At 49.8% G+C, this 144,179-nt stretch overlaps 1 protein-coding gene across 1 annotated transcript; it reads left to right on the top strand.

The window, feature by feature from the left end:
* The first annotated feature begins 132,212 nt into the window (after positions 1–132,212).
* Positions 132,213–133,979, top strand: LOC542371 (extensin). Its single transcript, NM_001111947.2, has 2 exons — positions 132,213–133,449; positions 133,617–133,979. The coding sequence occupies exon 1, from the start codon at positions 132,282–132,284 to the stop codon at positions 133,398–133,400; it is 1,119 nt and encodes a 372-aa protein (NP_001105417.2). The 5' UTR covers positions 132,213–132,281; the 3' UTR covers positions 133,401–133,449; positions 133,617–133,979.
* The last annotated feature ends 10,200 nt before the right edge of the window (positions 133,980–144,179 follow it).

The raw sequence follows: 144,179 nt of genomic DNA, 5'->3' as shown, positions 1-144,179 counted from the left end.
TGGGTAAAGATGCGCCACCTCTGCAGAGTGTAAAACTGGTATACTAGCCGTGCTCACGGTCATGAGCAGCTCGGACCCTCACATGATTAATTTATGGAACTAAATTCAATTTGTCATATGCATTGCATCGCAGGTGATGTGGTTACTCTTGTTCTACTACTTAATTAGGTTGGTATTTACTTATACTTAGTAATTGCTAATAAAATTTTGACCAACTTTAAAAGCAATGCTCAGCTCTAACCATCCTGTTTGGTAAGCCTTACACTTCACGTGAGCTCCCACCTTTGGCGAGTTCATGCACATTATTCCCCACAACTTGTTGAGCGATGAACGTATGTGAGCTCACTCTTGCTGTCTCACACCCCCCCACAGGTCAAGAACAGGTACCGCAGGATGAGGCGCATGGAGGATGCTGTGATGAGTTCGTGAGTGGTCTAGGTCGTCGTCTCCCAGTCAACTTTGGGTTGCTGGACCGTTGTCTCCTTATAATGTAATTATTTATTTATTTTGTATAGAACTCCTGTTATGTAGTAAAGACGTGACATTCGATCCTGTGCCATGATACATCATATGTGTGAGACTTGGTCCCAGCATATCTGGTGTTTATGTTCGCGCCCGGGTCTTGGTGCCCCGAAATCCGGGTGTGACATTCAGTCGGGCCATCCGACGGGCGCCGTTCCCGGCCCGGTTCCGACCCCCGACTACTATCACAAAGTACTCGGGGGAAACGAGACCGGAACTGTGGCTCGCAGACTACCGCCTGGCCTGCCAACTGGGTGGAACGGACGATGACAACCTCATCATCCGCAACCTCCCCCTGTTCCTCTCCGACACTGCTCGCGCCTGGTTGGAGCACCTGCCTCCGGGGCAGATCTCCAACTGGGATGATTTGGTCCAAGCCTTCGCCGGCAATTTCCAAGGCACGCACGTGCGCCCCGGGAATTCCTGGGACCTCCGAAGCTGCCGGCAACAGCCGGGAGAGTCTCTTCGGGACTACATCCGGCGATTCTCGAAGCAGCGCACCGAGCTGCCCAACATGACCGACTCAGATGTCATCGACGCGTTCCTTGCCGGCACCACCGCCGCGACCTGGTGAGCAAGTTGGGTCGCAAGACCCCCACCAGGGCGAGCGAGCTGATGGACATCGCCACCAAGTTCGCCTCTGGCCAGGAGGCGGTCGAGGCCATCTTCCGAAAGGACAAGCGGCCCCAGGGCCGCCCGTCGGAAGAGGCCCCCGAGGCGTCTACTCCGCGCGGCGCCAAGAAGAAAGGCAAGAAGAAGTCGCAAGCGAAACGCGACGCCGCGGAAGCGGACCTTGTCGCCGCCGCCGAGTACAAGAACCCTCGGAAGCCCCCCGGAGGTGCTAACCTCTTCGACAAGATGCTCAAGGAGCCGTGCCCCTACCATCAGGGGCCCGTCAAGCACACCCTCGAGGAGTGCGTCATGCTTCGGCGCCACTTCCACAAGGCCGGGCCACCCGCAGAGGGTGGCACGGCCCGCGACGACGACAAAAAGGAAGATCTCCAAGCAGGAGAGTTCCCCGAGGTCCGCGACTGCTTCATGATCTACGGAGGGCATGCGGCGAATGCCTCGGCTCGGCATCGCAAGCAAGAGCGCCGGGAGGTCTGCTCGGTGAAGGTGGCGGCGCCAGTCTACCTAGACTGGTCTGACAAGCCCATCACCTTCGACCAAGCTGACCACCCCGACCACGTGCCGAGCCCGGGGAAATACCCGCTCGTCGTCGACCCCATCGTCGGCAACGTCAGGCTCACCAAGGTCCTGATGGATGGGGGCAGCTGCCTCAACATCATCTACGCCGAGACCCTCAGGCTCCTGCGCGTCGATCTGTCCTCCGTCCGAGCAGGCGCTGCGCCCTTCCACGGGATCATTCCTGGGAAGCGCGTCCAGCCCCTCGGACGGCTCGACCTTCCCGTCTGCTTCGGAACGCCCTCCAACTTCCGAAGGGAGATTTTGACGTTCGAGGTGGTCGGGTTCCGGGGAACCTACCACGCGGTGCTGGGGAGGCCATGCTACGTGAAGTTCATGGTCGTCCCCAACTACACCTACCTGAAGCTCAAGATGCCGGGCCCCAACGGGGTCATCACCGTCGGCCCCACGTACAAACACGCGTTAGAATGCGACGTGGAGTGCGTGGAGTACGCCGAGGCCCTCGCCGAGTCCGAGGCCCTCATCGCCGACCTGGAGAACCTCTCCAAAGAGGTGCCAGACGTGAAGCGACATGCCGACAACTTCAAGCCAGCGGAGACGGTTAAGGCCGTCCCACTCGACCCCAGTGGCGACACCTCCAAGCAGATCCGGATCGGTTCCGGGATCGACCCCAAATAGGAAGCAGTGCTCGTCGACTTTCTCCGCGCAAACGCCGACGTCTTTGCGTGGAGTCCCTCGGACATGCCCGGCATACCGAGGGATGTCGCCGAGCACTCGCTGGATATTCGGGCCGGAGCCCGACCCGTCAGGCAGCCTCTGCGCCGATTCGACGAGGAGAAGCGCAGAGTGATAGGCAAGGAGGTCCACAAGCTAATGGCAGCAGGGTTCATCAAAGAGGTATTCCACCCCGAATGGCTTGCCAACCCTGTGCTTGTGAGAAAGAAAGGGGGGAAATGGCGGATGTGTGTAGACTACACTGGTCTCAACAAAGCATGTCCGAAGGTTCCCTACCCTCTACCTCGCATCGATCAAATCGTGGATTCCACTGCTGGGTGCGAAACCCTGTCCTTCCTCGATGCCTACTCAGGGTATCACCAAATCCGGATGAAAGAGTCCCACCAGCTCGCGACTTCTTTCATCACGCCCTTCGGCATGTACTGCTATGTCACCATGCCATTCGGTTTGAGGAATGCGGGCGCGACGTACCAGCGGTGCATGAACCATGTGTTCGGCGAACACATCGGTCGCACAGTCGAGGCCTACGTCGATGACATCGTAGTCAAGACAAGGAAGGTTTCCAACCTCCTCTCCGACCTTGAAGTGACATTCCGATGTCTCAAAGCGAAAGGCGTCAAGCTCAATCTCGAGAAGTGTGTCTTCGGGGTGCCCCGGGGCATGCTCTTGGGGTTCATCGTCTCCGAGCGAGGCATCGAAGCCAACCCGAAGAAGATCGCAGCTATCACTAGCATGGGGCCCATCAAGGACTTAAAAGGCGTACAGAGGGTCATGGGATGTCTCGTGGCCCTGAGCCGCTTCATCTCACGCCTCGGCGAAAGAGGCCTGCCTCTGTACCGCCTGTTAAGGAAGGCCGAGTGTTTCGCTTGGACCCCTGAGGCCAAGGAAGCTCTCAGGAACCTGAAGGCGCTTCTTACAAAGGCGCCTATCTTGGTACCCCCAGCTGATGGAGAAGCCCTCTTGGTCTACGTCGCCGCGACCACTCAGGTGGTTAGCGCCGCGATTGTGGTCGAGAGGCAAGAAGAGGGGCATGCATTGCCCATTCAGAGGCCAGTTTACTTCGTCAGCGAGGTACTGTCCGAAACCAAGATCCGCTACCCACAAGTTCAGAAGCTACTGTATGCAGTGATCCTGACAAGGCGAAAGTTGCGACATTACTTCAAGTCTCATCCGGTAACTGTGGTGTCATCCTTCCCCCTGGGGGAGATCATCCAGTGTCGGGAGGCTTCGGGCAGGATCGCAAAGTGGGCGGTGGAAATCATGGGCGAGACAATCTCGTTCGCCCCTCGGAAGGCCATCAAGTCCCAGGTATTGGCGAACTTCGTAGCCGAATGGGTCGACACCCAGCTGCCGACGGCTCCGATCCAACCGAAGCTCTGGACCATGTTTTTCGACGGGTCGCTGATGAAGACGGGAGCCGGCGTGGGCCTACTCTTCGTCTCACCCCTCAGAAAACACCTACGCTACGTGCTACGCCTCCATTTCTCGGCGTCCAACAATGTGGCTGAGTATGAAGCTTTGATCAATGGATTGCGAATCACCATCGAGCTAGGGGTCCGACGCCTCGACGCTCGCGGCGACTCGCAGCTCGTCATCGACCAAGTCATGAAGAACTCCCACTGCCGCGACCCGAAGATGGAGGCCTACTGCGATGAGGTTCAGCGCCTGGAAGACAAGTTCTACGGGCTCGAGCTTAACAACGAGACTGCGGACGAGCTGGCAAAAATAGCCTCGGGGCGAACGACGGTTCCCCCGGACGTCTTCTCCCAGGATCTGCACCAACCCTCCGTCAAGATCAACGACATGCCCGAGCCCGAGGCACCCTCGGTCGAGCCCGAGGCACCCTCGGTCCAGCCCGAGGTACCCTCGGTCCAGCTCGAGGCGTCCTCGGTTCAGCCCGAGGTACCCTCGGCCCCCGAGGGCGAGGCGCTGCGCATCGAGGAGGAGCGGAGCGGGGCCACGCCTGATCGAGATTGGCAGACCCCGTACCTGCAATATCTCCGCCAAGGAGAGCTACCCCTCGACCAAGCCGAGGCTCGGCGGGTAGCGCGACGCGCCAAGTCGTTCGTCTTGCTGGGCGATGAGAAGGAGCTCTACCACCGCAACCCCTCGGGCATCCTCCAGCGATGCATCTCCATCGCCGAAGGTCAGGAACTCCTGCAAGAAATACACTCGGGGGCTTGCGGCCATCATGCAGCGCCTCGAGCCCTCGTCGGGAATGCTTTCCGGCAAGGCTTCTACTGGCCGACGGCGGTGGCTGACGCCACTAGAATTGTCCGCACCTGCGAAGGATGTCAATTCTATGTGAAGCAGACCCACCTGCCCGCTCAGGCTCTACAGACGATACCCATCACCTGGCCCTTCGCTGTGTGGGGTCTGGACCTTGTCGGTCCCTTGCAGAAGGCACTCGGGGGCTACACACACCTGCTGGTCGCCATCGACAAATTCTCCAAGTGGATCGAGGTCCGACCCCTGAACAGCATCAGGTCCGAGCAGGCGGTGGCGTTCTTCACCAACATCATCCATCGCTTCGGGGTCCCAAACTCCATCATCACCGACAACGACACCCAGTTCACCGGCAGAAAATTCTTGGATTTTTGCGAGGATCACCACATCCGGGTGGACTGGGCCGCCGTGGCTCATCCCATGTCGAATGGGCAAGTAGAGCGTGCCAACGACATGATTCTACAAGGGCTCAAGCCTCGGATTTACAACGACCTCAACAAGTTCGGCAAGCGATGGATGAAGGAACTCCCCTCGGTGGTCTGGAGCCTGAGGACAACGCCGAGCCAAGCCACGGGTTTCACGCCGTTCTTCCTGGTCTACGGGGCCGAGGCCGTCTTGCCCACTGACCTGGAATATGGCTCCCCGAGGACGAGGGCCTACGACGATCAAAGCAACCAAGCTAGCCGAGAAGACTTGCTGGACCAGCTGGAAGAGGCTCGGGACAAGGCCTTACTACACTCGGCGCGGTATCAGCAGTCCCTGCGGCGCTACCACGCCCGAGGGGTCCGACCCCGAGACCTCCAGGTGGGCGACCTGGTGCTTCGGCTGCGGCAAGACGCCCGAGGGAGGCACAAGCTCACGCCCCCCTGGGAGGGGCCATTCGTCATCGCCAAAGTTCTGAAGCCCGGAACGTACAAGCTGGCCAACAGTCAAGGCGAGGTCTACGACAACGCTTGGAACATCCAACAGCTATGTCGCTTCTACCCTTAAGATGTTTCCAAGTTGTTCATATACCTCGCACCCATGCAAAGTTTAGTCAACAAGGAAGGGTCGGCCTCGCCTCGGCAAAGCCCGACCCTCCCTCGGGGGCTAAAAGGGGGGAAACCCCCTCTGCGTCAAAATTTTCCTCGAAAAAAGATCTCTTTTACCAGAATATCTTTCGTGCTTTTTGACTACTTCGACAAGTGGGTCCTGGAAACGACGGAGTACACGTAAGCAGCCAAGGTTGACCGAGCCGAGGGACTCCTACGCCTCCGGGATACGGATACCTCACTCATAACCTTCTGCGATAAGTAACTCGCGTTCGGATAAAGTGGCTCCGTGGATCGAACAAGTCTTTACGTTCGGAAGCCCTTCTGCCGAAGCGATCCTTCGAGCCTTCTCGACCGAGTCGGTGACAGGGCCTCATGGACGGGTGAAAGTACGCGTAAGCGGCAATGCCGACCGAGCCGAGGGACTCCCACGCCTCCGGGATACGGATACCTCACTCATCACCTTCCGCGAGAAGCAACTCTCGCTCGCACAAACATCCCTGTTACCGACAAAAAGTCCAGATACTCAAAACAAGAGGAAAAGAGACGCAGCTTTACAACGCAGCGAGGGTGTGTGTTCTGGCCTCGGCGGCCACACAAGGCACACGCTACAAGACAATCTGATCCTGCAGGCTCGGGTCTTGACGCTGGAAGGGGGCAGCAACACCCTCGGCATCGACGACACCTTCGGCGAGGCCCGACCTAGCCTCGGACGGTGACGCGGTCCGAGGTTCTCCGCTCCGAACGACGACGTCATCACCACGCCCGGGCAACCGCTCCCAGGGACTTCCCCGGGAATCCGGCCCGAGCAGGCGGCTCGGCTGGTTACCCCAGGGGCCTCGGCCAACCATCTTCCAAGGGCGCCAGCCCGACCTGAGGCCTCGGCTGATCAACTCCGATGTCGGTCCCGCCAACGGTCAACCCGGCTAGGCTCCGGCCAACCAGGTTTCATTCTCGAGCCGACTCCGCCTTTGTTCATACTGATATCGCTACCCCTGGCCTCGGCTCGTCGAAGAGCGGCCGAGGGGTCTCTTTAACTAAGCTAGAGGAGCCTCGGACAGCAAGGCCGACCGAGCCGAGGGACTCCTACGCCTCCGGGATACGGATACCTCACTCGTCACCTTGACACGGGGCGACTCATGCTTGGTGAAGCGGTTCAGATAACCAACAGACGAGTCTTAGCGCTCAAAAAATGAGGAAAAAACACGGCTCCGTGCCGAAGATAGATACATGTTCAGGCCCCGAAAGCCGAAATGAACAAAAAACCCTGGCATTCGAAGTGCCATTACAAACGGAACTCCGGTTCCCCCTCCGCAGGTACGAACAACCCCACTCGATAGGGGCGGGCCTGCGGGGCTACAGAAGACTGACGAGCGGCTCGCCGCCGCCCGCTCTGACTACGACGACAACGGCCCCCACACCGGATGGCCGAACTGCAGCAGCGCAGGCCTCAGGGTAGGCACTGCTGCAGTCTTGCCCTCGCCCACGCCGACGCTCGAGGGGCGAGGACAAGTACAAAGAGCCGGAGGCCCGAAGCGCGGATGGTGGCGGTGATCCCATCGGCGACGGGGACTTCTCGAGCCGCTTCCGCCTCGGCACCGACGGCAGGAGCCATCAGCCCTCCGGCAGATCCCCACTCAAATCCTCCCGGACGAGTGGGGCACCGGCCTCCGCGTGAAGGCGTCGTCCCGGTGCAAAGGCAGGACCACCCCAGAACACGAACGCCGCCCTAGCAGCGCGCGGCATCTAGGGTGGTCCTCCCGTGTACACGGCGCGACAGCCGCCCTCCTGTAGAAGGGGCCGCCGGGAGCCAAGCCGACGAACCCGACACGCTGGAGGTGACGACGCCTGCCGTCGACCAGCCCCGCTTTGTCGAAGTCCGGGCCGTCCGCAGGGCCACTGAGCGCCCTCTCCCTCGAATGCCGCGGGAGAGGATGACCCACGAACCCGCGCGGGAGGTAGAGCGCCGGCTCAGCCCGGCACCCACCCCAGCGAGGATGATGAGCATCCTTGAAGCTGAGGGTGGGACCAAGATCGCAGCCCGGCTTGCTCCTCCCCACCCAGGAACTGGTGGTCACCATCTTGGGTGACCACCGGTGGGGGGGGGGGGTGCAGCCGGGCTGGCTGATGAAAATCCTTGAAGCCGAACGATGGCTGAAAGGTACCAACTCCCACGGAGTTGCGTTCCTCCAACGATGAGGCGAAAAGACGGCGGTTTCCCCCCATCCGGGGGCTTGGAAGGTGGAAAGGCGCGGCGCATAAGGGAGCAAGAAGACATGGTCGCCTTTCGAAAGGGGTCACCCTCCTTTTAAAGGCAACTCTCCCTGCTTGCGCCCCCAACCGTCACGGGCTAGGTCTTCTCCAACACACTCCAAAGCCCTCCCTTGCGGCGCGGGGGCTGGGTCCCGCATGTCATGCAGACCGGCTCCGAGCAGAAGAAGCCAAACCGCCACGCATGGTGCACGCAACTGCCCAGCGGTTACAAGTGACCCTCCACTTTTGCCCGGACCAACGTGCGAAAGAGGCGGGCAGCCATGCAGGCGGCATGCAACCGCACCAAGTGGACGCGCTTCTCCGACTCCCGACACGTCAGCATGGAGGCCCAGGCCCACGCGTCGCGCAACCGACGTGCCGGATGCTGCATGCAAGCAACTGTACCGCCTGTGCCACCACCGCGCCTCCTCGATTGCGGAACCAATACCGTGACTCGAGGCGACCCAGCACGCGACCCAGCAGCGCCAGCCTGACGCGGCGGCCAACGCGGCCAAAAGTGGGCCGGCAGTAATGACGGTGGCAGGCGCGCGGGAGCAGCGGTCACGTCGTCAGCCAAGCTCACGTCCCATCCGGGGGCAGCAAGAGAACCCCCTCTCACGGCGTGAAGACAACGCGCCCGTGATCCGTTCCTCGAACGGCTCGCGCACGCGCAACGGCCGCCCTGCCAACTACTCGCCCCGTCGCATTAACTCCGCGGCTGGACAGGCGGCGCTTCTGGCAGGAGCAGCGGGCGACGCTTCGCCTTCGCCGAAATAACCGCGCCAAAAAAAAGGTACGCCGCGTCGTTCGGTTTCGTATCCTTTTTCCTTTTTTCCTCTTTCTCTATCTCTTGCGACAGGGACCAGGAAAGGGGGATACCCCGAAAGGGATCCTTCCCCGTGAAGGAACCAGGCTCCGAGCCTCCTTACTGATCAGGGGTTCGAAGGCTGGCCCCCCGAAGGGTTCAACAGCCGCCTCAGATGGCGTGGGCCCTACACCCACTACTGGTCAGAGGTTCGAAGGTCGGCCCCCCGAAGGGTTCCACGGCCGCCTCAGGCTACTCGGGCTCCGCGCCCATTACTGATCAGGGGTTCGAAGGCTGGCCCCCGAAGGGTTCACAGCCGCCTCAGACGCCGAGCGAGGGATGACCAGGGGTACGTTCGATACATAACCAAGGCTCGGGCTGCGCTCCCGAGGTACCCTAGGACATTTCCGAGACCAGCGGGAGCGATCTTGTAACGGAATCCCATCGGAGGGAGGCATCGAGCCCTCGGACCCTGTCGCCAGGGGCCGGGTCCGGCAGATCACCCGCAGGTACTTTTGGGCGTGCCTCTAGGCCCCTAGCTGACCCCCAACGAACGGGGCACGGACGTCCACTCGGATTACCCGCTTGCAGCTCACCGGAGACACCATGTTCGGTGCCCATCGAGGGTAACATGGCGCTCTCCCCCCCTCCTCCTTGCGGAAAGGCGACGTAGGGGCGTATGTAAAAAAGCCGAGTCTGTCCCTGATCGCCCTCTCGCCCTGTGCGGAGGCTCGGGGGCTGCTCTCGCAAACCCGACTCCGGCCGAACCGTTGACAGCGTCAACATACCAGCCCGAGAACTTGGGCCCCGACCGTGCACCCGGGCTACGGCCTGCTCGCATGAGGGAACAACCAGACCAACCGAAGCATTGCGCGAGGCATTAAGACCTCGAAGGAGTGAAACCACTCCTCCGAGGCCTCGGGGGCTACACCCGGCGGGTGCGCTCGCGCGCACCCACTAGAACAAAATGCAACCGAGAAAGGCTGGTCCCCTTGCAAAAAGTGCGACGAAAGCCTCCAAGCGAGTGCTAACACTCCCTTCGAGGCTCGGGGGCTACTGTCGGGGACCATAATTTAGGGGTACCCTCAAGACGCCTAATTCTCAGCTGGTAACCCCCATCAGCATAAATCTGCAGAGGCCTGATGGGTGCGATTAAGTCAGGGATCAGTCCATACGAGCGACTCGATCACGCCTCGCCCGAGCCTAGCCTCGGGCAAGGGCAGTCGACCCCGAGGGATTTCTGTCTCGCCCGAGGCCCCCCTTTTAACGGCGGACACATCTCCGGCTCGCCCGAGGCCTTGCCTTCGCTAAGAAGCAACCCTGACTAAATCGCCGCGCCGACCGACCAAGTCGCAGGAGCATTTAACGCAAAGGTAGCCTGACACCTTTATCCTGACGCGCGCCCCCCGGCAGAGCCGAAGTGACCGCCGTCACTTCGCCGCTCCACTGACCGGTCTGACAGAAGGACAGCGCCGCCTGCGCCACTCCGACTGCAGTGCCACTTGACAGAGTGAGACTGACAGGCAGTCAGGCCTTGCCAACAGGGCCATAGGAAACTCCGCTCCGCCCGACCCAGGGCTCGGACTCGGGCTAGGCCCCGGAAGACGGCGAACTCCGCTCCGCCCGACCCAGGGCTCGGACTCGGGCTAAGCCCCGGAAGACGGCGAACTCCACTCCGCCCGACCCAGGGCTCGGACTCAGGCTAAGGCCCCGGAAGACGGCGAACTCCGCTCCGCCCGACCCAGGGCTCGAACTCGGGCTAAGGCCCCGGAAGACGGCGAACTCCGCTCTGCCCGACCCAGGGCTCGGACTCGGGCTCAGCCCCAGAAGACGACGAACTCCACTTCGCCCGACCCCAGGGCTCGGACTCCGCCCTGGCCTCTGCCGAACGACCTCCGCCTCGCCCGACCCAGGAGCTCGGGCTCGGCCTCGGCCATGGAAGACAGACTCGACCCCGGCTTCGGAGGAGCCTCCACGTCGCCCGACCTAGGGCACAGGCCCGCCACGTCAACAGGAAGCGCCATCATCACCCTACCCCAAGCCGACTCGGGCCGCAGAGAACAAGACCGGTGTCCCATCTGGCTAGCTCCGCCAGATAGGCAATGATGGCGCCCCGCTAGCCCTGTGACGACGGCGGCTCTCAGCTCCCTTACGGAAGCAGGGGGACGTCAGCAAGGACCCAACCGCTCCGACAGCTGTCCCTCCGCCAGGCTCCGTTGCTCCTCCGACAGCCACGACATCACACCAGCAGGGTGCCAAGATCTCTCCGGCTGCCACATTGGCATGTACTTAGGGCGCTAGCTCTCCCCCGCTAGACACGTAGCACTCTGCTACACCCCCATTGTACACCTGGATCCTCTCCTTACGCCTATAAAAGGAAGGACCAGGGCCTTCTTAGAGAAGGTTGGCCGCGCGGGGACGAGGACAGGACAGGCGCTCTCTTGGGGCCGCTCGCTTCCCTCACCCGCGTGGACGCTTGTAACCCCCTACTGCAAGCGCACCCGACCTGGGCGCGGGACGAACACGAAGGCCGCGGGATTTCCACCTCTCTCACGCCCGTCTCCGGCCACCTCGCTTCCCCCCTTCGCGCTCGCCCACGCGCTCGACCCATCTGGGCTGGGGCACGCGGCACACTCACTCGTCGGCTTAGGGACCCCCGGTCTCGAGACGCCGACAAAGATAACAGAAGGTAGATGGTATTACTTTATAAATTAGAGCTTGCCGCAATGTGTTTGGTAAATGCTCTTCAGCTCTGTGACAAAATAGAGTAAATATGTAACTCCATTGATGTCACTATGCTGGACGTTCAAAAGGAAGGCTGAAACAGAGTTTTACCTGATAACATGAGATATTTGCATGGTAGCGTCATCAACTGTCACACAGAAGTTATACACAGGCTGTCCATTGCTTCTCATAATCACGAAATCACCAAGAGTGTCTAAGTTCCAACTGACCTTTATGAAACTATCCGCTGATCAGTTCATGTAATCACTTTTGACGATGTGCAAATCAACATACATAAGCTAGTACTAAAAGCAAGGTATGCTGAAGCTTATGCTCTAGGTTTTGACATATCACCTCACCACGAATTAAGTCATTAACTTTCAATGACCCTTCCTTTGGCACGTGGAAGCGGTAAGTGTACGGCGTACCTTTCTCTAACTCCTGATGTACCTCTGCATCAGAAGCACTTGCCCACTTCCCCATATACACAGGAGGAAGTTGTCTCTGCTTTGCTACTTCATTTGCTCAAATTCCTGAAGAAATGGAAACAATTATTAAACTAAACTACTGGACAACTTATTATGAGTATATGACCAATAGAAAATACTGTGGATCCTGTCAAATGACTTCAAATTTAGTTATTCCTTAGGATTGTAGAATTGATTGCTATGAATTTTCTCTCGAACATAAGGATCAGAAATTTTACTAAAATGGTAAAAAGTTTCTAGAAGTCTGCTTCTTATATTCATAAGGAGACTAAATAGCACATTCACATGTTAAGCTGAGACTGTGGAAACCAACTACACTTGATAAAACACAGTATCATGCAAATTATGCAAGGGGAGAACAATACCTCATTGGAGCAAAAGTAGCGGTAAACCGCACCAGAGTCCAAAAGCTTCTCGGCATACTTCTTGAAGTGAATTCCGTTCTGACTGGCGATAAGGCCCAAACTCCCCACCGACATCGGGACCTACCCAAATATGGACAACGAACAGTTATTTCTGTTATAGTGGTATAGATAGCACTTACTACAATGTTCTGATGAAACTGAATACCCATCACAATGTTTGCATATAGATTAGCCCTTCACAAGTGCAAGGGGACACAACAATCAAGAGGAAGTTAGCAGGCAATGTTTTTGAAACCTGCAACCAATTTACATGAAACTGCATATGCAGATGACACCATAATTCTTGTTTCACCATAATTCTTGTTGACAATATCTCCTCTAGAAGGCGAGGCAGTACACCTTTTCTTATCTACAGAATACCATTGACATTGTTCTGAAAAGGTCAGTACTTACTAAGGGAACATAATGTGCAGCAATATAGTGCATGTGCCAGGAATCACTAAACATGTAATAGTACATTTTCTCATTTAACACTTATACTCGACAAGATATCTCATGCACATTCAAATTCTCTCCTCTCAGTTGATTCCAGCCTTGCGCTTGACCTGCCCTTTTAGTCCTAAATTCTCCATATGCAGATGACACCAGGGAGCACTGTTATTTGCTCAAGAGAGAAGGAACATGTAAGAATTAAACAGATCATTTTTTTATAAATGAAGAAACAAAACTTTAAATGGCACTAACAATATCTAAGCAAAATTTTCAGGCATGCATACTTAATCAAGCTTGAGATTAAGAGTTGCGGTTTATACAGCTTGTTTAGAAGATCCACCGTGCAGGGTAGAAACAGATTAGAAGATCTATACCTCGAAGAAAAGGCAGCTGGATCAGCTCGTTCAGCGCGTTCCCCTTGTTCTGCTTTGGCTCGACCTTGATGTCCTTCTCCGCGTGCGGGAGCAGAGACAACATGTACTGCATTAGATAGGGGACACTCACATGTACGTGATGCGGCGGGAGCAGGTAATGAGTACCTTTTCCCTGTTCCAGAACGGCGCCACCGCGACCTCGACGCCTGTGGAGGCGGGCTCGGCGTCAGGGACCGGATCCTTGAAGCCGAAGAGCGTACGCTCCAGACACGCCGATGCGAAGTGGTCAGGCTTCCCTGCATCGGTCGCCTCTACGGGGGCATCGACGTGCTTCTCCTTCTTCGCGTTGGTTGTGAGGCAAGGTGGTTACACGCGCAGGAAGTCCCTCTGTGCGTGGAGCCGCGCCAGCGGCCACGACCGCCCCATGGTCCCCTCCTCCGTGTCGTCCCCTCCATCGAGGAACGCCGCGTCACAGGACTTGGAGAGGAACGACCGGAACCAAGACCTTTACAACTTGTCCTAAGGTCCTCCATCGCTCTGACTGCTCCTGTTCTACCGGCCGAGACATCATCGCATTTGCTTTGCTTCTGCGACTGCGGTTCAGGCGATGGACAGGAGGATATCGATCCCGACTGTCTCGCAGCTGTGCGCGCTGGCGACAGCCTACCGGCCACCACGATACGATCGCGTCGCCGATCTGTCAGGCTCGATGGCGGCGTCCCAAACGAAAAGGGGAAGGACCGAAGGAATCAGGCGGCATCGCCAAGGTAGATACATAGATAGATAAGAGAAAGGCGACGATTACCGCAGATCTTGACTGGGGCGTGGATTCGGAGGAGATTGGGCTGGGAGAGGAGCACCCGCTTGCCCTCTACGCAGAGCTGCCAGATCTCCGCCTCGGACAGCTGCACCTGGCGCCCGCCTCGCGCCGCCACCGGTAGCCGCTGAATCCTCGGTGGTGGAGTTGTTGAAGGACAAGGGCATGGCCTCCCTCGATTCGACCACCACCCGGTGCCTGCGTGCTTGGTCGCAGTTGCCGCCGTTGAAGCCGTGCTCGGAGGAATACCAAGTCCCTGTCGCAAAGAACGTGGAAGGAAGAGGTAGGGGAGAGATAGGTACAGGGAATCAGCAACCACGGGAGGGCGGTCATCCTGCTCACCAGAGTTGGGGAAGGGGCTCGGGCGGGGGCATGGCCGCGCCCTTGTTGCCCTTCTTCTTGAGGGACTCGAGCGCCGCGAACAACTTGTGGCAGCGGTTACGCATTAGCCTCCGCGCCACCGACTTACGCATTAGCCTCCGCCTCTGCTTCCGCCCCAGGAAAAGCCGGAGCTGTGTCCTCCTCGTCCTCTTCCTCTAGCCCAGCGCGATGGGTGAGATGGGAAGGGGGGAAATGTGAGGAGGCGGCCCATGGTGGAGCGAGGTAGTGGAAGGGGGCGAGTGCGACGAGCACGGAGAGGAAAAGTCGAAGGATGCACGAACAAACTCGTCGGCGCAGATTCCTATGATGGACTGCCACCAGCAAAAGAAGTCGCCTTCGCATGGCGTCGTGGAGCCACAGAAATAGGAGGAGGCGAGGAGCACGAGCCTTCTTATCGCAGTGCGTGCGACGTGTGAGGCAATGGGCGGGCGGGCGGCGGAGAAGACGGAGCGCGGGAGCTGTTTGGGGCAGCGGTTGAGGAGCGGATGGCGTGCGGCGTGTCCTGAGCGCTTGGGTGCGTGCGGTGGAGAAAGCAGAGCGCGGAACTATTTGGGGGCGGCGGGGCATCGCGAGGAAGGAGGGCGTGCGCGGTGGCGGGCATCACGGCGCTGGGGGAGAGGGAGGCGGGGCGGCGGCGGATCGATCTCGACCCGGGCGACCTCATATAGTTTCGCCGCCGGTTACCGTGACTGGAGGGGGGAGGCGGGGCGGCGGAGACTCACGCGGGGTGGGGGAGGGGGGACGAACGTGGGCGTGGGTAGGCGGACGGTGTAGATTTACGGAAGCGAGCGGACGGTGCATATTGGCTGAAGGCAGAACCAGGGGAGGCAGCCTACCCCTTAGAGCCTTAATAGGTAGTATAGATTACAAGTATATCACGTTTTTAAGTTCTAATCCACCACATTTAAAGAGGTTAAAAAAGATAAAATCTTATTGAATTTTAATCTTTTATATTGAATAGAATTTTTATTATCTCTTAATATAAAATGAATTGAAACCTTAAATTTGATACATCGGTAGAGTAGACGGTACAGTATATCTTTTTTTGAGTTTTTTTTTCATGTATTTTGATAATTTGATGCATGAAGATTGTACGAGAAACTTGATTGTACAATAGTTTTTTTTGTCTATGCTAGATCCACATACCAATCCTAGAACCTTGGATGATGTTCCGGAACCATACCGAGACACATTTAAAGTGATGGAAATTATTGACAATTGATTTGCCAGGATCGACATAGGTTACAGATTAAATACCTACAACTCTTGGTCAGAGGCGAAGGGACAATAAGAATCAATTATTGGGGTCTTTAATTGTAACACCCTAAATTTTGAGTATATATTTTTTTTGCTATATACTCAAAATTCAGGTGTCACTCACTTCTTTCTTTGCTATTCTTTTCCTTTTTCTAGAATAATGCAAAGTTATTTTGTTATATAGTGAAGTGAGCCCTAGTGGTGCTTTCGTTTTGCATTCATGTGGTTTCATAGTGTTTCTAAGTGAAAGAAGTGTTCGAAACATGTTAGCATATCTTATAGAAGTTTATAGAAGTTTTTGGTAAATTTTCATATATTCTGAATAATTTTCTATTTTTCTAGAACGAAAATATATTTATTTGATGTACTTAAAACAACTTCAAAAGTTTTAAATATGTTTTTTGAGTTCATTGAGTGTCAAATCATGCCTATGAATTTTCCTAGAATTTTTGGGACCTTCGAGATATTTTTCAGACATTAAAAACAATTTTAGCCTTTTTCTGGAATTATTTTAATTTTAAAAATGAGTTTTGTCGGAGAGGAAATTCTCCGGCCGGGTGGCGGAACGCACCCGCCCTAGATCCTAAGATGAGGAGGGGGCCTAAGCATTTTGCCTGTCTGCTAGGCAGATTCAGGATGAACACAAGAACACACAAGAGTTTAGAGTGGTTCAGGCCGCCGGAGCGTAACACCCTACTCCACTGTGTATTGTATTGAGACTGTGAGCTTGAGAGCTTGTATGAACTTGTGAGTCTGAGAGTCCGTGTGGATCTGAGTGAGTCTGAGAGTCTAAGTGAATCTGCCTTGTAACGTCGTGTGCCCTCCCTTTTATAGCTCAAGGGGGGAACGTACAAGGATGCTGGGCCCCGACATGTGGGCCCAGGAGCAAAACAGAGGGAATACATTATAGAAGTATCTAACACGAGTACGCCTGAGCAATCTCCTGGTGCCATGATATCCGTAGTCCACGCAGTATTGATATGCGGCGGCTGCTTCCTCGGTAACGCGCGAGTGATGATGAGCATAGTGCACGCAGCAGTATGGGCGTACTGCCTGCCAGTGGAATGGACAAGCATGCCGCCTGTGGAATGGACTAGTCGTTGCCTGCTCGCGGAATGGACATGTCTCATTAAATGCAGAGGCGGTACATCGCCTGCCAGCGGAATGGACAGTGCTCAATTAATGCCGAGGCGGCACATCGTCTGCCAGTGGACTGGACAGGCAACGCGCCTTATCCGCAATAAATACAAAGGCCGCGTAGCCCAGAGGCATTACGTCAGGCCCCGCCCGTTGACTTACGTCACATGCACCATGGCACGTGGCAGCATTGAGGCTCCACCTGAGCGGGGAGCAGAAGCGTATACGGTAAGGTCCGGACACGTGTCGGCTTCGGACCCCCGCCTGGTCTTGATTAAGGCCTGGATATTCTCTGTCCCAGAATCCCAGGACCCTGCTGTGAGTGGCCCAGACCCCACACAGAGGGGTCCGGAACCCATCCTAGGGGCCCAGTTTGCGCCCGTGGAGGTCCTGGACTTTACCCGGAGGCCCGGTCTGTATATATAGGGGTCCGGCACTTTTGAAAGTCGCCTAGAGGGGGGTGGATAGGCGAAACCTGAAAAATTAAAACTTTACACCCCAACTAGATCCCTTGATTAGTGGTTAGAACAAGCTTCACTATTATCGGAGTATAAAAACTAAGTCCTTCGCTTGTAAGGAGTATTGCTTTCAAATAATGCGGAATTGATAAATCAATACTACTAATAAGTCTATGAGAATAAATCAAGAAGGCTTAGATAAGAAGAGCAATAACACAAGTTCTTTCTTGCAATGTGTTGCTTCACTAAATGAGAGTTTAACTTAAAGCAACACCAAATAGTATTAGCAAAGAATAGTGCAAGAAAAACTTAGAAAGAACAAACAAATCACAAGCAATAAGCACACGAGACACGGGTGATTTGTTTTACCGAGGTTCAGCCCTCAAAGGCCTAGTCCCCGTTGAGGAGTCCACTAAGGACGGGTCTCTTTCAACCCTTTCCCTCTCTCAACCGATCCCCAAGATCGGCGAGCTCTTCTTCTTCTCAAGGATCACTTAAGACCCCGCAAGGATCACCACACACTTAGGTGTCTCTTGCTAGCTTTACAAACCTCCAAAACTTTGGAGGAAGTTCAATGGGAGTCAAAATTCCACGCACAAATGAACGCAAGATGTAGCACACACTTTCTCTCAATGAATCTCACAAGGCACTAGAGCTAAACTCACACGAGAGGCTTTCTTTTGCTTGCTCTCTTTTTGTGGCACTTGTGTTGGTTGTAGTGGCCTAAATCTTGCGCATAGGATGGATCAATGAATATATGTGGTTGGGAGGGCTTGAGTATGTCAACTAGATGACTTGGAATGTTGCTTGGGCTCCCTCACTTGAAGTGGCCGGTTGTGGTGGTATTTTATAGCCACCAACCAAATGTAGCCGTTGGTGAAGTCTACTGGCGATGGGCGCCACCGTACATTGTCTGGTGCGCCGCCACGTCATCTTGTCGTTAGGCCTTGGAGCTGGTCGACCGTTGGAGGCTTTGTCCTCATGTGGCACTGGACAGTCTGGTGTCACACCGGACAGTCCGGTGCCCCTCTGACCTTCTGCTCTGACATCTGAATTGCACTATTCACTTTGCAGAGTCAACCGTTGCGCGCAGATAGCCGTTGCTCCGCTGGTGCACCGCACAGTCCGGTGGCACACCGGACAGTCCGGTGAATTATAGCGGAGCGGCGCGTGGGAAACCCGAAGCTGAGGAGTTTGAGCTGTTCCACCCTGGTGCACCGGACACTGTCCGGTGGTGCACCAGACAGTCCGGTGCGCCAGACCAGGGCACACTTCGGTTTCCTTTTTGCTCATTTCTTTTGAAGCCTAACTTGTTCTTTTGATTGGTTTGTGTTGAACCTTTGGCACCTGTAGAATTTATATTCTAGAGCAAACTAGTTAGTCCAATTATTTGTGTTGGGAAATTCAACCACCAAAATCAATTAGGAAAAGGTGTAAGCCTATTTCCCTTTCAATCTCCCCCTTTTTGGTGATTGATGCCAACACAAACCAAAGAAAATATATAAGTACATAATTGAACTAGTTTGCATAAGGTAAGTGCAAAGATTACCTGGAATTAAACCAATATACATTTCATAAGATATGCATGGATGGCTTGCTTCTAATTTTAACATTTTGGACCACGCTTGCACCACTTGTTTTGTTTTTGCAAACTTTTTGGAAATTCTTTTCAAAAGTCTTTTGCAAAATAGGTAAAGGTATATGAATAAGTTTTTGAGAAGCATTTTCAAGATTTGAAATTTTCTCCCCCTGTTTCAAATGCTTTTCCTTTGACTAAACAAAACTCCCCCTCAATAAAAACCTCCTCTTAGTGTTCAAGAGGGTTTTAGATATTAATTTTGAAAGGGGTTATACCAATTTGAAAATTCTATCAAAATAAGATACAAATTTGAAAAACACTTCTTTAAATATAAGTTGAACAACTAAATTTTTAAAAATTGGTGGTGGTGCGGTCCTTTTGCTTTGGGCTAATACTTTCTCCCCCTTTGGCATGAATCGCCAAAAACGGATACTTGTGAGTGAAATATAAGCCCTAGGTAACTACTTTATCCCCCTTTTGTAAATAATATACGAGTGAAGATTATACCAAATTAGAGGGCTGGCAGAATATCGGCAAGGAAGGATAATACCGAAGATGTAGAGTGGAAGCGATGTCTTTGCCGAATACTCCATTTCCCTTTCAATATAAGACTTAATACATGAGATGCTCATGGAAACATATTAGTCTTAGCCTTGGCACAATAGAGATAGGAAATATGCAAATGTACCAAAGGAAAGAGACATGATTAAAAGGATATGTCAATTAAGCTTAAACAATTCTATATAATATAGATTGCTCCCCCTAAATATGTGCTTTGAGAGGAATACAAATTTTTGGTCTTGAATGCCAAGTGCACATAATTAGATTAATTAGATCAAGTCTATATTATAGAGAATGTGAAGTGCATTGTGTCATAGTATAAGTGTGATGCTCATGACAGTTTATGCACTTATGAAAGCATGTTATAAACATCTCAAGCATTTACCTTTAAGGATTTCAAAGAGGCTTAAGGACCATCCACCTTTGGAACAAAGGCAGCTTATGCTCGTTACAAGGTTAAGCTTTAAGCTCTTTGACAATAAAACTACTTCACCGAGTTTTAACAAAGATGCAAGAATGAATGTTTGAGAAGTTAAACTAGGTATGAAGCAGGGCTAATGCATGAACATGCTTTCTCTTCCTTTTATACAAGATATGCAAAGAAAGTATGAAAAAGGAAGATTTAGGTACAAGTTAAAATGAAAGGAAGTTGTTTTACCCTTTTGTACCTTCACATAGAGACGCTCTCTTCATTGTGCTTTGTCCTTAGTCTTAGTCGCTTAAGACCTATACTCAAGACAATATATGGAAATATTTTGCACAAGAGAGAGTTCTACAACTAGTGATCCTTTTCTATGTCATTGTCAGCATATATCAAATGGATCACAAATTGCAGAGATGTAACATGAATTCTCCTTTTAACTTAGTGCACATCAAGAGAGATATCAATTTATTGTATATGCGACACTAAGAATTATAAGGTTAATTGAAGTTATTCAATGATCAAACAAATAACAGATGTGATCAAAAGAACAACATATACATTAGAATAGGAGAATTCAGTAAATATGCTACTTTAGCAATGAAAGTAACAATCCTTGATAAGAGCGACATTATTTTAACAAGTTGGATTGATATGTAGTAGCATACTTCATGAGAAACTTTACTCTCAAACTTGAGACTATATGAGATTTCTAAGATAAAGTGTTTAGTCTTAATGTAATCAAGATGTAGAAATATGCTCCCCCTAAAGACATGCATCAAGTTTTGAAAGAATTGGACTTACTTTTGAAGAAAAATAGGGAGAATCATTATTCATCTTGATCAAGGCATATAAGGTTTGCAATAAATAACTTATGCCTAGTTATTCTCACAATGAAAAGGATTTAGAATGCTTACAACCACACCACGATTGTTTTGAAGATCTCATTATCCAATTTGGTGTTGTTGCTCTTGATGTCTTCCTCTTTCATGTGAGTGTCCTCCCTGAAAGGGAAATAGGGTCAAACCTTTTCCTAATTAATTTTGGTGGTTGAGTTGCCCAACACAAATTATTGGACTAACTAGTTTGTTCTAGATCATACATTCTACAGGTGCTAAAGGTTCAACACAAACCAATCAAAAGAACAAGTTAGGCTTCAAAAGAAAGAAAAAAGGAAACCGAAGGCTGCCCTGGTCTGGCACACCGGACAGTCCGGTGCATCACCGGACAGTGTCTGGTGCACCAGGGTATTTCAGCTCGAACCCTTCACCTTCGGGTTTCCCAGGCGCAGCTCCGCTATAATTCACCGGACTGTCCGGTGTAGCACCGGACAGTGTCCAGTGGCGCACCGGACTGTCCGGTGTGCCAGCGGAGTAACGACTATCTGCGCGCAACGGTCGACTCTGCAAAGTGAACAGTGAAATTCAGATGTCAGAGCAGCGAGTCAGAGGGGCACCGGACTGTCCGGTGTGACACCGGACTGTCCGGTGCCACATGAGGACAAAGCCTCCAACGGTCGACCAGCTTCAGGGCCTAACGACAAGATGACGTGGCGGCGCACCGGACACTGTCCGGTGCGCCCTTCGCCAGCAGACTTCACCAACGGCTAGATTTTGGTTGATGGCTATAAATACCACCTCAACTGGCCACTTCAAGGTGTGGGAGCCCAAGCAACATTCCAAGTCATCTAGTTGACATATTCAAGCCCTCCCAACCACCTCTATTCATTGATCCATCCTATACACAAGATTTAGACCACTACAACCAACACAAGTGCCACAAAAGAGAGCAAGCAAGAGAGAGCTACTCATTTGAGTTTAGAACAAGTGCCTTGTGAGATTCATTGAGTGATAGTGTGTGCTTCATCTTTGTGTTCATTTGTGCGTGGAGTTTTGACTCCCATTGAACTTCCTCCAAAGTTTTGGAGGCTTGTAAAGCTAGCAAGAGACACCAAAGAGTGTGGTGGTCCTTGCGGGGTCTTAAGTGATCCTTGAGAAGAAGAAGAGCTCGCCAGTCTTGTGTGATCGGTGGAGACAGGGAAAGGGTTGAAAGAGACCCGTCCTTAGTGGACTCCTCAACGGGGACTAGGCCTTCGAGGGCCGAACCTCGGTAAAACAAATCATCTGTGTCTCGTGTGCTTATTGCTTGTGATTTGTTTGTTCTTTCCCTTTCCAAGTTTTTCTTGCACCATTCTTTGCTCATACTATTTGGTGTTGCTTTAAGTTAAATTCTCATTTAGTAAAGCAACACTTTGCAAGAAAGAATTTGTGTTATTGCTCTTCTTATCTAAGCCCTCGTGAATTATTATCATAGACTTATTAGTAGTATTGATTTATCAATTCCGCATTATTTGAAAGAAATACTCTTTACAAGCAAGGACTTAGTTTTTATACTCCGATAATTGTATATCTTGTTCTCACTACAGGAAACACATAAATTTTCGTGGGCCTGGCTATTTTCGTCGGTCGGCCCACGAAAATACATAGTTATTTTCGTCGGCCCTCGGGACCGACGAAAATTTGGCCTATTTTCGTGGGCCAGTACGTATTTTCGTCGGCCTGCCCACGAAAATAGGAACAATATTTTCGTCGGCCCCGAGGCCGACGAAAATAAGCTGTATTTTCGTCGGTCATAGCCCAGCCGACGAACATAAGTCATTTATTTTCGTCGGCCTTCTCCCGGCCGATGAAAATAAGGCATTAACTGACCACTATTTTCGTCCGCCTCGGCCTCAGCGCACCTTCTCTCTCGCTCGTCACTCTCTCGCTCGACCTTGCGCCGCCGCCCGCTCGCCCTCCATCGCCGCGCCGCCGTCGGCGCCCGCCCGCCCGCCCTCCCTCGCCGCAACGCCGCCCGCTCTCCACGCGCCGCGCCGCCTCACGCGCCCGCCCGCACGCCCGCCCTCCCGCCCGCACGCCCGCCCTCCCGCCCGCCCACCATCGCCGCGCCGCCGTCCACCATTGCCGCGCCGCCGTCCACCATCGCCGCGCCGCCGTCCACGCCCGCCCGCCCGCCCGCCCTCCCTCACCGCACCGCCACCCGCGCCCGCCCGCTCTCCACGCGCCGCCCCGGGGCACACGCCCGACCGCACGCGCCGCGCCGCCGCACGTGGCCCGCGCGCGCGCCCTCGCCGCTCCGCGCCGCCGCGCGCGGCTCGCCTGCGCCCCGCCCGCCCACGGAGAAGAGAGCCCGCCGTCCACGAAGGGAGCTTGTGGCCGCCGTCACGAAGAAGAGAGCCCGCCGTCCGTCCACGCCGCGGCCGCCGTTCGTCCACGCCGTGCCCGCCGTCCGTCCACGTCGTCGTCGTTCCCCGCGGTGAGCCTCCCCGTCTCCCTTCTTTCCCGACATATTTGATGCTCATAGCGGCCGTGGCGTGCCGTGCGCGCGGCCGTGCGCGTGCGGCGTGCCGTGCGCGTGCCGTTAATGTGAATGTTATTTGTCTTTTGTTTAAGTTATTTATTATGGACGATGATCGTTAACCGTAGCGAACCGTATGCGTCACCCGTTCGGGAACGGCGAACGTCACATTGACTTGTGAGGTTCGCCGTTCCGGAATTGTCCACGTATTTTGGACAGCCTGAGAGTGTAAGCCGATGCTTGTGATTTGTGACATGTGCCTTACGATTGACGCGGAATTTCGGTTGTGTAACCCAGTTGTTCTCCAACACACCATGTTCAGGTGTGAGCTTGGAGAGCAGCGGGGTTATGCTGCCGAAATTTTGTGGCAATTGTAGGGTACACATCACAAATCACAAGCATCGACCTACACTCTTAGGTGGGTTTAGGGCCTTTACCTAATAGGGAGTTCACCTAAGCCACGAACGATCGTTGATGTTCTTTGTCTTTTGTTTAGCCTTTGAAATGGACGGTGATCGGAGGGTGATGTATGACGGGTGGAGAAAGGATGGGGCACATTCGAATGAATGGATGGGTGTAACAAAGGCTTTTCTTGAGCACGCTTTCAAAGATAGAACAATTCGTCTAGTGAAGTGTCCTTGCAATCGCTGCGAGAACAAGTGGCCTCAGAAGATAGAAGAAATGGAGAAACACCTTTGCAAAAGTGGGTTTATGCCGAACTACCTTGTATGGTACCGGCATGGAGAGTCTATTAGACAAGTTGACGCGGAGGTGGAACTTGATGATGATCATGATAGGATGGACGACATGTTGCATGATCTTGGTAGGGATGTTGAAATGAACGCTGAGGAGCCGGGGCAGCTTCCACGCGATGCTCAGGAATTCTTCCGGCTACTCGCCGCGGGAGAAGAGAGACTGCACGAGCACACTCAGATGTCAGTTCTTGGGACTCTCACAAGACTAATGGCAATAAAGTCAAAGCACAACATTTCAAACAGTGCTTACAACGACATCGTCCAACTGATGGGCGAGGTTCTCCCGGAGAATCATAAGTTGCTAAAGAATATGTACTTCGCAAAGAAGATGCTGGCTGGTCTTGGGATGACATATGAGAAGATCGACATGTGTCCCAACAGTTGCATGCTATTCTTTGAGGAGGATGACAAGCTGGACCGTTGTAAGCATTGCGCAGCTTCTAGATATGTCGAGGTGACTGATAAAATGAAAGATAATATGAAGGCAAGAAAAGACATGGCTGAAATTTGTAAGAGGCCGATGCTTGAGTTGAAAGTAAGCGATAAAGGGCATGAGAGTAGGTCGCGAGCTGATTACTGCCTCAAGCCGGATGAAAGGAAAGAAATATTTAAGTGGTTGAAGAATCTGAAATTTCCAGATCGATATGCGGCAAATCTGAAATGGGCAGTCAATCTGAAGACCGGTAAATTGATTGGTTTGAAAAGCCATGACTACCATATTATTATGGAGAGGCTGATGCCCGTGATGTTTCGAGGCTATTTTAAGGATGAGCTTTGGAGCATATTTGCAGAGCTGAGTTACTTCTATAGGGAAGTATGCGCAAAGACGGTATCGAAGAGGTTGATGCAGAAATTTGAGAAAGAAATTCCAATTCTTATTTGTAAATTTGAAAAGGTTTTCCCGCCAGGATTCTTCAATGTGATGCAACATCTAATTGTGCATTTGCCTTGGGAAGCTTTGGTAGGCGGACCAGTGCAATTCAGGTGGATGTATCCTATAGAAAGGGCGTTGAAAAAGCTCAGGGTGTCTGTTCGCAACAGGCTAGAGTCGAAGGGTGTATTGCGGAGGCTTTTGCCCTTAAAGAGATATCTCAATTCTCAACTAGGTATTTCGCTCGAGCCAACAATGTGTTTGCGCCTTTAGTGCGACTTCATGTCGAAAATGAATCACCCCAAAGCACCCTTCAAATTTTTGCGAATCCGGGTAAAGCAGTTGGAAAAGGGAGTGTACGTCACATTGAAGGATCAGATTTGAACACGCTAATGCTATATATGTATAGCAATATTGATAGCACACAAGAGGCGTTCGAGTAAGTTTTCCTCATATTTACATCCATTTTCTCATCTCATAATTTCTATAGTGTGTAATCTCCATGTTTCTAATATGTCCAGCATGTTTGATGAAGAATGTTGGAAATCTACTAGTAAACCTACGGCCATCCAATTAGAAAATCTTCGACGTGATGGGTTGAAAGGTGGACCAAACTTCGTGCAGTGGTTTCGTAATTATGTTAGTAATTGTCGTTCTCTCATTGTCCATACTTAATCTTTGAATTTTGGACTTGGAAGATATAATGCATATACTAATTCCTTGTATAGGTTTCCAAAAACTCTGTGCACCCAGACTTGCAGCAAATGGCACATACCTCTGTGTCCGTCCGGAACTATACTCGCTATGATGTAAATGGATATCGCTTCCGTACCGCGAAATTAGAGAAGAGTCGACCATTGGCAGCCACCACCAATAGTGGTGTGTTGGCAAGTTCATATGTTGACGATGACAAAGTAGTGGACTATTACGGTGTTCTTCAAAACATTGTACAGTTGATTTTCGATGGCCCCAAGGAACTTAAAGTCGTGTTTTTCGAGTGCGACTGGTTTGATGCTCATAGTGGGACTCGTGTCGACAAGTATGGTAATGTCGAGGTGAAGCATAGCTCTAGGATTCCAAGCAGTATGTGTGATGTTGTCCTTGCAAATCAGGCAAAACAGGTGTACTACCTGCCATATCCTCACCCAAGCCTTAGGGCTTGGTGGGTTGCAATCAAAGTCAACCCACAAGTCATCGCTCCAGAGAGTGCTGACTACGTGAGTACGAGCAGGGATAACGATGATGCTGTTTTTCAACCAGAAGCGGCGTCGAATCAAGACATAGCTCACTGATTCCATGTGACCAATGGAGAAGGCCTAGAAAATCTCTATTGCGATTGAAGCGACTTAATTGAAGAACCTAGGTCAAAGCGCAAACGACCTGTCGTCATTAGAAGATCAGTAAGGATCCAACGAAATCAAGAGCGTATGAATAAACAACGAGCCGAAGAAGCATCATCGGATGCGGATGACTTTTGATTAGTATGTTTCTTTTAGTTAATCAATTAAGCTATGTATTCCAATTTTCACATTATTAATTTTCATATTATTTGTTTCATATATTGTGGTTTGACATTAATTTATCTACAGTTGAACATGTTCAAGCATAGGAGATCGAGGAGGAGTGGGGGCAGCGCGGCCAGCGAGGACAGCTCGGGCAGTGGGCTTTTTCAGGGCACCTCACAGAGCCGACAGAGGCAGCAGCAACTTCTCGACTGTCTAGACGAAGTGCATGGTGAGGAGGGTGAGCAGGAGGCTCCTCAGCAGGATGCTCATGTGCAGGGTGAGGAGGGTGAGCAAGATGAGGAGGGTGAGCAGGATGAGGAGGTTGACCCTATGGGGGCAGGCAGCGCGGGCGACGCGTCAGATGGTTCTACATCCTTCAGGTATTATTATGCATATTAGTTTAATTGATATTAGTTTTAAATCATTTCATCATATTTAATTTACTTGTATACTTAGGTATAAGAAGAGCAATGCGCTTGGTCCGAGACCTGCTGAGAGGAGGCTCATCCGGCCACATGGAGAATGGTGGGGCTTATTTCTGTTGTGTTAATTTTTTAATATGAACGTGATTGCACTGGTTTACTTGTTTTATTAATGTTTGTAGGTCATGGGAAGACTTGACTTGGGACGGTACAGGCAGACTTCCCAAGGTGAACGCGGTGTTGGGTAGCCTCTGTCGCTTCTACTACCCTGGCATGGTGGAGCTCAATGGCGAGGGGTTCGCGGCTATGCAGTGGGCCGACTGGGGTCTGAAGGACTATGTCCAGCCAGGGGAGCCAGGGGAAAGCAGTAGCGGAGGGGGAAGTTCGGAACAAAAACGAAGGACTTGTCAGGTGGCTGTGTGGGACGAGTTCTGGGTGAGTTTACTTTCGTATATAAGCAATTCACTGCATTATTGCTTCTCCTAATCTTACTTTAACTTAACTTCTCCATTGATATGTAGGGGAGGTTCCAATTGCCGGATGACATCGAGGCGGATCAGGCTCAGTGGGCACGTGTGAAGAGACACTTTCGGAAGTGCGTTGATAAGGTCATCAAGGATGCCATGTACAATGCTCGCATCGCGGCCGTCAACTACTACTACAAGAAGATAAAGGGGCAGAAAATGAGCAAAGTATTAGGGGCCAATGAGATCTACCTCACAGAGGAGCAGTACTTGGAGAGCGTTGTGGATTGGCTGGCGAAGGACATGGAAGCCTGGAGGTGGTTGGCTAAGAGATGGGCGTCGCCTGAGTGGATTGCAGAGTCCAACAAGCACCGTGCCAACCGTGGCACTGAAGGACCGGGGCACAGGTACGGCACCGATGGACACCTTGGTACCGCACGCCGCATGGTAAGTATATAAATCAAACTTGTATGTTACATCTATTACAATTCTATGATTTAACTCTTCTTTTTCATGCAGGAAGCTGAAAGTGGAGTTGCTCCAAATTTTATGGAGGTTTACGTCCGTGGTCACCGTGGCCCTAATCCGGCGAACCCTGATGAGCTATGCAGCGAGGCGGCAAGGGAGAAAATAGCAAACAAGTTTGTATTTACGAATTAAATTGCATGTTTTGTGTCTAACTCCAACTCTAACTTTCTTTGTAGAATGCATATGAAGAGGAAATGACTCAACACCATGGGCCTGATTTCGACTGGATGCATTCAGACTTAGATGCCTCGGCGTTGTACCACAGTGGTGGGGGTAGAAAGCATGGCAGGTAAGGTGGTTGTCTTTGATTCGGCAATTTCATTAACAAGAATGTGTCCACTTAATGGCTCAACTATGTGTATCATGCAGGTTTGCCTTTGGCACCGGCGTTGTGTAGTACAACAGGACCATAGGTCAAGGGAAGGCATCGTCTTCGGCAGGGAGTTCTCGCTCCTCCAAGTCTGCTCAAGAGGCTCAGCTCGAGGAGGAGACTCGGGCAGCACAGGAGCAGGCTCGAGCAGCACAGGAGCAGGCTCGAGCAGCGCAGGAGCAGGTCGGACAGCTGACACAGTATATGACTTCTTATTTTCAGGTAATTCGTCTATCTCATCATGTGTCATTGAATTCAAAGTATAATGTTGTGATTCTAACGTTTCATCCATTTGCAGGAAATGACTACTCGACTCGGCCCTGATATGAACTTGCCCGCTTTTCGCCCTCCCCAGGTAACACTATCTGAACACTTCAATTCCATAGCAACTCTTTTTTTATTATAAAAAATGGCTCGCAGGCACAAGGATGGGGACAGTGGCCAGGACAAGCTCCAGCGTCGCAGCCACAGTGGACCGGTGTTGGGTGGACGCAGGCACCTCCAGGCACTTGGACGCCTCCACCACCCCAAGGATCGCAGCCATTTCAAGTGTGGATGGCACCGCCACCGACGGGGTGGGTGCCACCACCTCAGGGGTGGCCAGCACAACAGTACACGTGGATGCATGCACAACCTCCTTATCACCATGGATCACAGGTGATGTTCCATGTTTAGTTTTATGCAAATAGTGACTAAACATAGCTAGTATAGGTATAGGGATATCAAAACACAGCCTTATTTGAATGATTGATGAATTGCAGGGTTCAGCGTCACATGCTCAGGAGGGTGCTGTCAACGTCCACGACTTCCTCGTCCATGGTTCTGGAGGGAGTGGCCACCTTCCTGGTGGTGGAGGAGGGAGTGGCCAAAACTCCCATAGCCCGCAGGAGTGATTAGTGAGTAGTGAGTTTGTTTGAAACTATGGACTTATGGTATTGAAACTATGTATGGACTATGGACTTATGAACTATGGACTATTTATGTATATGTGAATGTGTTTTGTGATATGTATATGTGAATGTGTTTTGTGATATGTATATGTGAATGTGTTTTGTGAATTGTGTATTTTGCTTGTGAATCTGTATATGTGGTATTGTGAATTGTGTATTTTGCTGTCAATTAAAAGGTGCAGAAAAATCTGTTTTGTGGGGGGTATCATAAATTTTCGTCGGCCTCCAATCAGGCCGACGAAAACACTGCCCAACTATTTTCGTCGGCCACCCCCAAGGCCGACAAAAATACTGCCCAGCTATTTTCGTCGGCCACCGAGGCCGACGTAAATAGTCAGTCGACCAACTATTTTCGTCGGCTTTGGGAAAGCCGACGAAAATAGGTCATTTTCGTCGGTACCGACGGAAACAGTTGATTATTTTCGTCGAACTTATTTTCGGCGGCTATTTTCGTCGGTTTAAGCTTATTTTCGTGGGCTTTTGGCCCACAAAAATTTAGGTGTTTCCTGTAGTGTCTAACCACTAATCAAGGGATCTAGTTGGGGGATAAAGTTTTAATTTTTAGGTTTCGCCTATCCACCCCCTCTAGGCGACTTTCAATTGGTATCGGAGCTAGGCACTTCAGATTGAGTCTAACAACTCGAAGTGATGGCTCGAAGAAGATCCCAAAAGAACAAGAAGACCAAGGAGAACAAGGAGGTAACTCTTGAGATATTACTTCCCGATTGTTCTAATTATAATTCATGGTCTACTATGGTGATAAATGCTTTTAGGACCGTAGATCCTCAACTAGAACAAATTTTAGACAAGATTATCATTCCCTCTAACTATGCTAGGGAAAATGCCTCCAAAAAAGATTTAAGATGTATACGCTTAAACTATCTAGCTTATGACATCTTAAGTAAATCCCTTAGCAAATAAGATTATCATGCCTTCATATAAAAATACGATAAACCTATTTGTGATGTGCATGATATTTGGACTAGAATTAAAAGCAAATTTGATGAGTCCAAACATGATAGTTCATTTTGTGCTTCGACTTCCTTTGGTCTTTGTGATACTAATCCTTGCAAGGAAGAAGAAGAAAATGACCGATGGAGACCAAACGATGAATCCACCTCTCCAAGAGGTTTGTCTTCCCATTTCAATTCCCACATATGTTGTGTGGCTAATGAAAATTATAGCGGAAGCACAAACGAGGATGAGGAGGAAGAAAGAAGCTTCATGCAACTCTACGCTCGCCTAAGCCAATAAGATAAGGCGGTCATACTCAAACTTCTAGAAAGAGCGAGAGAGCAAAGCGAAGCTCGTCAAAGGCTAGAAAATATTCTCTCCTTGAAAATGCTATACTTTGACGAGTTGACTAAAGAACATGAGGAGCTAAAGTGCTCTCATGTTGATTTGGTCCAAAGGTATGAAACTATTTCAATTGAGCAAGATAACGCTTTACATTGTATCGCTTAATTAGTAAATAGGAATGCCTTGCTTAAGGACCAAGTAGAAAAGCTAAAAGATGAAAATCTAGCTTTTCGAGAAAAATATGATATGCTTCTATGTTCTCATAAAAATCTTATGGATGATAATATCATATTAAATATTGCTCATGAGGTTGTGATAGAAAACTTAAAATCCCAACAACCTCACTCATGCACATGTATACAAATTGAAACTACATTACCATGTGCTAATGCTTGTTGTCCGTCGACAAGCAAATCTTCCTTTGAGCTAGAATTTGCAGGAACAAACGATGATACATACCAAAAGCTCAAAGAATAAAATGAGAGGCTAAAAATGAGCTTGACACAACTAAAAGGGAAGTGCATTGCTCAACCTTCTCAAGATAACCGTGATCACATGGTGAAGAAGCTTGAGACGGGAACAACCGTGGCATGCACTAAATCCCTTGAAGAAAATGTCAAGGACTTGAGGATTGCCAAGAGAAGGGAGCAAAGGAAGAAAATCAATACCTCTTCCAAAAGCCTCAACCATGCCTCCATAAAAGGTAACATCCAAGGTAATAATCAAGTCACACTTCATACAAAGAGAAATAAGAAGTGTAGTGAATGCTTTGAAAAGGGACACTTGATTAGATCATGTCCCTATATTAAAAATGGCTTGATTATTAACAAGGATGATAAACTTTGTTTTAAATGTTCAAAAAAGGGACACTTTATTAAATCTTGTCCCCATTTGAAACAAAAAGGCATAGTGTTAGAAAAGAAAATATTCACTAACCATGTAGCAAGAAAGAAGAAATCTTCAAGACTTGAGGATCGCCTATGCTACATATGCCGAAAGAAGGGACATCAATACAAGGATTGTCCCATTGGTAACTATCCCACTCCTAGCTTGTCAATTAATTCTCATGTAACTAGGCAACCCAAAATTACAACTTGTGCTAGAAAGGTAATGAGTTTACCTAGTGCTAGCACAAAGGACGTTTGGGTTCCTAGACCTTTGTTGTATGCTTGACAAGCTTTGCAGGAGAAAGAGATGATATGAAGCCTTGGGGTGCTTGAGAGAGTCAAGGCAATTCTTGTTAACTCAATCTATAAATCTTCAAAGATCGATATCCATGATTGACCCAAGGTTATTTTTCAAATTACTATATCTTAAACTCATATTATCTCGAGGGAAAGTGTTAATGTTGTAGGAAATAAAGAATTATCCTGTGCCAAAAAGTCAAGACCTACAACATGGAGGAAAGCCAAAGGATGGTAACATTTATGCTTTTAAGTATCTTAGAATATCATTTCTCATGTGTCTTGTGTAGTCACATAGAAAGCACTTCAAATGTTTTTAAATTATGTCACCATTCTTTGAAGAAATTTCTCACTTATGGTAGATTGTACACCATAGCAATCTACATGCTTTAAATTGTTGAAAGTATCCCATGGCATGTTTTACACTAATTATCTTATTATTGCCATGATTCTAGATATAGATAGATATTCCAAGTTCCTAAAAGAATAAGGTGTCATGTAAAGAATTCAAATCCTTATGACACTTTTAAAAGGGAAATTCTCTCTATGACTAGAATAATGAGACTAATGCTCTTATCTAAGTACCCATGTAGTCTCACTAGTAGAGAATATGTTTCTCTTTGGAGATACGTAATCTAACATGAAGAGAAAAGTCAATCCAATGATTTATGTTGTTTTGCTTCTTGCTTGTATTGGATATGACTCTTCTACATTTATCGCTCTCCATGTTATGAATTAGATTTATTCCCATAATCCTAAAGAACTAACTATGCTTGTTTTATAAGTTAAAACTGAGCATACTTCAAGGAATAATCTAGTTCATACTATAAAGGTTCCATGCTTTAGTAATCCACTTTTCATTCCTTATCAAAATGATTACAAAAGGGAAACTAGTGCTTGTGTTGCTATTAACATTTCTCTTGAGCTTACTTATGAAAATCTACAAGAGAGTAAGTGCAAGTTTAAAGCCACAAGCCTCAAAGGGTTGCTCTTCACCCAAAGGAAGAAAGGTAAAAGCAAAGGTATGGGAACTCATCTTATTAATCAAATATAGTTCCCATCAATGGTCATTTACTCTAAATTATCATATTCTACCTATGTGAAGAATAGACTCTTAATTGGACCAAAGTCGGCTAGATGTGCGTTCAATATCATTCTCATAAAATGTCACACCCGGGTTTTAGGAGTCCAAAGCCCGGGCGTAAACATAATCACCAGGTGTGCTGGGACCAAGTCTCACACATATGATGAATCATGGCACAGGATCGAATGTCACATCTTTACTACATAACAGGAGTTCTATACAAAATAAGTAAATAATTACATTACAAGGAGACAACGGTCCAGCAACCCAAAGTTGACTGGGAGACGACGGCCTAGACCTCTCACGAACTCATCACAACATCCTCCAAGCGCCTCATCCTGCGGTACCTGTTCTTGACCTGTGGGGGGGGTGTGAGACAGCAAGAGTGAGCTCACATACGTTCATCGCTCAACAAGTTGTGGGGAATAATGTGAATGAACTCGCCAAAGGTGGGAGTTCATGTGAAGTGTAAGGCTTACCAAAAGAGGATGGTTAGAGCTGAGCATTGCTTTTAAAGTTGGTCAAAATTTTATTAGCAATTACTAAGTATAAGTAAATACCAACCCAATTAAGTAGTAGAACAAAAGTAACAACCTCACCTGCGATGCAATGCATATGACAAATTGAGTTTAAGTTCCATAAATTAATCATGTGAGTGTCTGAGCTGCTCATGACCGTGAGCACGGCTAGTATACCAGTTTTACACTCTGCAGAGGTGGCGCATCTTTACCCACAAGTCATGTTACCCATCTGCCAAGGGATCGCGACTTCCCATACACCTCTACCGAGGAGGCGAGGCAGGGTAACACTACGAGGCCTTTACAAAGTTCCACTAGCTTCAGAAAACCCGCTACAGTTTATAGGAAGCTCCAATGCAGGAATCCCTTGCAGGACCGCCATCGCAGCAAAATCCTCCCGAGGGCCTCCCTACACTGACCACTCCCCTACTGCCCTTGCCCCTTTCGGGTAAGGTAGTCCTCCACTAGCTTTCCTAATTAATCAGCCAAGGGCGTCCCATTAAACCCTTGTGGTAGCACTGTTTTCCCGGGTGGTCGCTCCATGTTCCAATTAACATAATGATCTTAACATGAACAATAAATAACAACTGATAACAAAAGTATAATCATGAATAGTGTAATCTTCATACCCAAAACCACATAAAGCACTAGCAAGTACTACCCAAAAAGTTCAGTGGTAAACAAGGTATAAAGATAGTCAAAGCTAGGGTAACCTATTAGGTCCCATCAAAATTAACCTATGCAGATCATTATAATTAATTAGAACATGAGTGGGTAAAAAGAAGTGATCAAGGGCACAACTTGCCTGAGACTTGAGATTCCAGGTACCAGGATGATCTTCAGATTCTCGTGACCTCACTGCTAGTCGTAGTAATACAAACATACATGGTATAGGCAAAATTAACATCACACCAAACATAAGAACAACTGAATAATCATAATCTAAGCGTTGCTACGAGACTAACGGAACTTGAACGGATCAAATCGGAGTTAAAACGGAGGAGATACGAATTTCCTAAGGTTTTTTGTATTTGATACGAGGTTACTTAAGAAATAAATTTTAATACCATTTTCATGTTAAAACAGAGATACAGGGTGATAAACAACATTATTACGAAATTATAGAAACTGAAATGGATTAATTTGGACTTAGTATGCATTTTCTATGAATTAAACAAATTCTAGCATTTATTTTTGCATAAAAATCATTTTCTAAAACCTTTTATCTGATTTCTTAACTTTCTGGACTGGGCGCATGAATAAACAAAAGTCCAGGGGCTAACTGGAAAGATTCTCCAGACCCAGACCTACCCACGGTGGACGGCGGGTTTATTATAACAAAACCGAGGGGCTCTTTAGAAAGAAAGCCAGGGCGAAGAGGTATCGGGCTATTTGGGCCGTTGGATTAAAAGGGTACGGTCCAGATTATATGTTTTATAAATCTAACCGGTACGCGCCACCCAACGTCGGATCAAGATCCAACGGTGCCTACTTTAAACACTAGGGATCCGATCGTGGCCGTCCGCCCACGATCCAGCAATCCACGCTCGCCATACCCGAACCGTTATCGCAGATCTAATCTCCACCCTCCATCTCGGATCCGATGGCTCCCTAGCTTCTTCTACCCTGCAATCCTCCAGAGCTACGGCGCAGCCGACATCCGCCCGGTGGACCATCGCCGGCGCAGGCCCTCCCGACGAGCTAGAACTCCAAGCTCACAACTAATCGGTCCCACGCGAACTAGATACGATAGCGGACCAATCGGGTAGCTTCTTACCTGTAGTTATGACACAGACCATCACGACTACGCACCACGGCGGAATTTGTCCCTCGGCGAGCAATCGGTCGATCCAGCCATGTCGCCCGGCACTGGTTAGTTCATGAGTGCCCTCCCTGGATCTCAGCGAACCCCAACGAGTGATCATCAAGGGCTTGACGACGGTATCTGCTAAAGACGCAGACAGCGGCTTTCACAGCAATACTCGACGGTGGCGCTCTCTATTTCTCTGTTCACGACAACGATGTGGCTCTCGGCGTGATGATCCGAGAGGATGAAGAGGGGGGGCTCGGTCGGCTTTTAATAGGGCAGAGGAGCGCCCAGGTTGTTGCGTGGTGCGCGCAACCCGCGGAATCCGCAAAATCCGCGCGGGCGTTTCGGGGTTGGGAGGTTGAAGAAGCCCTGACGCCAGGGACCCACACGCCATTGTCTTAGGTGCTTTAGAAAGCAGCTGCCGCGCGCACGGTTTCTGGATTGAGGGGCCGACATGCGGGCCCAGGCGTCGATCAATGCGTGGAGCTGAGCAGTGGGTAGTTGGGTCGCAGTGGAGGAATCGGCCCAGCAGTCGTTTTCCCATTTTTCCTTCCTTTTTCTTTTGCTTTCCCTATTCTTTTCTCTTTAAATTTCAAATTTAAATCCCAATTTGAATTTATATGTGTGACTTTCATACCTAGATCAACTGTACAATACCTATATGAACCTCATTGAATTAATTATTATATTTATTTTATATGTACGGTATCTTTCTTATTTTTTCTCTATTTTCTAGAATTTCTTTTAGATGTTAAATTCCACTTTGGACTTTTATATATTTCTTTTCACATGATTTTTTTTATGTTATGTCACAAAAATGCACACAAAATAAAATCCAGCATGATGCATAAATTAATGGTATATATTCTTTTATTAATTATTTGTTTTTAAAGACGGTGTTCACATGCGATGATGAACATTGATAACACATATAAAGTACTATAATTTCTCTTTTTATACATTTCTCACAAAGTGGGTATTACAAATCCTACCCCCCTTAAAAATAATCTCGTCCTCGAGATTTGTAGAAAAGGGATGTAAAAAGGTTTATTTAAAGTTTACCCTTTAACTTCTAATTAGTTTATGAATAAGAAGTTTCATGTTATTTAGAAAGTGGTTATGAAAGCATGGGTATATATATATATGTATAGTCATCTTATTATGTAGAATACAAGATAGGTTAGGGCAAGAATAGCCTAGGGTAAGCAAGTTTATGATGGGAAAGAATTCCGTGTGAGTGGTAATGCATCTGAGGATTGAGTTTGACTTCTCTCCTTCTTTGACGAGGTTGATCTTTTCTTCTCCAGTCCTGGTCTCATTGATTCGTGGTTAGTGTATATCATCGGTTAGGGAATATGGTTAAGATAGATATGAATGAGATAGACTACATGATGTAGGTCAAAAGTTTGTTTGATGTTAGGTGGGGATAGGCAGATTATGCAATCCATCATGACTCTATTGGTTGGGTTAGCTTATGGTTGAGTTGATCCAATGTGCTAAGTTAATACATGGCTAGTAGGGTCTAATCTCTTTTACTAGTGTCATTAATCTGTTTAAGTGGACCACATTAGGTTAGATTACGTTAGACCACACTAGATCAGATCACATTAGGTAATATAAGATCTAGATCAGATTGGATATGACTAGATTAGACTGATTTAGGTTAGATAGGTCTAACAGGGTAGGATGTTTATTATTAAGATATGTTAGAATCTTTTGAGATGAGGTGGATCTAGTAAGATAAGAGAGAATCTTATAAGATACGACGAATCTATTAAGATATGGGAGAGTCTTTTATGATTAGAGGGATCTCTATGAGATAGATACATTTTAATGGAGGATAATCTAAGTGGCTTAGTTTTCTTATGAATTCTATTTATGCCTATACGTATATGCAGATGTAATTGTAGACATTACTCCACAAACCATCACACTCAATCAAAGATCCAAATCAGACAAGTATCATAAGAACAAACACTCAAGCGTATAGATACCTATAAAAATAGTTTTTTTTCCTAAGAGTAGGTCTTCTATTCCTAAAAGTCACTTTAGGTACAGGACTTCAAAGTGTGAAATCCACATTTGTCTTTAGAAAGAAAAGATAAGAATAATCAGAGTAGAGCGGAAATAGACGAGAAAAGATTAAGATAAGTTTAGAAAAGAATCAGAGTAGCAAAGGTAAGTAAGTATTGGTTGTCCAGTTCTATCTAGGTTTCGTCCTACAGTCAACATTCCTCTGATACCACTTCTGTCACACCCGGGTTTTAGGAGTCCAAAGCCCGGGCGTAAACATAATCACCAGGTGTGCTGGGACCAAGTCTCACACATATGATGAATCATGGCACAGGATCGAATGTCACATCTTTACTACATAACAGGAGTTCTATACAAAATAAGTAAATAATTACATTATAAGGAGACAACGGTCCAGCAACCCAAAGTTGACTGGGAGACGACGGCCTAGACCTCTCACGAACTCATCACAGCATCCTCCAAGCGCCTCATCCTGCGGTACCTGTTCTTGACCTGTGGGGGGGGTGTGAGACAGCAAGAGTGAGCTCACATACGTTCATCGCTCAACAAGTTGTGGGGAATAATGTGAATGAACTCGCCAAAGGTGGGAGTTCATATGAAGTGTAAGGCTTACCAAAAGAGGATGGTTAGAGCTGAGCATTGCTTTTAAAGTTGGTCAAAATTTTATTAGCAATTACTAAGTATAAGTAAATACCAACCCAATTAAGTAGTAGAACAAAAGTAACAACCTCACCTGCGATGCAATGCATATGACAAATTGAGTTTAAGTTCCATAAATTAATCATGTGAGTGTCCGAGCTGCTCATGACCGTGAGCACGGCTAGTATACCAGTTTTACACTCTGCAGAGGTGGCGCATCTTTACCCACAAGTCATGTTACCCATCTGCCAAGGGATCGCGACTTCCCATACACCTCTACCGAGGAGGCGAGGCAGGGTAACACTACGAGGCCTTTACAAAGTTCCACTAGCTTCAGAAAACCCGCTACAGTTTATAGGAAGCTCCAATGCAGGAATCCCTTGCAGGACCGCCATCGCAGCAAAATCCTCCCGAGGGCCTCCCTACACTGACCACTCCCCTACTGCCCTTGCCCCTTTCGGGTAAGGTAGTCCTCCACTAGCTTTCCTAATTAATCAGCCAAGGGCGTCCCATTAAACCCTTGTGGTAGCACTGTTTTCTCGGGTGGTCGCTCCATGTTCCAATTAACATAATGATCTTAACATGAACAATAAATAACAACTGATAACAAAAGTATAATCATGAATAGTGTAATCTTCATACCCAAAACCACATAAAGCACTAGCAAGTACTACCCAAAAAGTTCAGTGGTAAACAAGGTATAAAGATAGTCAAAGCTAGGGTAACCTATTAGGTCCCATCAAAATTAACCTATGCAGATCATTATAATTAATTAGAACATGAGTGGGTAAAAAGAAGTGATCAAGGGCACAACTTGCCTGAGACTTGAGATTCCAGGTACCAGGATGATCTTCAGATTCTCGTGACCTCACTGCTAGTCGTAGTAATACAAACATACATGGTATAGGCAAAATTAACATCACACCAAACATAAGAACAACTGAATAATCATAATCTAAGCGTTGCTACGAGACTAACGGAACTTGAACGGATCAAATCGGAGTTAAAACGGAGGAGATACGAATTTCCTAAGGTTTTTTGTATTTGATACGAGGTTAATTAAGAAATAAATTTTAATACCATTTTCATGTTAAAACAGAGATACAGGGTGATAAACAACATTATTACGAAATTATAGAAACTGAAATGGATTAATTTGGACTTAGTATGCATTTTCTATGAATTAAACAAATTCTAGCATTTATTTTTGCATAAAAATCATTTTCTAAAACCTTTTATCTGATTTCTTAACTTTCTGGACTGGGCGCATGAATAAACAAAAGTCCAGGGGCTAACTGGAAAGATTCTCCAGACCCAGACCTACCCACGGTGGACGACGGGTTTATTATAACAAAACCGAGGGGCTCTTTAGAAAGAAAGCCAGGGCGAAGAGGTATCGGGCTATTTGGGCCGTTGGATTAAAAGGGTACGGTCCAGATTAGATGTTTTATAAATCTAACCGGTACGCGCCACCCAACGTCGGATCAAGATCCAACGGTGCCTACTTTAAACACTAGGGATCCGATCATGGCCGTCCGCCCACGATCCAGCAATCCACGCTCGCCATACCCGAACCGTTATCGCAGATCTAATCTCCACCCTCCATCTCGGATCCGATGGCTCCCTAGCTTCTTCTACCCTGCAATCCTCCAGAGCTACGGCGCAGCCGACATCCGCCCGGTGGACCATCGCCGGCGCAGGCCCTCCCGACGAGCTAGAACTCCAAGCTCACAACTAATCGGTCCCACGCGAACTAGATACGATAGCGGACCAATCGGGTAGCTTCTTACCTGTAGTTATGACACAGACCATCGCGACTACGCACCACGGCGGAATTTGTCCCTCGGCGAGCAATCGGTCGATCCAGCCATGTCGCCCGGCACTGGTTAGTTCATGAGTGCCCTCCCTGGATCTCAGCGAACCCCAACGAGTGATCATCAAGGGCTTGACGACGGTATCTGCGAAAGACGCAGACAGCGGCTTTCACAGCAATACTCGACGGTGGCGCTCTCTATTTCTCTGTTCACGACAACGATGTGGCTCTCGGCGTGATGATCCGAGAGGATGAAGAGGGGGGGCTCGGTCGGCTTTTAATAGGGCAGAGGAGCGCCCAGGTTGTTGCGTGGTGCGCGCAACCCGCGGAATCCGCAAAATCCGCGCGGGCGTTTCGGGGTTGGGAGGTTGAAGAAGCCCTGACGCCAGGGACCCACACACCATTGTCTTAGGTGCTTTAGAAAGCAGCTGCCGCGCGCACGGTTTCTGGATTGAGGGGCCGACATGCGGGCCCAGGCGTCGATCAATGCGTGGAGCTGAGCAGTGGGTAGTTGGGCCGCAGTGGAGGAATCAGCCCAGCAGTCGTTTTCCCATTTTTCCTTCCTTTTTCTTTTACTTTCCCTATTCTTTTCTCTTTAAATTTCAAATTTAAATCCCAATTTGAATTTATATGTGTGACTTTCATACCTAGATCAACTGTACAATACCTATATGAACCTCATTGAATTAATTATTATATTTATTTTATATGTACGGTATCTTTCTTATTTTTTCTCTATTTTCTAGAATTTCTTTTAGATGTTAAATTCCACTTTGGACTTTTATATATTTCTTTTCACATGATTTTTTTTATGTTATGTCACAAAAATGCACACAAAATAAAATCCAGCATGATGCATAAATTAATGGTATATATTCTTTTATTAATTATTTGTTTTTAAAGACGGTGTTCACATGCGATGATGAACATTGATAACACATATAAAGTACTATAATTTCTCTTTTTATACATTTCTCACAAAGTGGGTATTACATAAAATGTACTTGTCCATTAAAATCTATTTCATGCCTTTGCTATATATGTTCTCATATTGACTTGCCTCTAAGTAATGATGAGTAAAATCAATATGAAGAAGTAAAATTCCTATAATTGATCAAATGTTTAAATAGTGCATACTCCTTCTTAAAGATGTGCACTAATGTTAAGAAGTTTACTTCATGTCTAGGTGACTTATGGATGATGAATTGTTTTTATTTTCTATTTTAAGAAATCATCGTTCATCAAATACTCCCTTGTGCTATTAACATCTCTCTTGAGTATTTTCAATAAGTTTGGAAGGAAACAGAGTCAACTATAAAGGGAGGACACTCAAATGAAAAAAGAAAACATCAAGAACAACAACACCTACTTGGATAATGAGATCTTCAAAACATTCAATGGTGTGATTGTCTTAAGCGACTAAGACTAAGGAAAAACACAATAAAGAGAGCATCTCTAAGTGAAGGTACAAAAGGGTAAAACAACTTCCTTTCATTTTTACTTGTACCTAAATCTTCCTTTTTTCATACTTTCTTTGCATATCTTGTATAAAAGGAAGAGAAAGCATGTTCATGCATTAACCCTGCTTAATACCTAGTTTAACTTCTCAAACATTCATTCTTGCATATTGCTTGTGATTTGTTTGTTCTTTCCCTTTCCAAGTTTTTCTTGCACCATTCTTTGCTCATACTATTTGGTGTTGCTTTAAGTTAAATTCTCATTTAGTGAAGCAACACTTTGCAAGAAAGAATTTGTGTTATTGCTCTTCTTATCGAAGCCCTCGTGAATTATTCTCATAGACTTATTAGTAGTATTGATTTATCAATTCCGCATTATTTGAAAACAATACTCTTTACAAGCAAGGACTTAGTTTTTATACTCCGATAATTGTATATCTTGTTCTAACCACTAATCAAGGGATCTAGTTGGGGGATAAAGTTTTAATTTTCAGGTTTCGCCTATCCACCCCCCTCTAGGCGACTTTCACTCCCTTTGTAGTTGTTTCTTTTTCTTTCCAAACTTAATGAAAATACTTAAGAAAGATGTTAATAGCACAAGGGAGTATATGATGAACGATGATTTCTTTGGATAGAAAATAAAGATAGTTCATCATCCATAAGTCACATAGACATGAAGTAAACTTTTTAACATTAGTGCACATCATTAAAAAAGGAATATGCACTTTTTAAACATTTTGATCAATCATAGGAATTTTACTTCTTCATATTGATTTCATTAATCATTACTTAGAAGCAGATCAATATGAGAACATGTATAGCAAAGGCATGAAATAGATTCTAATGGACAAGTGCATTTATGAGAATGAGATTGAATGCACATCTAGCCGACTTTGGTCCAATAAAGAATCTATTCTTCACATAGGTAGAATATGATAAATTAGAGTAAACAACCATTGATGGGAACTATATTTGATTAAGAAGATGAGTTCCCATACCTTTGCTTTTACCTTTCTTCCTTTGGGTGAAGAGTAACCTTTGAGGCTTGTGGCTTTAAACTTGCACCTACTCTCTTGTAGATTTTCATAAGTAAGCTCAAGAGATATGTCATTAGTAACACAAGCACTAGTTTCCCTTTTGTAATCATTTTTGACAAGGAATGAAAAGTGGATTACTAAAGCATGGAAACTTTATAATATGAACTAGATTATTCCTTGAAGTATGCTCAGTTTTAACTTATAAAACAAGCATAGTTAGTTATTTAAGATTATGGGAATAAATCTAATTCATAACATGGAGAGCGATAAATGTAGAAGAATCATATCCAATATAAGCAAGAAGCAAAACAACATAAATCATTGGATAGACTTTTCTTTTCATGTTAGATTGCACATCTCCAAAGAGAAACTTATTCTCTACTAGTGAGACTACTTGGGTTGCTTAGATAAAAGCATTAGTCTGACTATTCTAGTTATAGAGAGAATTTTCCTTTTATAAGTGTCCTAAGGATTTGAATTCCTTACATGACACCTTATTCCTTTAAGAACTTGGAGTATCTCTCTATATCTAGAACATGGCAATAATAGGATAATTAGTGTAAAACGTGCCATGGGTACTTACAACAATTTAAAGCATGTAGATTGCTATGGTATAGAAATGATGAATGTACAATCTACCATATGAGAGGAATTTCTTCAAAGAATGGTGACATAGTATAGAAATGATGAATGTACAATCTACCATATGAGAGGAATTTCTTCAAAGAATGGTGACATAATTTAAAAACATTTGAAGTGATTTCTTTTTCTATGTGACTACACAAGACACATAAGAAATGATATTTTAAGATACTTGCACTTAAAAGCATAAATGTTACCATCCTTTGGCTTTCCTCCATGTTGTAGGTCTTGATTTTTTTGGCACAGGATAATTCTTTATTTCCTACAACATCAATATCTTCCCTCGAGATGATATGAGTTCAAGGTATAGTAATTTGAAAAATAACCTTGGGTCAATCATGGATATAGATCATTAAAGATTGATAGCTTGAGTTAACAAGAATTGACTTGACTCTCTCAAGCACCCCAAAGCTTCATATCATCCCTTTCTCTTGCAAAGGTTATCAAGCATATTTTGGTACCCATCGCTTAATGGGTCCATCATGGTTAGTCAACAAAGATCTAGGAACCCATGAGTCCTTTGTGTTAGCACTTGATAAACTCATTACCTTTCTAACACAAGTTGCAATTTTGGGTTGCCTAGTTACATGAGAAATAATTGACAAGCTAGAGGTGGGATTGTTACCAATGGGACACTCCTTGCATTGATGTCCCTTCTTTTAGCATATGTAGCAAAGGCGATCCTCAAATCTCGAAGATTTCTTCTTTCCTTGTTTCTTGCTTTTCTTTTCTAACCCTATGCCTTTTTGTTTCAAATAGGGACAAGACTTAATTAAGTGTCCCTTCTTTGAGCATTTAAAACAAAGTTTATCATCCTTATTACTAATCAAGTCATTTTTAATATAGGGGCATGACCTAATCGAGTGTCCCTTTTCAAAGCATTCACTACACTTCTTACTTCTCTTAGTATGAAGTGTGACTTGATTGTTACCTTGGATGTTACCTTGTATGGAGGCATGGTTGAGGCTTTTGGAAGAGGTATTGATTTTCTTCTTTTGTTCCCTCCTCTTGGCAATCCTCAAGTCCTTGACATTTTCTTTAGGGGTTTTAGTGCATGCCACAGTTGTTCCCGTTTCAAGCTTCTTCACCATGTGATCACGGTTATCTTGAGAAGGTTGAGCAATGCACTTCCCTTTTAGTTGTGTCAAGCTCATCTTTAGCCTCTTATTTTCTTCTTTGAGCTTTTGATGTGTGTCATCTTTTGTTCCTGCAATTGTTAGCTCAAAGGAAGATTTGTTTGTCGACGGACAACAAGCATTAGCACATGATGATATAGTTTCAATTTGAATACATGTGCATGAGTGAGGTTGTTGGGATTTTAAGTTTTCTATCACAACCTCATGAGCAATATTTAATATGATATTATCATCCATAAGATTTTTATGAGAACATAGAAGCATATCATATTTTTCTCGAAAAGCTAGATTTTCATCTTTTAGCTTTTCTACTTGGTCCTTAAGCAAGGCATTCCTATTTACTAATTAAGCGATACAATGTAAAACGTTATCTTGCTCAATTGAAATAGTTTCATACCTTTGGACCAAATCAACATGAGAGCACTTTAGCTCCTCATGTTCTTTAGTCAACTCGTCAAAGTATTGCATTTTCATTGAGAGAACATTTTCTAGCATTTGACGAGCTTCGCTTTGCTCTCTCGCTCTTTCTAGAAGTTTAAGCATGACTGCCTTATCTTCTTGGCTTAGGCGAGCGTAGAGTTGCAAAAAGCTTCTTTCTTCCTCCTCATCCTCGTTTGTGCTTCCGCTATCATTTTCATTAGCCACACAACATATGTGGGAATCGAAATGGGAAGACAAACCTTTTGGAGAGGTGGATTCATCATTTGGTCTCCATTGTTCATTTTCTTCTTCCTTGCAAGGGTTAGTATCACAAACACCAAAGGAAGTCGAAGCACAAAATGAACTATCATGTTTGGACTCATCAAATTTAGTTTTAATTCTAGTCCAAATATCATGCGCATCACGAATAGATTCATTATGAAGGCATGATAATCTTCTTTGCTAAGAGAATTACTTAAGATGTCATAAGCTAGATAGTTTAAGCGTATACATCTTTGATCTTCCTCGGAAGCATTTTTCCTATCATAACTAGGAGGAATAATACTCTTGTCTAAGATTTGTTCTAATTGTGGATCTATGGTTCTAAAAGCATTTATCACTTTAGTAGAGCATGAATCATAATTAGAACAATCGGAAAGTAATATCTCAAGAGTTACCTCCTTGTTCTCCTTTGGAGTTGTCTTCTTGTTCTTTTGGGATCTTCCTCGAGCCATCACTTCGAGTTGTTAGACTCAATATGAAGTGCCTAGCTTTGATACCAATTGAAAGTCGCCTAGAAGGGGGGTGGATAGGCGAAACCTGAAAATTAAAACTTTACACCCCAACTAGATCCCTTGATTAGTGGTTAGAACAAGCTTCACTATTATCGGAGTATAAAAACTAAGTCCTTCGCTTGTAAGGAGTATTGCTTTCAAATAATGCGGAATTGATAAATCAATACTACTAATAAGTCTATGAGAATAAATCAAGAAGGCTTAGATAAGAAGAGCAATAACACAAGTTCTTTCTTGCAATGTGTTGCTTCACTAAATGAGAGTTTAACTTAAAGCAACACCAAATAGTATTAGCAAAGTATAGTGCAAGAAAAACTTAGAAAGAACAAACAAATCACAAGCAATAAGCACACGAGACACGGGTGATTTGTTTTACCGAGGTTCGGCCCTCGAAGGCCTAGTCCCCGTTGAGGAGTCCACTAAGGACGGGTCTCTTTCAACCCTTTCCCTCTCTCAACCGATCCCCAAGATCGGCGAGCTCTTCTTCTTCTCAAGGATCACTTAAGACCCCGCAAGGATCACCACACACTTAGGTGTCTCTTGCTAGCTTTACAAGCCTCCAAAACTTTGGAGGAAGTTCAATGGGAGTCAAAACTCCACGCACAAATGAACGCATGATGTAGCACACACTTTCTCTCACTGAATCTCACAAGGCACTAGAGCTAAACTCACACGAGAGGCTTTCTTTTGCTTGCTCTCTTTTTTGTGGCACTTGTGTTGGTTGTAGTGGCCTAAATCTTGCACATATGATGGATCAATGAATATATGTGGTTGGGAGGGCTTGAGTATGTCAACTAGATGACTTGCAATGTTGCTTGGGCTCCCTCACTTGAAGTGGCCGGTTGGGGTGGTATTTTATGGCCACCAACCAAATGTAGCCGTTGGTGAAGTCTGCTGGCGATGGGCGCACCGGACAGTCCGGTGCGCCACCGTACAGTGTCCGGTGCGCCACCGGACAGTGTCTGGTGCGCCGCCATGTCATCTTGTCGTTAGGCCTTGGAGCTGGTCGACCGTTGGACGCTTTGTCCTCATGTGGCACCGGACAGTCCGGTGTCACACCAGACAGTCTGGTGCCCCTCTGACCTTCTACTCTGACATCTGAATTGCACTATTCACTTTGCAGAGTCGACCGTTGCGCGCAGATAGCCGTTGCTCTGCTAGTGCACCGGACAGTCCGGTGGCACACCGGACAGTCCGGTGAATTATAGCGGAGCGGCGCCTAGGAAACCCGAAGCTGAGGAGTTTGAGCTGTTCCACCCTGGTGCACCGGATACTGTCCGGTGGTGCATCGGACAGTCCGGTGCGCCAGACCAGGGCACACTTCGGTTTCCTTTTTGCTCCTTTCTTTTGAAGCCTAACTTGTTCTTTTGATTGGTTTGTGTTGAACCTTTGGCACCTGTAGAATTTATATTCTAGAGCAAACTAGTTAGTCCAATTATTTGTGTTGGGCAATTCAACCACCAAAATCAATTAGGAAAAGGTGTAAGCCTATTTCCCTTTCAACTTTCCCATGGGGTCCGGACCCACTGTTGATACCTTGGAGTATATCATCTTCTCTGGCCATGGGGCGCCCCCGGAGCCGTCCACGTGGTGGGGTCGGGTGCTGTTTACCACGCGACTAGAGATAGCCGCGTGGGTACCGCGTCTTCATACTGTAGCAAGGGGTACCCTAGTTTCAGGGTACCGACAGTGGCCCCCGGGCCCACCTCAGGGGAGGATACAAGCCTGCAGGTGGGGCCAAAGCTTGATTGGCGATTGGCGCGCCGCTTCCGTGCGTTTGTTGACGTAATCACCGCCAATCCGCCTTCGGTCACGCCAACTACCATGTCTGTCCCCACGACTGACTGACCCGCGGCCCCCACGCCTGATGGTTTCACCGGGCCACGCGCGAGGCGCCTCGATACCGCTGCATTGGTTTAAAAATCACCTTCTCTGTCTTCTGCCTCGGCCCCGAGGAAGCGCACTACCGGCGCGTGCGGCGGTTCGCCTTCTCTGCACCCAGGAACCGACACTCGAGGAGTATGACTTGTGGGCCTGAGCCCCCGCGGAGATGAAGAGGTGCGCTACAGCGGGTGGCGGTTCACTTTTCGGGCGCGCGCGACAGTTTGCTTTTCCCGCACCAGGAGTTCAGTGCACAATCCGTATGACTTGTGGACCCAGGCCCCCGTGTCATAGACTGGGTCGCCTAGGCGTCAGGTGTGCGCCGGCCGGGATTTCCTGTAGCGTCTCGGGGTGCGAGCGGGATTTCCTGTTGATGATGAGTAGCTAGATCTGCAGAGAGAAGGCAAGGGTCCCGCTGGATTCGGCTTTGTAATATTTTTTGGTTCTGTAAGATACTTTTGAGTACTATTTATCAAGCAGTATTAGCACTTATCTGTATGCTATTTGTCCTTGTTGTGTGTTGCGTTACCAACTCCTCCCTCCAGTGCAGTAAAGGTAGTCGTTTAGGACATAATTGTGCATACCAAGGAGTGATTAATTATCATAGGGTTTTCCCTGTTTGCCCCTATTAAATAGGGATATGGGTGCATTAACATCACTAAAACAATTAGGCTTGATTGTTTGTTGCAGCAGCTCCAAGGCATTCTAGACTGGAGGTCTCAAGTTCGATTCCTCTTAAATGCATCTTTTTTTGTGCAATTACTAGGGGCAACAACGTCCAAATCCCAGACCCATACGCGCTATGACTTCTTTTTGTGCACGCTCGGTCACGCGCAGGATGACTTCTTTTACTGCACCGGAGGGAGTACCTAAGAAAGAATTGGCAACAACCCCTAGGAGGTAGCCTCGACTGGGACCTGGACCTGTACACAGCTTCGGCTAGGAAGTGTTAGTAGCACACTCATAGGACCCATCGTCTGGTATCAACCATCCTTTGATTCATGCAACAGGACCTACAGGATTGAGTCTGGGAAACCAAGCCTCATGTCCAGACCTACAAGATCACAGCTCCAAATACTAGGGCACCCATTGCAGAGTGGTGGAGGTGCAGGCTTAGGGTACAGGACCAGGCTAAACGGCTACATAGCTCCGGACCACCCTAGGAAACAAGTGCCCATTCTCTAGAACCGGACCCGCAGGTTGCCGGACCCCCTGCATCAGGATAGGGGTCCCGAACTGCAAGCCTGGCTTACTCAATTCGGATGTCATCATACCAGCAAGGGTGGGAACTGTATGGGTGGGTTAGATAAAAAATAATATCTGGAAACTGCAGCAGAATAAAACCATCACAGAAGCACATCTGGGGGGTAAATCCTTTCTTTATAACTTGATATACATAGGTGTAGATCAACAGGTCGGGCTTATGAGGGCGGACCTCACCGGGCTGACGTACACATATGCACAACCCAGTTACAAAAAGAAGAAACCTCAACCCCTCAGACTTGCTCCTATGGATAGAACTTACGGAGATGCTCAATGTTCTAGGGATTGGGAAGAGGCACTCCTTCAGTTTGGCAAGGCGGACACACCCGGGTCAACATACTTCCGTCACCTTGAAGGGTTCTTCCCAACTGGGGGAGAGTTTATGGAACCCTTCTCGGTTTAGTACTCGCCTTAGGACTAGGTCCCCGACCCTGAGCTCCCTACTATGCACGAACCGTTGATGGTAGCGCCTGAGCACTTGGTTGTACCGTGCATTTCGGATTGTCGCTTGCCATCTGCGCTCGTCGATGAAGTCCATGTCCTCATGCCGTAGCTGTTTCTGCATAGACTCATCAAACGACTGGACCCGTGGGGAGCCCAAAAGGATTTTCGGGGGGAAGGCAGGCTTCGGCCCCGTAGACCAGGAAGAACGGGGTCTCCCAGTAGCTCGGCTGTGTGTGGTCCGGTTCCCCCACAGTACCGACGGAAGTTCGTTGACCCAATTTGCACCATGCTTTTTCAAGCAGTCATAGGTGTGTGTCTTGAGTCCCCTGAGGATCTCTGCATTTGCCCCCTCAACTTGGTCGTTGCTCCTGGGATGAGCCACAGACGCAAAGCAGAGTTGGGTGCCGATGCCCTCGCAATACTCCTGGAAGAGCCGACTTGTAAACTAGGTCCCGTTGTTCGTAATGATACGACTTGGAACCCTGAATCTGCAGACGATCGACTTGAGGAAGGCAACAACATCACCCTGGGTGATGCTAACCACAGGGGTGGCCTCAGGCCACTTCGTGAACTTGTCGATGGCGACGAAGAGGAATCGGTACCCGCCGACGGCCCTTGGGAATGGTCCCAGGATATCCACCCCCCATACGGCGAATGGCCAACAGGGTGGAATCATCTGCAGAGCCTGAGCTAGTTTGTGTATCTGCTTTGCATGGAATTGACATGCCTTGCAGGACTTTACCATCTCAGTTGCATCCTGGAGAGCTATTGGCCAGTAAAAACCATGCCAGAAGGCCTTACCAAGCAGTGTGCGGGATGCTGAATGACTTCCGCACTCTCCTCCATGGATCTCCGCGAGTAACTCACGGCCCTCCTCCTGGGTGATGCATCGCATGAGAATGTAGTTGGCGCCACGACGGTAGAGATCCCCCTCTACGACCGTGTAGCGTTTAGCCAACCACACTATGCGCTCTGCAGACACATGATCTTCAGGAAGTATTTTTTTCCTTCAGGTAGTCCCGGATCTTGGAGATCCATGCATCGGGACCACTCTAAGATACTGGTTGTGGCGCTAAGGGGCTGGCAGGACCCCCTGTAGCACACACAGTCTTCGGTGGGTTCTGTAGATGGTACGCCACCGGGACTGCTAGCTTCGAGGTGCTAGTCTCACCCCCTTCGTCCAGTTCGGCAGGCTGGGCGGTGGGTCTCAGCAGCCATCTTTCGAAGATGCCCCCAGGCACGGGTGCCCAAATTGATGCCCTCACGGAGAGTTCATCTGCCGCCGAGTTGTCAGCCCGAGGAACATGTTGCAGTTCTAGGGCCGTGAAGTCTTTTTCCAGCTTCCTTACGTGGAGGAGGTAAGCTACGAGCCTGGACTCGTTGCAGCTACACTCCCCGCGGACTTGCTTGATGATCAGCTGGGAGTCCCCCTTCACAAGGAGCTGGCGGATCCCCAAGGATAGGGCGGCCGACAAGCCGAAGATCAATGCTTCGTACTCTACCATATTGTTGGTGGCCTTGAACTCAAGGTGCACCATGTACTTCACTTGATCTCTGTTGGGGTCGATGAGGACCACCCTAGCTCCGCCAACTTGTTGACAGGCGGATCTATCGAAGAAGAGCGTCTAGTGGGGCTCGGTGAAGACCGGGCCCCTGGGCTCCGCTGGTGTGGCGTCCGAATCAGGATCCGAACCCCCAGGAGTGCTCGGGGGAGGTGTCCACTCCACGATGAAGTCAGCCAGGACATGGCTCTTGATGACGTGGCGAGGCTGGAAGTCCAGCTGGAACTCAGTGTGCTCCGCGGCCCACTTGGCGATGTTGCCTGTGGCGTTAGAGTTGTGGAGGATGGCCCTTAACGGAAAGGAGGTCGCCACCAAGACCCTGTGTGCCTGGAAATAGTGGCGCAGCTTCCTGGACGCAACAAGCACAGCATAGAGAAGTTTGTGCGTTTCAAGATACCTGGCCTTTGCCTCATGGAGGACCTCACTGACGTAGTAGACCGGCTTCTGGATGGTTCGGACCTCTGTAGTCGGTCCCGAGCCCTCAGGTTCCTGGCCTTCTTGCGTTGTCCTTTCGACGACCAGCACCATGCTCACTGCTTCTGTAGCCGCCGCGATGTATAAGTACAACGGCTCTCCAGGTTCTGGAGCTACCAGTATTGGTAGGGACACCAGGTGCTGCTTCAACTCTTGAAAGGCTTGTTCCACCTCTTCGGTCCAAGAGAATGGGCCGAACTTCCGCAACAGCTTGAAGAAAGGCAGCTGAAAGTCGCCTAGAGGGGGGTGGATAGGCAAAACCTAAAAATTATAACTTTGCACCCCAACTAGATCCCTTGATTAGTGGTTAGAACAAGATTCACAATTATCGGAGTATAAAACTAAGACCTTTGCTTGCAATGAATATTGTTTTCAAAGAGTGCGGAATTTAATCAATAACAATACTATTAGAAATGTTAGTGGAGAATAATGCAAGAGGGCTTAGTTAAGAAGAAGATAAACCCAAGTTCTTTCTTGTAAGGAGTTGCTTCTCTAAATGAGAATTTAACTTGAAGCAACACAAAATAATGTTAGCAAAGAGTATCGCAAGAGAACTTAGAAAAGGAGAGAACAAATAAATCACAAGCAATAAACACACGAGACACGTGTGATTTGTTTTACCGAGGTTCGGCCCTCGAAGGCCTAGTCCCTGTTGAGGAGTCCACTAAGGACGGGTCTCTTTCAACCCTTTCCCTCTCTCAACCGATCCACAAGATCGGCAAGCTCTTCTTCTTCTCAAGGATCACTTAAGACCCCGCAAGGATCACCACACACTTAGGTGTCTCTTGCTAGCTTTACAAGCCTCCAAAACTTTGGAGGAAGTTGAATGGGAGTCAAAACTCCACGCACAAGTGAACACAAGATGTAGCACACACTTTCTCTCAATGAATCTCACAAGGCACTAGAGCTAAACTCTCACAAGAGGCTTTCTTTTGCTTGCTCTCTCTTTTGTGGCACTTGTGTGGTTTGTAGTGGTCTAAATCTTGTGTATAGGATGGATAAATGAATAGAGGTGGTTGGGAGGGCTTGAATATGTTAACTATATGACTTGGAATGTTGCTTGGGCTCCCACACCTTGAAGTGGCCGGTTGGGGTGGTATTTATAGCCACCAACCAAATTGTAGCCGTTGGAGAAGGCTGCTGGCGATGGGCGCACCGGACAGTGTCCGGTGCGCTGCCATGTCACCCTGTCGTTAGGGCTTGGAGCTGGTCGACCGTTGGAGGCTTTGTCCTCATGTGGCACTGGACAGTCCGATGACACACCGGACAGTCCAGTGCCCCTCTGACCTGCTGTTCTGACTTCTGTCGTGACACTATGCTGCACTGTTCATCGGTCAGAGTCGACCGTTGGCGCAGATAGCCGTTGCTCCACTGGCGCACCGGACAGTCCGGTGGCACACCAGACAGTCCAGTGAATTATAGCGGAGCTGCGCCTGGGAAACCCAAAGCTGTGGAGTTTGAGTTGATTCACCCTGGTGCACCGGACACTGTCCGGTGGTGCACCGGACAGTCCGGTGCGCCAGACCAGGGCACACTCCGGTTTCCTTTTTGCTCCTTTATTTTGAAGCCTAACTTGGACATTTTATTGGTTTGTGTTGAACCTTTGGCACCTGTAGAACTTATAATCTAGAGCAAACTAGTTAGTCTAATTATCTGTGTTGGGCAATTCAACCACCAAAATCATTTAGGAAAAAGTGTGAGCCTATTTCCCTTTCAATCTCCCCCTTTTTGGTGATTGATGCCAACACAAACCAAAGCAAATATATAAGTGCAGAATTGAACTAGTTTGCATAAGGTAAGTGCAAAGGTTACTTGGAATTAAACCAATTTATACATTCATAGGATATGCATGGATTGCTTTATTTATCTTAACATTTTGGACCACGCTTGCACCACTTGTTTTGTTTTTGCAAATGTTTTGGAAATTCTTTTTCAAATTCTTTTGCAAATAGTCAAAGGTATATGAATAAGATTTTGAGAAGCATTTTCAAGATTTGAAATTTTCTCCCCCTGTTTCAAATGCTTTTCCTTTGACTAAACAAAACTCTCCCTCAATGAAATTCTCCTCTTAGTGTTCAAGAGGCTTTTAGATATTAATTTTGAAAGGGGTTATACCAATTTGAAATTATAATAATATATCAATTGAAAATCTTCTTTAATACAAATTGAAAAGACTACATTTTTGAAATTGGTGGTGGTGCGGTCCTTTTGATTTGGGCTAATACTTTCTCCCCCTTTGGCATGAATCACCAAAAACAGATACTTTGTGAGTGAAATATAAGCCCTTTTTACTTTCTCTCCCCCTTTGGCAAACAATATATGAGTGAAGATTATACCAAATTGGAGAGCTGGCGGAATACTGGCAAGGAAGGATAATACCGAAGATGTAGAGTGGAAGCGATGTCTTTGCTGAATACTCCATTTCCCTTTCAATCTAAGACTTAATACACGTGATGCTCATGGAAACATATTAGTCTTAGCCTTGGCACAATAGAGATAGGAAATATGCAAATGTACCAGGGGAAAGAGACATGATTAAAAGGATATGTCAATTAAGCTTAAACAGTTCTATATAATATAGATTGCTCCCCCTAAATATGTGCCTTGACAGGAATATAGATTTTGGCCTTAAATGCCAAGTGCACATAATTTAGGTTAATGAGAACATATCTTTATCATAGAAACTGTGAAGTGCAATGTGTCATAATAAAAGTGTGATGCTCATGACAGACTATGCACTTATGAAAGCTTGTTGGAATCATTTTAAGCATTTACCCTTAAGGATTTCAAAGAGACTTAAGGACCCTCCACCTTTGAAACAAAGGTAGCTTATCCTCGTTACAAGGTTAAGCTTTAAGCTCTTTGACAATAAAATCACTTCACCTAGTTGCAACAAAAGTGCATTAAGAATGAAAATTTTTGAGAGATTAAACTAGGTATGAAGCAGGGATATGCATAGACATGCTTTCTCTTCCTTTTATACGAGATATGCAAGGAATGTATAGAAGATTTAGGTACATGTGTAAATGAGAGGACGTAGTGTATGGAAATATTTTGCACAAGAGAGGGTTCTACAACTAGTGATCCTTTTTAAGTAATTGTTATTATATATCAAGTAGATCACAAATTGCATAAATATATCATGAATTCTCCTTTTAACTTAGTGCATATCAAGAGAGATATTGATTGAAATTATATGAGACACTAAGAAACATAAGTGTTAATTGAAGTTATTCAATGATCAAACAAACAACAGATGCGATCAAAAGAGCAACATAGGCATTAGATCATTAAACAAGCTTAAAACGGGAGAATCCAGTAAATATGCTACTTTAACAATGAAAGCTACAATCCTTGATAAAGGTGACATTACTTTACCAAGATGGATTGATATGAAGTAGCATACTTCATGAGAAAATTGTTCTCATACATGAGACTATGAGATTACTAAGATAAAGTGTTAGTCTCAATATAATCAAGATATAGAAATAGGCTCCCCCTAAAGATATGCATCAAGAAATTGAATGAATTGGATAGATGTACTCATTTTTTAAAGACAAATAGGGAGAAGCATTATTCATCTTGATCAAGGCTTACAAAATTTGCAATAAACAATTTATGCCTAGTATTCTCATAATGAAAAAGATTTAGAATGCTTACAACCACACCATTGATTGGTTTGAAGATCTCATTATCCAAGTAGGTGTTGTTGCTCTTGATGTCTTCATTTTTCATTTGAGTGTCGTCCCTTTATAGTTGAATCTTTTTCCTTCCAAACTTATTGAAAATACTCAAGAGAGATGTTAATAGCACAAGGGAGTATATGATGAAGAATGATTTCTTTTAGATAAGGAATATAAACAATTCATCATTCACAAGTCACACAGACATGAAGTAAAATCCTTAACATTAGTGCACATTATTAGAAAAGAGGAATAAGCACCTTTTAAATATCTTGATCAATCAAAGGAATTTTACTTCTTCATATTGAATTTATTATCATGACTTAAAAGCATATCAATATGAGAACAGATATAGCAAAGGCATGAATTAGATTCTAATAGACAAGTGCATTTTATGAGAATGAGATTGAATGCACATCTGGCTAACTTAAGTCCAATAAAGAATCTATTATTCACATAGGTAGAATTTAGAGTAAATAACCATTGATGGGAACTATATTTGATTAAGAAGATGAGTTCCCGTACCTTTGCTTTTACCTTTCTTCCTTTGGGTGAAGAGTAACGTTTGAGGCTTGCGGCTTGCACTTACTCTCTTGTAGATTTTCATAAGTAAGCTCAAAAGATATGTCATTAGTAACACAAGCACTAGTTTCCCTTTGTGTAATCATTTTGATGAGGAATGGAAAATAGATTACTAAAGCATGGAAACTTTATAATATGAACTAGGTTATTCCATGATGTATGCTTAATTTTGCTTACAAAACAAGCATAGATAATTCTTTAAGATTATGGGAATAAATCTAATTCATAACATGGAGAGTGATAAATATAGAAGAATCATATTCAACTTAAGAAAGAGGCAAATCAACATAAATCATTGGATTGACTTTTCTTTTCATGTTAGATTCTGCATCTCCAAAGAGAAACTTATTCTCTACATGTGAGACTACTTAGGTTATTTAGACAAAAACATTAGTCCCATGATTTCTAGATATAAAGAGAGATTCCCTTTATAAGTGTCCTAAGGAATTGAATTCCTTACGTGACACCTTATTCTTTTAAGAACATGGAATATCTCTCTATATCTCAAACATGGCAATAATAAAATGATTAGTGTAAAACATGCCATGAGATACTTACAACAATTTAAAGCATGTAGATTGCCATGGTATAGAAATGATGAATATACAATCTACCATATGAGAGGATTTTCTTCAAAGAATGGTGACATAATTTTAAAAACATTTGAAGTACTTTCTTTTTCTATGTGACTACACAAGACACATAAGAAATGATAATTTAAGATACTTGCACTTAAAAGCATAATTGTTACCATCCTTTGGCTTTCCTCCATGTTGTAGGCCTTGACTTTTCGGCATAGGATTAATTCTTTATTTCCTACAACATCTGAGATGATATGAGTTTTAGATATAACAATTCAAAATAACTTTGGGTCAATATTGGATATAGATCATTGAAGATTGATAGCTTGAGTTAATAAAAATTGAATTGACTCTCTCAAGCACCCCAAAGCTTCATACCATCTTCTTTTCCTGCAAAGCTTGTCAAGCATATTTAGGTACCCATCGCTTGATGGGTCCATCAAGGGTTAGTCAATAAAGATCTAGGAACCCAAAAGTCCTTTGTGTTAGCGCTTGGTAAACTCATTACCTTTCTAGCACAAGTTGCAATTTTGGGTTGCCTAGTTACATGTGAAATAATTGACAAGCTAGAAGTGGGGTTGTTACCAATGGGACAATCCTTGCATTGATGTCCCTTCTTTCGGCATATGTAGCAAAGGCGATCTTCAAGTTTTGAGGATTTCTTCTTTCCCTGTTTCTTGCTTGCTACATGGTTAGTTAATATTTTCTTTTCTAACACTATGCCTTTTTGTTTCAAATAGGGACAAGATTTAATTAAGTGTCCCTTCTTTGAGCATTTAAAACAAAGTTTATAATCCTTGTTAATAAGCAAGTCATTTTTAAAATAGGGACATGACCTAATCGAGTGTCCCTTTTCAAAGCATTCACTACACTTCTTACTTCTCTTAGTGTGAAGTGTGACTTGATTATTACCTTGGATGTTACCTTTAATGGAGGCATGGTTGAGGTTTTTGGAAGAGGTATTGATTTCCTTCTTTTGTTCCCTCCTCTTGGCAATCCTCAAGTCCTTGACATTTTCTTCAAGGGATTTAGTGCATGCCACGGTTTTTCCCATCTCAAGCTTCTTCACCATGTGATCATGGTTATCTTGAGAAGGTTGAGCAATGCACTTCCCTTTTAGTTGTGTCAAGCTCATTTTTAGCCTCTCATTTTCTTCTTTGAGCTTTTGATATGTATCTTCTTTTGTTCCTGCATTTGCTTGTCGATGGACAACAAGCATTAGCACATGGTAAAATAGTTTCAATTTGAATACATGTGCATGAGTGAGGTTGTTGGGATTTTAAGTTTTCTATCACAACCTCATGAGCAATATTTAATATGATATGATCATCTATAAGATTTTTATGAGAACATAGAAGCATATCATATTTTTCTTGAAAAACTAGATTTTCATCTTTTAGCTTTTCTACTTGGTCCTTAAGCAAGGCATTCCTATTTACTAATTGGGCGATACAATGTAAAGAGTTATCTTGCTCAATTGAAATAGTTTCATACCTTTAGACCAAATCAACATGAGAGCACTTTAGCTCCTCATGTTCTTTAGTCAACTCGTCAAATCTTTGCATCTTAATGGAGAGAATATCTTCTAGCATTTGATGAGCTTCGCTTTGCTCTCTCGCTCTTTTTAGAAGTTTGAGCATGACCGCCTTATCTTGTAGGCTTAGATGAGCGTAGAGTTGCATGAAGCTTCTTTCATCCTCCTCATCCTCATTTGTGCTTCCACCATCATTTTCATTAGCCACACAACATATGTAGGAATCGAAATTGGAAGACAAACCTTTTGGAGAGGTGGATTCATCGTTTGGTCTCCATTGTTCATTTTCTTCTTCTTCCTTCAAAGGGTTAGTTTCACAAGGACCAAAGGAAGTAGAAGCACAAAATGAACCATCATATTTGGACTCATAAAATTTGGTTTTAATTCTAGTCCAAATATCATGCGCATCACAAATAGGTTCATTATATCTTATTATGAAGGCACGATAATCTTCTTTGGTAAGAGATTTACTTAAGATGTCATAAGCTAGATAGTTTAAGCGTATACATCTTAGATCTTCCTCGGAAGCATTTTTCCTATCATAGCCAGAAGGAATGATACTCTTGTCTAAAATTTGTTCTAATTGAGGATCTATGGTTCTAAAAGCATTTATCACCCTAGTAGACCATGAGTCATAATTAGAACAGTTGGGAAGTAATATCTCAAGAGTTACCTCATTGTTTTCCTTCGGAGGTGTCTTCTTGTTCTTTTGGGATCTTCTACGAGCCATCACTTCGTGTTGTTAGACTCAATATGAAGTGCCTAGCTCTGATACCAAATGAAAGTCGCCTAGAGGGGGTGGATAGGCGAAACCTGAAAATTATAACTTTGCACCCCAACTAGATCCCTTGATTAGTGGTTAGAACAAGATTCACAATTATCGGAGTATAAAACTAAGACCTTTGCTTGCAATGAGTATTGTTTTCAAAGAATGCGGAATTTAATCAATAAAAATACTATTAGAAATGTTAGTGGAGAATAATGCAAGAGGGCTTAGTTAAGAAGAAGAAAAACCCAAGTTCTTTCTTGCAAGGAGTTGCTTCTCTAAATGAGAATTTAACTTGAAGCAACACAAAATAATGTTAGCAAAGAGTAGCGCAAGAGAACTTAGAAAGGGAGAGAACAAACAAATCACAAGCAATAAACACATGAGACACGGGTGATTTGTTTTACCGAGGTTTGGCCCTCGAAGGCCTAGTCCCCGTTGAGGAGTCCACTAAGGACGGGTCTCTTTCAACCCTTTCCCTCTCTCAACCGATCCACAAGATCGGCAAGCTCTTCTTCTTCTCAAGGATCACTTAAGACCCCGCAAGGATCACCACACACTTAGGTGTCTCTTGCTAGCTTTACAAGCCTCCAAAACTTTGGAGGAAGTTGAATGGGAGTCAAAACTCCACGCACAAGTGAACGCAAGATGTAGCACACACTTTCTCTCAATGAATCTCACAAGGCACTAGAGCTAAACTCTCACAAGAGGCTTTCTTTTGCTTGATCTCTCTTTTGTGGCACTTGTGTGGTTTGTAGTGGTCTAAATCTTGTGTATAGGATGGATCAATGAATAGAGATGGTTGGGAGGGCTTGGATATGTCAACTATATGACTTAGAATGTTGCTTGGGCTCCCACACCTTGAAGTGGCCGGTTGGGGTGGTATTTATAGCCACCAACCAAATTGTAGCCGTTGGAGAAGGCTGCTGGCGATGGGCGCACCGGACAGTCCGGTGCGCCACCGGACAGTGTCCGGTGCGTCGCCACGTCACCCTGTTGTTAGGGCTTGGAGCTGGTCGACCGTTGGAGGCTTTGTCCTCATGTGGCTCCGGACAGTCCGGTGCCCCTCTGACCTGCTGTTATGACTTCTGCCGTGACACTATGCTGCACTGTTCATCCGTCAGAGTCGACCATTGCGCGCAGATAGCCATTGCTCCGTTGGCGCACCGGACAGTCCGGTGAATTATAGCGGAGCTGCGCCTGGGAAACCCGAAGCTGTGGGGTTTGAGTTGATTCACCCTGGTGCACCGGACACTGTCCGGTGGTGCACCGGACAGTCCGGTGCGCCAGACCAGGGCACACTCCGGTTTCCTTTTTGCTCCTTTCTTTTGAAGCATAACTTGGACTTTTTATTGGTTTGTGTTGAACCTTTGGCACCTGTAGAACTTATAATCTAGAGCAAACTAGTTAGTCCAATTATCTGTATTGGGCAATTCAACCACCAAAATCATTTAGGAAAAGGTGTGAGCCTATTTCCCTTTCAGCAGCACCCTCTCATCCAGCCTTGAAATTAAGCGGCTAAGGGCGGCTAACGACCCCGTAAGCTTCTGGACGTCCTTGATACGGGCCGGAGGCCTCATTGCCTCAATCGCCTTGATCTTCTCCGGGTTTGCTTCAATGCCCCGGTGCGAAACCAGGAATCACAGCAACTTTCCTGGGAGACACCGAAGACGCACTTGCCGGGTTCAGCTTCGTGCGTGTTGCCCGCAGCTTGCCGAAGACCAGGGTTAAGTCTTCCACTAGGGTCGACCCTCTCTTAGTCTTGACCACGATGTCATTGACGTATAACTCTACTTTGTCCCTAATTAGGTCCTCGAAAGTCTTACTCATCGCACGCACAAATGTCGGCAAGGCGTTTTTCAGACCGTAAGGCATTACGACATAGCAGTAAAGCCCATCCACTGTTACAAAAGCAGTATGCTTCCCATCTTCCCTAGACATCTGGATTTGATGGAAACCAGAGTAAGCATCTAAGAAGGACAAGAGGTCGCACCCGTAGGTAGAATCCACGATTTGATCTATACATGGAAGTGGATACGGGTCCTTGGGACAAGCCTTATTAAGGCTGGTGTAGTCGATGCACATCCAAAGCTTCCCATTCACCTTAGGGACGGCGACTGGGTTGGCCAGCCACACTGGGTGATGAATCTCTTTGATGAAACTGGCGTCTAGCAGCTTCCGGACCTCCTTTCGGATGAAGTCCTGTCGCTCAACGGACTGTCTTTGAGGCTTCTGACTCACCGGTCTGGCATCAGGGTTGATCTTCAGATGGTGCTCGATCACCTCCCTAGGGATCCCAGGCACCTGCGACGGCTCCCATGCGAACACGTCGGCATTTTCCTAGAGAAAGGCGACGAGCGCGAGTTCCTATTTCTCCTCCAGATCACCCGCAATGCGAGTGGTCCGGGGGGGAATCCGCGTAGAGGCGGATGGCCTTGACGGGAACGTCGTCCGCTCCGGATGGCCGCACCTTTGGCACCTTGGTTCCGGAGGTCGAGGGGTTCCTCCCTCCGTCGTCCAGGCGAGCAGTTTCCGCCGCCAGGGCGTGCAGCTTCTCCACAGCCGCAAGTGCGGCGACGCGGTCGCGCCGCACGGCGAGGACCCCGGCTGGAGACGACATCTTGAAGACCAAATACTCGTAATGGGCAATGGCCATGAACTGGTACAGGGTCGGCCTGCCAATGATGGCATTGAACGAGAGGTTAACCTCCGCAACGTCGAACTGGACGTTCTCCGTGCGGAAGTTTTCCTGTCCCGAATGTAACCGGGAGCGTGATGCTCCCAAGGGGATACACCGGTTGAGCGCCCACTCCGGAGAATGGACGAGAGGGTCCCAGTCGTGACCCTGGGATCTGCAGCTGCCTGAACGCAGCGTGGCTGATGACGTTGAACCCAGCCCCACCGTCGATCAGGACATGATGCAGCTTGATGTTGGTGATGACAGGGGTGGTGATGAGCGGCAGTATGCCGGCCCCTGCCATGTTCTCGGGGCAGTCAAATGCCCCGAAGGAGATAGTTGTGCTCCGCCACCGCTGGTGTGGGGCAGCCTTCAGGACCCTTGGGTCGCCGACAGGACCTCGCGGCGCAGGGACTTCACGTTCCTGTGGGAGGTGAGCTCCAGCTTCCGTCGTACATCATATACAGCTTCTTGCGGCGGTCGGTATCATCACCGGAGTCAGACGGTCGACATCGTCTCGCCGACGCCTCGTGTTGACGCCGGGACGACCGAGGCCTGGGCCTGGCTGAGCTAGAATGCGCCATGGCGAGCAGACGGTCGACATCGTCTCGCCACTGCTTCATGGCCTCCGGCGAGGCCGTGGAGCTAGGAGGGTGGCATAGCAACTCCCTGGCTACAGACAAGGACCCAGGTGCAACCCTTGACGTTCTGGATGTCTGCACAGGAGTGTGCTGCCGCGCAGAGCATACAGCAGCAGCACCAGGCGCAGGGCGGCTGGAGGCCCGTGGTGTGGAGGACGCAGCTTCTTCCTCCATCGGGAAGTCCTCGGGGATGAAGTCGTGGTGCTCGACGATTTGAACCATGGTGTCGAGCAGGAAAACAAGAGAAAACCTAATGCCAAGCCCCCTACCTGGCGCACCAAATGTCGGAGAGGAAATTCTCCGGCCGGGTGGCAGAACGCACCCGCCCTAGATCCTAAGATGAGGAGGGGGCCTAAGTGTTTTGCCTGTCTGCTAGGTGGATTCGGGATGAACACAAGAACACACAAGGGTTTAGAGTGGTTCAGGCCACCGGAGCGTAACACCCTACTCCACTTGGTATTGTATTGAGACTGTGAGCTTGAGAGCTTGTATGAACTTGTGAGTCTGAGAGTCCATGTGGATATGAGTGAGTCTGAGACTCTAAGTAAATCTGCATTGTAACGTCGTGTGCCCTCCCTTTTATAGCTCAAGGGGGGCACGTACAAGGATGTTGGGCCCCGACATGTGGGCCCAGGAGCAAAACGGAGGGAATACATTATAGAAGTATCTAACACGAGTACGCTTGAGCAATCTCCTAGCGCCATGATATCCGTAGTCCATGCAGTATTGATATGCGGCGGCTGCTTCCTCGGTAACGCGCGAGTGATGATGAGCATAGTGCACGCAGCAGTATGGGCGTACTGCCTGCCAGTGGAATGGACAGGCACGCCGCCTACATAATGGACTGGTCGTTGCCTGCCCGCGGAATGGACAGGTCTCATTAAATGCGGAGGCGGCACATCGCCTGCCAGTGGAATGGACAGGGCTCAATTAATGTCGAGGCGGCACATCGCCTTCCAGTGGACTGTACAGGCGGCACGCCTTATTCGCAATAAATGCAGAGGCCGCGCAGCCCAGAGGCCTTACGTCAGGCCCCACCCATTGGCTTACGTCACGTGCACCATGCCACGTGGCAGCATCGGGGCTCCGCCTGAGCGGGGAGCAGAAGCGTATACGGTAAGGTCCGGACACGTGTCGGCTCTGGACCTCCGCCTGGTCTTGATTAAGGCCTGGGTATTCTCTGTCCCAGAATCCTAGGTGAAAGGGAAATAGGCTCACACCTTTTCCTAAATGATTTTGGTGGTTGAATTGCCCAACACAAATAATTGGACTAACTAGTTTGCTCTAGATTATAAGTTCTACAGGTGTCAAAGGTTCAACACAAACCAATAAAAAGTCTAAGAAAGGGTTCAAATAAAAAGAGTAAAAGACAACCGAAGGCTGCCATGGTCTGGCGCACAGGACTGTCCGGTGTGCCACCGGACAGTGTCCAGTGCACCAGGGAGATCAACTCCAAACTTGTCACCTTCGGGAATTTGGGAAGCCACTCCGCTATAATTCACCGGACTGTCCGGTGTAGCACCGGACTGTCCGGTGTGCCAAGCGGAGCAACGGTCGCCAGCGCAACGGTCGAGTTCAACAGTCGGTTGACAGCGCTATAGTGCACGGACTGCGCACGCAGAAGTCAGACCAGGCGCAGATGATGCACCGGATAGTGAACAGGACCTGTCCGGTGCACCACCGGACTATCAGGTGGCCCACATGTCAGAAGCTCTAACGGTCGAACCCTAACGGTTGGGTGACGTGGCTGGTGCACCGGACAGTGTCCGGTGGAGCACCAGACTGTCCAGTGCGCCCTTCGACAGCAGACTTCCCCAACGGCCATTTTGGTGGTTGGGACTATAAATACCCCCAACCACCACTCTTCAAGGCACCCAAGCATTCACTACTCCTCATTCAATACAAGAGCAATACACAACACTCCAAGACACAAATCAAAGCCTCCGATCAAATCAAAGTCCACAATTCAACTCTAGTTTTTAGGACTTGTGAGAAGATCGACTTGTGTTCTTTTGTTGTTCTTGTTGCTTGGTTGGCTTTCTTCTTTCTCTCATTCTTACTCTCAAAGCCTTGTAAGCGAAGCAAGAGACACCAATTGTGTGGTGGTCCTTGTGGGGTCTAACGTCTAAGTGACCCGGGAAATCAAGGAAGGAAGCTCACTCGGTCTAAGAGACCGTTGGAGAGAGGGAAAGGGTTGAAAGAGACCCAATCTTTGTGACCACCTCAACGGGGAGTAGGTTTGCAAAAACCGAACCTCGGTAAAACAAATCATCGTGTCATCCGCTCTTATTCGCTTATGATTTGTTTTCGCTCTCTCTTTCGGTCTCGATTATATTTCTAACGCTAACCTCGGCTTGTAGTTGTGCTTAAACTTTATAAATTTCAGATTTGCCTATTCACCCCCCCCCCCTCAAGGCGACTTTCAATTGGTATCAGAGCTCGGTACTTCATTAGAGCCTAACTGCTCGAAGTTATGTCGGAAGCTCACGCCAAGAAGGAAATGGTGACTGGCGACAAGCCCGCCACAAGCCACGGGAAAGCTCCATCGGGAGAGTCCGGCAACAAGAAGAGGGAGGAATCACCTCCTCGCGTCAAGTCGCACCGGAGTGGCGACAAGAAGAAGAAAACGAAGAAAGTGGTCTACTTCGAGACCGATTCTTCGTCGCCTTCCACCTTCGGCTCTGACGCGCCGTCCGTCACTTCTAAGCGCCATGAGCGCAAGAAGTTTAGTAAGATCCCCTTACGCTATCCTCGCATTTCCAAATGCACCCCTTTACTTTCCGTCCCACTAGGCAAACCACCGGTTTTTGATGGTGAAGATTATTGTATGTGGAGTGATAAAATGAGGCACCATCTAACCTCACTCCACGCTAGCATTTGGGACATTGTTGAGTTTGGTGCATAGGAACCATCCGTGGGGGATGAAGGGTATGACTCGGACAAGGTAGCCCAAATCTGGCACTTCAACTCCCAAGCCACTACTATACTCCTCGCCTCTCTAAGTCGAGAGGAGTATAATAAGGTGCAAGGGTTGAAGAGTGCCAAAGAGATTTGGGACGTGCTAAAGACCGCGCACGAAGGAGACGAGGTGACCAAGATCACCAAGAGGGAAACAATCGAGGGGGAGCTCGGTCTCTTCATGCTTCATCAAGGGGAGGAGCCACAAGCAATGTACAACTGGCTCAAGACCATGGTAAACCAAGTGCGCAACCTCGGGAGCACAAAATGGGATGACCATGAAATGGTCAAGGTTATTCTAAGATCACTCGTTTTTCTTAATCCTACACAAGTTCAATTAATTCGTGGTGATCCTAGATACAAGCTAATGTCTCCCGAGGAGGTTATAGGAAAATTTGTGAGCTTTGAATTGATGATCAAAGGCTCCAAGAAAATCATCGAGCAAGGTGCCTCCTCCACACCCGAGATGCGACCCGTCGCATTCAAGGCAACGGAGGAGAAGAAAGAAGAATCTACATCAAGTAGACTCCCCATCGACGCCTCCAAGCTCGACAACAAGGAGATGGTGCTCATCATTAAGAGCTTCCGCCAAATCCTCAAGCAAAGGAGGGGGAAGGATTACAAACCCCACTCCAAGAAGGTTTGCTACAAATGTGGTAAGCCTGGTCATTTTATCGCTAAATGTCCTTTGTCTAGTGATAGTGATAGGGATAACGACAAGAAGGGAAGAAGTAAGGAGAAGAAGAAGTATTACAAGAAGAAGGGCGGCGATGCCCATGTTTGTCGAGAATGGGACTCCGACGAGAGCTCCACCGACTCCTCCGACGAGGACGCCACCAACATCGCCATCAACAAGGGTGTCACACCCGGTTCCAGGGGGTAGAACCGAGCGCATAGCATATGTGTGCCAGGATCCATTTCCACACATATGTTGACGTCACAAGTGTAATATATCAAAAGACAATGCAATAAAGGCATAAAGAGAGTATAATACTTTATTACATCATCTGAAACATTGTATCTTTAACAAGTATCACATCAAAGTAAGGCGGAAATAAACAACTGGGCAATCTCCCACAGGAAGATGACCGGCGCATCGTTAGACTTAGAATTCGTCGTCGTTAAAATCTCCATCAAAGTCTCCAGCATCACCCTCTGATCAAAATATTAGCAAGGGTGAGCTCACTTATGGTCAGGGCTCAGCAAGTGGGGGAAAATTAATGCAGGTATAACAAGGTGAGGCTAAGGTTGAGCAGTAAGCATTTTAGTTGGTCAACATTTTATTAACAACACCTGTCTTACTAATAAGTGTGAATCCCAAATATCCCATTAAACAAAGGAATATGAATATAACAAAAACACTTAAGTGAAACCACTTAAGCAAATTATTGGCAGATCATCGGATCTCAATTAGTTCCATCTTCAAGTTCAATTATCATGTGAGGAGTCCAGGTCGCTCATAACCGGGAGCACGGCTGATATATCAGTTTTACACTCTGTAGAGGTGGTACAACTTTACCCACAAGCCATGTATCCCATCTAGCCCAGGTTGATCGGACCCTTAAACACTGCCGAGGTGAATGGCTAGGGATCCATTATGAGGCTTTCACAAAATACCTTAATACGAAGCAACCCGCTAAGGTTTCTAAAGACGATGGTGGTGGCCCCCTGGGTGTGGTACCTTAGACAAGAATACGTCCCCATGTTAACGTGGGCTGCCAGCACCTACCGCTCCCCCTCTTGCCCATATTTCAGGTAAGGTTGCCAGGCACTAAGCATATAAAGCTAATTACCAAAGCCAGAGCCATGATAGCACTCGTGGTTGCACTGTTATCCTGGGTGGTCACTCCATGTTCCAATTAATTTGAAATAATGTCATTTTAACTATCGGGTTAATGTCATAATTGCCAATTTAAATTTTGGAACATTAATACCAATTAATGAGTGACGTTAAAATCATTAAGTTGAGCGGTAGCATAAATCTTGCAAAGCTTAATTATTTCCCCAGGTTAAACAAGGAATACAGTTGGTAAATCTAGGAAATCCTTAATTAGGTAAAACCCATCAAATTATGCAATATATCAAAAAGTAAACATTATTATATGCAATGAGTGGGTACAAAAAGAATATGCAGAGGGAGAATCCACTTGCCTTGCTCAAATACGTCATGCAGTTCGTCCTCAAACAAATTCGGTTCCTCTACCACAAACTCAGCTTCTAATAACGTCGTACGTTGTCATACAAAAAGAAAACATACACCAATAAATAAACCCGCACCATTTCATAAACATACACCATTACACAAATAAACACACATCGCACTTATCACACCTTAAATACGTCCAAATCGCGTAAATACTTATTAATTCAATTATAGCTATTATTGTGAGTCCTAAATGATGAATTTATGAGTGGGTGCAATAAACACAGTTTTAACTAGTATTAATATATTTTAACATTATCAATGAAATTAAATGATAATTATCGTCTTTAATACTAATAAATAAATTAATACCTTTTATCTTTTTTATTTCTAACTTAAATTATTGAGTATAGCCAAAAATGAATTTAACATTCTAAAAATCCCTATAAATACTAATTGAACTTTTTATAACACAAGTGAGGTTATTTTGACATAAACTAGTATTTTGCTTACTCTAAAAATTTAAGTGCTCAATTTGCGAACATGTTTATTTGACTAGCAAAAATCTATTTTCCATCCTACTAATGATATGTTTCTTCTTTCTTTATATAAAAAATGTTAATAAAATCATTAGATAAATCATCTAGAAATCATATATTATTCATATGACATGAGTTCTATACCATTTTCTAAATTCATTAAAATGCACCTATGACTGAAATTCTCCAAATAGTTTCTAAAGTTTATTGTGACCAAATTTGACTACAAAGTTTCTTATCTAGTATTTTTATCACCAACGTGTGACTACTAGATCTACGTCATATTTTTCTAATCCAAAAATCAACGCATCGATTAACATGAATTATTACGGTGCACTAGTAATCGCATATCTCTAACAAAATTCAATAACGCACATATACATAAATTGTGAATCACACGTGTTCATATTACAACAAACAAAATATATAACTCATGAATCGAATCAAAAAGTACTTTTATAAAATACACAAAATAATTTGGGTCGTCATCAACCTTGGGTTCGTGCGTGCGACGGAGAGAGTTCGACGGGGTTCGGCCGGGTGAAGAAGAGCAGGGTCGTCGAGGCACTATGGCAAGCTCCGAGTGGTCCTTGCCAGCAACGGGGTCGTTTGGGGCGTCGAGCAGAGGGGTCGATCGATGGCGGTCGCCCGAGGTCGGAGCTTCTGCGGTAGTGGTGAATGGTACTCCGGCAAAAGCTACGCTCGATGGTGTGGCGAGCAGCGAGGGAGAAAAGTTTGTGTGAGTGAGCAGAGAGGCGAGATGAACCTCGGCGTTGTTTTATAGAGGAGAGGGAGGGAGAGGAGATGTCGCCGGTGGTCTTCAATTGCCGTCAATGCGTCGGTTACCCGAGAGAATAACAGGGAAGAGAGAAGAAACAGTCGGCATTGAAGCTCCATTAATGCCATGGCAAACGGACGGCGGTTCTTGGCGCGGGTCAGACTCGTGTGCGTGCGGGCGTCGAGGTAGCAGGTCGGTTCGGCTGCTTGCGCGGGAAGCGGCTCGGCCGTTGGGGTCGGCCTGGGCTTGGCCGGGAAGGTGCTCGGTGCTGGGCGCTGGTCGCCTGGCGGCGCGCGCGTAGGAGTGAAGCGGGGCAGAGGGCGCGGGTAGAGAGAGATTAGGGGAGAGAAGAGAGATAGGGAGAGAGAGATAGGGCAGGGCGACTGGGAATTTCCCTGGCGGCGCGCACGGCTGGGGCTCAGGGAGCTGGGCCTTAGTGGACCGGTTTTAGATTAGGGTTTGTTTTTTTTTCTTTTTTTCTTTTCTTTTCTAAATTGCGAAATGTATTTTTAAAGAGCTCAAAAATTTTCTAAAAATTCACCAAAGTTATTTATAAATAAAATACTTGTTTTTAGACTAATAATTATTATATTATTCACTAGGTTTTTCTTTAAAAAGAATTGATAATAAACATCCGATAATCAATCAAGCGCATACAAAGAAAATTGATTAAAATGCAAATAAATTATTAAACACTAAAAAATTATTATCCTAATTACCATAATCACTAAATTTATTATTTTTAGTTGATGGCTTTTGTGGTGTTACAAAGGGTCTCCTATTCCTCATCGTCGGCCACAAGTGCCTCATGGCAAAAGACGACAAAAAGAAGAAGGTAAAATCTAGAGCTTCCACTAAATATGCAACATCTAGTGATGAGGTTAGCTCTAGTGATGATGAGGATGATTTGCTCACCCTTTTTGCCAACTTAAAAATGCAACAAAAAGAAAAATTAAATGAGTTGATTAGTGCTATTCATGAGAAGGATGAACTCTTGGATAGCCAAGTGGACTTCCTTATTAAAGAAAATAAGAAGCATGTTAAAGTTAAAAATGCTTATGCTCAAGAGATAGAAAAATGTGAGAAATTAACTAGTGAGCTAAGCACTTGCCATGACACTATTTCCAACCTTAGATTTGAGAATGACAAATTGATTGCTAAGGTTGAGAAATTAAATGTTAGTAATGATTCACTTGTCAACCTTAAAAATGATAATGCTAGTTTTATTGCTAAGATTGATAAGTTGAATGAATCCATTGCTAGCCTTAAGATAGAGAATGAGAAATTGATTACTAAGGCTAAAAATTTAAATGTTTGCAATGATATTGTTTCCAATCTTAGAAATGAAAATGTCATGCTACATGCTAAGATTGATGAATTAAATGTTTGCAAACCCTCTACATCTACCATTTGTACTAGATGTAGAGATATTAATGTTGATGCTATTCATGATCACCTTGCTTTAATTAAACAACAAAATGATCACATAGCTCAACTTAGTGCCAAAATTAATGAGCATGACATAGAAAATGAAAAATTTAAATTTGTTAGAAGCATGCTCTATAGTGGGAGACGCCCAGGCATTGGATTCCAACAGGGAGACAATGTCAAGCTAAATGCCCCTAAGAAATTGTCTAACTTTGTTAAAGGCAAGGCTCCCATGGTTCAGGATAACGAGGGTTACATTTTATATCCTGCCGGTTATCCCGAGCACAAGATTAGGAGAATTCACTCTTGGAAGTCTCACTCTGGCTCTCATCATGCTTTTATGTATAAGAGTGAGGCATCTAGCTCTAGGCAATCAACCCATGTTAAATTGCCTAAAAGTAAATCTCCTACTGCATCAAATGATCATAACATTTCATTTAAGACTTTTGATGCATCATATGTTTTAACTAACAAATCAGGCAAAGTAGTTGCCAAATATGTTGGGGCCAAACACAAGGGCTCAAAGACTTGTGTTTGGGTAGCCAAGGTGCTTGTTTCTAATGTAAAAGAACCCAAGACCGTTTGGGTACCTAAGAACAAGGCCTAAATTTGTTTTGTAGGTTTATGCATCCGGGGGCTCAAGTTGGATAATTGATAGCGGGTGCACAAACCACATGACTCGGGAGAAAAGGATGTTCTCCTCCTACGAGAAAAACCATGATCCCCAAAGAGCTATCACATTCGGGGATGGAAATCAATGTTTGGTCAAAGGACTTGGTAAAATTGCTATATCACCTGACCATTCTATTTCCAATGTTTTTCTTGTAGATTCTTTAGATTACAATTTGCTTTCTGTTTCTCAATTATGCAAAATGGGTTACAACTGTCTTTTTACAGATTTAGGTGTTACTGTCTTTAGAAGAAGTGATGATTCAATAGCATTTAAGGGAGTGTTAAAGGGTCAGCTATACTTAGTTGATTTTAATAGAGCTGAACTCGACACTTGCTTAATTGCTAAGACTAACATGGGTTGGCTCTGGCATCGCAGACTAGCCCACGTTGGGATGAAGAATCTTCATAAGCTTCTAAAGGGAGAGCACATTTTGGGACTAACCAATGTTCATTTTGAGAAAGACAGGGTTTGTAGCGCATGTCAAGCAGGGAAGCAAGTTGGTGTTCATCATCCACACAAGAACATCATGATGACTGACAAGCCACTTGAGCTACTCCACATGGATCTATTCGGTCCGATAGCTTACATAAGCATTGGCGGGAGTAAGTACTGTCTAGTTATTGTGGATGATTATTCTCGCTTCACTTGGGTGTTCTTTTTGCAGGAAAAATCTCAAACCCAAGAGACCTTAAAGGGATTCTTGAGACGGGCTCAAAATGAGTTCGGCTTAAGGATCAAGAAGATTAGAAGCGACAACGGGGACGGAGTTCAAGAACTCACAAATTGAAGGCTTTCTTGAGGATGAGGGCATCAAGCATGAGTTCTCTTCTCCCTACACACCACAACAAAATGGTGTAGTGGAGAGGAAGAATAGAACTCTACTTGACATGGCGAGGACCATGCTTGATGAGTACAAGACTTCGGACCGGTTTTGGGTGGAAGCAATCAACACCGCTTGCTACGCCATCAACCGTCTCTATCTTCACTGAATCCTCAAGAAGACATCCTATGAACTCCTAATCGGTAAAAAGCCCAATGTTTCATATTTTAGAATCTTTGGTAGCAAATGCTTTATTCTTGTTAAAAGAGGTAGAAAATCTAAATTTGTTCCTAAGGCTGTAGAAGGCTTTTTACTTGGTTATGACTCAAACACAAGGGCATATAGAGTCTTTAACAAGTCCACTGGACTAGTTGAAGTTTCTTGTGACATTGTGTTTGATGAGACTAACGGCTCTCAAGTAGAGCAAGTTGATCTTGATGAGCTAGATGATGAAGAGGCTCCATGCGTCGCGCTAAGGAACATGTCCATTAGGGATGTGTGTCCTAAGGAATCCGAAGAGCCCCCACAAGCACAAGATCAACCATCTTCCTCCATGCAAGCATCTCCATCAACCCAAAATGAGGATCAAACTCAAGATGATGAAAATGAAGATCAAGAGGAACCACCTCAAGAGGAGGACAATGATCAAGGGGGAGATGCTAATGATCAAGACAAGGAAGTTGATGAGGGTCCAAGGCCGCCACACCCAAGAGTCCACCAAGCAATACAACGAGATCACCCCGTGAACACTATCCTCGGCGATATTCAAAAGGGGGTAACCACTCGATCTCGTGTTGCTCATTTTTGTGAACATTACTCCTTTGTGTCTTCTATTGAGCCATACAGGGTGGAAGACGCATTAAGGGATTCGGAATGGGTGTTGGCTATGCAAGAGGAACTCAACAATTTCACAAGGAATGAGGTATGGCATCTTGCTCCACGTCCTAACCAAAATGTTGTAGGAACCAAGTGGGTCTTCCGCAACAAACAAGATGAGCATGGTGTGGTGACAAGGAACAAAGCCCGACTTGTGGCTAAGGGATATTCACAAGTCGAAGGTTTGGATTTCGGTGAAACCTATGCACCTGTAGCTAGGCTTGAGTCAATTCGTATATTACTTGCCTATGCTACTTACCATGGCTTTAAGCTTTACCAAATGGACATGAAAAGTGCCTTCCTCAATGGACCAATCAAGGAAGAGGTCTATGTTGAGCAACCTCCCAACTTTGAAGATAGTGAGTACCCTAATCATGTCTATAAACTCTCTAAGGCGCTTTATGGGCTCAAGCAAGGCCTAAGAGCATGGTATGAATGCCTAAGAGATTTTCTTATCGCTAATGGCTTCAAAGTCGGCAAAGTCGATCCTACTCTCTTTACTAAAACTATTGCAAATGATTTGTTTGTATGTCAAATTTATGTTGATGATATCATATTTGGGTCTACTAACAAATCTACTTGTGAAGAGTTTAGTAGGATAATGGTTCAAAAATTCGAGATGTCTATGATGGGGGAGTTGAAGTATTTCTTAGGATTTCAAGTCAAGCAACTCCAAGAGGGCACCGTCATTAGCCAAACGAAGTACATTCAAGACATACTCACCAAGTTTGGAATGAAGGATGCCAAACCCATCAAGACACCCATGGGAACTAATGGGCATCTCGACCTCGACACGGGAGGTAAATCCGTAGATCAAAAGGTATACCGGTCGATGATAGGATCTCTACTTTATTTATGTGCATCTCGACTGGGTATTATGCTTTCTGTGTGCATGTGTGCAAGATTCCAAGTCGATCCTAAGGAAGTTCACCTTAGGGCCATAAAACGAATCTTGAGATATTTAGTTCATACTCCTAAGTTTGGCCTTTGGTACCCCAAGGGATCCACATTTGATTTAATATGATATTCAGATGCTGATTGGGCAGGGTGTAAGATTGACAGAAAGAGCACATCAGGGACTTGTCAGTTCTTAGGAAGATCCCTGGTGTCTTGGGCTTCAAAGAAGCAAAATTCTGTAGATCTTTCTACCGTCGAAGCCGAGTACATTGCCGCAGGCCATTGTTGCGCGCAATTGCTTTGGATGAGGCAAACCCTTAGGGACTATGGTTACAAATTAACCAAAGTTCCTCTCCTATGTGACAATGAGAGTGCAATCCGCATGGCGGATAATCCTGTTGAGCATAGCCGCACTAAGCACATAGCCATTCGGTATCACTTTTTGAGGGATAACCAACAAAGGGGGGTATCAATATTGCATATGTTAGCACCAAAGAACAATTAGACGATATCTTCACCAAGCCATTAGATGAGAAAACCTTTACCAAACTTAGGCATGAGCTAAACATTCTTGATTCTAGGAATTTTGATTGATACTTTGCACACATAGCTCATTTATATACCTTTGATCATCTCTTTCATGGGCTATGACTAATGTGTTTTTCAAGTGTATTTCATGCTAAGTCATAGATTGAAAGGGAAATGGAGTCTTCGGCGAAGACAAGGGTTCCACTCCACTCCATCGAATTGTTCATCCTTCGCCATCACTCTGCACCATTCTCCAATTTGGTATAATCTTCACTCCTATATTATTTACCAAAGGGGGAGAAAGTTTCAATAAGGGCTTATATTTCACTCACAAGTATCCATTTTGGCGATTCAAGCCAAAGGGGGAGAAAGTATTAGCCCAAAGCAAAAGGACTGCACCACCACCAAAATTTCAAAAATGTAGTCTTTCAATTTGTATTAAAAGAAGTTTTTCAATTAGTATCTTATTTTTGAAATAATTTCAAATTGGTTTGACCTCCTTCAAAAATAATATCTAAAACCCTCTTGAACACTAAGAGGAGAATTTCATTGAGGGGGAGTTTTGTTTAGTCAAAGGAAAAGCATTTGAAACAGGGGGAGAAAATTTCAAATCTTGCAAATGCTTCTCAAAATCTTATTCATATACCTTTGACTATTTGCAAAAATACTTTGAAAAGAATTTCCAAAAGAGTTTGCAAAATCAAAACAAGTGGTGCAAGCGTGGTCCAAAATGTTAAAATAGAAGAAAGCATCCATGCATATCTTATGAAATATAAAATAGTTTAATTCCAAGTAACCTGTGCACTTACCTTATGCAAACTAGTTCAATTTTACACTTATATATTTGCTTTGGTATCTGTTGGCATCAATCACCAAAAAGGGGGAGATTGAAAGGGAAATAGGCTCACACCTTTTCCTAAATGATTTTGGTGGTTGAATTGCTCAACACAAATAATTGGACTAACTAGTTTGCTCTAGATTATAAGTTCTACAGGTGTCAAAGGTTCAACACAAACCAATAAAAAGTCCAAGAAAGGGTTCAAATAAAAAGAACAAAAGACAACCGAAGGCTGCCCTAGTCTGGCGCACCGGACTGTCCGGTGCACTAGGGAGATCAACTCCAAACTTGTCACCTTTGGGAATTTGGGAAGCCACTCCGCTATAATTCACCGGACTGTCCGGTGTAGCACCGGACTGTCCGATGTGCCAAGCGGAGCAACGGTCGCCATCGCAACGGTTGAGTTCAACGGTCGGCTGACAACGCTACAGTGCGCGGACTGCGCGCGCAGAAGTCAGAGCAGGCGCAGATGGCGCACCGGGCAGTGAACAGGACCTGTCCGGTGCACCACCGGACTGTCCGGTGGCCCACATGTCAGAAGCTCCAACGGTCGAACCCTAACGGTTGGGTGACGTGGCTGGCGCACCGGACTGTCCGATGCGCCCTTCGACAGCAGACTTCCGCAACGACCATTTTGGTGGTTGGGGCTATAAATACCCCTAACCACCACTCTTCAGGGCATCCAAGCATTCACTACTCCTCATTCAATACAAGAGCAATACACAACACTCCAAGACACAAATCAAAGCCTCCGATCAAATCAAAGTCCACAATTCAACTCTAGTTTTTAGGACTTGTGAGAAGATCGACTTGTGTTCTTTTGTTGTTCTTGTTGCTTGGTTGGCTTCCTTCTTTCTCTCATTCTTACTCTCAAAGCCTTGTAAGCGAAGAAAGAGACACCAATTGTGTGGTGGTCCTTGCGGGGTCTAAGTGACCCAAAAAATCAAGGAAGGAAGCTCACTCGGTCTAAGTGGCCGTTTGAGAGAGGGAAAGGGTTGAAAGAGACTCGGTCTTTGTGACCACCTCAACGGGGAGTAGGTTTGCAAAAACCGAACCTCGGTAAAACAAATCATCGTGTCATCCGCTCTTATTCGCTTGTGATTTGTTTTCGCTCTCTCTTTCGGTCTCGATTATATTTCTAACGCTAACCCCGACTTGTAGTTGTGCTTAAACTTTATAAATTTCAGATTTGCCTATTCACCCCCCCCCCCCTCTAGGTGACTTTCACTAGGACCCTGCTATGAGTGGCCCGGACCCCACACAGAGGGGTCCGGAACCCATCCTAGGGGTCTGGTTTGCGCCCGTGGAGGTCCTGAACTTTACTCGGAGGACCGGTCTGTATATACAGGGGTCCGACACTTTCACATGGGGGTCCGGACCCATTGTTGATACCTTGGAGTATATCATCTTCTCTGGCCACGTGGCGCCCCCGGAGCCGTCCACGTGGTGGGGTCGGGTGTTGTTTACCACGCGACTAGAGATAGTCGCGTGGGTACCGCATCTTCATACTGTAGCAAGGGGTACCCTAGTTTCAGGGTACTGACTGGTTCATTACGAAAGATAAAATACCTTCAAACCCTAGTAACATCTATATATGGTTGGAACACTCTCGTTGAGCCTTCTCCAGATGTCCAAACTGTTTTCCCAGATTAGATCACAATTTCCAGAATTGCTCGCCGAAGTTCGGGGCGGTTCCAACTCCAACGACAACTCCACCAAGCAGATTACTTTCAATTTGTGCATCGCTGGTGAAATCCGAGAGTACCGCTGCATTCGTCTCGTCGAGAGCTTCGTCCCGGTGCTTTTGATTCGTCGATCTGACCTCCGGTTCACCGTCAATCGACAGATTTCTTCTAGGCGGGGTCGTAACTCTTCTCCGCTAACAAAACTCCATTGTTTCTCTCATCATTTTCATTTTCTCTGGCCCAGGGTCGTAACTCTCTCCCTCTATCACTCTCCCCATGTCTCTCTCCCTCCGTGGGCGCCACCTCCCGTGGCAGCGGCGGCCAAGCCGCGCGCCCTGCACCCTCGCCTCGGCCAGTCGGTGACCGGTCGGACGGTGCCCCCCTAGCTCATGGCCGAGCAGCCCCCCTCCTCCTCCTTGCCCATGGCAGCTGTGGGAGGTAGGAGATGGCAATTTTGAGAAATACCCACCGGGTTATTGGGAAACTGCGCACAACAGAGTGGTTTAATTTAAAAAGGTGATATCTTTTGTGTTTTAAATCTGATTCGTTCCGTTCAAATTGCGTTAGATTTAAATTAAAGTTGTCTACGTGTTAAAAATATTATTCTCTATTGTTGCATATTTTAAATAATTTATTAAATGTTTGTTTGACCGACGATTACTAAATTAGTGTTCTAGTTAAATATAATTTAGGGTTTTCAAGTTGCGCTTTAATGAATAGACACCGACATGGTTAATATTACCTGAAATATTCTTTTATTTATAATTGTTTACTATAAACGCGTCATCTATTTAATAGTCCTCGTATGTCGCGTTGGTCCGCCTATCGTTCGCACGTGTTGTTCGCGTGTTGTCGTTCTGTTTTGCACGTCGCGCACTTCGTCTTGCGCTGTTAATTTGCCTCGCTTAGAATCGCTAATATTATTTAAATTGCTTATTGGACCGAGAGCTATTAGTGTAGCAGATTAATCAAAACTAGGTAATAGATCTAGTTTACATTTGATAAATGTCAAATTAAATGTTCTAATTCATATTTGTATAACGTAAACGCGATAACTTCTCAATCGTAACTTTGATCTCGACATTTCTTTGTCTCGTGTGATCTCGGCATTTCTTTTTCTCAATTGTAACTTTGATCTTGACCACCACCTCGATGCTTAGGAGGCGGGTGTGGCAGGCGGGGGCAGGACGACGTCTCGGGGCTCGAGGGCAGGGGGAGGGTGTCGGGGGCGGTGCCGCTATGGGCTTTGAGGCGGGTGTAGGGAAGGAGGTCATGTAGGCATGAAAGATGTCATGGTTCATGATGCCGCAAAGCGCGCTTGTCCGGGCGTAACGAGCGACAATGGAGAGAGGCCCTAGCCGGTGAGGCCGAGAGCTACAACATGGATGTCGCAAGAGGAGATCGATGAGGGGACACGACCGAAGGATAAGGACCCTGTGGCAAGGCCTGGGAAGATGAGGACACGGTGCGCGGGGGAGCAGGCGTCGCTGCCGGCAGGGCAAGAGGTCACGATGAAGAGGCCGCGGGAGGGATCGAGCTTGAGAACGCGACATGCGGCAAGCTGTGCACGGAGGAGAGGCGGGAGAGACATCGGTGAGGAGGGAGGTCGTATGTAGGGGACAAGGTGCCGCGAGGAGGGGTGGCAACAAGGTTTTGAAGGAGGGGGCGAGATTTCTAGGGGAGGGGTGGGGACAACTCGCGGTGGGGCAGGGGCGGCTAGGGGTGAAAACGGTCAGTAACGGTCGGAAAAAACCTCTCGCCGTTTTTGAAAGGGAATTAGGCTTACACCTATTCTCTAATTGATTTTGGTGGTTGAATTGCCCAACACAAATAATTGGACTAACTAGTTTGCTCTAGTCTATAAGTTATACAGGTGCCAAAGGTTCACAAAAAGCCAATAAAAAGATCAAGAAAAGGGTTCAACAAAAAAGAGCAAGGGATAACCGAAGTGTGCCCTGGTCTGGTGCACCGGACTGTCCGGTGTGCCACCGGACAGTGTCCGGTGCACCAGGGGACTCCAAGCTGAACACTTCACCTTCGGAAATTCTCAGATGCGCTTCACTATAATTCACCGGATTGTCCGGTGCACCACCGGACAGTATCCAGTGCCCCAAGGGGGAGCGACTCTGAACTCGCCAGCTTCGGATTTCCGCTCCACTATAATTCACCGGACATGTCCGGTGCACACCGGACTGTCCGGTGAGCCAGCGGAGCAACGGCTACTTCGCGCGCAACGGTCGACTGCAACGCATTAAATGCGTGCCTGCGCGCGCAGAGGAGCAGCGCACGTACGGGTGGCACACCGGACAGTCTACAGGACTTGTCCGGTGCGCCACCGGACAGCTAGGCGGGCCCACACGTTAGAGCTCCAACGGTCGGAACCCAACGGCCAGGTGACGTGGCTGGCGCACCGGACTGTCCGGTGCACCCGTCGACAACAGCCTCCACCAAACGGCTAGTTTGGTGGTTGGGGTTATAAATACCCCAACCACCCCACATTCAAATCATCCAAGTTTTCCACCTTCCAACTACTTACAAGAGCTTAGCATTCAATACAAGACACACCAAAGTGATCAAATCCTCTCCCAATTCCACACAAGGCTTTAGTAATTAGTGAGAGAGATTTGTTGTGTTCTTTTGAGCTCTTGCGCTTGGATTGCTTTCTTCTTTCATTCTTTCTTGAGATCAAACTCACTTGTAATTGAGGCAAGAGACACCAATCGTGTGGTGGTCCTTGCGGGAAGTTTGGTTCCCTATTAATTTGAGAAGAGAAGCTCACTCGGTCCGAGGGACCGTTTGAGAGAGGGAAAGGGTTGAAAGAGACCCGGTCTTTGTGACCACCTCAACGGGGAGTAGGTTTGCGAGAACCGAACCTCGATAAAACAAATCCTTGTGTCTCACTCTTTATTCGCTTGCGATTTGTTTTCACGCCCTCTCTCGGACTTGTTTATATTTCTAACGCTAACCCGGCTTGTATTTGTGATTAAGTTTGTAAATTTCAGATTCGCCCTATTCACCCCCCCTCTAGGCGACTTTCAATTGGTACCAAAGCCCGGTGCTTCATTAGAGCTTAACCGCTCGAAGTGATGTCGGGAGATCACGCCAAGAAGGAGATGGAGACCGGCGACAAGCCCACTACAAGCCACGGGAAAGCTTCATCGGAAGAGTCCCGCAACAAAGGGAAAGGGAAGGAAAAGAAATCCTCTTCCCACAAGTTGCATCGGAGTGGCGATAAGAAAAAGAAGATGAGGAAGGTGGTCTACTACGAGACCGATACTTCATCACCTTCCACCTCCGGCTCCAACGCGCCATCCATTCACTACAGGAAACGACTAAATATTCGTGGGCCAAAAACCCACGAAAATAAGCCTAAACCGACGAAAATAGCCTATTTTCGTCGGCAGGCCGACGAAAATAGCCGCCGAAAATAAGTTCGACGAAAATAGGGAATTATTTTCGTCGGTACCGATGAAAACGACTTATTTTCGTCGGCTTCCCCAAGGCCGACGAAAATAGTTGGTCGGCTGACTATTTTCGTCGACCACTGAGGCCGACGAAAATAGGAACATAATTTTCGTCGGCCCTGGGTGGTGGCCGACGAAAATATCTGGGCACGTATTTTCGTCGGCCACCACCCAGGCCGACGAAAATTCATGATACCCCCCAAAAACAGATTTTTCTGCACCTTTTATTAATTCACAACAAAATAAACATATACACAATCACATATACAGATTTCACAAACAATACAGTTTTCACAAACAACATTCACAAGCAATTACATAATTGTTTCAAACATATTCCATACATATAGTCCATATATAGTCCATACATAAACAAAGTCATTCCCTCCAGAACCATAAACAAAGTCTATACATATCCATACATAGTCCATAAACAAAGTCACTACTCACTCCGGCGGGCTATGTGAGTTTTGGCCACTCCCTCCTCCGCCACCAGGAAGGTGGCCACTCCCTCCAGAACCATGGACGAGGAAGTCTTGGACGTTGACAGCACCCTCCGATCCCTGAGCATGTGACGCTGAACCCTGCAATTCATCAATCATTCAAATAAGGCTGTGTTTGATCAATATTTGCATAAAACTAAACATGGAACGTCACCTGTGATCCATGGTGAGGAGGAGGCTGTGCATGCATCCACGGGTACTGTTGTGCTGGCCACCCCTGAGGTGGTGGCACCCACCCCGTCGGTGGCGGTGCCATCCACGCTTGAAATGGCTGAGAGCCCGCTGGTGGCTGGAAGACCGGTGGCACCCATCCCGGGACTGGCTGCGATCCTTGGGGTGGTGGAGGTGTCCAAGTGCCTGGAGGTGCCTGCGTCCACCCAACACCAGTCCACTGTGGCTGCGACGCTGGAGCTTGTCCTAGCCACTGTCCCCATCCTTGTGCCTGCGAGCCATTTTTTATAATAAAAAAAAGAGTTGCTATGGAATTGAAGTGTTCAGATAGTGTTACCTGGGGAGGGCGAAAAGCTGGCAAGTTCATATCAGGGCCGAGTCGAGTAGTCATTTCCTGCAAATGGATGAAACGTTAGAATCGCAACATTATACTTTGAATTCAATGACGACACGTGATGAGATAGACGGATTACCTGAAAATAAGAAGCCATATACTGCGTCAGCTGTCCAACCTGCTCTTGTGCTGCTCGAGCCTGCTCCTGTGCTGCTCGAGCCTGCTCCTGTGCTGCCCGAGTCTCCTCCTCCAGCTGAGCCTCTCGAGCAGACTTGGAGGAGCGAGAACTCCCTGCCGAAGACGATGCTTTCCCTTGACCTAATGTCCTGTTGTACTCCACAACGCCGGTGCCAAAGGCAAACCTGCATGATACACATAGTTGAGCCATTAAGTGGACACATTCTTGTTAATGAAATTGTCGAATCAAAGACAACCACCTCACCTGCCATGCTTTCTACCCCCACCACTGTGGTACAACGCCGAGGCATCTAAGTCTGAATGCATCCAGTCGAAATCAGGCCCATGGCGTTGAGTCATTTCCTCCCCATATGCATTCTGCAAAGAAAGTTAGAGTTGGAGTTAGACACAAAACATGCAATTTAATTCGTAAATACAACTTGTTTACCATTTTCTCCCTTGCCGCCTCGCTGCATAGCTCATCAGGGTTTGCCGGATCAGGGCCACGGTGACCACGGACGTAAACCTCCATAAAACTTGGAGCAACTCCACTTTTAGCTTCCTGCATGAAAAAGAAGAGTTAAACCATATAATTTTCATAGATGTAACATACAAGTTTGATTTATATACTTACCATGCGGCGTGCGGTACCAAGGTGTCCATCGGCGCCGTACCTATGCCCTGGTCCTTCAGTGCCACGGTTGACACGGTGCTTGTTGGACTCTGCAATCCACTCAGGCGACGCCCATCTCTTTGCCAACCACCTCCAGGCTTCCATGTCCTTCGCCAGCCAATCCACAACGCTCTCCAGGTACTGCTCCTCTGTGAGGTAGATCTCATTGGCCCCTAATGCTTTGCTCATTTTCTGCCCCTTTATCTTCTTGTAGTAGTAGTTGACGGCCGCGATGCGAGCATTGTACATGGCATCCTTGATGACCTTATCAGCGCACTTCCGAAAGTGCCTCTTCACACGTGCCCACTGAGCCTGATCGTCCTCGATGTCATCCGGCAATTGGAACCTCCCCTACATATCAATGGAGAAGTTAAGTTAAAGTAAGATTAGGAGAAGCAATAATTCAGTGAATTGCTTATATACGAAAGTAAACTCACCCAGAACTCGTCCCACACAGCCACCTGACAAGTGCTTCGTTTTTTTTCCGAACTTCCCCCTCCGCTACTGCTTTCCCCTGACTCCCCTGGCTCGACATAGTCCTTTAGACCCCAGTCAGCCCACTGCATAGCTGCGAACCTCTCGCCATTCAGCTCCACCATGCCAGGGTAGTAGAAGCGACAGAGGCTACCCAACACCGCGTTCACCTTGGGACGTCTGCCTGTACCGTCCCAAGTCAAGTCTTCCCATGACCTACAAACATTAATAAAACAAGTAAACCAGTGCAATCACGTTCACATTAAAAAATTAACACAACAGAAATAAGCCCCACCATTCTCCATGCGGCCGGATGAGCCTCCTCTCGGCAGGTCTCGGACCAAGCGCATTGCTCTTCTTATACCTAAGTATACAAGTAAATTCAATATGATGAAATGATTAGAAACTAATATCAATTAAACTAATATGCATAATAATACCTGAAGGACGTAGAACCATCTGACGCGTCGCCCGCGCTGCCTGCCCCCATTGGGTCAACCTCCTCATCCTGCTCACCCTCCTCACCCTGCACATGAGCATCCTGCTGAGGAGTCTCCTGCTCACCCTCCTCACCCTGCACTTCGTCTAGACAGTCGAGAAGTTGCTGCTACCTCTGTCGGCTCTGTGAGGTGCCCTGAAAAAGCCCACTGCCCGAGCTGTCCTCGCTGGCCGCGCTGCCCCCACTCCTCCTCGATCTCCTATGCTTGAACATGTTCAACTGTAGATAAATTAATGTCAAACCACAGTATATGAAACAAATAATATGAAAATTAATAATGTGGAAATTGGAATACATAGCTTAATTGATTAACTAAAAGAAACATACTAATCAAAAGTCATCCGCATCCGATGATGCTTCTTCGGCTCGTTGTTTATTCATACGCTCTTGATTTCGTTGGATCCTTACTGATCTTCTAACGACGACAGGTCGTTTGCGCTTTGACCTAGGTTCTTCAATTAAGTCGCTTGAATTGCAACAGAGATTTTCGAGTCCTTCTCCATTGGTCACATGGAATCGGTGAGCTATGTCTTGATTCGACGCCGCTTCTGGTTGAAAAACAGCATCATCGTTGTCCCTGCTCGTACTCACGTAGTCAGCACTCTCTGGAGCGACGACTTGTGGGTTGACTTTGATTGCAACCCACCAAGCCCTAAGGCTTGGGTGAGGATATGGCAGGTAGTACACCTGTTTTGCCTGATTTGCAAGGACAACATCGCTCATACTGCTCAGAATCCTAGAGCTATGCTTCACCTCGACATTACCATACTTGTCGACACGAGTCCCACTATGAGCATCAAACCAATCGCACTCGAAAAACACGACTTTAAGTTCTTTGGGGCCATCGAAAATCAACTCTACAATGTTTTGAAGAACACCGTAATAGTCCACTACTTTGTCATCGTCAACATATGAACTTGCCAACACACCACTATTGGTGGTGGCTGCCAATGGTCGACTCTTCTCCAATTTCGCGGTTCGGAAGCGATATCCATTTACATCATAGCGAGTATAGTTTCGGACGGACACAGAGGTATGTGCCATTTGCTGCAAGTCCGGGTGCACAGAGTTTTTGGAAACCTATACAAGTAATTAGTATATGCATTATATCTTCCAAGTCCAAAATTCAAAGATTAAGTATGGACAATGAGAGAACGACAATTACTAACATAATTACGAAACCACTGCACGAAGTTTGGTCCACCTTTCAACCCATCACGTCGAAGATTTTCTAATTGGATGGTCGTAGGTTTACTAGTAGATTTCCAACATTCTTCATCAAACATGCTGGACATATTACAAACATGGAGATTACACACTATAGAAATTATGAGATGAGAAAATGGACGTAACTATGAGGAAAACTTACTCGAACGCCTCCTGTGTGCTGTCAATATTGCTATACATATATAGCATTAGCGTGTTCAAATCTGATGCTTCAATGTGACGTACACTCCCTTTTCCAACTGCTTTACCCGGATTCGCAAAAATTTGAAGGGTGCTTTGGGGTGATTCATTTTCGACATGAAGTCGCACTGAAGGCGCAAACACATTGTTGGCTCGAGCGAAATACCTGGTTGAGAATTGAGATATCTCCTTAAGGGCAAAAGCCTCCGCAATACACCCTTCGACTCTAGCCTTGTTCCGAACAGACGCCCTGAGCTTTTTCAACGCCCTTTCTATAGGATACATCCACCTGAATTGCACTGGTCCGCCTACCAAAGCTTCCCAAGGCAAATGCACAATTAGATGTTGCATCACATTGAAGAATCCTGGCGAGAAAACCTTTTCAAATTTACAAATAAGAATTGGAATTTCTTTCTCAAATTTCTGCATCAACCTCTTCGATACCGTCTTTGCGCATACTTCCCTATAGAAGTAACTCAACTCTGCAAATATGCTCCAAAGCTCATCCTTAAAATAGCCTTGAAACATCACGGGCATCAGCCTCTCCATAATAATATGGTAGTCATGGCTTTTCAAACCGATCAATTTACCGGTCTTCAGATTGACTGCCCGTTTCAGATTTGCCGCATACCGATCTGGAAATTTCAGATTCTTCAACCACTTAAATATTTCTTTCCTTTCATCCGGCTTGAGGCAGTAATCAGCTCGTGGCCTACTTTCATGCCCTTTATCGCTTACTTTCAACTCGAGCATCGGCCTCTTACAAATTTCAGCCATGTCTTTTCTTGCCTTCATATTATCTTTCGTTTTATCAGTCACATCGAAACATGTGCTTATGATGCTTTCAGCAACGTTACGCTCTTGGTGCATCAAGTCTATGTTGTGCGGCATGATCAAGGCTTTTGCATACGGAAGCTCCCATATTGATGAAATATGGGTCCAGTTATGGTCCTCCCCGTAGCCTTGGAACCTATCATTTTCTCCTTGCTTCAGACAAGCATGCCATGCCATTATCTGCGGTGCAGTTTGCCTCTTTGGTGGCCCATTTCTGATTTTGGCTCCACCTCTGAATGCAGTAAGCGAATTCCTAAAATCATGCTTGAATGGAGTCCAACGTCGATGAGCATCAAAGAATGACACTTTCCCACCATGCTTCAATCTGAATGCATCTGTATCATTCATACATATGGGACAGCACAACCGACCATGGACACACCATCCAGACCAATCTCCATACGCCAGCAGATCATGCACTGACCACAAATAAGCAGCGCGCATGGTAAACTCCTTTTCAGTATGGCTGTCATAAGCCTTCACACCTCTCCACAATTGTTTCAGCTCTTCAATTAAAGGGCGAACAAACATATTCAGCTTTGGCCCTGGATGCTCAGGGCCTGGGATGACTAGTGCAAGGAACATGAACTCTTCTTTATTGACCAACTCAGGAGGAAGATTATATGGCACAATGAAGACAGGCCAACACGAGTAAGGGCTTGCACTGGTATTGAAAGGTGTGAATCCGTCCGTCGATAGACCAAGCCGTACACTCCTAGGGTCGTTTGCAAATTCGGGATCAAACTCGTCAAATGCCTTCCACGCATCACCGTCCGACGGATGGACCATTATGTCTGGATCAGTGACGAGACGTACACCATTCTTTGGCCACGTCATATGCAGAGCTATTTCCTTGTTGAGGAACAACCTTGAAAGCCGAGGAATGATGGGCAACCGACGAAGTTGCTTAGCTGCGACCTTCGTAACTACCAATTCACCCTCATCATTTGTCACCTCGACATATCTAGAAGCTTCGCAATGCTTACAACGGTCCAGCTTGTCATCCTCCTCAAAGAATAGCATGCAACTGTTGGGACACACGTCGATCTTCTCATATGTCATCCCAAGACCAGCCAACATCTTCTTTGCGAAGTACATATTTTTTGGCAACTTATGATTCTCCGGGAGAACCTCGCCCATCAGTTGGACGATGTCGTTGTAAGCACTGTTTGAAATGTTGTGCCTCGACTTTATCGCCATTAGTCTTGTGAGAGTCCCAAGAACTGACATCTGAGTGTGCTCGTGCAGTCTCTCTTCTCCCGCGGCGAGTAGCCGGAAGAATTCTTGAGCATCGCGTGGAAGCTGCCCCGGCTCCTCAGCGTTCATTTCAACATCCCTACCAAGATCATGCAACATGTCGTCCATCCTATCATGATCGTCATCAAGCTCCACCTCCGCGTCAACGTGTCTAATAGACTCTCCATGCCGGTACCATACAAGGTAGTTCGGCATAAACCCACTTTTGCAAAGGTGTTTCTCCATTTCTTCCTTCTTCTGAGGCCACTTGTTCTCGCAGCGATTACAAGGACACTTCACTAGACGACCAGTTGCATCTTTGAAAGCGTGCTCAAGAAAAGCCTTTGTTACACTCATCCATTCATTCGAATGTGCCCCATCCTTTCTCCACCCGTCATACATCACCCTCCGATCACCGTCCATTTCAAAGGCTAAACAAAAGTCAAAGAACATCAACGATCGTCCGTGGCTTAATTAGGTGAACTCCCTATTAGGTAAAGGCCCTAAACCCACCCAAGAGTGTAGGCTGATGCTTGTGATTTATGACGTGTAGCCTACGATTGTCGCGAAATTTCGGCAGCATAACCCCGCTGCTCTCCAAGCACACGCTTGAACATGGTGTTTTGGAGAACAACTGGGTTACACAACCGAAATTCCGCGTCAATCGTAAGGCACATGTCACAAATCACAAGCATCGGCTTACACTCTCAGGCTGTCCAAAATACGTGGACAATTCCGGAACGGCGAACCTCACAAGCCAATGTGACGTTCGCCGTTCCCGAACGGGTGACACATACGGTTCGCTACGATTAACGATTAAAACTGAACTCTAAACATTAAAAAATAACTCGACAAGTTAACTCAAATCTTAATCACAAGGCGACCATACCGGAGCGGACGTGGGAGGACGTCGACGGCGCGTGTCCGGAGCCTGGGCGGGTTCGAATTCGACAGAGCGGTGAGGAGCGGGTGCGGCAAGGGGCGGCGGACGGCGTGCCCGCGGCGAGGGGCGGTGGACGGCGGGCGTGTGGCGGTGAGGAGCGGGCACGGGCGTGCGGCACGCGGCGGTGAAGAGCGGGCACGGCGAGGGGCGGTGGACGGCGGCGTGTTCGCGGCGAGGGGCGGCGAACGGCGGGCGTGCCCGCGGCGAGCCGGTGAGGAGCGGGCGCGGCGAGGGGCGGCGGACGGCGGGCTGCCCGCGGCGAGCCAGTGAGGAGCGGGCGCGGCGAGGGCGGCTGACGGCGGGCTGCCCGCGGCGAGGGGCGGTGAACGGGCGGGCGTGCTCCGTGGCGCGCGAGCCGGTGAGGAGCGGACGGCGGGCTGCCGCGGCGAGGGGCGGCGAACGGGCGGGCGTGGCCGAGGAGCGGGCGCGGCGAGGGCGGCGGACGGCGGGCTACCGCGGTGACGGGCGGGGTGAGGAGCGGGCTGCGGCGAGCGGCGGTGACTTTGGGCAAAACGGAATCGAATCGAGCGTGTCCGCGGGATTAGGGTCGTTGTATTTTCGTCGGCCTGATTTAGGCCGACGAAAATAGAAGTTATTTTCGTGGGTCGGCCGACGTAAATATAGCGGCCCACGAAAATAACTGCTATTTTCGTCGGCCGCAGGGGCCGACGAAAATAAGTGTCCAATTGTCGTCGGCCGGCCGACGTACATATTAGCGGCCGACGAAAATAACCTCTATTTTCGTCGGCCACAGAAGCCGACGAAAATAACTGCTGTATTTTCGTCGGCCGGCCCACGAAAATATTCCAGCCCACGAATATTTATGCGTTTCCTGTAGTGATTACTTCTAAGCGCCATGAGCGCAAGAAGTTTAGTAAGATCCCCCTACGTTATCCTCGCATTCCTAAACATATACCTTTACTTTCCGTCCCATTAGGCAAACCACCAACGTTTGATGGTGAAGATTATGCTAGGTGGAGTGATTTGATGCGATTTCATCTAACCTCACTCCACAAAAGTATATGGGATGTTGTTGAGTTTGGTGTACAGGTACCATCCGTAGGGGATGAAGATTATGATGAGGACGAAGTGGCCCAAATCCAACACTTCAACTCCCAAGCCTCAACTATACTCCTCGCCTCTCTAAGTCGAGAGGAGTATAATAAGGTGCAAGAGTTGGAAGGTGCCAAGGAGATTTGGGACACGCTAAAGACCGCGCACGAAGGAGACGAGGTGACCAAAATCACCAAGCGGGAAACGATCGAGGGGGAGCTCGGTCGCTTCCGACTTCACCAAGGGGAGGAGCCACAAGACATGTACAACCGGCTCAAAACCTTGGTGAACCAAGTGCGCAACCTCGGGAGCAAAAAATGGGATGACCACGAAATGGTTAAGGTTATTTTAAGATCACTTGTTTTCCTTAACCCTACTCAAGTTAAATTAATTCGTGGCAATCCTAGATATACACTAATGACTCCCGAGGAAGTAATCGGGAATTTTGTGAGCTTTGAATTGATGATCAAAGGCTCAAAGAAGATCAACGAGCTTGATGGCCCCTCCACGTCCGAAGCACAACCGGTCGCATTTAAGGCGACGGAGGAGAAGAAGGAGGAGTCTACATCGAGTAGAACACCCATCGACGCCTCCAAGCTCGACAACGAGGAAATGGCGCTAAAATCAAGAGCTTCCGCCAAATCCTCAAGCAAAGGAGGGGGAAAGATTACAAGCCCCGCTCCAAGAAAGTTTGATACAAGTGTGGTAAGCTCGGTCACTTTATAGCAAAATGTCCTATTTCTAGTGACAGTGACAGGGGCGACGACAAGAAGGGGAGAAGAAAGGAGAAGAAGAAGTACTACAAGAAGAAGGGCGGCGATGCCCATGTTTGCCGGGAGTGGGACTCCGACGAGAGCTCCACCGACTCCTCTTCTGACGAGGATGCCGCAAACATCGCCGTCACCAAGGGACTTCTCTTCCCCAACGTCGGCCACAAGTGCCTCATGGCAAAGGACGACAAAAGGAAGAAGGTAAAATCAAGATCCTCCACCAAATATGAAACCTCTAGTGATGAGGATAATGCTAGTAATGAGGAGGATAACTTGCGTATTCTTTTTGCCAACCTAAACATGCAACAAAAGGAAAAATTAAATGAATTGATTAGTGCTATTCATGAAAAGGATGATCTTTTGGACACCCAAGAGGACTTCCTTATTAAAGAAAATAAGAAGCATGTTAAGGTTAAAAATGCTTACACTCTAGAAGTGGAGAAATGTGAAAAACTATCTAGTGAGCTAAGCACTTGCCATGAGATTATTGACAACCTTAGAAATGAGAATGCTAGTTTAATTGCTAAGGTTGATTCAAATGCTTGTGATGTTTCAATTCCCAATCCTAGAAATGATAATGTTGATTTGCTTGCTAAGATTGAAGAATTGAACATTTCTCTTGTTAGCCTTAGAAATGAAAATGAAAAATTGCTTGCTAAGGCTAAAGAATTAGATGTTTGCAATGCTTCCATTTCCGACCTTAGAAGTAAAAATGATATATTGCATGCTAAGGTTGTAGAATTAAAATCTAGCAAACCATCTACATCTACCATTGAACATACTTCTATTTGCACTAGATGTAGAGATGTTGATATTGATGCTATTCATGATCATATGGTATTAATTAAGCAACAAAATGATCATATAGCAAAATTAGATGCTAAAATTGCCGAGCATGAACTTGAAAATGAAAAATTTAAATTTGCTCGTAGTATGCTTTATAGTGGGAGACGCCCTGGTATTAAGGATGGCATTGGCTTCCAAAAGGGGGGACAATGTCAAAATTAATGCCCCTCCTAAAAGATTGTCTAATTTTGTTAAGGGCAAGGCTCCCATGCCTCAGGATAACGAGGGTTACATTTTATACCCTGTCGGTTATCCTGAGAGCAAAATTAGGAGAATTCATTCTAGGAAGTCTCACTCTAGCCCTAATCATGCTTTTATGTATAAGGGTGAGACATCTAGCTCTAGGCAACCAACCCGTGCTAAGTTGCCTAAGAAGAAAACTCCTAGTGCATCAAATGAACATAGCATTTCATTTAAAACTTTTGATGCATCTTATGTGTTAACTAACAAATCCGGCAAGGTAGTTGCCAAGTATGTTGGGGGCAAGCACAAGGGGTCAAAGACTTGTGTTTGGGTACCCAAAGTTCTTGTGTCTAATGCCAAAGGACCCAAAACCATTTGGGTACCTAAAGTCAAGAACTAAAATTGTTTTGTAGGTTTATGCATCCGGGGGTTCAAGTTGGATCATCGATAGCGGGTGCACAAACCACATGACTGGGGAGAAGAAGATGTTCTCCTCCTATGAGAAAAACCAAGATCCCCAACGAGCTATCACATTCGGGGATGGAAACCAAGGTTTGGTTAAAGGATTGGGTAAAATTGCTATATCTCCTGACCATTCAATTTCCAATGTTTTTCTTGTAGATTCCCTAGATTACAATTTGCTTTTTGTTTCTCAATTATGTCAAATGGGCTACAACTGTCTATTTACTGATGTAGGTATCACTGTCTTTAGAAGAAGTGATGATTCAATAGCATTTAAGGGAGTGTTAGAGGGTCAGCTATACTTGGTAGATTTTGATAGAGCTGAACTCGACACTTGCTTAATTGCTAAGACTAACATGGGTTGGCTCTGGCACCGCCGACTAGCCCATGTTGGGATGAAGAATCTTCATAAGCTTCTAAAGGGAGAGCACATTTTAGGATTAACAAATGTTCATTTTGAGAAAGACAGGATTTGTAGCGCATGCCAAGCAGGGAAGCAAGTTGGTACTCATCATCCACACAAGAACATCATGACGACTGACAGGCCACTGGAACTCCTACACATGGACCTATTCGGCCCGATAGCTTACATAAATATCGGCGGGAGTAAGTACTGTCTAGTTATTGTGGATGACTATTCTCGCTTCACTTAGGTATTCTTTTTGCAGGAAAAATCTCATACCCAAGAAACCTTAAAGGGATTCTTGAGACGGGCTCAAAATGAGTTCGGCTTAAGGATCAAGAAAATTAGAAGCGACAACGGGACAGAGTTCAAGAACTCACAAATCGAAGGCTTCCTTGAGGAGGAGGGCATCAAGCATGAGTTCTCTTCTCCCTACACGCCACAACAAAATGGCGTAGTGGAGAGGAAGAATAGAACTCTATTGGACATGGCAAGAACCTTGCTTGATGAGTACAAGACGTCGGACCGGTTTTGGGCCGAGGCGGTCAACACCGCCTGCTACGCCATCAACCGGTTGTATCTACACCAAATCCTCAAGAAGACATCATATGAACTCCTAACCGGTAAAAAGCCCAATATTTCATATTTTAGAGTCTTTGGTAGCAAATGTTTTATTCTTGTTAAAAGAGGTAGAAAATCTAAATTTGCTCCTAAGACTGTAGAAGGCTTTTTACTAGGATATGATTCAAACACAAGGGCATACATAGTCTTTAACAAGTCCTCTGGACAAGTTGAAGTTTCTTGTGACGTTGTGTTTGATGAGACTAACGGCTCTCAAGTAGAGCAAGTTGATCTTGATGAGATAGGTGATGAAGAGGCTCCGTGCATCGCGCTAAGGAACATGTCCATTGGGGATGTGTGTCCAAAGGAATCCGAAGAGCCTCCAAATCCACAAGATCAACCATCCTCCTCCACGCAAGCATCTCCACCAACTCAAAATGAGGATGAGGCTCAAGTTGATGAAGGAGAAGATCAAAGAGATGAGCCACCTCAAGATGACGGCAATAATCAAGGGGGAGATGCAAATGATCAAGACAAGGAGGATGAAGAACCAAGGCCGCCACACCCAAGAGTCCACCAAGCAATCCAACGAGATCACCCCATCGACACCATCCTCGGCGACATTCATAAGGGGGTGACCACTAGATCTCGTGTTGCACATTTTTGTGAGCATTACTCTTTTGTTTCCTCTATTGAGCCACACAGGATAGAGGAAGCACTACAAGATTCGGATTGGGTGGTGGCGATGCAAGAGGAGCTCAACAACTTCACTAGGAATGAGGTATGGCATTTGGTTCCACGTCCTAATCAAAATGTTGTAGGAACGAAGTGGGTTTTCCGCAACAAGCAAGACGAGCATGGTGTGGTGACAAGGAACAAAGCCCAACTTGTGGCCAAAGGGTACTCCCAAGTCGAAGGTTTGAATTTCGGTGAAACCTATGCACCCGTAGCTAGGCTTGAGTCAATTTGTATATTATTGGCCTATGCTACTTACCATGGCTTCAAGCTTTATCAAATGGATGTGAAGAGTGCCTTCCTCAATGGACCGATCAAGGAAGAGGTCTATGTTGAGCAACCTCCCGGCTTTGAAGATAGTAAGTATCCTGACCATGTTTATAAACTCTCTAAGGCGCTTTATGAGCTCAAGCAAGCCCCAAGAGCATGGTATGAATGCCTTAGAGATTTCCTTATCACTAATGGATTCAAAGTCGGAAAGGGCCGATCCTACACTCTTTACCAAAACACTTGAAAATGATTTGTTTGTATGCCAAATTTATGTTGATGATATTATATTTGGGTCTACTAACGAATCTACATGTGAAGAGTTTAGTAGGATCATGACACAGAAATTCGAGATGTCAATGATGGGGGAGTTGAAGTACTTCTTGGGATTTCAAGTAAAGCAACTCCAAGAAGGCACCTTCATTAGCCAAACGAAGTATACTCAAGACATTCTAAACAAGTATGGGATGAAGGATGTCAAGCCCATCAAGACACCCATGGGAACCAATGGGCATCTCGACCTCGACACGGAAGGTAAATCAGTAGATCAAAAGGTATACCGGTCGATGATAGGTTCTTTACTCTATTTATGTGCTTCACGACCGGATATAATGCTTTCCGTATGCATGTGTGCAAGATTCCAAGCCGACCCTAAGGAAGCTCACCTTACGGCCGTAAAACGAATCTTGAGATATTTGGCTTATACTCCTAAGTTTGGGCTTTGGTATCCTAGGGGATCCACATTTGATTTAATTGGTTATTTCGATGCCGATTGGGCGGGGTGTAAAATTAATAGAAAGAGCACATCGGGGACTTGCCAGTTCTTGGGAAGATCCTTGGTGTCTTGGGCTTCAAAGAAGCAAAATTCCGTAGCTCTTTCTACCGCCGAAGCCGAGTACATTGCCGCAGGTCATTGTTGCGCGCAACTACTTTGGATGAGGCAAACCCTTAGGGACTATGGTTACAAATTAACCAAAGTTCCTCTTCTATGTGATAATGAGAGTGCAATCCGCATGGCGGATAATCCCGTTGAGCATAGCCGCACTAAACACATAGCCATTCGGTATCATTTTCTAAGGGATCACCAACAAAAGGGAGATATCGAGATTGCATACATTAATACCAAAGATCAATTAGCTGATATCTTTACCAAGCCACTAGACGAACAAACCTTTAACAAACTTAGGCATGAGCTAAATATTCTTGATTCTAGGAATTTCTTTTGATGTTTTGCACACATAGCTCATCAATATACCTTTGATCATGTCTCGTTTATATGCTACTAATGTGTTTTCAAGTCTATTTCAAACCAAGTCATAGGTATATTGAAAGGGAATTGGAGTCTTCGGCGAAGACAAAGGCTTCCACTCCATAACTCATCCTTCGCCGTCGCTCCGAGCAATTCTCCAACTTTGGTATAATCTTCACTCATATTTTGTTTGCCAAAGGGGGAGAAAGTAGTTTCAAGGGCTTATATTTCACTAAAAGTATCCGTTTTTGGCGATTCATGCCAAAGGGGGAGAAAGTATTAGCCCAAAGCAAAAGGACCGCGCCACCACCTAATTTTAAAACTAATGATTTTCAATTGGTAAATTTCAAATTGGTATCTTTTGTGTTCAAAAGGGGGAGAAAGTAGTATTTTGAAAATTGATATCTTAACATCAAAACCCTCTTGAACACTAAGAGGAGGATTTCATTAAGGGGGAGTTTTTGTTGAAGTCAAAGGAAAAGCATTTGAAACAGGAGGAGAAAATTTCAAATCTTGGAAATGCTTCTCAAACTTTATTCATTTACCTTTGACTAATTGCAAAAGGACTTTGAAAAGGATTTACAAAAGAATTTGCAAAAACAAAACAAATGGTGCAAGCGTGGTCCAAAATGTTAAAATTAAAGAAACAATCCATGTGTATCTTATAAGTATTTATATTGGCTCAATTCCAAGTAACCTTTGCATTTACATTATGCAAACTAGTTCAATTATGTACTTCTATACTTGCTTTGGTTTGTGTTGGCATCAATCACCAAAAAGGGGGAGATTGAAAGGGAATTAGGCTTACACCTATTCTCTAATTGATTTTGGTGGTTGAATTGCCCAACACAAATAATTGGACTAACTAGTTTGCTCTAGTCTATAAGTTATACAGGTGCCAAAGGTTCACAAAAAGCCAATAAAAAGATCAAGAAAAGGGTTCAACAAAAAAAGAGCAAGGGATAACCGAAGTGTGCCCTGGTCTGGCGCACCGGACTGTCCGGTGTGCCACCGGACAGTGTCCGGTGCACCAGGGGACTCCAAGCTGAACACTTCACCTTCGGGAATTCTCAGAGGCGCTTCACTATAATTCACCGGACTGTCCGGTGCACCACCGGACAGTGTCCGATGCCCCAAGGGGGAGCGACTTTGAACTCGCCAGCTTCGGATTTCCGCTCCGCTATAATTCACCGGACATGTCCGGTGCACACCGTACTGTCCGGTGAGCCAACGGAGCAACAGCTACTTCGCGCGCAACGGCCGACTGCAACACATTAAATGCGCGCCTGCGCGCTCAGAGGAGTAGCGCACGCGCGGGTGGCACACCGGACAGTCTACAGGACTTGTCCGGTGCGCCACCGGACAGCCAGGTGGGCCCACACGTCAGAGCTCCAACGGTCGGAACCCAACGGCCAGGTGACGTGGCTGGCGCACCGGACAGTGTCTGGTGGCGCACCGGACTGTCCAGTGCGCCCGTCGACAGCAGCCTCCACCAAACGGCTAGTTTGGTGGTTGGGGTTATAAATACCCCCAACCACCCCACATTCAAATCATCCAAGTTTTCCTCCTTCCAACTACTTACAAGAGCTAAGCATTCAATACAAGACACACCAAAGTGATCAAATCCTCTCCCAATTCCACACAAGGCTTTAGTAATTAGTGAGAGAGATTTGTTGTGTTCTTTTGAGCTCTTGCGCTTGGATTGCTTCCTTCTTTCATTCTTTCTTGAGATCAAACTCACTTGTAATTGAGGCAAGAGACACCAATCGTGTGGTGGTCCTTGCGGGAAGTTTGGTTCCCAACTGATTTGAGAAGAGAAGCTCACTCGGTCCGAGGGACCGTTTGAGAGAGGGAAAGGGTTGAAAGAGACCCGGTCTTTGTGACCACCTCAATGGGGAGTAGGTTTGCGAGAACCGAACCTCGGTAAAACAAATCCTTGTGTCTCACTCTTTATTCGCTTGCGATTTGTTTTCACGCCCTCTCTCGGACTTGTTTATATTTCTAACGCTAACCCGGCTTGTAGTTGTGATTAAGTTTGTAAATTTCATATTCGCCCTATTCACCCCCCTCTAGGCGACTTTCAGTTTTCACCCGCATATTTTTTTGTTCGGCCGGAATCGGTAAACGGGAAAGTCGAAAACGGATAACGACCGGTAAATTCCGGTATATCGAAAACGGAAAAATCCGAGCAAAATAGCTCGGAATTGATCGGGAAACGGTAATTGTAATCGAAAAAGCTCACAATAAACAAATCCTAACCACACAATTGTTCATTCACAGCCACAAACAAGTCTCATTCAAAAAGTACACAAAACATAATCTTGTCCACATATAATTGGCCATACACTTATACATGTCCACTCAAATTTTAACACACAATACATAAGTCTTAAAACACGATTGTTCATTCACATCCACATACAAGTCTCAACCACACAAATACACAATACATAGTCTTGAGTCTTGACCACACATAAATGATCATACATGTTCACTGAAGTTTTAACCACGTAATATATAAGTCTGAAACACACGATACATAAACTAGAAATCATGTGGCATGTCGTCTGGATCACTTGATATATCTTCTATGACATCCGAAGAAGTAGATATCACATCTAAAATCTCCATGTCTATAGGAAGGGATGGCACAGGCGTGGAAGCTGAAATGCAAATACAAGACAATTTTAGTACAAGAAAATCTTGTATAATTACAAATAAAAAGGTATCGTGTGCTGGACTGCTAGTCTCATAACAAATTAACAACACTACTAGTTTAGTGAATTATCTGGTCTCAAGAAGAGCAGCAACTATAATTGTTACCTTTGTTTGTTGCAGCTATCCAATCTTTGGTGCAAATTAACGCTTCCACCATCTCAGGATCAAGGCGACTACGGTATGGATCAATGACCCGCCCACCAGCACTAAAAGCAGACTCTGAAGCAACAGTTGACACTTGTATAGCCATAACATCATGAGCCATCTGAGAAAGAATGGGATATTCTTCTTTTTTGTTCTTCCACCATGACAAAATATCAAACTCACTTTGCTTCAGAAGTGGTTCTAACATATACTTATCCAAGTCATTACACTTACCAGTACTTGGGCAAAGATCATCATACAAGAAGGCATCAAGTTCAGCATTGGAGACACCAACTCTAGGAGTGAGACCACTCATAGAAGTCACAGTACTCTTGCTTGAAGTTGATGTTGTAGGTACTGAGGTAGCATAATGTTGGAACATTTTTCTCAAAAGACTCACAAACTCATCAACATAAATTTGGTATAAGTCACCATGGAACTTTCTCATATAAAACTCTATGAGCTTTTTCTTGTATCTAGGATCAAGAAATGAAGCCACAGCAAGTGCACTATTGGACTTCTTCCAATATTTGTCGAACTTTTCACTCATAGCAAATGCCATTATCTTAATAGTCACATCATCAGAATATTTCCACTTGTCAAGAATGTCCTTTATGTCACAAAAACCTCTATAAAACAAGTTTGCTATGGGATATGAAGTGCCAGATAGTAGTGTTGTAAGGTTATAAAATATCTCTAAGCACTGACTAATTGTTGCAGCCATGGTCCATTCATCATCAGAAGGAAAAATCTTTTCATACCTTCGGCGATCTTTAGACTTGAGCCTCACAAATGCATCACTGTAGTACAGTACATCACTTAGCATCATATAAGTTGAGTTCCATCGAGTTGAAACATCTTGATGGATACCTCTTGTTGTTTCCAAACCACACTCAGTAGCTGAATTCATAAGCTCTTCCCACTGCAGTGGAGACCCTTTTACAGTCAACACAAGAGATTTAACTTTTTCAATGGTGCTAGCAATCACGTTCATACCATCTCTAGCTACCAAATTCAGCACATGACAAGCACATCTGATATGGAAAAAGATTCCATCACATACCAAAGCAGCACGAACATCCTTAAGATTAGTAATAATATCACCCACTGCCACTTCATTAGCACTAGCATTATCCAAAGACAAAGAAAACAATCTTTTCTCAACATACCACTTGCACATAAGTTCTGAAAATGATAGAGCTAGCTTTTTACTAGTATGTCGCCCATGAACATGGAAGAAGCCAATAATTCTCTTTTGAATACACCACTCATGATCAATCCAATGTAAGGTGACACACATATATGCTTCTCTTTTTTGGTAAAGTATTGCCAAACTATGGATGTGCACCTCTTCTGCCTCTTCCCACTAACATCAACTTCATTACTATCATCAACCTCAACAACATTTGAAGGATTAACAATATCCCTATCAGCACTAGCAATTGAAGGTGATGACTGGGAATGACTTGAAGAAGATGATCCAGCAATCATAGGTGCAGCTCCACTACCAACTGCAATGGTCTTCCTCTTTGAACCTAGAAGTTATTGATGGACATAAACATTTGAGCATGTGAGATTGGCTTCTACGCATCCTAGCATTGCAAAATGTATACCTGAACATAACGATGGATGTGGTGGTGGCAGCAGGTGCCTCTCAGATGGGAGCCCTGGTACTGGTACGCATGCATCTAGTTCTTCACCATCACCAGGAGTAGGTGCCATTTTAGATGAATCTTGTTGGCGTTTCGACCCCGGGGGGTCCCTGGACCGACGAGTAAATCGTCGTCGCGTGTCCCAGCCTAGATGGGTCGGCGCGAGACGGAGCACGAAGGGGGGGAGAAAGGGAGGCAGGCGAAAGGGGAAACCCACGGCCTTCGTGTTGGCCTGCGCCCAGGTCGGGTGCGCTTGCAGTAGGGGGTTACAAGCGTCTGTGTGGGAGAGAGCGAGAGGCTTATGCGCGCCGTCTCGTTCCCCCGCGTGGCCAACCTTCCCGTAAGAGAGCCCTGGACCTTCCTTTTATAGGCGTAAGGAGGGGGTCCAGGTATACAATAGGAGATGTAGCAGTGTGCTAACGTGTCTAGCAGAGAGGAGCTAGTGCCCTTAGTACATGCCGTCGTGGCAGCCGGAGAGGTTTTTGGCACCCTGTTCATGTGATGTCGTGGCCGTCGGAGGAGCGCTGGAGCCTTGCGGAAGGACAGCTGTCGGGGCTGTCGAGTCTTTGCTGACGTCTCCTTGCTTCCGTAAGGGGCTGAGAGCCACCGTCGTCATGGAGCACGCGGGGCACCATCATTATTTGTTTACTGGGGGCGAGCCAGATGGGACGTCGGTCTTGTTCCCCGTAGCCTGAGCTAGCTAGGGGTAGGGTAATGATGGCCCCCCTGTGACGTGGTCGGTCCGAGCCCTAGGTCGGGCGAGGCGGAGGCTCCTCCAAGGTCGAGGTCGAGTCTGTCTTCCGAGATCGAGGTCGAGTCCGAGCCCTGGGTCGGGCGAGGCGGAGACCATCGTCTGAGGCCGAGGCTGAGTCTGAGCCCTGGGGTCGGGCGAGGCGGAGTTCGTCGTCTTCCGGAGCCGAGGCTGAGTCCGAGCCCTGGGGTCGGGCGAGGCGGAGTTCGTCGTCTTCCGGAGCCGAGGCCAAGGCCGAGTCCGAGCCCTGGGGTCGGGCGAGGCGGAATTCATCGTCTTCCGGAGCCGAGGCTGAGTCCGAGCCCTGGGGTCGGGCGAGGCGGAGTTCGTCGTCTTCTGGAGCCGAGGTCGAGTCCGAGCCCTAGGGTCGGGCGAGGCGAAGCTTCCTATGGCGCCCGAGGCCGGACTTGGCTATAGTCAGCCTCACTCTGTCGAGTGGCACAGCAGTCAGAGTGACGCAGGTGGCGCTGTCTTCTTGTCAGGTCGGTCAGTGGAGCGGCGAAGTGACTGCGGTCACTTCGGCTCTGTCGACTGAAGAGCGCGCGTCAGGATAAGGTGTCAGGCGATCCTCGCATTAAATGCTCCTGCGATACGGTCGGTCGGTGTGGCGATCTGGCCAAGGTTGCTTCTCGGTGAAGAATGGGTCTCGGGCGAGCCGAAGGTGTGCCCGTCGCTTGAGGGGACCCTCGGGCGAGACGTGAATCCTCCGGGGTCGGTCGCCCTTGCCCGAGGCTGGGCTCGGGCGAGGCGAGATCGTGTCCCTTGAGTGGACCGAGCCTTGACTTAATCGCACCCATCAGGCCTTTGCAGCTTTGTGCTGATGGGGGTTACCAGCTGAGATTAGGAGTCTTGGGGGTACCCCTAATTATGGTCCCCGACAGTAGCCCCCGAGCCACAAAGGGAGTGTTAATACTCGCTTGGAGGCTTTTGTTGCACTTTTTTGCAAGGGGACCGGCCTTTCTCGGTTACTGTCGGCGTTTCGAGACCGGGGGGTCCTCGAGCCGACGAGTGAGTGTGCCGCGTGCCCCAGCCCAGATGGGTCGAGCGCGTGGGCGAGCGCGAAGGGGGGAGAAGCGAGGTGGCCGGAGACGAGCGTGAGAGAGGTGGAGATCCCGCGGCCTTCGTGTTCGTCCCGCGCCTAGGTCGGGTGCGCTTGCAGTAGGGGGGTTACAAGCGTCCACGCGGGTGAGGGAAGCGAGCGGCCCTAAGAGAGCGCATGTCCCGTCCTCGTCCCGCGCGGCCAACCTTCTCTAAGAAGGCACTGGTCCTTCCTTTTATAGGCGTAAGGAGAGGATCCAGGTGTACAATGGGGGTGTAGCAGAGTGCTACGTGTCTAGCGGAGGGAGAGCTAGCGCCCTAAGTACATGCCAATGTGGCAGCCGGAGAGATCTTGGCACCCTGCTGGCGTGATGTCGTGGCTGTCGGAGGAGCAACGGAGCCTGGCGGAGGGACAGCTGTCGGAGCGGTCGAGTCCTTGCTGACGTCCACCTGCTTCCGTAAGAGAGCTGAGAGCCGCCGTCGTCACAGAGCTTGTGGGGCGCCATCATTGCCCATCTGGCGGAGCTAGCCAGATGGGACACCGGTCTTGTTCTCCATGACCCGAGTCGGCTCGGGGTAGGATGATGATGGCGCTTCCTGTTGACGTGGCGGGCCTGTGCCCTAGGTCGGGCGACGTGGGGGCTCCTCCGAAGCCGGGGTCGAGTCTGTCTTCCGTGGCCGAGGCCGAGCCCGAGCCCCCGGGTCGGGCAAGGCGGAGATCGTTCGGCAGAGGCCCGGGCAGAGTCCGAGCCCTGGGGTCGGGCGAAGCGGAGTTCGTCGTCTTCCGGGTCTTAGCCCGAGTCCGAGCCCTGGGGTCGGGCGGAGCGGAGTTCGCCGTCTTCCGGGTCTTAGCCCGAGTCCGAGCCCTGGGGTCGGGCGGAGCGGAGTTCGCCGTCTTCCGGGTCTTAGCCCGAGTCCGAGCCCTGGGGTTGGGCGGAGCGGAGTTCGTCGTCTTCCGGGTCTGAGCCCGAGTCCGAGCCCTGGGGTCGGGCGGAGCGGAGTTCGCCGTCTTCCGGGTCTTAGCCCGAGTCCGAGCCCTGGGGTCGGGCGGAGCGGAGTTCGTCGTCTTCCGGGTCTGAGCCCGAGTCCGAGCCCTGGGGTCGGGCGGAGCGGAGTTCGCCGTCTTCCGGGTCTTAGCCCGAGTCCGAGCCCTGGGGTCGGGCGGAGCGGAGTTCGCCGTCTTCCGGGGCTGAGCCCAAGTCCGAGCCCTGGGTCGGGCGGAGCGGAGCTTCCTATGGCGCCTTTGGCAAGGCCTGACTGCCTGTCAGACTCACTCTGTTGAGTGGCACTGCAGTCGGAGTGGCGCAGGCGGCGCTGTCCTTCTGTCAGACCGGTCAGTGGTGCGGCGGAGTGACGGCGGTCACTTCGGCTCTGCCGGGGGGCGCGCGTCAGGATAAAGGTGTCAGGCCACCTTTGCGTTAAATGCTCCTGCAACTCGGTCAGTCGGTGCGGCGATTTGGTCAGGGTTGCTTCTCAGCGAAGCCAAGGCCTCGGGCGAGCCGGAGATGCGTCCGCCGTTAAAAGGGGGCCTCGGGCGAGATGGAAGTCCCTCGAGGTCGGCTGCCCTTGGCCGAGGCTAGGCTCGGGCGAAGCGTGATCGAGTCACTCGTATGGACTGATCCCTGACTTAATCGCACCCATCAGGCCTCTGCAGCTTTATGCTGATGGGGGTTACCAGCTGAGAATTAGGCGTCTTAAGGGTACCCCTAATTATGGTCCCCGACAGTAGCCCCCGAGCCTCGAAGGGAGTGTTAGCACTCGCTTGGAGGCTTTCGTCGCACTTTTTTGCAAGGGGACCAGCCTTTCTCGGTTGCATTTTGTTCCGGTGGGTGCGCGCGAGCGCACCCGCCGGGTGTAGCCCCCGAGGCCTCGGAGGAGTGGTTTCACTCCTTCGAGGTCTTAATGCCTTGCGTAATGCTTCGGCTGGTCTGGTTGTTCTTTCATGCGAACTGGCCGTAGCCCGGGTGCACGGTCGGGGCCCAAGCTCTCGAGCTGGTATGTTGACGCTGTCAACGGTCTGGCCGGAGCCGGGTTTGCGAGAGCAGCCCCCGAGCCTCCGCACAGGGCGAAAGGACGATCAGGGACAGACTCGGCTTTTTTACATACGCCCCTGCGTCGCCTTTCCGCAAGGAGGAGGGGGGAGAGCGCCATGTTACCCTCGATGGGCACCGAACATGGTGTCTCCGGTGAGCTGCAAGCGGGTGATCCGAGTGGACGTCCGTGCCCCGTTCGTTGGGGGTCGGCTAGGGGCCCAGAGGCACGCCCAAAAGTACCTGCGGGTGATCTGCCGGACCCGGTCCCCTGGCGACGGGGTCCGAGGGCTCGATGCCTCCCTCCGATGGGATTCCGTTACAAGATCGTTCCCGCTGGTCTCGGAAATGTCCTAGGGTACCTCGGGAGCGCAGCCCGAGCCTCGGTTATGTATCGAACGCACCCCTGGTCATCCCTCGCTCGGTGTCTGAGGCGACTGTGAACCCTTCGGGGGCCAGCCTTCGAACCCCTGATCAGTAATGGGCGCGGAGCCCGAGTAGCCTGAGGCGGCCATGGAGCCCATCGGGGGGCCGGCCTTCGAACCCCTGACCAGTAGTGGGTGTCGGGCCCACGCGATCTGAGGCGACTGTTGAACCCTTCGGAGGGCCAGCCTTCGAACCTCTGATCAGTAGGGGGGGCTCGGAGCCCGATTCCTTCGTAGAGAAGGATCCTTTTCGGGGTATCCCCCTTTCCCGGTCCCTGTTGCAAGAGATAGAGAAAGAGGAAAAAAGGAAAAGGATACGAAATCAAACGACGTGGCGTACCTTTTTTGGCGTGGTAATTACGGCGAAGGCGAAGCGTCGCCCGCCGCTCCTGCCAGAGGCGCCGCCTGTCTCGCCGCGGAGTTAATGCGACGGGGCGAGTGGTTGGCGGGGTGGCCGTTGCGCGTGCGCGAGCCGTTCGAGGAACGGATCACGGGCGCACCGTCTTCACGCCGTGGGAGGAGGCTCTCTTGCTGTCCCTGGATGGGACGTGAGCCTGGCTGACGACGTGACCGCTGCTCCCGCCCGCCTGCCACCGTCATTACTGCCGGCCCACTTTCGGCCGCATTGACCGTCGCGCCAGGCTGGCGCTGCTGGGTCGTGCGCTGGGTCGCCTCGAGTCGCGGCATAGGTTCCGCAACCGAAGAGGTGCGACGGTGGTGCAAGTGGCGGTGCGGTTGCTTGCATGCAGCAACTGGCGCGCTGGTTGCGTGACGCGTGGGGCTGGGCCTCCAAGCTGGCGTGTCAGAAGTCGGAGAAGCGCGTCCACCTGGCGCGGTTGCATGCCGCCTGCATGGCTGCCCGCCCCTTCCGCCCGTTGGTCTGGGCAAAAGTGGGGGGTCGCTTGTAACCGCTGGGCGGTCGCGTGCACCGCGCGCGGTGGTTCAGCTTCTTCTGCTCTGAGCCGGTTTGCATGACATGCGGGACCCAGCCCCCGAGCCGCAGGGGAGGGCCTTGGAGCGTGTTGGAGAAGACTCAGCCCGTGGCGTTTGGGGCGCACGTAGGGAGAGTTGCCTTTAAAAGGAGGGCGACCCCTTTCGGAAGGCAACCATGTCTTCTTCCTCCCTTATGCGTCGTGTCTTTCCATCTTCCAAGCCCCCGGATGGGGGGTATCCGCCGTCTTTCCGCCTCCTCGCTGGAGGGACGCAACTCCGTGGGAGTTGGTACCTTTCAGCCATCGTTCGGCTTCAAGGATTTTCATCATGCAGTCCGGTCGCTTCCCCCCGCTGGCGGTCACCCAAGATGGTGACCTCCAACTTGATGGTGGGGGAAAGCGAGCCGGGCTGCGGCCTCTGCCCCTCCCTCAGCCTCAAGGATTTTCATCACCAAGGCTGGGGAGGGGAGAGTGCCGAGTTGGGGTCGGCTCCTGCGCGGGCGGTGGCCCGCTCCTTCACTCAGTGATGGGGGGGAGGAGCGGTTGTTGTCCGTGGCGCTGGCAGCTGCAGCGTGCCCGGTCTTCAGGCGCGAGTGGCTTCGGAGCCGCTCGCGGCGCCGGCGTCTGCTACGGCAGCTGGAAGGGGTTCTTCCGCCGGCGCGATAGCCGGGGCCGGCCACGGGCTGACCTCCAACTCTACGGCCTTCTGCCCGCCCTTGCCTCACGAGTTTTGGCATGGGCGGGGGCCTCCTGGCAGCGGCATTCAACCTGAGGTCAGTGTTGCCGCTGTTCGGCCCCCCGGAGCAGAAGTCGTCGTCGCCGCCGCTGCTGGAGCAGGTGACGGCGCGCCGTTCGTCGGCCTTCCGTCGCTCCGCAGGCCTTCCCCCTCGGAGTGGGGTTGTTCGTACCTGCGGTGGGGGAACCGGAGTTCCGTTTGTAATGGCACTTCGAATGCCAGTGTTTTTGTTCATTGTGGCTGTCGAGGCCTGAACATGTATGTAATTTCGGCACGGAGCCGTGTTTTTTCCTTATTTTCGAGCGCTAAGTCTCGCCTGTTGATTATCTAAAACGCTTCACCAAGCATGAGTCGCCCCGTGTCAAGGTGACGAGTGAGGTATCCGTATCCCGGAGGCGTAGGAGTCCCTCGGCTCAATCGGCCTTGTTGTCTGAGGCTCCTCTAGCTTAGTTAAAGGGACCCCTTGGCCGCTCTTCGATGAGCCGAGGCCAGGGGTAGCGATATCAGTACGAACAGAGGCAGAATTGGCTCAAAAATGGGAACCTGGTTGGCCGGAGCCTAGCCGGGTTGCCCGTCAGTGGGGCTGACGCCGGAGTTGATCAGCCGAGGCCTCGGGTCGGGCTGGCGCCCTTGGAAGATGGTTGGCCGAGGCCCCAGGGGTAACCGGCTGAGCCGCCTGCTCGGGCCGGATTCCCGGAGAAGTCCCCGGACCGCGTCGCCGTCCGAGGCTGGGTCGGATCTCGCTGAAGGCGTCGTCGATGCCGAGGGTGCTACAGCCCCCTTCCAGCGTGAAGATCCGAGCCTGCAGGATCAGATGGTCTTGTAGCGTGTGCCTTCTGCGGCCGCCGAGGCCAGAAAACACACCCTCGCTGCGTTGTAAAGCCGCGTCTCTTTTCCTCTTATTCCGAGCATCTGGACTTTCCGTCGGTAACAGGGATGTTTGTGTGGGCGAGAGTTGCTTCCCGCGGAAGGTGATGAGTGAGGTATCCGTATCCCAGAGGCGTGGGAGTCCCTCGGCTCGGTCGGCCTTGCCGCTTACGCGTACTTTCGCCCGTCCACGAGGCCCTGTCACCGATTCAGTCGAGAAGGCTTGAAGGACCGCCTCGGCAGAAGAGCTTCCGAACGTGAAGACTTGTTCGGTCCGCGGAATCACTTTATCCGAACGCGAGTTACTTATCGCAGAAGGTGATGAGTGAGGTATCCGTATCCCGGAGGCATAGGAGTCCCTCGGCTCGGTCAGCCTTGGCTACTTACGTGTACTCCGTCGTTTCCAGGATCCGCTTTTCGAAGTAGTCAAAAAGCACGAAAGAAATTCTGCTAAAAAGAGATCCTTTTTCGAGGAAAATTTCGACGCGGAGGGGGTCTCCCCCCTTTTAGCCCCCGAGGGAGGGTCGGGCTTTGCCGAGGCGAGGCCGACCCTTCCTTGATGACTAAACTTTGCGTGGGTGCGAGGTATATGAACAACTTGAAAACATCTTAAGGGTAGAAGCGACGTAGCTGTTTGATGTTCCAAGCGTTGCCGTAGATCTCGCCTTGATTGTTGGCCAGCTTGTATGTTCCGGGCTTCAGGACTTTGGCGATGACGAATGGCCCCTCCCAGGGGGGCGTGAGCTTGTGCCTCCCTCGGGCGTCTTGCCGCAGCCGAAGCACCAGATCGCCCACCTGGAGGTCTCGGGACCGAACCCCTCGGGCGTGGTAGCGTCGCAGGGACTGCTGGTACCGCGCCGAGTGTAGTAAGGCCTTGTCTCGAGCCTCTTCCAGCTGGTCCAGCGATTCTTCTCGGCTAGCTTGGTTGCTTTGATCGTTGTAGGCCCTCGTCCTCGGGGAGCCGTATTCCAGATCAGTGGGTAAGATGGCCTCGGCCCCGTAGACCAGGAAGAACGGCGTGAATCCCGTGGCTCGGCTCGACGTCGTCCTCAGGCTCCAGACCACCGAGGGGAGTTCCTTCATCCATCGCTTGCCGAATTTGTTGAGGCCGTTGTAAATCCGAGGCTTGAGCCCTTGTAGAATCATGTCGTTGGCACGCTCTACTTGCCCATTCGACATGGGATGAGCCACGGCAGCCCAGTCCACCCGAATGTGGTGATCCTCGCAAAAATCCAAGAATTTTCTGGCGGTGAACTGGGTACCGTTGTCGGTGATGATGGAGTTTGGGCCCCGAAGCGATGGATGATGTTGGTGAAGAACGCCACCGCCTGCTCGGACCTGATGCTGTTCAGGGGTCGGACCTCGATCCACTTGGAGAATTTGTCGATGGCGACCAGCAGGTGCGTGTAGCCCCCGGGCGCCTTCTGCAAGGGACCGACGAGGTCCAGACCCCATACAGCGAAGGGCCAGGTGATGGGTATCGTCTGCAGAGCCTGAGCGGGCAGGTGGGTCTGCTTCGCATAGAATTGGCACCCTTCGCAGGTGCGGACAATTCTAGTGGCGTCAGCCACCGCCGTTGGCCAGTAGAAGCCTTGCCGGAAGGCATTCCCGACAAGGGCTCGAGGCGCTGCATGATGGCCGCAAGCCCCCGAGTGTATTTCTTGCAGGAGTTCCTGACCTTCGGCGATGGAGATGCATCGCTGGAGGATGCCCGAGGGGCTCCGGTGGTAGAGCTCCTCCTCATCGCCCAGCAAGACGAACGACTTGGCGCGTCGAGCTACCCGCCGAGCCTCGGCTTGGTCGAGGGGTAGCTCTCCCTGGCGGAGATATCGCAGGTACGGGGCCTGCCAATTTCGATCATGCGTGGCCCCGCTCTGCTCCTCCTCGACGTGCAGTGCCTCGGCCCCTGGGGCCGAGGGTACCTCGGGCCAAACCGAGGGCGCCTCGGGCTGAGCCGAGGGTGCCTCGGGCTGAGCCGAGGGTGCCTCGGGCTCGGGCGAGTCGTCGACCTTGACGGAGGGTTGGTGCAGATCCTGGGAGAAGACGTCCGGGGGGACCGTCGTTCGCCCCGAGGCTATTTTAGCCAGCTCATCTGCAGTCTCGTTGTAGCGCCGAGCGATGTGGTTGAGCTCGAGCCCGAAGAACTTGTCTTCCAGGCGCCGAACCTCATCGCAGTAGGCCTCCATCTTCGGGTCGCGGCAGTGGGAGTTCTTCATGACTTGGTCGATGACGAGCTGCGAGTCACCGCGGGCATCGAGGCGTCTGACCCCTAGCTCGATGGCGATCCGCAACCCGTTGACCAGAGCTTCGTACTCGGCCACATTGTTGGACGCCGGGAAATGGAGGCGTAGCACGTAGCGTAGGTGCTTCCCGAGGGGTGAGATGAAGAGCAGGCCCGCGCCGGCTCCCGTCTTCATCAGTGACCCGTCGAAAAACATGGTCCAGAGCTCCGGTTGGATCGGAGCCGTCGGCAGCTGGATGTCGACCCATTCAGCTACGAAGTCCGCCAACACCTGGGACTTGATGGCTTTCCGAGGGGCGAACGAGATCGTTTCGCCCATGATTTCCACTGCCGACTTTGCGATCCTGCCCGAGGCCTCTCGGCACTGGATGATCTCCCCCAGGGGGAAGGATGACACCACAGTTACCGGATGAGACTCGAAGTAGTGTCGTAACTTCCGCCTTGTTAGGATCACAGCATACAGCAGCTTCTGAACTTGCGGGTAGCGGATCTTGGTCTCGGACAATACTTCGCTGACGAAGTAGACTGGCCTCTGAACGGGCAATGCATGCCCTTCTTCTTGCCTCTCGACTACAATCGCGGCGCTAACCACCTGAGTGGTAGCGGCGACGTAGACCAAGAGGGCTTCTCCATCAGCTCTTTCGCCGAGGCGTGAGATGAAGCAGCTCAGGGCCGCGAGGCATCCCATGACCCTCTGTACGCCTTTTAAGTCCTTGATGGGTCCCATGCTGGTGATAGCTGCGATCTTCTCCGGGTTGGCTTCGATGCCTCGCTCGGAGACGATGAACCCCAGGAGCATGCCCCGGGGCACCCCGAAGACACACTTCTCAGGATTGAGCTTGACTCCTTTCGCCTTGAGACATCGGAATGTCACTCCAAGGTCAGAGAGGAGGTCGGAAGCCTTCCTTGTCTTGACTACGATGTCATCGACGTAGGCCTCGACTGTGCGACCAATGTGTTCGCCGAACACATGGTTCATGCACCGCTGGTACGTCGCGCCCGCATTCCTCAGACCGAACGGCATGGTGACATAGCAGTACATGCCGAACGGCGTGATGAAAGAAGTCGCGAGTTGGTCGGACTCTTTCATCCGGATCTGGTGATACCCTGAGTAGGCATCGAGGAAGGACAGGGTTTCGCACCCAGCAGTGGAATCCACGATTTGATCGATGCGAGGCAGAGGGTAGGGAACCTTCGGACATGCTTTGTTGAGACCAGTGTAGTCTACACACATCCGCCATTTCCCCCCTTTTTTCCTCACAAGCACAGGGTTGGCAAGCCATTCGGGATGGAATACCTCTTTGATGAACCCCGCTGCCATTAGCTTGTGGATCTCCTCGCCTATCGCTCTGCGCTTCTCCTCATCGAATCGGCGCAGAGGCTGCCTGAAGGGTTGGGCTCCGGCCCGAATATCCAGCGAGTTCTCGGCGACATCCCTCGGTATGCCGGGCATGTCCGAGGGACTCCACGCAAAGACGTCGGCGTTTGCGCGGAGAAAGTCGACGAGCACTGCTTCCTATTTGGGGTCGAGCCCGGAACCAATCCGGATCTGCTTGGAGGTGTCGCCACTGGGGTCGAGTGGGACAGCCTTAACCGTCTCCGCTGGCTCGAAGTTGCCGGCATGACGCTTCACGTCTAGCACCTCTTTGGAGATGTTCTCCAGGTCGGCGATGAGGGCCTCGGACTCGGCGAGGGCCTCGGCGTACTCCACACACTCCACGTCGCATTCGAACGCGTGTTTGTACGTGGGGCCGACGGTGATGACCCCGTTGGGGCCCGGCATCTTGAGCTTCAGGTAGGTGTAGTTGGGGACGGCCATGAACTTCGCGTAGCATGGCCTTCCCAGTACCGCGTGGTAGGTTCCTCGGAACCCGACCACCTCGAACGTCAAGGTCTCCCTTCGGAAGTTGGAGGGCGTTCCGAAGCAGATGGGGAGGTCGAGTCGTCCGAGGGGCTGGACGCGCTTCCCAGGGATGATCCCGTGGAAGGGCGCAGCGCCTGCTCGGACGGAGGACAGATCGACGCGCAGGAGCTTTGAGGGTCTCGGCGTAGATGATGTTGAGGCAGCTGCCCCCATCCATCAGGACCTTGGTGAGCCTGACGTTGCCGACGATGGGGTCGACGACGAGCGGGTATTTCCCCGGGCTCGGCACATGGTCGGGGTGGTCAGCCTGGTCGAAGGTGATGGGCTTGTCGGACTAGTCTAGGTAGACTGGCGCCACCACCTTCACCGAGCAGACCTCCCGGCGCTCTTGCTTGCGATGCCGAGCCGAGGTATTCGCCGCATGCCCACCGTAGATCATGAAGCAGTCGCGGACCTCGGGGAACTCTCCTGCTTGGTGATCTTCTTTCTTGTCGTCGTCGTGGGCCCTGCCACCCTCCGCGGGTGGCCCGGCCCTGTGGAAGTGGCGCCGAAGCATGACGCACTCCTCGAGAGTGTGCTTAACGGGCCCCTGATGGTAGGGGCACGGCTCCTTAAGCATCTTGTCGAAGAGGTTAGCACCTCCGGGGGGCTTCCGAGGGTTCTTGTACTCGGCGGCGGCGACAAGGTCCGCGTCAGCGGCGTCGCGTTTCGATTGCGACTTCTTCTTGCCCTTCTTCTTGGCGCCGCGCGGAGTAGACGCCTCGGGAGCCTCTTCCGATGGGCGGCCCTGGGGCTGCTTGTCCTTTCGGAAGATAGCCTCAACCGCCTCCTGGCCAGAGGCGAACTTGGTGGCGATGTCCATCAGCTCGCTCGCCCTGGTGGGGGTCTTGCGACCCAACTTACTCACCAGGTCGCGGCAGGTGGTGCCGGCAAGGAACGCGTCGATGACATCCGAGTCGGTGATGTTGGGCAGCTCGGTGCGCTGCTTCGAGAATCGCCGGATGTAGTCCCGGAGCGACTCTCCCGGCTGTTGCCGGCAGCTCCGAAGGTCCCAGGAATTTCCGGGGCGCATGTACGTGCCCTGGAAATTGCCGGCGAAGGCTTGGACCAAGTCGTCCCAGTTGGAGATTTGCCCCGGAGGCAGGTGCTCCAACCAGGCGCGAGCAGTGTCGGAGAGGAACAGGGGAAGGTTGCGGATGATGAGGTTGTCGTCGTCCGTTCCACCCAGTTGGCAGGCCAGGCGGTAGTCCGCGAGCCACAGTTCCGGCCTTGTTTCCCCCGAGTACTTTGTGATAGTAGTCGGGGGTCGGAACCGGGTCGGGAACGGCGCCCGTCGGATGGCCCGACTGAAGGCCTGCGGACTGGGTGGTTCGGGCGAGGGACTCCGATCCTCCCCGCTGTCATAGCGCCCCCCACGCCTAGGGTGGTAGCCTTGGCGCACCCTTTCGTCGAGGTGGGCCCGACGGTCGCGTCGATGGTGCTCGTTGCCGAGGTGGCCTGGGGCCGCAAGCGCGGTGTTGCGCGTGCGCCCGGTGTAGACCGAGGCTTCCCGCATAAATCGGGAAGTCGCGGCGTGAGGCTCCGAGGGGTATCCCTGCCTTCGGGAGGCAGTGCTCTCGGCCCGTCGGGCCGCAGCGCCTTCCAGGAGATTCTTGAGCTCTCCCTGGATTCACCGACCCTCGGTGGTTGATGGCTCCGGCATCGTGCGGAGGAGCATCGCTGCGGCTGCCAGGTTCTGACCACCCCCGCTGGATGCGGGCGGCGGCCTGAGCCTGACATCGTTGGCGACGCGGTGCTGGAGACCTTGGGGCAGGTGACGTATTTCTCCGGCCGGGGGTTGGCCCGCCCATGCCTGCCCGACGTCCCGGCGGATCGTCTCAAGCGCCCCTGTTCCCTCATCGAGCCTGGCCTGCGCCCCGCGGACTTGCTCGAGCTGTGGGTCGTGACCCCCCGCCGGAACGGGGACCACAGCTAGCTCCCACGGGATGTCGGCGCGAGGCGCCGGCCTAGGAAAATCACCGTCCTCCGGCATGCCAAGATGGTTGCCTTCGGAGGGATCCCCTAGCTCGACGTGGAAGCATTCGCGGCTTGGGCCGCAGTCCTCGTCGTCAAGGTTGTGGCTTCCGTCGGAACAGTCAGAGAGGCAGTAGTCACATGCGGTCATGAAGTCCCGCATGGCACTGGGGTTGCCAAATCCAGAGAAATCCCAACAGATGCTAGGATCGTCATCTTCCTCGGACCCAGAGGGCCCGTAGGTCGAGACGTCCGTCAATCGGTCCCAAGGCGACCGCATACGAAACCCCAGTGGGGTTGCACTCGCCTCAATGAGAGCGTCCGCCAAAGCGAGGTCGCTTGGCGGGTTGAGGCCGAGTCGAATTGTCGTAAGATGGGAGTTAGTCAGTACCTTTTGGTCGACGAGGAGCGACGTAGTCACATCGGGGACTGGTTGCACCATCGTCTCAGGTACGAGGGCGACGTCCTGCAAGCTCTCCGCGAGTGCGCCGGCGTCGTCTTCTTGCTCGGGATCAGCGTGTCGCGGGGGGACGGTGCCTGCCTTCGTCTCGAACGCGAGGTCGACGCCCGGCGTGCCCTCCGTTGGGGCGCTGGGAACGTCGATTCGCTCGACGGCCGATGAAGCGCGGCCTCCCGCTTGGCCTTGGTTGCCCCGCCTCCTTCCCCGTTGACGGGGGAGAGGACGGGGCGAGCTCGAACGTTGTTCTTCCACCACGCGGGGAAGATGTCGTCGGTTCCGCCGCCGGTGGGCGGGTCGTCGGCCGCCATTGTCGTTGTCGCGCGGCGGTGGAAGGAGTATCATGTCGTAGCCGCCGTCGAACGACATGAACTCGAGACTCCCGAAACGGAGCACCGTCCCGGGCCGGACAGGTTGGTGGAGACTGCCCATCTGGAGCTTGACGGGAAGCTGTTCGTCAGCACGCAGCAGGCCCCTACCTGGCGCGCCAACTGTCGGCGTTTCGAGACCGAGGGGTCCCCGAGCCGACGAGTGAGTGTGCCGCGTGCCCCAGCCCAGATGGGTCGAGCGCGTGGGCGAGCGCGAAGGGGGGAGAAGCGAGGTGGCCGGAGACGGGCGTGAGAGAGGTGGAGATCCCGCGGCCTTCGTGTTCGTCCCGCGCCCAGGTCGGGTGCGCTTGCAGTAGGGGGGTTACAAGCATCCACGCGGGTGAGGAAAGCGAGCGGCCCTAAGAGAGCGCCTGTCCCGTGCTCGTCCCGCGCGGCCAACCTTCTCTAAGAAGGCCCTGGTCCTTCCTTTTATAGGCGTAAGGAGAGGATCCAGGTGTACAATGGGGGTGTAGCAGAGTGCTACATGTCTAGCGGAGGGAGAGCTAGCGCCCTAAGTACATGCCAATGTGGCAGCCGGAGAGATCTTGGCACCCTGCTGGCATGATGTCGTGGCTGTCGGAGGAGCAACGGAGCCTGGCGGAGGGACAGCTGTCGGAGCGGTCGAGTCCTTGCTGACGTCCACCTGCTTCCATAAGAGAGCTGAGAGCCGCCGTCGTCACAGAGCTTGTGGGGCGCCATCATTGCCCATCTGGCGGAGCTAGCCAGATGGGACACCGGTCTTGTTCTCCATGACCCGAGTCGGCTCGGGGTAGGATGATGATGGCGCTTCCTGTTGACGTGGCGGGCCTGTGCCCTAGGTCGGGCGACGTGGGGGCTCCTCCGAAGCCGGGGTCGAGTCTGTCTTCCGTGGCCGAGGCCGAGCCCGAGCCCCCGGGTCGGGCGAGGCGGAGATCGTTCGGCAGAGGCCCGGGCGGAGTCCGAGCCCTGGGGTCGGGCGAAGCGGAGTTCGTCGTCTTCCGGGTCTTAGCCCGAGTCCGAGCCCTGGGGTCGGGCGGAGCGGAGTTCGCCGTCTTCCGGGTCTTAGCCCGAGTCCGAGCCCTGGGGTCGGGCGGAGCGGAGTTCGCCGTCTTCCGGGTCTTAGCCCGAGTCCGAGCCCTGGGGTCGGGCGGAGCGGAGTTCGTCGTCTTCCAGGTCTGAGCCCGAGTCCGAGCCCTGGGGTCGGGCGGAGCGGAGTTCGCCGTCTTCCGGGTCTTAGCCCGAGTCCGAGCCCTGGGGTCGGAAGGAGCGGAGTTCGTCGTCTTCTGGGTCTGAGCCCGAGTCCGAGCCCTGGGGTCGGGCGGAGCGGAGTTCGCCGTCTTCCGGGTCTTAGCCCGAGTTCGAGCCCTGGGGTCGGGCGGAGCGGAGTTCGCCGTCTTCCGGGGCTGAGCCCGAGTCCGAGCCCTGGGTCGGGCGGAGCGGAGCTTCCTATGGCGCCTTTGGCAAGGCTTGACTGCCTGTCAGACTCACTCTGTTGAGTGGCACTGCAGTCGGAGTGGCGTATCCGGCGCTGTCCTTCTGTCAGACCGGTCAGTGGTGCGGCGGAGTGACGGCGGTCACTTCGGCTCTGCCGGGGGGCGCGCGTCAGGATAAAGGTGTCAGGCCACCTTTGCGTTAAATGCTCCTGCAACTCGGTCAGTCGGTACGGCGATTTGGTCAGGGTTGCTTCTCAGCGAAGCCAAGGCCTCGGGCGAGCCGGAGATGCGTCCGCCGTTAAAAGGGGGGCCTCGGGCGAGACGGAAGTCCCTCGAGGTCGGCTGCCCTTGGCCGAGGCTAGGCTCGAGCGAAGCGTGATCGAGTCACTCGTATGGACTGATCCCTGACTTAATCGCACCAATTAGGCCTCTGCAGCTTTATGTTGATGGGGGTTACCAGCTGAGAATTAGGCGTCTTGAGGGTACCCCTAATTATGGTCCCCGACAGTTACGTTTCGTTCCGGTGGGTGCGCGCGAGCGCACCCGCCGGGTGTAGCCCCCGAGGCCTCGGAGGAGTGGTTTGACTCCTTCGAGGTCTTAGTGCGTTTCGTGATGCTTCGGTCGGTCTGGTTGTTCCCTCATGCGAACTGGCCGTAGCCCGGGTGCACCGTCGAGTCCGACGTTCTCGGGCTGGTATGTTGACGCTGTCAACGGTTTGGCCGGAGCCGGATTTGCGAGAGCAGCCCCCGAGCCTCCGCACAGAGCGAGAGGACGGTCAAGGACAGACTCGGCTTTTTACATACGCCCCTGCGTCGCCTTTCCGCAAGGAGGAGGGGGAAAGCGCCATGTTGCCCTCGGAGGGCGCCGAACATGGTGTCTCCAGTGAGCTGCTAACGGGTAATCCGAGTGGACGCCCGTGCCCAATTCGTTAGGGGTCGGCTAGTGGCCCGGAGGCGCGCTCCAAAAGTACCTGCGGGTGATTTGCCGGACCCGGTCCCCTTTTGACGGGGTCCGAGGGCTCGATGCCTCCCTCTGGTGGGATTCCGTTACAAGATCGTTCCTGTTGGTCTCAAAATGTCCTAGGGTACCTCGGGAGCGTAGCCCGAGCCTTGGTTATGTATCGAACGTACCCAGGGTCATCCCTCGCTCTGCGTCTGAGGCGGCTGTCGAACCCTTCGGGGGCCAGCCTACGAACCCCTGATCAGTAGTGGGCGCGGAGCCCGAGTGGCCTGAGGCGGCCGTTTGAACCCTTCCGAGGGGCCAGCCTTCGAACCTCTAACCATTAATGGGCGCGGAGCCCGGGTGCTCTGAGGCGGCTGTTAAACCCTTCCGAGGGGCCAGCCTTCGAACCTCTGATCAGTAGGGGGGCTCGGAACCCGCTTCCTTCGTGGAGAAGGATCCCTTTCGGGATATCCCCTTTCCCGGTCCCTGTTGTAAGAGAGAGAAAGAGGAAGAGGGAAAGGATACGAAATCGAATGACGTGGCGCACCTTTTTTGACGCGGTCATTATGGCGGAGGTGAAGCGTCGCCTGCTTTGCCTGCCAAAGTTGTCGCCTGTCCTGCCGCAGAGTTAATGCGACGGGACGAGTGGCTCGCGGGGCGGCCGTTGTGCGTGCGCGAGCCGTTCGAGGAACGGGCATCTCGCTTTGAGTTTTGAATCTCGTGGCGGGTTCGGGCGAAGTATTGAACGGGTCTCACCTGGGCCTTTATATATTCGAGAGAGGGACCGGTGGCGGTTCTCTATTCTACTGCTTGCCTCCCACTTAGGTTTTCGCAACCCGAGGGAATAGCCAGAGAAAGGAAACCGCGCACCTCGTCCTCTCCGCCGCCACCTCTTCTGCTTGGTGATGGCTGATCGGGTGACCGTTATTTCGCCGCGCCACCCGTGGCCTTTTTCCACCGTCACGGCAGACGACCTGGAGGCCCTTGTTGCTGATGGCTTGCTTCGCCCTCTCTCCGGTGACTCGCAGTCGGAGTGGATGCCCCCTCCGAGTGGAGCCGCCCCATCCCCGCCGCTGGGGTATGTGGTGAGCTTCTTCTCCTTTCACGAGCGGGGGTTCGGAGTGCCGGCAAGCCGTTTTATGCGGGCGATACTACACGTCTACGGGGTGGAGCTGCACAATCTCAGCCCCAACTCCATCTCGCAAGCAGCCATCTTCGCGGCAGTTTGTGAAGGATATTTGGGGATTGCCCCCCACTGGGACCTGTGGACCCATCTCTTCTCCGCAAAGCTTTTTGCCTCGCTGACGGGGGAAAGAAGAGTTCGTATGGCGGTGTGGGCTGGTGGCTGCATCCTCCAGTTGAGGCAGGCGCGGGCGCCGCAGTACATCCCTGCCATCCTTGCGTCTTCAAACAAAGGGTGGCAGCGCCGGTGGTTCTATCTCCGAAATGACGACGGGAGGCTCTCGTTGTTTTCTCAACGAGTGGTGACCGCTGCCAGCGAGAACTGGCGCTACGGGGCCCCGCGTTGTAGACAGAAGAACCTCCAGCCCCTTTTGAAGGCCCTGGAGGAGCTGCGAGAAAAAGGGCTCACTGTCGCGGGGGTGGTTGCCACCATTCATCGCCGGAGGGTGCTCCCCCTGACGGAGCGGCGGCTGCCGCTTTGGGAGATGACGCCGGGGGTCGACTTGAAGGGTTTGCAGATGTCCTCGGACCCTCTTCCCACCGACGACCTCCATAGGTGGGTGGACGGCACGGTAGCGAAATTAGAGGCCGGCACTTTTTCCCAGCCCTTAATGCGTCCCGATCGCGGGTGCGTGTCTCTGGTGAGTATCCGCTCCTTCTTCCTTCTTGCGTCAGATTGCCCTCGGTTCTCATAGCTGAGACTTTTCGTCTGTCTCCAGGAGGTAGGGCATCACAAGCCTTCCCTGCCACCAGTCCCGGAGGATGCGGTGGACCGAGCTGCGCGGAGGGTCACCGCGGAGAAGAGGAAGGAGAAGAAGGACGCAAAGAAGGCTCGGGCCCACGAGCGGACGTGGGCTCGGGATGCCTTGGAAAGGCTTCGTCGTCGGCAGGAGAGGGAGGGGCTCCCAAGGGAGCCGTCGCCGGAGACGCCTGATGACGACGACGATGATGAAGACGATGATGAAGACGACGACATGGCCGCCTGCCTCGGCCTCAGCCCAGATCTGAGGCTGGGCCAGGGGTCGTCAAGCCAGCCCCCGAGCGGGCTGGTGCCGTCGGTATCCGGGGCCGGGACGTCGGGGTCCCGGTCCGAAGAGCGGGGGCGGACTGAGGGGGTACTTGACCCCTCGGCCGAGGTAGTTGAGGTGACCCCGGGGAGTCAGGCCAAGCTGCCTGTTCCCCGAGAACTATTGCTCGTGCCGACTGCGCAGGAGGGTGATCCTTGGGTCGTCGTGGCTGCGCCTGGGCAGTCCATCCCCCGGGTGCCTCGGGCGCCCAAGGCGAGGACGGTACCGAAGCCGGCGGCGGGGCAGACCTCGGTGGTACCTTCATGGATCGAGGTGCGAGAGACCTCCCCACAGGCATGATTGATCATGGCCCGGAGCGAGTAAGTATCTTAGGATATCTTCGTTCTGGCTCCTCCTTCGTATGTCCTGGCCCTGATTTTCCCTTTCTCCTTAGCAAGTGGAGGCACGGTTCGACCGGTCTGGCTCCCCGGAAGGTCCTCAAGACGGTGGCGGCTTCTGCAGCTAGTGCCGCGCCGGGCCTCGGAGGCCAACTGACCCCACCGCAAGACGCCCCAAAGCGGGGGGCTCAGGCGGCACCAGTTGCATTGGGCTAGCTCCCGAGGCCGACTCCTCTGTCGAGGCGGCCATCGCGCCGGGGGAGGCTGCTGGCGCGGCTGTGGCCTTAGGCCCACCAGACGTACTGCCGGCGCTGGCACCGGCTTCCGCTGAGGCCGTTGCCGTTCTGGCCGTGGAGCCACCCGTCACCGTCGATGCTGAGATGGCCGAGGCGTCGCTGCCTGTTTCCTCGGAGGAGGGGGGCATCGAACCGCGACCCATTCTGGGGGCGGCCGCCTCATCCCCGCGCGCCGCAGTCCCGACGGGCGGCATCAGTCGCTCCAGTTCTGGACCAATGGGGCTTTAGATCCTCTCTTCGTCCTCGACGATGAGCGAGAGGAGCAGTCTTGGGACGAGCTTCGTGAGTGTGCTGAGACGACGGTGGGGTCGCTTCGGTCGACCTTGGAGGTCCTTCGCAAGGGCGTTCCCAAGATCCTCTAGGTAATGAGTTCAAGCATACCTTTCGCGTGATCAAGGCATTCTTTGTGACGTCCCGCTTCCTTTCCTCAGGATCTGACAGATCTGAGCGCCGCCAAGTCGTCGTTCATCCGCCGCGAGGCCGATGTCTAGGGCTCGCTGCGGTCCCTGAGGACCACGCTTGCCGGGGCTACCGAGCGCCTCTCCCAACGGAGCGCCGAGGTGGCGGACCTTCGGTTGCTCTGTGTCGATCTGGGAGTAGAGGCAGCGGCGGCACGCGTGGAGGCGCAGCGGCAGCGGTCGGAGCTTGGCCAGGTCATCGGCGAGCGGGAGCAGTCTCGGAGCCGGGCCGCCGAGGCTGAAAGCCGGGCTGAGGCTCTTGGAGTTCAGTTAGCCGAGGCGTCTGCTCGGGCCAGAGCCCTTGCGGCAGACCTAGCCGTGGCTCAAGCCACATCCTCGGAGCAGCGTGCCTGAGCCGAAGGTATGTCTTGGCTATTTTAAGATTTTGATTCCGCTTCGTTCCTCAACTCATGTTTGAAGTCTTCTGCTTTGGTTGTTTGCAGAGCTCGAGTCTGTCCTTGATGAGTCCACCAAGGCACTCGCCCAGACGGCCGAGCAGAGGGAAGCCTACCACGCGGCTATGTCCGAGGCCATCTCGGCCTTCTGCCGGGTCTTTGGTTCCGACAACGTCCCCTTGGGAAGCTCCCCTCAGAGTCGCCTGTAGGCCTTGGGTGACCGCGCGCGCGGCAGACTCCGCGAGGCGCTGCATCACGGTGTCAGGCGGGCCTTCGCCGTGCTCGCTTCCCACTACGACGTGGATCTGGAGCGGGTCAGCGAGGGGTATTGCCTTCCCGACGAAGATGAAGTTGTCCTGGCCGAAGTCCAGAGGCTCGACGCGGCCGCCGCGGGCCCAAGCGCGGTGCTGGCAACCACCTTCGAGGCAGAGATCCTTCCACTTGCGCCGTCGTCCGAGGCCGGGGCGGATCTTGCCGAGGGTGGGGACGAAGCCGAGGGCGCGACTCCTTCTCCGGGCGACGCCTGATTCTGCCGGAGCAGTTTATTTTGAATGCATATGTGTCTTTTGCGGCCGCCGAGGCCCGAACACTTTATTATCATAATATAAGGTTGTGTTTCTTTTCCTTCCGTTTTGCGTATCCGAACCCGTTCGTCAGTAGCAGGGTAGCTTGCCCAAGTAAGAGTTATTTTTCTTGGTAGGCGACGAGTGAGGTATCTGTATCCCCGAGGCGTAGGAATCCCTCGGCTCGGTCGGCCTTGCCACTTACATGCACTCTTATTCGTTTCTTGGGGTCCTGTTACTGATATAGCCAGGAGACGCGAAAGTCTTTTTTCGAGGAAAATTTTGACGCGGAGGGGGTTCCCCCCTTCTAGCCCCCGAGGGAGGGTCGGGCTTTGCCGAGGCAAGGCTAACCCTTCCTTGATGGTTAGACTTTGTATGTGAACGAGGTGTACGAATGACTTGAAAGCATCTTAAGGGTAGAAGCGACATAGCTGTCGAATGTTCCAAGCGTTGCTGTAGACCTCGCCTTGACTGTTGGCCAGCTTGTATGTCCCGGGCTTCAGAACCTTGGCGATGACGAACGGCCCTTCCCAGGGAGGCGTGAGCTTGTGCCGCCCTCGGGCGTCTTGTCGCAGCCGAAGCACCAAGTCGCCCACCTGGAGGTCTCGGGACCGAACCCCTCGGGCGTGGTAGCGTCGCAGGGACTGCTGATACCGCGCCGAGTGTAGTAAGGCCATGTCTCGAGCCTCCTCCAGCTGGTCTAGTGAGTCTTCTCAGTTTGTTCGATTGCTTTGGTCGTCGTAGGCCCTCGCCCTCGAGAAACCGTATTCTAAGTCTGTGGGCAAGATGGCCTCGGCCCCATAGACTAGAAAGAACGGTGTGAAGCCTATGGCTCGGCTCGGCGTTGTCCTCAGACTTTAGACCACCGAGGGGAGCTCCTTCATCCATCGCTTGCCGAACTTGTTGAGGTCGTTGTAGATCCTCGGCTTGAGTCCTTGCAGAATCATGTTGTTGGCACGCTCTACTTGCCCATTCGTCATGGGGTGAGCCACGGCGGCCCAGTCCACCCGGATGTGGTGATCCTCGCAGAAATCCAGGAACTTTTTTCCGGTGAACTGGGTGCCGTTGTCGGTGATGATGGAGTTCGGGACCCCGAAGCGATGGATGATGTTGGTGAAGAATGCCACCGCCTGTTCGGACCTGATGCTGTTTAGGGGCCGGACCTCGATCCACTTGGAGAATTTGTCGATGGCGACCAGCAGGTGCGTGTAGCCCCCGGGTGCCTTCTACAAGGGATCGACGAGGTCTAGACCCCACACAGGAAACGGCCAGGTAATGGGTATCGTCTGTAGAGCATGAGCCGGCAGGTGGGTCTGCCTTGCATAGAATTGACACCCTTGGCAGGTGCGGACAATTCTAGTGGCATTGGCCACCACGGTCGGCCAGTAGAAACCTTGTTGGAAGGCATTTCCAACAAGGGCTCGAGGCGCTGCATGATGACCGCAAGCCCTCGAGTGTATTTCTTGTAAGAGCTCCTGGCCTTCGGCGGTGGATATGCATCGCTGGAGGATGCCTGAGGGGCTGCGGTGGTAGAGCTCTTTCCCGTCCCCAGCAAGACGAACGACTTGGCGCGCCGCGCCAGTCGCCGAGCTTCGGCTCGGTCGAGGGGCAGCTCTCCTCGGTGGAGATATTGCAGGTACGGGGTCTGCCAGTTTCGATTAGGCGTGACCCCGCTTCGCTCTTCCTCGACGCGCTGTGTCTCACCCTCGGGGGCCGAGGGTGCCTCGGGCTAAGCCGAGGGCGCCTCGGGCTGGGCCGAGGCCTTCTCAGGCTCGGGCGTGTCGTCGGTCTTGACTAAGGGTTGATGTAGGTCTCGGGAGAAGACGTCCGGGGGAACCGTTGTTCGCCCCGAGGCTATCTTAGCCAGCTCGGCCACAGTCTCGTTGTATCGTTGGGCGACGTGGTTGAGCTCGAGCCCGTAGAACTTGTCTTCCAGGCGCCGAACCTCGTCGCAGTAGGCTTCCATCTTCGGGTCACGGCAGTGGGAGTTCTTCATGACTTGGTCAATGACAAGCTGCGAGTCACCGCGAGCGTCGAGGCGTCGGACCCCTAGCTCGATTGCAATGCGCAACCCGTTGACCAGAGCTTCGTACTCAGCCACGTTGTTGGACGCCGGGAAATGGAGGCGCAGCACGTAGCGGAGGTGCTTTCCGAGGGGTGAGATTAAGAGCAGGCCCGCGCCCGCTCCTGTTTTCATCAGCGACCCGTCGAAAAACATGGTCCAGAGTTCCGGTTGGATCGGAGCTGCTGGAAGCTGGGTGTCGACCCATTCAGCCACAAAGTCCGCCAAGATTTGGGACTTGATGGCCTTCCGAGGGGCGAACGAGATTGTCTCGCCCATGATTTCCACCGCCCACTTTGCAATTCTACCCGAGGCCTCTCGGGGCTGAATGATCTCCCCCAGGGGGAAGGATGACACCACAATCACCGGATGAGACTCGAAGTAGTGCCGCAACTTCTGCTGTGTCAGAATCACCGCGTACAGCAGCTTCTGAATTTGTGGGTAGCGGATCTTGGTCTCGGACAGTACCTCACTGATGAAGTAGACCGGCCTCTGGACAGGCAATGCATGCCCTTCTTCTCGTCTCTCAACCACGATCGCGGCGCTGACCACCTGAGTGGTAGCGGCGACGTAGATCAAGAGGGCTTCTCCGACAGCAGGGGGCACCAAGATGGGCGCGTTCGTGAGGAGCGCCTTCAGGTTCCCGAGGGCTTCCTCGGCCTCGGGGGTCCAAGTGAAGCACTCGGCCTTTCTCAAGAGGCGGTACAGAGGTAGGCCTCTTTCGCCGAGGCGCGAGATGAAGCGGCTCAGAGCCGCAAGGCATCCCATGACCCTCTGTATGCCTTTCAACTCCTTGATGGGGCCCATGTTGGTAATGGCCGCAATTTTCTCCGGGTTGGCCTCGATGCCCCGCTCGGAGACGATGAACCCCAAGAGCATGCCTCGGGGGACTCCGAAGACGCACTTCTCGGGATTGAGTTTTACGCCTTTCGCCTTGAGACACCGGAATGTCGTTTCGAGGTCGGAAAGGAGGTCGGAGGCTTTTCTCGTCTTGACTACGATGTCATCGACGTAAGCCTCGACCGTTCGACCAATGTGTTCGCCGAACACATGGTTCATGCACCTTTGGTACGTCGCACCTGCATTCCTCAAACCAAATGGCATAGTAACGTAGCAGTACATGCCAAAAGGCGTGATGAAAGAAGTCGCGAGCTGGTCGGACTCTTTCATCCTGATTTGGTGATACCCTGAGTAGGCATCGAGGAAAGACAGGGTTTCGCACCCAGCAGTGGAATCCACGATTTGATCGATGCGAGGCATAGGGTAGGGAACCTTCGGACATGCTTTGTTTAGACCAGTGTAGTCTACACACATCCGCCATTTCCCTTCTTTCTTTCTCACAAGCACAGGGTTGGCAAGCCATTCGGGATGGAATACCTCTTTGATGAACCCTGTAGCCATCAGCTTGTGGATCTCCTCGCCTATGGCTCTGCGCTTTTCTTCGTCGAATCGGCGCAGAGGCTGCTTCATGGGTCGAGCTCCAGCTCGGATGTCCAGCGAGTGCTCGGCGACCTCCCTCGGTATGCCAGGCATGTCCGAGGGACTCCACGCAAAGACTTCGGCGTTTGCGCGGAGAAAGTCGACGAGCACTGCTTCCTATTTGGGGTCGAGCTCGGAGCCGATCCAGATCTGCTTGGAGGCATCGTTGCTGGGGTCGAGAGGGACGGATTTGACCGTCTCTGCTGGCTCGAAATTGTCGACATGGCGCTTCACGTCTGGCGCCTCCTTGGAGAGGCTCTCTAGGTCGGCGATGAGGGCCTCGGATTCGGCGAGGGCCTCCGCGTACTCCACGCACTCCACGTCGCATTCGTACGCGTGTCGGTACGTGGGGCCGACGGTGATGACCCCGTTGGGGCCCGGCATCTTGAGCTTGAGGTAGGTGTAGTTGGGGACGGCCATGAACTTGGCATAGCGTGGCCTCCCCAGCACTGCGTGGTAGGTTCCTCGGAACCCGACCACCTCGAACGTGAGGGTTTCCCTTCGAAAGTTGGAGGGAGTCCCGAAGCAGACGGGCAGATCGAGTTGTCCAAGGGGCTGGACGCGTTTCTCGGGAATGATCCCGTGAAAAGGCGTCGCGCCTGCCCGGACCGAGGACAGATCGATCCGCAGGAGCCCGAGGGTTTCGGCGTAGATGATGTTGAGGCTGCTGCCTCCATCCATGAGGACCTTGGTGAGCCTGACGTTGCCGATGACGGGGTCGACAACGAGCGGATATTTCCCCGGGCTCGGCACGCGGTCGGGGTGGTCGCCCTGGTCGAAAGTGATGGGCTTGTCGGACCAGTCTAGGTAGACTGGGGCCGCCACCTTTACCGAGCAGACCTCTCCGACGCTCTTGCTTGCGGTGCCGAGCCGAGCCGTTCGCCACTGGCCCACCGTAGATCATAAAGCAGTCGTGGACCTCGTGGAACTCCTCTGCCTTGTGATCCTCCTTCTTGTCGTTGTTGTGGGCCCTGCTACCTTCCACAGGTGGCTCGGCCTTGTGAAAGTGGCGCCGAAGCATGACGCACTCCTCGAGGGTGTGCTTGACGGGCCCCTGATGATAGGGGCACGGCTCCTTGAGCATTTTGTCGAAGAGATTGGCACCTCCGGGAGGTTTCCGAGGGTTCTTGTACTCAGCGGCGGCGACAAGGTCCGCGTCGGCGGCGTCGCGTTTCGCTTGCGACTTCTTGCCTTTCTTCTTGGTGCCGCGCTGAGTGGATGCCTTGGGGACATCTTCCGGCGGGCGGCCCTAGGGCTGCTTGTCCTTCCGGAAGATGGCCTCAACCGCCTCCTGGCCAGAGGCGAACTTGGTGGCAATGTCCATCAGCTCGCTCGCCCTGGTGGGGGTCTTACGACCCAGCTTTCTCACCAGGTCGCAGTAGGTGGTGCTGGCGAGGAACGCGCCGATGACATCTGAGTCGGTAACATTGGGCAGCTCGGTGCGCTGCTTCGAGAATCGTCGGATGTAGTCCCGGAGAGACTCTCCCGGCTGCTGGCGGTAGCTGCGGAGATCCCAGGAGTTCCCAGGGCGCACGTACGTGCCCTGGAAGTTGCCGGCGAAGGCTTGAACCAGGTCGTCCCAGTTGGATATCTGCCCCAGAGGCAGGTGCTCCAGCCAGGCTCGAGCGGTGTCGGAGAGGAACAGGGGGAGGTTGCGGATGATGAGGTTGTCATCGTCCGTGCCACCCAATTGGCAGGCCAGCCGGTAGTCCGCGAGCCACAGTTTCGGCCTCGTCTCCCCCGAGTACTTTGTGATAGTAGTCGGGGTTCGGAACCGGGTCGGGAACGGCGCCCATCGTATGGCCCGGCTGAAAGCCTACGGACCGGGTGGTTCGGGCGAGGGACTCCGATCCTCCCCGCTGTCATAGCGTCCCCACGCCTGGGGTGGTAGCCTCGGTGCACCCTATCGTCGAGGTGGGTTCGACGGTTGCGGTGGTGGTGCTCATTGCCGAGGCGACCCGGGGCCGCAGGCGCTGTGTTTCGCGTGCGCCCGGTGTGGACCGAGGCTTCCCGCATGAATCGGGAAGTCGCGGCGCGATGCTCCGAGGGGTATCCCTGTCTTCGGGAGGCAGAGCTTTCGGCCCGTCGGACCGCGGCATCCTCTAGGAGATTCTTGAGCTCTCCCTGGATACACCGCCCTTCGGTGGTCGATGGTTCCGGCATCGTGCGGAGTAGTATTGCTGCCGCAGCCAGGTTCTAGCCGACCCCACTAGAAGTCGGTGGCGGCCTTGCCCTGACGTCGTCGGCAATGCGAAGCTGGATGCCCTGGGGCAGATGACGCGCTTCTCCGGGCGGAGCTCGGTCTGCCCATTCCTGCCCGGTGTTCCGCCGGAACTGCTCAAGTGTTCCTACTCCCTCGTCGAGCCTAGCCTACCCCTCGCGGATTTGCTCGAGCTGTGAGTCCTGACCCCCTGCAGGGACTGGGGCCACAGCTAGCTCCCGAAGGATGTCAACGCGAGGCGCGGGCCTGGGGGGATCACCGTTTTCTGGTATACCAAGATGGTTGCCTTCGCCGGGACCCCCTAGATCGACGTGGAAACATTCACGACTTGGGCCGCAGTCCTCGTCGCCGAAGCTGCGGCTACCGTCGGAACAACCGGAAAGGCAATAGCCGCATGCGGTCATGAAGTCCCGCATGGCACTGGGGTTACCGAGTCCGGAGAAATCCCAACAAAGGTCAGGCTCGTCATCTTCCTCGAAACCCAAGGGTCCGTAGGTCGAGACGGCCATCAGTCGGTCCCAGGGTGACCGCATATGATACCCCGGAGGGTTTGGACATGCCTCTATGAAGGCTTCCACCGAAGCGAAGTCGCTTGGTGGGTCGAGGCTGAATCCAAAAGGCACGAGATGGGAATCGGTCGGTACCTCCTGGTCGACGGGCGGTGACGAAGTCGCGTCAGGGGCAGACTGCACCGTCGTCTCGGGTACGAGGGTGACGCCCAGTAAGTCCTTTGCGAGCGTGTTGGCGTCGTCCGTCCGCTTGGAGTTGGCGTGTTGCGGGGAAACGGCGCTCGTCTTTGTCTCAGACGCGAGGTCGACGCCCGACGTGTCCCCCGTTGGGGTGCCGGCGCCGTCGACTCGCTCGACAGCTGACGAGGTGCCGCCTCCTGCTTGGCCTTGGTTGCCCCGCCTCCTCCTCCGTCGGCGGGGGAGGCGACGGGACAAATCCGGATGTTGTTCTTCCGCCATGTGGGGAAGACGTCGTTGATTCCGCCGCCGGCGGGCGGGTTGTCGGCCGCCATTGTCGCTGTCGCGCGGCGGAGGAAGGAGTATCATGTCGTAGCTGCCGTCGAGGGATATGAACTCGAGACTCCCGAAACGGAGCACCGTCCCGGGCTGGAAAGGTTGCTGGAGACTACCCATCTGGAGCTTGACGGGAAGTTGTTCGTCAACACGCAGCAGGCCCCTACCTGGCACGCCAACTGTCGGCGTTTCGACCCCGGGGGGTCCCTGGACCGACGAGTAAATCGTCGCCGCGTGTCCCAGCCCAGATGGGTCGGCGTGAGACGGAGCACGAAGGGGGGAAGAAAGGGAGGCAGGCGAAAGGGGAAACCCGCGGCCTTCGTGTTGCCCTGCGCCCAGGTCGGGTGCGCTTGTAGTAGGGGGTTACAAGCGTCCGCGTGGGAGAGAGCGAGAGGCTTATGCGCGCCGTCCGGTTCCCCCGCGCGGCCAACCTTCCCGTAAGAGAGCCCTGGACCTTCCTTTTATAGGCGTAAGGAGGGGGTCCAGGTATACAATAGGAGATGTAGCAGTGTGCTAACGTCTCTAGCAGAGAGGAGCTAGTGCCCTAAGTACATGCCGTCGTGGCAGCCGGAGAGGTTTTTGGCACCCTGTTCATGTGATGTCGTGGCCGTCGGAGGAGCGCTGGAGCCTTGCGGAAGGACAGCTGTCGGGGCTGTCGAGTCTTTGCTGACGTCTCCTTGCTTCCGTAAGGGGCTGAGAGCCGCCGTCGTCATGGAGCACGCAGGGCGCCATCATTATTTGTTTGTCGGGGCGAGCCAGATGGGACGCCGGTCTTATTCTCCGTAGCCTGAGCTAGCTAGGGGTAGGGTAATGATGGCCCCCCTGTGACGTGGTCAGTCCGAGCCCTAGGTCGGGCGAGGCAGAGGCTCCTCCAAGGTTGAGGTCGAGTCTGTCTTCTGAGATCGAGGTCGAGTCCGAGCCCCGGGTCGGGCGAGGCGGAGACCATCGTCTGAGGCCGAGGCTGAGTCCGAGCCCTGGGGTCGGGCGAGGCGGAGTTCGTCGTCTTCCGGAGCCGAGGCTGAGTCCGAGCCCTGGGGTCGGGCGAGGCGGAGTTCGTCGTCTTCTGGAGCCGAGGCCGAGTCCGAGCCCTGGGGTCGGGCGAGGCGGAATTCGTCGTCTTCCGGAGCCGAGGCTGAGTCCAAGCCCTGGGGTCGGGCGAGGCGTAGTTCGTCGTCTTCCGGAGCCGAGGCCGAGTCCGAGCCCTAGGGTCGGGCGAGGCGGAGCTTCCTATGGCGCCCGAGGCCGGACTTGGCTGCTGTCAGCCTCACTCTGTCGAGTGGCACAGCAGTCGGAGCGACGCAGGCGGCGCTGTCTTCTTGTCAGGTCGGTCAGTGGAGCGGCGAAGTGATTGCGGTCACTTCGGCTCTGTCGACTGAAGAGCGCGCGTCAGGATAAGGTGTCAGGCGATCCTCGCATTAAATGCTCCTGCGATACGGTCGGTCGGTGTGGCGATCTGGCCAAGGTTGCTTCTCGGCGAAGAATGGGCCTCGGGCGAGCCGAAGGTGTGCCCGTCGCTTGAGGGGGCCCTCGGGCGAGACGTGAATCCTCGGGGTCGGCCGCCCTTGCCCGAGGCTGGGCTCGGGCGAGGCGAGATCGTGTCCCTTGAGTGGACCGAGCCTTGACTTAATCGCACCCATCAGGCCTTTGCAGCTTTGTGCTGATGGGGGTTACCAGCTGAGATTAGGAGTCTTGGGGGTACCCCTAATTATGGTCCCCGACAGTAGCCCCCGAGCCTCAAAGTGAGTGTTAATACTCGCTTGGAGGCTTTTGTCGCACTTTTTTTGCAAGGGGACCGACCTTTCTCGGTTACATTTTGTTCCGGTGGGTGCGCGCGAGCGCACCCGCCGGGTGTAGCCCCCGAGGCCTCGGAGGAGTGGTTTGACTCCTTCGAGGTCTTAGTGCGTTTCGTGATGCTTCGGCCGGTCTGGCGCCTGCAGATCGACCAGGGGAAGGAGATGACCAGAGAAGCAGAGATGGATGGGGACTTGGGGGCTTGGTAGCTTGGGGCTTCGCCGAGTCGCCGTCACAGCGTCGCTGTCCACAGCCGCAGTCCAGACTCCGGAGACGCCTCGCCGTTCGCCGACTCCGCCACTCGCAGTCACAGTCTCGCACAACGGCACAGAAACACGAACAGGCGGCGGCTGTGTGTGTCCACATGCGTCAATGCGTGCCAGGCTGCCAGCCTTACTGCCTTGCGTTGCGTGGGCATGTGGCCAACATGGCCCCATGGGCCATAGCTGTGGGGATGGGCTGACTGGCTGATGGTTGATTGGCAGGTCCGTGGGTCGGGAAAATACGGGACAAATACGGGAATATACCAGAGTTTCCCGAGAAATACGAAAACGGACGGTAAGTTTGTCTCACCGTTTACCGTACCGTTTTCGAAAAAAAACCTATTCCGTTTCCGTCTCGTTTTCTGTATATCCCGATAAATCCGAAAACGGCTGGAAAAATCTGGTAAACGGTACCGGAAATTTACCGGATTTTACCGACCATTTACATCCTTAGGGGCGGCCACGAAGAACCGTGGAATGGCACCTTCCATAAACGTCGGTGGGGTAGGGGCACGACGCGGGCTAGGAAACTAGTTACAGGCGCGCGCGTGGGAGAGGACGGGGTCGGTGGCGAGGGCAGGGGCAGATGAGGTGTGGACGCCCTACTTAACTTCTTAGTAAGAGTAATGGGCAAAGTTTTCAAAAAAATCGACGGTGTGATATATTTGTGAACGGATGTAGTATAATGTAATATTTTTTCCAAGGTGCAGCTTGCAAACCTAATTGGGAGTACTAGCTCATGGGCTCTAATCCCATAATCGTCCGTGACTCGACTCCAAACAGCATACCGATTCGCCGTACTCGTCCTCCGGGCTGGCCCAGCAAATACAGCCAGCCAGTCCGTCTAATGGTGTGGGCTTCAGGACCAAAAGCCGTCCGTCGAGAAACTTGTCCGTTCTGGGCCTTTGAGGTCCAACAAAGCCTGACACAGGAACCGAACGGCCATGGCACGGCTCGACTGAAAATCCCCCTTCGTTTTTTTTCCCCAGTACCTGCTGGGATTCGTGGTGCGTCGTCGCTCAGGAATCAGGAGGAGAAAATGTCGACAGGTGTAAAAGTACTGCTACTAGACCTGATTTAGTGATTAAAGATCACAGAAGAATTAGAGGGGACTAAGGGAGAAATTAGTTCATTTTTCCTGAATCCCCTTCAATTTCCGGTGATCTCCTTGTCACCAAATCGAGCCGTAGAGTAACTCCCGCTTTTACATCTGGTACGGGTTACATTTTTTTTGCACGTTACAGTTACAGACACCCTGTCGTCATGGGCGCATCGCATGCATCATCCCCGTGGCATCGTGTGCTGTGTTGACTCCTGTAGTATAATGAACATGCCACTCCAATTTTATTTGGTACTACGTACCTATCTGGTTCGCCAATACCAAAAGTCGTCTGACATCCCCCATGCCTGCTTGCGGGACTATATATATATATATATATATATATATATATATATATATATATATATATATATATATATATATATATATATATATATATATATATATATATATATATATATATATATATATATATATATATATATATATACAATAATATGATCTATACAGAGTTCCGAGACACGAAAAAAGTCTTTGTTTCAATACTTTAGTATTGACATTAATCTATATATGTTGCATGATTGGTATGCGTAGCTTAGCTCCTAGAAACCAGGCTGAATCATGGCATGGCGCTGCGCTCATGCTTTGCTTGAGGGGGCGCTCCCGCCCGCCTAACCCTATCGCCAGTCATCATCTGGTTCCAATGCACGGAACCACTCTACTACACATGGCGGGGGCATGCAGGCAGCATCGATGGATCATCCACCGTGCATGCATTGGGCCATCTATTGCATATACGCATCGATCCATGAGCGAGACGACCATGCATGCTACTAGTAGTCTGCTAGTGCTAGACCTACGACTGGGGGGGACTACGCGCGCGCGGCGCCTAATAATAACTTTGCTCGAAAAACTTAAAATACGTCATGCTTTTCCGGCTTTTACCAAGCTTACTTACCTTTTTCATCCACGGTGTTTAAATAAAGTAGAGAGAAATAATGTTGCCTCTCGCGAACTTTTTCTGGAAGTACGTGAGAATCTCATCTGGCGCCCGAATGAGAGAATTTTATTACATGCCCATGCCAGATGCCACTATGCCAGTAGGTGGGTTAATTTTTTTTTTACTGCACAATCATTCGTGCATACACTTAAACTAGATTTTTGCAGGCTTGTAGCTACAGATCCAGAACCCTAGCTAGCACGTGCCCTCGGCCTAATGCAACGTAAACAGCGACGCAGCGGACCATGATTTAAGAGCGCTAGTAGCAAGCTAGCTAGGTGCATGGTGTATATATAGGTGAAACTTACTTAAGGTGAGTTAGCCTGGTTGGCAAGTGGCATGTACGTATCTACTTCTGAGCTTAAAAACTTTTACTCGGACGCTAGTTTGGAAAAACTTCATTTTCCCCTAGATCACTATTTTTCCAAGTAAAAATAAACTAATTTCCATTAGGAAAATGAAAACCCTTGTACAAAAGGAGTTTCTAAACTACTCGCTGTTTCTACGAAAATCCTCACATAATTTTCAAAGTAGGATACTTTTGTTGGAATTAGGTCCGCTAGTGTGTGACCCCCAATTCAATAAAGAAGACAAGGTGGTGTGTATAGATGACATAAGCCTTTAGTTCTATATTGCTCATCTTGATAGGAGAGAACCAACTTATATGTGGAAGTGTTTCATACACTTCACACGAGACCAATAAAGGGCTATGTAGGTTGCCACACGTGCTCGCTCGCTCGCGTTTTGTGTTTATTCCTATTAGCTATCGCGGGACTTGTGACTTGTGCGCGGTCGCGTCGTGACATGTTATAAACAATAGTTTATTTTTTGCTTTTTGTTTATTTTGTTATCAAATACAACACCTAGGCTGCCACGTCGACCAGGAGTAATAGTCGTGCACGTTACATGCATGCGATATCTTCGGGCGGTTGCACGTAGAGAGATTCTATGGGGCGGTTTCTAGATTTAGCAAATCGAATCAAGGAGGTTGTGACAACCACTCTATAAAAGGCAGACGTCATTCAGTCAGAGGACAGACGCGAATAGCAACCGACTTGTCCTCTTCTTCTCCTCTCTTTACGTCGTCGCTTCTCTGCCCTGACGTCCCTTCGTCTGTCGTGCCGCAGATCAAGGGAGAGCGGTGTCTCCGAACCAACACCGACGTTTTAACGACCTGCACGGGTGCCGACGAATCAGGTTTCTGGGAAGTGCTTTGCGCAAGTCCGCTCAGGATCGTCACCATCACTCATGGAAGTCACAGTAAGTAAATTTGTATTTTTGGTTTATTGCAATGACAGTCTTATGGTTAGATCCGTTATAGATTCTTTTATTTATGTGTTAATCTTGTTGAATTAGTTTAGATCTGTTCTATTCTAATGTCATGGATATTATCTGCAAGTATATCTTGGTTTTACGTTTTATGCTGCATTATCAAATAAATCTTAGGCGCTGTTAATTTTTCCAACAATTTTTATGTGTGTGGTGGATCGGAGGTGCAAGAGAAGTAAATTAAGGTCGTGTTTGGTTTGCTAGGGATAATAAGGATCCAATTACTACACAAAATCCAACAAAAATGCAGTGGAGGCTTGATAAGGTAATATTCTCCTTTGCTGCACTAATACCAAGGGCTTGATAAGAATGCTCGCTAATACGACGATTCCCACCGACAGGACGACGCAGTTCACCCGCGGATATTTTGGTTCTGGAAGTACTTACTGATGGCCGGTGTGTGTCCGCCAAACAAATTCCAGCTAGCGCTGGCTGCCAGCCGGCCGGGCGTTTTCCCGGGCGGTGTTTGCGCGTGCCCAGTGTGGCCACGCCAATAAAGACGAGCTGGACATCAGGAGGACTGGAGGAAGAGGAGGAGCATCTCGATCTCGATTTCCGCGGAAATGGTGATCGGTCTCGCCTGTTTTCCTGCGGTTTGGCTTGGACGTTCGGTTCAGCGGGCGGGCGGACGGATGGACCGGAGGAGGGAAGAAAGAAGACAAGCGTCCCAGCCTTTTTCAGTTTTCAGCGACGACCCAAAAATGCCTTTGCTCAGATGAACGCACATGCCCCTCGTCGTCAGCCACTTGTGGCCTTGTGGGGGGCAACGTCCTCCCCCATTTCCTTTCTGCGCAACCGCGTATACTTGTGTTCGTTCGTCCCTGGCCTTAAGCCCTTTTTACATCAGCTCCTTGCAGAATGAGTGGGTGGGTGTCAGTGCTGCAGTACCCCCAAAATTTCTGCAGCTTTTCTCATGTTGCAGAACACGGTGAAATGCTCTGGGTAAAGGTAAAAAATCAAGAGCCGAAATGCACACAAGCGTAGCAATGCATCTAATTAGCTGGGCCCTCGTTCTTAAGCGCTCTGGTGATCTACTACTATTCCTAAAGGCAAGTGTCTTGTTCAGATCCAACCAGATCTCTCGATTCATTAATTCACTGCTTGTATCTCAGGTCGAACACATTGTTCCACTTTCCCCTTATGCATGCCATCATAATGAAAAAAAAGAAAAAAACATTTGAAAAAAAGGCAACTTTGGAACAATTCCACCGTTAAAAAAATAAATCTGAATCTCAAAGTTAACAGGATAATGTTGGACTGTGAAGCGATTGATTTATTATATTGCATAGCCCTAATCCTAATGGGTCGGTAGCCCAACAGTGGTGCCCGCCCCTCCACATACAGTCTAACATCCTTCAGCAGTCGCAACGGGGGCACCACACACGATGAGACTGTAGTAGAAGCCGAAGGTAGAAGCCGACGAGTTGATACCCCTGCAATCGTAGCGTGATGAGGGTGTGAATGTTGCCGATGTGTGGACTTCGAGGAAATGATAGCCCCTGGATGCCGAGATAGCCGAAGTCGAGGTGGTCGTGGTCGGGAGACACGCAGCAGTAGCCTATTCTTTGGTAGGGGTCGATGTTCAAGCGTCAACGATCGGCTGGGCGACATAAAAATTAGCACCAGGGTGACCTTCTTGCTTCTTCGATCGTCTGGACGTCGAGGAGCCCCGCGGCAGCGCACGCGTCTGCACCGTTATGGTGGCCGCGCTCGCGATGGAATAGAAGGGGTAATGATGGATCCGGCCAGGAAGGCCACGACATCGACGGATCCAACCGGCAAGACGGCGATCCGGTTAAATAGACGACGGATCTAGCTGGGAAGGTAGACTCTATATTAAATGAGGTTGTACATGCCCTAATAACTTTATAAATCTAATTTATTCAGAGGCAAGGTAGTAGTATTATCTTTCCCAACGGATAGTTATCTGATCTGCCGTTCAGCTTGATCGATAACTTTATAAATCTAATTTATTCAGAGGCCGGCGGCAGCGCACACGTCTGCACCAGTAATGTTAGCCGCGCCTGTGGCGTAATAGAAGGGGTAACGATGGATCCGACCAGAAAGGCCTCGACATTGACGGATCCAGACGGCGATCCGGTCAAAGAGACGACGAATCTAGCCGAGAAGGTAGATCTCTCGAGAGAGTTCATATTAAATGATGTTGTACATGCCATAATAACTCTATAAATCTAATTTATTCATAGGCGAAGGTAGTAGTATTATCTTTCCCAGCGGATCGTTATCTGATCTGCCGTTCAGCTTGATCGATCCACGTCGTTTGATCTCGGCGAGCAGCACATGGCGGCTCTTCTTGTGTACAGGTCTCACTCTCTGCTACTTCAGTGCAAGGCGGAGTGAATGCACACAATAACGTGAGTATTGTGGGAACTACTTGTAGATGCAAACGATGTAAATCCACCTGCTCCACCAAGTGCCCGCCCGGCTCTATCCATTCCATTCGTCAACATGCAGGTTCAGACTGGCCCGTGCTGGACCAGTGAGCGGTGCCGGTGAACCCCAATGCAAGCGAAGCGAGTGACCATCGGGGAAGCCTCCCGTGCTGCCCCCACATGGCTTGCCTGAATGCCTCTCTCTCGCCGCAGTGCCCTCTCTCTCTCCTCCTCCTCTCCGTCGAAGGGCGTCACGAGAGCCCAGAGGGCATCCGAGGCCCCCACCCCACCCCTTCCTCCGTGTATATAAGCAGTGGCAGGGTGAGCGTCTCTCCTCAGACCACCACTGCGCCATTGGCCAGCTAGAGCCAACCAGAAGAGCTTGCAGTTACTGAGAGTGTGTGAGAGAGAGAGGATGATGGGTGGCAGCGGCAGGGCTGCTCTGCTGCTGGCCCTGGTGGCCGTGAGCCTGGCCGTGGAGATCCAGGCCGACGCCGGGTACGGGTACACCCCGACGCCGACGCCGGCCACCCCGACCCCGAAGCCGGAGAAGCCCCCCACCAAGGGGCCCAAGCCGGAGAAGCCGCCAAAGGAGCACAAGCCGCCCAAGGAGCACGGGCCCAAGCCGGAGAAGCCGCCCAAGGAGCACAAGCCGACGCCGCCCACGTACACCCCGAGCCCCAAACCCACGCCGCCGACGTACACTCCCACCCCGACGCCCCCCAAGCCGACGCCACCCACATACACTCCCGCCCCTACGCCCCACAAACCCACTCCCACTCCTCCGACGTACACCCCTTCCCCCAAACCTCCGACACCTAAGCCGACCCCGCCGACGTACACTCCAAGCCCCAAGCCACCGGCTAGCAAGCCTCCCACGCCCAAGCCGACCCCGCCGACGTACACCCCTTCTCCCAAGCCTCCGACACCTAAGCCGACCCCGCCTACGTACACTCCAAGCCCCAAGCCACCGGCTACCAAGCCTCCGACGCCCAAGCCGACCCCACCGACGTACACCCCTTCCCCCAAACCTCCGACACCTAAGCCGACCCCGCCTACGTACACTCCAAGCCCCAAGCCACCGGCTACCAAGCCTCCCACGCCCAAGCCGACCCCGCCGACGTACACCCCTTCTCCCAAGCCTCCGACACCCAAGCCGACCCCGCCGACGTACACCCCTTCCCCCAAGCCTCCGACGCCCAAGCCGACCCCGCCGACGTACACTCCAAGCCCCAAGCCTCCCACACACCCGACGCCCAAGCCGACCCCACCGACGTACACCCCTTCCCCAAAGCCTCCGACACCTAAGCCGACCCCGCCGACGTACACGCCTTCCCCCAAGCCTCCGACACCCAAGCCGACCCCACCGACGTACACTCCAAGCCCCAAGCCACCGGCTACCAAGCCTCCCACGCCCAAGCCGACCCCACCGACGTACACTCCCACACCGAAGCCGCCGGCCACCAAGCCGCCCACCTACACTCCGACGCCGCCGGTGTCTCACACCCCCAGCCCGCCGCCACCTTACTACTAGAAACCGATGCCTACCATACCACACTGCTGTCAGTCTCTGGAGCATTTAGGTACGTACTAATACTACGTACAACGGTACAAGAATGGAGCATGCAATATGCATGCACACTACATACATTTAGTATGCTTGTGTCAAATGTATCGTCAGTATCATACTGATCTCCTGGCATAGTCTGGCACTAACCATAGGCTCTCCTTTTCTTTTGTGTTGGGACAGGTGGTCTCGATCGATGGAAGAATTGTGTCCTAGCCAGCCGGCAAAGGTGACCTGCTGATGATGATGATGAGAGGCGAGTCCTACGCCCTAGTCCTACTACTACCCTCTTTGTGTGCTGCCATCCATCCGTCCCCGCTAGACGATCGAGGAGAGAATAACGCAGAGCTCTGTGCTCCCGGCCTCTGTCTTCTGCCGTCCCGGCCGTTTAATTTATAGTCTCTACTGTGTGTTCGTCCCATGTGTTTAGCAGCAGCAGCAGGTGTATTGTGCGGGTATGTAATGGTATTGCAACTATATTGGGTGTAAAACCATAATAAATGTGGAAAAAATGCAAGGAAAAAAGGCTTCTACTGTTTACACTTACTACCGTACCCCTTTCATTCGGTGACGTGACGTGACGACAGTAAAAAGACTGAAGGAGAGGCGCCCAAGGCCAACAGGGCCAAGGTGAGGTCGCGCTGCCGTGGTGCAGCAAAGCTTGGCTGCCAAAGTCTGCGGCCGGCGACGTGAGCTGTCAGTCACGCGGCTGCATGCTACGGTCTCGCTAGACGCGACGACGCCTATTGCCCATCCTCGCCCTGCTCTGCTGCAGCAGTGCAGCACCGTACCCATGCCATGCCTGAGTGAGTGACATGACACCACCGACTGCCCAAAGATTCAGGAGTGTACAAATGCGCTCCAGCTGCTCTGCTCTCACCTATACGGGACGGAAACACCCGTGTCAGTGGCGCAAAGGCTATACTAATAATAATGTATTGTTAGCACGTAGTACTATGACCGTAGTACTGCTAGCCTTAAGAGCAGAAGTGCATGCGACAGGAAGATGCATCCACCGTGTAGCGGCAGCAGCACAAAATCGAGATGCCCACAAATTACCTACCCGTAGCTACGGGAGTAGTAGTATTAGTAATTAAAGGCACGGAACCAGGAGGAAAAAAAAAAGGAAACAATAACAGCGTTATTTTACGGCTATTTTGGCAACATTATTTTCTAAATGGGTTTTCATTTTTTCAAAGGAAAATTAGTTTATTATTTCTTGTGAAAATGGAAATCATTTGAAAAAAATAGAGTTAGCTCTTAACCTGGGAAAAAAATAGAACAGTAGTAGCTAGTCAGTGAATAAAAAGGTTGCTACGCTGACGCTTTGTGTACGGCATGGTTAATTTACTTGGCCTATTACTGCAAAAGCCTGTACTCCCTCGCTCCACCGTTCCTAGAGTTAAAAAAACTGGCCAAAATACATACCTATAATTCTAAATATATGAGCTAGTTTATCTAGTTGTTTTAGTTAAGGGGATCAAACAGGTTTGACGACCTGCGGACGAGCCCACGTGGTGCAGCTCCGAAATCTCATCAACCGTCCTTTTTCCGGAACTAATCGTATATCTTCGCACGAATTTATATGCCGCTCTCGGTCGACTTGAGTTGAGATATAATCGCTTTCGGAGTGGCGGTGTGGCCTTGGTGGCCACATGCTCACATGGGTATATCGATGGATGTCAGAGATATACGGAGTATATACTTATGTTTGCTGTGGTATTTTATTTCTAGTGTCTTCTCTGACTGCAGGAACAAAACGCAGTGGGAGTAGTGCGGTGTGTGTGATAATGACTGACACGTGAAGACCAACCAGTGCGTGGTGGACTGGTGGCGGTAGTACGTACTAGTACATACAGCACGAGAAAGGAAAGCACGCTTTCATCAGCGGTAACGTGGCTCTTGTCCTCCCTGTGCTCAACATGAGCAGTCATCGACGAGAAAAAGGGGCCGCGTACGTGCAGACAGAGTTTATATAAAACTATGTAGGGTACCAGTACGTCGTCGGATTGATCGCCACCTGCCACCGTAGGCCGTAGATGAAAGCCTGAAGGTGTGTAAGGTGAAGGCGATGGCCGGTCAAAAGGTGAACCAAACCCTACAACGTACGGGCTTTTTTACTGACTGTTGTTGTGTACTAGCCGTTACCGTTAGGCAAGACATGCACCGTATAGCATGGTTAATGATCTGATTTCGATCGTGATCTGAGTACCCGTCTTCGACCGTGACTTCCTCTGATCTGCATGCATGTACATCTGCCCCGTAACTTCGCTTTTCAGATTGACTCGTATTATTAGGTCAAAATAATCTAAAACTTTTTTTTTGCCGCGTGGGTCTTTTCAAACCATGCGTTAGTGACAGCTAGCTGGTGCTTGACCTTCATTATTCCGGTGCCATCTGTCCCTAAAACTTTTCCGGAATGGCAAAAAAAACATATAAAAAAACCGTCCTATATATGGTATATATGAGGAGTAGAGCAGGAGTATTTACGATAGGCAAGACACGCACTGATACTCGTACAGTTCTTCTAAATTATAAGAGGTACTTGTTTTTGTTTCAAAATATTAGACTTTAGAATTTTTTTCCTCCAGATTTTATATTATTTGTATTATGTATAAATCTAATGTATAGAAGAAGAAGAAAAAACTAATCGTTTTTAAAAAATCAGGACGTCTTCTAATTTAGAGCGAAGATACCTAGCTCTTGGCAACCTGGTAGTATATCAGTTAAAGATAATGTCAACTGAAACGTAAGATTTTTTTCCTCTCTCTCTAGATAGACGGTGTGCTTTATATATTACGCACACTCATCAGATAGGCCTAACTTGGGTTGACGAGCAGTTAAAGTTAAAAGTGGACTAGACTATCTAGAGCTACCTATGTACTCCTCCTACTACTTAGATCGACAAACAAAATTAAATACACACTGAGATGAAACAAAATTAATGACCGGTTTGGTTGGCACTGCTAATGCCAAGCTAGGACGCTGTGCAGGCAAGAGCTCCATCGGGTTCATGGATGATGGACGGGGCCTGCCTGCCTTGTCCCACGGGGACCATGGATGAGAAGAGAAGGACCGAGAAAAGGGCCAGGAAGGGGTGTGCCGACGCCGGGACCGAATTTTTTGCATTTTGGTTTTTCATCAGAAAAAAATTCACATTTAGACCCTAGAAAATTTTAATGTTATTTTTGGACCCTTTACTCGGCGCCGTAGCCTGTGGCGCCGAGGTAACACAGCTCGGCGCCATAGGATATGGCGCCGAGGTACGTGCCACGTTGGCACAAACGGACGTCATGGCGCCGACGTGGTACTGAGCTCGGCGCCATAGATCTTGGCGCCGAGCTTCATTTTTTACAGAAAACTTGCCTAGCTTAGTTGGTAAAATACAAGGCTTTTAAACTTGTGGTCGTGGGTTTGAGCCCCACGGTGGACGTTTTTTAATACTTTTTTGGTCTTTGTTACTTATTTATTTTTTTTTGTTGTCCATATTTTTCGTTTATGTCGTTAATTTGTCCGTCCTGATTTATTTCTCATCCAGTTTTATTTTTGTGACTGATTTGTTTATTCGTCCAGATTTTTTTTATCCGGCGAGCACATCAATTGTATATGCAGTAAATTCTAAAATATATCATCTATGAGACAAGTATATAATGGAGTATACTTTTATTTAGTGCAGAAGAAAAAAAGATTAATATGTGTGCTTCTTTTTACTGGGAATATGTTATTATGGATTTAAAATTTATGTTCAAAAGAACTCAATGAAAATATAATATTTTTATTTGATCACGATTGAAGTAAGAGTGTTCTCATTTGATTTTTATTGTGGTTAGCTGAGCAAACAAGGGGAGAAGTTGACGGCTTGTGAGCACTGTGGCACACAACTGCTGTGCTCGCCGGATAAAAAAATCTGGACGAATAAACAAATCAGTTACAAAAATAAAACTGGATGAGAAATAAATTAGGACACACAAATCAACGACATAAACGAAAAATATGGACAACAAAAAAACAAATAAGTGACAATGACAAAAAATATTAAAAAAACACCCACCGTGGGGATCGAACCCATGATCACAAGGTTAAGAGCCTTGTATTTTACCAACTAAGCTAGACAAGTTTTCTGTATAGAACAGAGCTCGGCGCCAAGATCTATGGCGCCGAGCTCGGTACCACGTCGACGCCACGACGTCCGTTTGTGCCAACGCAGCACGTACCTCGGCGCCATAGCCTATGGCGCCGAGCTGTGTTACCTCGGCGCCACAGGCTACGGCGCCGAGTAAAGGGTCCAAAAATGACATTAAAATTTTCTAGGGTCTAAACGTGAATTTTTTTCGATGAAGGACCAAAATACAAAAAATTCGGACGCCGGGACCGGCAGGGCAGGGAACCCGCAAGCTCCACCGCCACCGCCACCGCCATACAAGAAACTTGTTAAAAAAGACTACTCCAAATGGGCCTTGGCCTGACCTAATTGCCCACGCCGGCAGAGTATTTTTATTAGGGACCGATCCTCCTCGACACTGAGGGGTGGGCCCCTCCCACCATTGACTGCCGCAGCAGATCTAGCGGTGGATCGGAGCCGTGACAACCGGGTGCTGGAATGGAACGGAGCGGCGCTGAGATGATGACGAGTCTTGTGTTGTGATGGTAGGGGTGAAAACGGGTAGGGTACTGGAAACGGGTACCGGATACGGGTACTGATTCGGGACCATTTTTCGGATACGAATATTTTTATATTCGGGACGGATACGGGTAATACCCGGATAGTACAGCTTCGGATTCGGGTCGGATACGGAACGAGTATTACCCGGTAAATACCCGAATATTCGGGTCGGATACGGGTACCCGGAATTCGGGTACCCGTTTTTTCTTTTTCTGCATAATAATATAGTTATAAAATCATAACTTTTACATATGAAATCGGATGAATATAAAGTTTATATGAAAATTGTAGAGCTCGAAGAGATCTATAACTTTGTAGTACAACACATTTTTGTTTAAACATATTTTTAGGCCAAAATCATTGAAATAATATCTAAATTTATATCAAAATAATAGACTTTAACATTTTCATGTGGGGACTTAATATTATCTCCATGTGGGAACTTAGAATTATCTTTTTATAAACTATTTATTAATATTGGTAACTTATTCGCAATTTCCAGTCGACACTACAATATTTTTATGAATTTAATTGTATTTTGATGATTTTCTACAACAAGAAATTTATAATACACCAAATAGCCTAAAAATTTCATGAATTTTTATGGGGACACAACATATATCCACATAGAGTTCTAAAAACATTTGGATTATAAAATCCACAAGATGTTAGTGTTTCTTCCATTCCACTCTCACTTATTGCGTGAGTTACACGTGAAATCATTTTATGTATCGACGTTTCAACATAATTAATATTCTACTTATCATTTTCATGTGGCGACTTGAGGTTTTATTTGAATAGAATGTTTATTTGTTTTGGTAAGTTTTTTGAAATTTTGGGTCAAAACTAGTGTATTTATGAATTTTAATTATATTTTGATGACTTTATGTAGAAAGAAATGAATAATGTACAAATAGCCTCAGAAATCTATGAAGTTATACGAAGGTACAACATATGGCCACATATAGTCATAAAAAATAATGGGACCATAAAATCCACAGGATGTAAACGTTTTTTTCTATTTTATTTCCACTTACTGCGTGAGTTTGTAGTAAAATCACTCTAAGTATCCAAGTTTCAACATAATCAATACTTCACTTTACCATTTTTATGTGGGAACTTGAGATTATCTTCTATTAAATGTTTATTAGTATTAATTTACTTGCAATTTCGTGGTCGAACAAGAATATTTTATGATAACCAATTAATGCATTATCCGACAAGTATCCGATATCCAATCAAATAATATCCGTATCCGTCACTTATCCGTCCGGATAAATATCCGGTCCCTGTATCCGTATCCGTCCCGTTTCTAACTATCCGTATCCGATCCAAATCCGTTTTAAATACATTAGGGTAGGATACAGGATGAGCTAATATCCATCCGTATCCGCCCGTTTTCACCCCTATGTGATGGCAACTGGCGCCCGGGAGCGGGGCCCCGTAGCTTTGAGCCTTTGACCCGCAGGCAGGCAGGCAGCCGAAGCCGCCCGGGAGCGCGTCGCGTTTTACGCCGACACCACCGGGGAACACGGCTCCTCCGATCCACACCCGACCCGACGCGCGAGGGTCACGACAGAAGGACGCGACGCGAGCACCAGGAAGCAGCACGAGTGCGATGCGGAGAATGAAACGAGCGCGACCGGGCCCGGTGCGCTGATTGGGTTGGTTTGGTGGGGTGGAGTGGAGTGGAGTGGGGGAAGGCAAGTAGCGAAAGCGAGCCGTGGATGGCGGAGAAGCCGACAGCTCGCGATCGGGGATGGGCGGGCTCCATCCATGAGATGAGACTCCGCGCTAGGGAGTAGGGATGGCGAAGCTGCTAGGGGAGTTTCCTAGGGAGGACACGCCAGCCAGCTGCCTGCGTGAGTTGTCCTTGTCCACTCAACAGCGTTTCAGCTCCGTTTACTGTAGCAAGGTCTGAATGGTTAATATCCTCGACTCTCATCTACCACTATTAAGACTACCCTCAGCAATTTACTTATCCAGTACACACTCTACAGTACAGACCATTGTAAAAATAGTACATATAGTTAAATTTTAGATAATCTGCTTGAGCGGATCTAATATTAGTACTATATACTTGCAGTTCCGTCCGGTGCGTGCGAACGTGCAATCATTGTCATTGGCCCGCGAAGGGAAACGGGCGATGTGCAATGGAGCAGTCCGGCGGCCGCGCCGGCGCCCCGTGCAGCTGTGTACTATCAGGAGCCCGAGAGCCACCGGGACACATGCCGAGCGCGCCGTGGTTTCGGTCTTTCTGGCCCATAAATAAATAAATAATCCACCCAGATCTGCGTCCAAATTAGCCTTGCACCGTCACACACGCCAAGTCTCTGAATCGTCGATATCCTTCCTAGCGGCTACTGGGACACCTCCACATGCAAAAAGCTAGCGTTACGTTTCAGATCCAGGCAGCTGTAGTGACTCGTAGATAAGATACTAGAGTGTCCAAGGCCTTTAGGTGCAAGTGCAACAGACCGTGTGTTCTGGGCTGCTTACCAAACCAAACGATAAAGCACTACTAGCATTTCCGGCAGAGATAGCCATACCGGAGTAGTATGTAGCTTCGCCGAACATTCATGCCTAATTTTTTTTGTTTTTAATCGTTTTTCAACAAAAAAATATATTTAGACCTCTGAATAACTTATTTCATGTTTTGAACCTTTTACTCGGTCTCATAACTTATATCGCCGAGCTCTGACGTGGCTTTAACGGCCAGCGGCGGCTAGGTCTAATGTGGCGCTGACGGGACGTTCTAGCTCGACGCCATAGATCTTAAAGTCGAGTTAGGAAGTCATATAAATCGGACGTTCTCTTGGGATATCCTACCTCGGCGCTTGGGGGTGGTGGCGTAGTCGGGCGGCGGTGGCGTCGCAGCTGGGAGAGAGCGCGGCTGCTAGAGAAAGAGCAATGGGGAGAGAGAAAGGCATCTCGATATTTTAGTTCTGAGCTCGGGGCCAAGATATATATCGGTGGCCACTGGTCAGTGTGGCAGGCATATCGGTGCCGGGCAAAGAGTCTAAAACTGACATGAATTCTTGCAGAGATCTAAACTTGAATTTTTTCATAGATTGGGTTCAAATAAAAAAAAAAATCGGACATTCATGCTGCTCACGTGGCTCCAAAGCGAACGGTACGGAAGGTACTCACCGGCTCACCGCGGGCGGTACAGCTGCTGGGTACATCTCAACAACAGAAACTTTAAAAAAAAAACTAAAATTCAAACAAGGCACTTGCCACGGTAGCGCCACTGCAAACTATATATTTACAATGTCCTGTAATTAGAACTAGCTAGTCTAAAAACTCAAATTCTCTCAGAGATCGGAAGGATATACATACATATTAACGAGAAATGAACCCACTTCAATTTCGGACATTCGAGTTCCCAACTTTCACTGCTTCAAAATAATAAGATTCTGTTTGAAGAAATACATTAGTATATCTTGAATGTTGTAAGAGAATGTTTTGTTTGTCGATAAAAAATCGATCCACGTTCGTGCGCAGTGAGCTTCCCCATACCTCACCCCTCTATATAGACGTATGCAATTAAATCCATAAAATATTCTAATATCAACAGAAAATTATAAATAAGTTATCAAATCTAATAAACATTCTATAAAAAAGATAACATCAATTCTCCATCTCGGTCTGTGTCCGCTCGGTTTATCCGGCAATGCCCCCCTCCCTCTGCCAACAACCGCAGCAAGGATGTACTTTCGCTGACAAACCCTTGTTTCTGAAGTTAGAAGCTATTTTTCCTATCAGAAAACCACTAAAACTCTACAGTGCACTCCAGAGTTTTAGCAGCAGAGGTGCCCCAAGATAGATAGAGTAGAGCCATATGCTAAATCATCTCACATGACTGCACAGAAGCACAAGTCAAATGTACAGTACGGATGTGGAACGATAAGGTCGATTTCGTCAGTTTAACGCACCCAAAAAAGGTCGATTCCTGCCGGACTGCCGACGACGGAAACTGTCAACCATTCAGCCGTCCTAGCTCCTCCGTCCACAAAATTCTTGCTTGGGTCCAGAGATATCGCAAGGCCTCCATTCCAAGCCCACTCGGTGTAGTTTGGTCCAAATCCAAACACACCTGCAGCAGCAGTGCACAACCAAGACCGATGGTGTGGTACGACAGGTCGCTTCAGCCCATTAAGCTATCCGTGGTTCCGGGGCAGAACCTGTCAAATCTTACGGATCGCCCAAGATACTCCCCGCCGAATCCAAGCCAGATTCTCGTGGCAAACAGTTTACCAGTTAATTTTAGCACATTAACCTCTAACATGAGATTGGTTACATACACCGTTTCGTCCTGCGTCACCACGTGTGTTGACTTTATTTGAGTTTGTGTTTGGTTTCCTGGATGTGTGAAGCGCACGCTGCATGGACTGACATAAAATAAGTTATGTTGGTTGCATCCACACGTATGTCCGAAACGTTGCCTGGCCGTGTGAAGCGCACGCTGCATGGACTGACGTAAAATAAGTTATGTTGGTTGCATCCACACGTACGTCCGAAACGTTGTCTGGACGTGTGAAGCGCACGCTGCATGGACTGACGTAGAATAAGTTATGTTGGTTGCATCCACACGTACGTTCGAAACGTTACCTGGACGTGTGAAGCACACGCTGTATGGACTGACGTAAAATAAGTTATGTTGGTTGCATCCACACGTCCATTACGTGGTCGGCCAGGCTCACGCGAGATTATACGCGTGGGTGCGATCATCCAATCGGACGGTAAACTGACCCGCTAACAAATTGGCTAACGGTTAGTCAGAGGGCTGACAAACTGTTTGACCATTAAGCATTTGACATTCCTAATATATGCTAATAGATTGTATAAAGAGAAAAGAACATCTATTAGTCAAATCTCCAAACATACTCTGATTAACTTTTACTAGTTAGTCACTGATAAACAATAAGTCAGGCAGATCTAAACATAGCCTTAGCACTACATACAACGTTTTTTTTTCTCCATTGGCACTCTCAAAATTCGTCGGGGCCTGGCCTAAACTTCACTGGTCCATTTTAATGAGATTTTCACTACTCGTGCCATGGTTCTGTTAAAGTCGTCATTCCATATTAACCATAGGCTTCAAAACCACGAGTTGCAAGCATCTTTTACCAGCTTATAAACCTCGAGTTGAAAGAAATCCAAATCCCATATCTCAAAACCTGTGTTGCTTGCTACTAGCGATGCAGAGACAAGACTTGCTAATCGATGTGCACTCAGCCGCGAATGTTGCTAATAAAGCGCCTGCGTGCTTCCCAGTCTAAGAACACGGCAGGCACTTGCGGCCCCGTGAAGCACGGCCCAGTCAATCCGCTCGCACATTCTTGGGATGAGCCCCTCCGCAGTTCGTCCAGCAGCACCCAACCCAAGATAATGGGTTTGGTAGCTTCAAACTCAAAGATTCAAACGGACACTTACTATATAAGGCGCGAGATGGGCGAGCATCGGAGGCAAGCCAAAACCAAAGCATGGGCATCACGAACATGAAGGGCCTTGCCCTCCTTGTTGCTCTTACCGCTGTTTTCTCCTCCTGCTGCAGCGCTGCATCGTCTCGCTATGCCTTCCCAGCGGTAGAAGCACCGGCTCCGGCGCTCTATGCCGAGGCACCGCTGGGTGCGCACCCTGGATCGGAGCATGGGGAGCACCACCACCGTAATTCGTTAGCGCCCGTCGAACCACCGTCCTACCATAGCTCGCCGCCTAGCCACAAACATCATGGCCACCATGGCCATCATGGCCACCACCACCACCATCAAGGTCCTTCCCCGGCTCAACACCCTCCACCGTCCCCTCCTTATCATGCACCACCGCCTCATTTTCCGTCTCCTCCTCCACACCGTGCACCTCCACCCCCAGCTCACTACGCACCTCCGCCTCATTTCCCATCTCCTCCTCCTGCACACCATGCACCTCCAACACCAGCTCACTACGCACCCCCACCTCATTTTCCTTCACCTCCTGCACACCATACACCTCCACCCCCAGCTCACTACGCCCCGCCACCTTATTTTCCAACTCCTACACACCATACACCTCCAGCTCACTACGCTCCACCGCCTTATTTT

This window comes from Zea mays, chromosome 2 (genome assembly GCF_902167145.1).
Source record: "Zea mays cultivar B73 chromosome 2, Zm-B73-REFERENCE-NAM-5.0, whole genome shotgun sequence".
NCBI classification, from domain to species: Eukaryota; Viridiplantae; Streptophyta; class Magnoliopsida; order Poales; family Poaceae; genus Zea; species Zea mays.
This window is presented reverse-complemented; position numbering and strand designations above follow the sequence as displayed.

Bases quoted from the DNA above. Each gene is read 5' to 3' on its own strand.
- LOC542371 (NM_001111947.2), top strand. From the start codon at position 132,282: ATGATGGGTGGCAGCGGCAGGGCTGCTCTGCTGCTGGCCCTGGTGGCC.